Below are 144,179 nucleotides of genomic sequence, written 5' to 3' on the forward strand. Positions count from 1 at the left end.
ACACACCTCCTGCACACATGGTCGCCAGGGACACCGGTAATGTCCATGACTTCCCACATAGTGCAGGAGGAGCATATCACGGGTGCGAGCTCTGCTGCCATGACTTGCCTTAGATTAAGCTCGTTAGTTACTCCCTTTTAAGGAGTTTACTCCTTTAAATTACTCTTAATTTAGAGACTGTTAACTACACTAGTAATCCCTTAGCCCTCAACCAACATCACTTTTTAATTGCTGTTTATGGGACCTTGCTGTGTGTAAATTGGCTGCTGCGTTTCCTAAGTAACTTCAAAAACTACATCATTGGCTGTAAAGCGCATTGGGATGTCCTGGATTGTGAAAAGCACTGTATAAATGCTAGCTCTTTATGATGTAAAATTGACCTAAATTCAGTAAGCTGAGGAAGCGATCATAACATGATCGAGTTCAAGGTAGTGTTTGAAAGGGAAAAAAGTGAATCAGCTGCTAAGGTTCTAGACTTGGGTAAGGCCGACTTCAATGGGATGAGACAGAGACTGTCCACAGTAAACTGGGCAAATCTGTTAATGGGTAAAACGACTGATGATCAGTGGGAAATGTTTAAAGAAACATTTAACGTGATACAGAATCGGTTTATACCCCTGAGGGGAAAGAACTCTACTTGCCAAAAAAAACAGCCATGGACAACTAAAGAGGTAAGGGACAGTATAAGACATAAGGAAAGGGCATACAAAAAGGCAAAAAATGGCACAGATCCTGGAGAATGGGAAAGATACAAAGATCAACAAAGGGTCACAAAACAGATAGTAAGAGCTACAAAAAGAGAGTGTGAAAAGAAACTTGCAAGGGATACCAAAACCAATACGAAGAACTTTTATAGTTACATTAGGAAAAAGAGGGTGGTCAGGAGCAGTGTTGGCCCCTTAAAAACTGAAAGTGGGGATATTGTCATTGACAATGGGGAAATGGCGGACATGTTGAACGATTACTTTGCGTCAGTATTTACAGTAGAAAAAGAGGATAGCATGCCGGAAATCCCAAGAAAACTTATATTGAATCGGGGACAGGGACTCAATAAAATGAACATAAGTAAAACAACAGTAATGAAGAAAATAATAGCACTAAAGTGTGACAAATCCCCAGGACCAGATGGTTTCCATCCCAAGATTTTAAAGGAAGTAGGTGAGTACATTGCAGATGCCCTAACTATAATCTTTCAAAGTTCTCTAGATTCAGGAACTGTCCCTCTAGATTGGAAAATTGCACATGTCACTCCGCTTTTTAAGAAAGGAGAGAGAGGGAAACCCGGGAATTATAGAAGTTAGCCTAACATCTGTTGTGGGGAAAATGCTGGAGTCTATAATTAAGGATAGGGTGACTGAACACCTCAAGAATTTTCAGTTAATCAGAGAGAGCCAACATGGATTTGTGAAAGGTAGGTCGTGCCTGACAAACCTGGTTGAATTTTTTGAAGAGGTGACTAAAGTAGTGGACAGGGGAATGTCAATGGATGTTATTTATATGGACTTCCAGAAGGCATTTGATAAAGTCCCACATAAGAGACTGTTAGCTAAGATAGAAGCCCATGGAATCGAGAGAAAAGTACAGGCTTGGTTTTGAAGTTGGCTGAGTGAAAGGCGACAGAGAGTAGGGATAATGGGAAGGTACTCACATTGGCAGGATGTGACTAGTGGAGTCCCGCAGGGATCTGTCTTGGGGCCTCAATTATTCACAATATTTATTAACGACTTAGATGAAGGCATAGAAAGTCTCATATCTAAGTTTGCCGATGACACAAAGATTGGTGGCATTGTAAGCAGTGTAGATGAAAACATAAAATTACAAAGGGATATTGATAGGTTAGGTGAATGGGCAAAACTGTGGCAAATGGAATTCAATGTAGACAAATGTGAGGTCATCCACTTTGGATCAAAAAAGGATAGAACAGGGTACTTTCTAAATGGTAAAAAGTTAAAAACAGTGGATGTCCAAAGGGACTTAGGGGTTCAGGTACATAGATCATTGAAGTGTCATGAACAGGTGCAGAAAATAATCAAGAAGGCTAATGGAATGCTGGCCTTTATATCTAGAGGACTGGAGTACAAGGGGGCAGAAGTTATGCTGCAGCTATACAAAACCCTGGTTAGACCGCACCTGGAGTACTGTGAGCAGTTCTGGGCACTGCACCTTCGGAAGGACATATTGGCCTTGGAGGGAGTGCAGCGTAGGTTTACTAGAATGATACGCGGACTTCAAGGGTTAAGTTACGAGGAGAGATTACACCAATTGGGGTTGTATTCTCTGGAGTTTCGAAGGTTAAGGGTGATCTGATCGAAGTTTATAAGATATTAAGGGGAATGGATAGGGTGGATAGAGAGAAACTATTTCCGCTGGTTGGGGATTCTAGGAGTAGGGGGCACAGTCTAAAAATTAGAGCCAGGACTTTCAGGAGTGAGATTAGAAAACATTTCTACACACAAAGGGTGGTAGAAGTTTGGAACTCTCTTCCGCAAACGGCAATTGATACTAGCTCAATTGCTAAATTTAAATGTGAGATAGATAGCTTTTTGGCAACCAAAGGTATTAAGGGATATGGGCCAAAGGCAGGTATATGGAGTTAGATCACAGATCAGCCATGATCTTATCAAATGGCGGAGCAGGCACGAGGGGCTGAATGGCCTACTCCTGTTCCTATGTTCCTGTGAAGCAATTCTGTAGTTATGAACAAAATTAACTTTTTTAATAAATAGATTTTTTTTTAGCAAATGTAACTTATTCTGCCCCTTGTATATTTTTAAAGATATTGCTTACTAGTTTTATGTATTCTTTCCATACAGATTATGTATGGAAGGTTAAACGTTTAACAGACATGCACAATTTCACCAATGAAGAAATGTCGCAAGCAGCAACAGCCAGGACTGAAACGGGCGAGAAACCAGACATTACTGAAGAAACGAGCGTTATAACAGAAGCAGTAACGGATAGGCAAAGTTATGTAACTGAAAAAGGACCCGATACAACAGAAGCTGCAATAGACGCGATTGAAGAATTATCTAGTACAACAGAATCTACAATGGATACACCGGAGCCAAGCCGTGACGTTACTCCAGAAACACCTCGCTCAGTAGAAATCCTAACGGAGCCAAATCAAGATGTCAGTGAAGAAATGCCTGTTACAATAGATATAGACGACACTGTGGTAATGCGTGATGGTGCACAAAGCGACATCTTTCAAACATTTTCTGTCACAAAAACGATGAATGATGATTCAACAATGCAGGTCATCGACGGGGTTCCATCCAGTGAAAAATGGGACATGGTACCTGAGATAACTAAGTATCCTCATGGAATGATAGTCAGTTTTTCTAAGCTTTCCTACAGATTAAAATTAACTCATGGATACTTTTATCGACGTAAGAAATTCACAAAGGACGTGTTAACTGACATCAGGTAACTTTTTTCCTTAGCAGCATTTTTTTAAAAATGAAATAAAATTTAACAACAACAACTTGCATTTATACAGCGCCTTTAACGTAGTAAAACATCCTAAGGCGCTTCTCAGGAGCGATTATCAAACAAAATTTGACACTGAGACACATAAGGAGATATTAGGACAGGCGACCAAAAGCTTGGTCAAAGGGGTAGGTTTTAAGGAGCGTTTTAAAGGAGGAGAGAGAGGGATATAGAGTTTAGGGAGGGAATTCCAGAGTTTATGGTCTAGGCAGCTGAAGGCACGGCCGCCAATGGTGGAACGATGAAAATCGGGGGATGCGCAAGAGGCCAGAATTGGAAGAGCGCAGAGATCTCGGAGGGTTGTAGGGCTAGAGGAGGTTACAGAGATAGGGAGGGGCGAGGCCGTGGAGAAATTTGAAAACAAGGATGAGAATTTTAAAATCGAGGCGTTGGTAGACCGGGAGCCAATGTCGGTCAGCGAGCACTGGGATGAACGGGACTTGGTGCGAGTTGGGTTACAGGTAGAACAATTAGTTACAGTTTTGTTTCTTTGAAAGAAGGGAGTGTTAGAGCAAGCCTTTCATTATGAATAAATGTTCTTGAAACACTAAGGTTAACCGTTCATAGGTTTGTTAAGTATATAGTACATGGAATGGTACTTAAGCATATAATTACAATAGTACTTAAAGTACATTTACAGTTCTGGGCTCAGTATTCAGGCTGGTCGAACCTTCGAATCCAAATGCACGTTAGAATTTGCTACTTTTTATATCTTTCTGTCTTGGCCCTGCTACATGACAGTCAGCATGTCTCTACATTACATGATTGGACCAAAAGTTAAGAACAGCTCTATAAAAGGAGAAACTAATGAGAAACCTATACTTAAATAACTGTCAACAAGCTGAATTCCTCACCTAATGAGCACCTTTTCCATTGAATCGTAGAATGGTTACAGCACAGAAGGAGGCCATTCGGCCCGTCGAGCCCGTGTTGGCTCTCTGCAAGAGCAATCCAGCTAGTCCCACTCCCCCGCCCTATCCCCGTAGCCCTGCAAATTTTTTCCCTTCAAGTACTTTTGAAGGCCATGATTGAATCTGCCTCCACCACCCCCTCGGGCAGTGCATCCAGATCATAACCACTTGTTGCGTAAAAATTTTTTCCTCGTATCGCCTTTGGTTCTTTTGTCAATCACCTTAAACCTGTGCCCTCTGGTTCTTGACACTTCCATCAATAGGAAGAATTTCTCTCTATCTACTCTGTCTGGACCCCTCATGATTTTGAACACCTCTATCAAATCTCCTCTCAACCTTCTCTGTTCTAAGGAGAACAATCCCAGCTTCTCCAGTCTATCCATGTAGCTGAAGTCCCTCATCCCTGGAACCAATCTAGTAAATCTTTTCTGCACCCTCTCTAAGGCCTTCACATCCTTCCTAAAGTGCAGTGCCCAGAATTGGACACAATACTCCAGTTGTGGCCGAACCAGTGTTTTATAAAGGTTCATCATATCCTCCTTGCTTTTGTACTCTATGCCTCTATTTATAAAGCCCAGGATCCCGTATGCTTTTTTAACAGCTTTCTCAACCTGCCCTGCCACCTTCAACGACCTGTGCACATATACCCCCAGATTTCTCTATTCCTGCACCCCCTTTAGAATTGTACCCTTTAGTTTATATTGCCTCTCCTCGTTCTTCCTACCGAAAGGTATCACTTCGTACTTTTCTGCGTTAAATTTAATCTGCCATGAGTACTCCCATGCCACCAGCCTGTCTATGCCCTCTTGAAGTCTATCACTATCCTCCTCACTATTCAGTGCACTTCCAAGTTTTGTGTCATCTGCAAATTTTGAAATTGTGCCCTGTACACCCAAGTCCAAGTCATTAATATATATCAAGAAAAGCAGTGGTCCCAGCACTGAACCCTGGGGAGCACCACTGTACACCTCCCTCCAGTCCGAAAAACAGCCGTTCATCACTACTCTCTGTTTCCTGTTACTTAGCCAATTTCGTATCCATGCTGCCACTGCCCCTTTTATTCCATGGGTTTTAACTTTGCTGACAAGCCTATTAAACAGCATCTCGCTGTCTGCCTCGCCGTTGAAATGCGTTGAACGGTGTGAAGTTGCTGTATTGGTGCGGTAGATACAAACTAAACTCGCCACAGAAAGTTAAGACTTGTGCATTCCAGTCTAAGTACCCTTTTAACAACATTATAATTGTTAATTACTGCCAGTCAACCTCCCTGGCACTGAAAATTAACTATTACAAATGTGGAGTCTCATTCCTTCAGGTTTTAATTGTTGGAGATTTTATAAATGTAAAAGGAATTTTCCTTACTTTTCCGTCTCTTTTTTTATCTCTCTCTTAATCCAATCTTTTTTTCCTTCACTTCCCTTTCTGTACCTGATTTGACATTGAATTCACCCACTCTAATTTACACTTCCTTCTCAGTCCTTGTGCTGTTTATTTCCCAATCCTTCAGTCTGATTGATTAAGGAGATACCCGGTTACTTGCCCTGTTCACTCCAGTCCCAGATGCCCTGTTTCCCTCGCTGTGACGTTACCAGCTCGCACTTTCAGCAACTTGCCACGCAAAAAAAATTAAAAGCCTGAACGTGCAGGGGCAAGTCTAACTATCGACAGAGGCTGCAGCAAATTCTGGTCCGTTGGTTTCTCAGATGTTTTGTCTTTGCAATTTTATATCAATGATTGCAGTTCCCTCAAGCTTGGGGATTGGTTAACACTGGATTAAAACTGGTGCTTTAAAGGTCAGCCTCAGTTCAGAAGTTCAGTGATCAACATTTTAAGAATTGCTGTGTAGTTGTACAGATGTAACATCAAGTAGTTATTTTATTTGGAGTCATGTCTCTCTACTTAATAAACAAAAGCCAAAAGTTAACATTATCAACAACAACTTGCATTTATATAGCGCCTTTAACGTAGTAAATCGTCCCAAGGCGCTTCACAGGAGCGATTATCAGATAAAATTTGACACTGAGCCACATAAGATGATATTAGGACAGGTGACCAAAAGCTTCGTCAAAGAGAGGTTTTAAGGAGCATGAGCAGAGATCTCCTACATTACTACAATATAAAGACAAATCACTAGTGGTATTATATTAGCATCTATCATCAAAGCAATTCAAATCAGTTTGAAAAATTCTGCTGTCCGTCTAGTTAACCCTTTCCTCCTACGTAATGAAGCAACCTGGGTTTGAAAAAGTTGTCGTATTTTAGTGAGTTGCAGCACATAAACAATCTACTCAAAATAGTGCTTTACGAGGTAAATTTTACAAGTTAGTGCTCCTGAGGTAGTTACCTTAAGGTAATTGGCAAAAGAACTTGAGGGGAGATGAGGAAATTTTTTTTTACACAGCGAGTTGTGATGATCTGGAATGCGCTGCCTGAAAGGGCGGTGGAAGCAGATTCAATAATAACTTTCAAAAGGGAATTGGATAAATAATTGAAAAAGAGCAGGGGAGTGGGACTAATTGGATAGCTCTTTCAAGGAGCCGGCATAGGCACGATGGGCTGAATGGCCTCCCTCTGCTGTATCATTCTATGATTCTATGATGTGGACTTCATTCTATGGGAGGGTAGATTGGGCAATCAGCCCACACACAATTCGTTGCACTCCCAAGTTGTTGTTGTTGGATTGCTTGTAGCAAAGAGCTGGCACAGACACGATGGGCCGAATGGCCTGCCTTTTGTGCTCCAAACTGCTGTGGCTCTAAATAATCCCCTGAATGCATGCGTCATTGTTAGCTTATTTATAAATGTTGTTTCTGACATTTGAGTTGGCTGCCCGTTAACCCATTTTGTTTTTTACATGACCGTTTATATATATATATCGCTCTTGTGCTTCTTGTTTTTACAGTGGCATCATGAAGCCTGGGATGAATGCCATTATGGGCCCCTCGGGCTGTGGCAAAACCACGTGAGTGAATTTGGTGTTTGCGTTACCGTTTACTTTGCAGACGTAAATGTAGAAGTAGTTTTTCTTCTTCTGCCGAATAACAGTTGCTGTTTGTTTCCCCCCAGGTTATTAGATATTTTAGCTGCTCGGAAGGATTCCTCAGGCTTGACTGGAGAGGTGCTAATCGATGGTGCCCAACAACCAACAAACTTTAATTGCATCGCTGGATATGTTGTACACGTGAGAGTTCTGTGACTTTTTTAGTAGCTTTCTTTTATACGCCTGGTCTTTGGTAATGTTTTAATTGCATTTTTTGTTTTAAGTGTAGCTCCTAACCCCAGTCCGCCGAAGTTCGAGCCTTTATACTCTACTGCCTGGTTAGGGGAAAATGGGATCCCAGTAGTTTACAGTTTATACAAGCCTGTCTTCCTTGTTAATAAAATGATCCCTTTTACCCAGTAAATGGGATGGGAAAATCTGGAGGAGGATTCTGTGGAAAGGCGTGGGTTTGTGGCCCGGTAAAACAATCGTTTGGATCACAAGTCGAGAGTTGTGTGGACAGTGGGAAAGCTTGGACTCTGATGAGCTGCATGAAAGCTGAAGGGGCGTTTGGAGATAAATGATATTTAATGGGCCAGAATTTGTTAGCAAAATAATGGTGAGTTTAATAACTTGCTGGAAGTGCGAGCTGGTAACGGCTCGGCGAGGACAGCAGGGCGTCTGGGACCTTAGTGAACGACGGGACCAACAGTCTATCTCCTCAACCAATGAGATTAAAGGATTGAGAAAGGAACAGAGAAATGGAGGAGAATTAGAGTCAAATCAGGTACAGAAAGAGAAAGAGAGGGAAAGAAAGATTAGATTAAGAGAGAGGAAAAAAAGAGACTGAAGCAAAAAGTAAGGAAAAAAACTTGAAATTTAAAATTTTTTAAATCTCTAAGAAGAATTTACTAGGTGCAGGAATGAAATTGAACAAATCAAATTGTTCCCTTTCTGGGCTGGCGAGATTGACTGGCTTTGCATTAACAATTATCACGGTCATTAAAAGGTACTTACGCTCTTAATCACCAGCCCTAACTTTCTGCGGCGAGTTTAATGGGCAATTAATGTGCAAATCCAGCAAGTTCTTAAAACTAACGGGGAGGTTGAGGACGAGATGCCGTTTGTGTGAAGCAGACGGAGGAGCGGGGTAAATCGACCAGCAGGTTCTGGAGATTTGTAACTCACGGCGTCTCTCTCAATCCCCTGAACCCGCTGGCCGAATTTGCACATTATTAACGGCGTTATTTTCCCCACGTGATTTGGCCTGTTAAGTTATCGATTTAATTTTTCAGTCACTCTCTATACCCTCGTTTGTAAGCTCTATCATTCAGCGTTGGTGCTTTCTGAATATACTGCTTTTATATTGTAATAAACCCTTTCACCTTACAGGATTACATGATGACTGGAACACTGACTGTGCGAGAGAATTTGGATTTCTCTGCTGCGTTGCGGCTACCTAAGGACATCAGCATATTGGAAAAGGAAAGAAAAGTCAACAGACTGGTTAAAGAGCTTGGACTCTCTCAAATAGAAAACTCCAAGGTATTGCTTTCCCCTGAAAGTTGGCATAGTTCATGGCCAAGAGGATTAGTCACCCCAGTTATTTTGCAACTATATTTTTTTATAATACACATTTCTTCCTTCCTCCTCTTGAATGTGTTGACTTTACTGGACTTGGGTTCCACTCTTGATAGTTACTCCCTTCAGGTATTCTCTGGGGGGAGACGCTAGCAGCATTGCCTCAATTATTAGGAATGTTATAAGCATGCTTACCGGCAGTTCATTTTCCAGCTTTGCACTCTTGGCGAGAGCCGTGCCTGCCTGAGACGTACATCGGAAATTTGGACAAGTGTTGTGCCTAAATTTCCAACGTGTGCTCTCGGTGGGTGAGGCTCCCTGCCCCAGTCAGCATCAATTGCCTCCGGTTTCCTTCGCCCCACCATTGGCGGCCGTGCCTTCAGCTGCCTGGGCCCTAAGCTCTGGCATCCCCTCCCTAAACCTCTCCGCCTCTCTCTCCTCCTTTTTAAGACGCTCCTTAAAACCTACCTCTTTAACCAAGCTGTTGGTCACTGGTCCTAATATCTCCTTATGTGGTTCGGTGTCAAATATTTGTCTGATAATCGCTCTAGTGAAGCACCCTGGGACGTTTTACTGCGGTAACAGTGCTGTGTGAATGCAAATTGTTGCTGCTGTTTTCTCCTTTGATGGGACCTTTGATGGGCCCACAGTAGAACCTATGCTTACTGTGTGGAATTGCAAACACCCGTAGACATGCCCCAAAAGTTGCTCCTGTCACATTATGGGGCAGGTCTAAGAAAAACACCTCCCTCCATCCAGTACAGTTCTTAATTTTGACTTCAATGGGGTGAAAACCCAGCAGGTCCAAGTTCAGTGCTGAATTGTGGGCCCAACCCCGAGAATTGGATCTTAGTTCCAACCCCTTCCCATATCGTGGAATTTTTTCCCCAATTGTGTTTAAAATGCTTTTTGTGATAACTTGTATTGTGCTCTTGACTATAATGAAACCATCACTTTTACTGGTTCTGCCAACATCATTAATATTTTACAAACGTGATACCTGATTGTTTCAGCTACAAAAGCTTGGCTCCTACACCCAGTGTATCTCTCAGCCGTACAATCCAGGAGTTTCCAGTTTCACTTCCTAGTCTGTGCTAAGTTAGCCGATCTCAGTTGAAAGACTAAAAGTGGGCAAAGAAAGTGGCGGGAGGGCGGGGGGGGGGTGGGGGGGGAGGGGGTTGCGGGGGTGGGGGCGGGGGGAGGGCGGGGCGGGGGCGGGGTCGGGGGGGAGGGGGGGTGGGGGGGGAGGGGGGGTGGGGGTGGGGGTGGGGGGCTGTGTGGGACGGCGAGGGGAGGAGGTTCCTGACTATTTTCCAGAAGGAGTTACTGAATAGCAGACACAATGAGAATAGAATTGGGCTTGGGTCCCCTGAAATTAAAGAACCTACTGACACTATTCAGGGTTCACGTTCCAGGAGTGAGCACTCAGCTGGGATACTGGAGGGTGGATGGCCAGAATGCCCTTTCCTGAGGCTATGGGATGAGGAGGAATGGGTGATAAGCACACAAGTAGCGACGCAGGTTAACAAGGCTATAAAAAAATGCAAACAAAGCCCTTTTAAAGACCCCTTATCAAGTCGGGTAAAGAGCCCCAGCCTGTTTAGACTTCCCTGATAGTTATAACCTCTCAGTTCTGGTATCATCTTTGTAAATCTTTTTTTGCACCTTCTCCACTGTCTCTATATCCTTTTTGTAATATGGAGACCAGAATTGTGCACAGTACTCCAAGTGTGGCCTAACCAAAGTTCTATATAAGTTTAACATAACCTCACTGCTTTTCAATTCTGTTCCTCTAGAAATGGGCTTTGTTTGTATTTTTTTATAGCCTTGTTAACCCGCGTCGCTACTTTTAGTGATTTGTGAATCTGTACCCCCACATTCCTTTGTTCCTCTACCCCACTTAGACCCTTATTTTCTAAAGAGTAGGTGACCTCCTTGTTCCTCCTACTAAAATATACCACCTCACACGTCTATGAATGGGAATAAAGCTCCCCTAAATAGTCTATTTTAATATTTTGCCAGATTGGAACTCAGTTTATTCGAGGAGTATCTGCTGGAGAAAGAAAGAAAATCAGTATTGGCATGGAGCTGATCAGGGACCCTGGAGTCTTGTTCTTGGATGAACCAACTAATGGTCTGGATGCCAGCAGTTCCAACGCTGTCCTGCTGTTACTGAAAAGGTACTTTATTATAATAAAAGTGCAGTTACAGCAACAACAACTTGCATTTATACAGCGTCTTTGACGTAGTAAAACGTCCCAAGGCGCTTCACAGGAGCGATTTTCAAACAAAATTTGACACCGAGCCACACAAGGAGATATTAGGACAGGTGACCAAAAACTTAGTCAAAGAGGTAGGTTTTGAGGAGCGTCTTGAAGGAGGAGAGAGAGAGACGGAGAGGTTTAGGGAGGGAATTCCAGAGCTTAGGGCCGAGGCAGCTGAAGGCACGGCCGCCAATGGTGGAGCAATGAAAACCAGGGATGCGCAAGAGGCAAGAATTGGAGGAGCGCAGTTAAATGAAATGTTTCTCTATAGGGTTTATTCTTCACTCCCACCGGGGAGCTACATTCGATAGGACTGCAGGTGGGAACCCAGCGTTGCAGTTGGTCAGAACCTGCACTCCACAGTTCTAGTGAGTTTATACTAAGAGAGTAGGAAGTGGTGAATTTGATCTTAAATGCAAAGGAGGCGAGGTACAAAAAGTTGTGAATGAAAGAGAAATGAAGTGGCCCAAGAGGGTGTATTTTCTTCCTTTTGGTAGTGGAGGAAAGGTTCAGTGTGAGTAGAAAACTGGTTTCCTCACAAGACTTTTTTCACTAGCTTCAGCAAATGGAGCTAAGTGTTCTGACTTGTCACAGTTTCACTGTTCGATCCGTGCACTGTGGAAAGCAAAGTAATTTTAAGAGTTACAAAAGTAAAATACTGCGGATGCTGGAAATCTGAAATAAAAACAGAAAATGCTGGAGCAGCTCAGCAAGTCAGGCAGCGTCTGTGGAGCGAGAGAAACAGAGTTAAACATTTCAGGTTGATGACCTTTCATCAGAACTGGAAGATGTTTGAGATTTAACAGTTTATAAACAAGTACAGAGCCGGGGAGGAAAGAACAAAAGGGAAGATCTGTGATAGGGTGGAGGGCTGGAGTGATTAAATGACAAAAGGGACGATGGTGCAAGGCAAGGAGGGTGGGAATGGGACAGGTAAAGAAACAAAAGTTGGGTCTGGAGGAGATGTAATTGGTTAGAGCAGAACCATTACCAGGAGCAGTGGTTATGATCTAAAGTTGTTGAAATCAAAGTTGAAGCCGGAAGGCTGTAAAGTGCCTAAATAGTTTAACGTAATGTGCAAATACGCATTAATGCAATTCACAGCCGTGCCTGGCTTTCAAGCCTGCCCGTCACACCTGCAGGTCTTTAAGGAAAGAAACAACTCACTGGAGAAAGAAAATTTGACGAGATCTGGGATAATTTAAAAGAAAACACACAAGCAAAAAGCTCAAGCCGTTCCGGTTATGATCAGAGGCACCTCACCGTTAACGTAGTCTGTCGCTAACCCCACAAGGCAAAGTGGGATTCTTATCGGGGACCAAACAGGTAGCATACGCCTCAATTCAAGCAATAGAGAAAGAGGATAAAGCAGGAGATCGGAACAAAGTTTTGATTCTCTGGTTGGTTCAGTTGCAGCACCCCGTTAGTCACATCGTGTCACTGACTCGTACGTAAATGATCGTGTGCAGATTGAAGAAAGGCTCAGACTTTTCTCAGTACGCGAGGACATTCCACCTGACTTTTTTTTGCACTGCTTGATAAAGGAAGTAATGGTCATTAGACGAGGCATTAAATGGGTAAAATGTGAGAACAGCATCTGCCAATCTTACTTAAAAAAAAACACAACATAAATTTTACCTGAAAAAGATTTTGAAATTTGTTCTTTGGCATTTCTTGAATAGTTTTGAAAAAGTTGTGACCAGAAACTGCTAGAACATTCCGTTCGTACAGCTGACTGGTACTGACGCGTGGTGGGAAATTTGGTGCATTGCACGTGCTCACTCTGCACAATACAAATTCAGATCCAAGTCACAGCTCCGAGTGAAAAAAAAAATCAAGTCTCAGTCCAAACTTTTAGGAGTGTCTGTAACCTTTAAGTAAAAGTGTGGAACTTGCTACCACAAGGAGTAGTTGAGACGAAAAGCATAGATGCATTTAAGGAGAAGTTAGATAAGCAAATGAGGGAGAAAGGAATAGAAGGATATGCTGATAGGGTGAGATGAAGTAGGGAGGGAGGAGGCTCGTGTGGAGCATAAACACCGGCACAGACCAGTTGGGCCGAATGGCCTCTTTCTGTGATGCAAATTCTATTTAATTCTAATTAAAAACTTTACCGAAGGCATCAAAAGATACACAAAGATAATTCAATGGGTAAATTTAATCATATTGTTGGGAAATTTGTAATTTTTTATTTAAACCATAATATTGGACATTAGAAATTTCACTTACTGAGAAAAGAAATGGTGGTGAAAAATATTTTGAGAAAGCGTTTGGAGTGATTTGTGGGAACCTGGTGGCCTGATTGCACAGTTAGAGTGATGAGTTTACATAGGCAAAACCCATTATAAACGTGAACAAAAGAATTGCTAACGGGACAAAGTTGACATTAAAAATGTGACAAAAACATGAACAGGAAGTCAAGTTGTGCAGACAGGAAATGTAGATAAATATTTTTAATATGTACTCCCACATCTACCCGTGAAATACTCATGGCGTTGCTCACGGTCGGCTGATAAATAGGTCTTGTTACCTACAATAAAAACAGAAAATGCTGGAAATACTTAAACAAGTCAGGCAGCATTGTGGGGAGAGTAACAGAGTTAATGTTTCAGGTCGATGACCTTTCGTCAGAACTTGAAGAAGTTAAAGATTTAACAGTTTCTTCACCTGTCCCATTCCCACCCTCCTTGCCTTGCACCATCATCCCTTTTGTCATTTAATCACTCCAGCCCTCCACCCTATCTCAGACCTTCCCTTTTGTTCTTTCCTCCCCTCCCTTCCCCCCCCCCTTGCCTGGCTCTGTACTTGCTTAAAAACCGTTAAGTCTTCAACTTCTTCAAGTTCTGACGAAAGGCCATCGACCTGAAACGTTACCTCTGTTTCTTTCTCCACAGACGCTGCCTGACTTGCTGAGTATTTCCAGCATTTTCTGTTTTTATTTCAGATTTCCAGCATCCGCAGTATTTTGCTTTTGTCACCTACATGGTGGCAATGAAGTTGGAAGAGACACTAGAAACTCTACAGAGCTGCCTAGTGGCCAGACTCTGTAACTACACTGTGATTGTTGACATAGTAAATTTGAATAGGAAATGTTGACATAGCAATTTACAGTGGCAAATGTTGTCGCAAAGATGTGACCAAAAATTGTGACAAAGGGGGCTAAGGTTTGGGGATGGCACATGTTTGCTTTATGCAAGATTTTTTTATATATATCAACTGATGGATAGATATATAATGCCTGTTTTAACGACAGGCTTATGAACCAGTGTAATTTAACTCTGATTTGATTTAGCTAACTTGCTTATATACCTGGGTAACACTCCAGATTTTTTTAGGCAATAATATTTACAAATGTTGGTCGTACATTCTCCCCAGGTTGGCACGGCAAGGAAAAACAATCATTTTCTCAGTCCATCAACCACGATACTCAATGTTTAAGCAATTTGACTGCTTGACACTGCTGACTAACGGCAAACTAATGTTCCATGGTTCCGCCAAAGATTCTATTGTTTACTTTAAATCGATTGGTAAGTATTTTGAATGAATCGGTATAAAAATGTGTTTTTTTTTTGTGAGTGGTTTTTCCGGCTATGATGCCTGTAAATATCGTTCACTATCAGGTTGCCTATTGGAAGGCAAATTGTGATTAACGGGTCACCAACTAATTGTTGACACTGAGGGGAAGGATAGCCTTTGAAGAAATGGTGCAATTTTAAAGGGGTTGCAGGAACAGAGAGACATTTTTTTCTTACTTTTCCTTTCTGTCTTTTTTTTTTCTCTCTCTCTCTTTTAATCCAATCTTTCTTTCCCTCTCTTTATTTCTCTTTCCGTACCTGATTTGATTCTAATTCACCCGATTTCCTTCTCCGTCGTTGCTCTGTTTCTTTCTCAATCCTTAAAATTGATTGGTTGAGGCGATAGACTGTTGGTCCCATCATTCACTAAGGCCCCAGATCTCCCTTTGCCCTCTCCCGTTATCAGCCCCCACTTTCAGCGAGTTACGGCACAAAATAATTTTGAGCTGAAGGGTGCAGGAAAATATCTAACTAACGGGGCGCGTCGCGAGAGGCCCCACTCCTGCAAGATCTGGCCCATGATGTTAGCTGGTTGTTGGGAGCAGGCCCTATTCATTTAAGTAACACTGCAAATTCCAACTAATTGCATGAGATCATGTACTAGTGTAGCAAGTCACATTCAAACCAGGTTTTGCTCTATGCCAGATAATACCGTTGACACTATTTTAAAATATATCTGTGGGCATGTCATTTAAATGTGTGTCCCATGCTGGTGTAGGTAGAGGTGTCACACACCAGCAGAGCGCCAACTTAGCACTGTTACCTCTGAGTCAGGGGTCATGAGTTCAAACCCGACTCCAGGATTTGAAAATATAACCTAGGCTGACTCTTCAGTGCAGTTATGAGTGAGTGCTGCGTTGATGCTGCCTTTTGAATGAGGCATTAAACCGAGACCCTGTCTGCCAGTTTAGGTGCTTTTTTAAAGAATAGCTGGGGAGTTCTCCTGGTGTCCTAGCCAACATTTACATAGAATTTATAACACAGAAACAGGCCATTCGGCCCAACTGGTCTGTGGCAGTCTGCTCGACACGAACCTTCTCCCTCCCTACTTCATCTAACCCAATCAGCATATCCTTCTATTCCTTTCTCCCTCATGTGTTTATCGAGCTTCCCCTTAAATGTATCTACACTATTCGCCTCAACTACTCCTTGTGGGAGCGAGTTCCACATTCTCACCACTCTCTGGGTAAAGAAGTTTCTCCTGAATTCCTTATTGGATTTATTAGTGACTATCTTATATTTATGGCCCCTAGTTTTGAACTCCCCCACATGTGGAAACATCTTCTCTCCGTCTACCCTGTTGAACCCCTTCATAATTGTAAAGATCTCTATCAGGTCACCCCTCAGCCTTCTCTTTTGTAGAGAAAAGAGCCTCAGCCAGTTCAATCTTTCCTGATAGTTGTAACCTCTCAATTCTGGTATCATCCCTGTAAATCTTTTTTGCATCTTCACCAGTGCCTCTACGTCCTTTTTGTAATATAGAGACCAGAACTGTTCACCGTACTCTATTTATCCCTCAACTAACACTACCAAAACACTGTGTCTTGTCCTTTTTGACTTGTAGACAACTATAATGCCCATGGGAAAAGGTTTCGTTTTGTTAGTGTAGGATTCAAGGAGGGAAAAAAAACTATGGCATTGACCCTTGCCCTAGATTGTGCACCTGGAATAACTTTGTAAAATGACTTTATAACTCTCCTCGAGAAAAACGTCATGTAACGTTTTAATAAAAACAGGTAGCAGGACCATCTCAGCATTGTCCCAGTTGAGGAATTGGTTCCTGTCTAGTTAGGAACATACAAAACTGACGGGCAGGAAAAGACCAGCCGGTCCATCAAGCCTGCCCCCACACCATGATGGCCAGAGCATTGTGACCAAACACTTCCTCCCTCCCTCCCACTCCATAGTTTGTCTGTGGAGTGGGAGGGAGGCTCACAGGCTTTGCACTGAAGTTGGAAGTGTTAATCTTGGAGGGTATTCTACAAACACGGTTAGCAATTATGGAGCTTGCACTGCCATCAGATTCGTGATTCGGATAATAGGGATTTTGGATTCAGAGTGCAAAATTTGAGTTATTTGAATCCAAATTTCCAATGTTGATAAGTGGAGAGAAGTGTCTTGGGATTTGATGAATTAATGTGGTGCAGATACTTATGATTTTGCAAGTTGCACATCTTTTCTTCTTCTGGGGCCCGATGGAAAAGCAAAGAACTCTTTAAAGGAAAAGTAAATTTCTTAACGTGTAAATGTAAAGCATCTTTTCAGGTGTATATGGTAGCTGCTGCATCAGTAATGTGATCTAGCATTGACTAAAATCTTCTACTAAAATGTTATTTCTACAATTTTTGACAGCCGTCTTTCACAGTATTGGCACTTTCCATCATCCGTGTCCCTCTTGAAAGTTTTATGCAGTACATGAGATTTAACAAAGAACTATCTCAAAATTGATAATATCTTGTTACCTGTTGTGAAATTTTAATATATGTGTATTTTCCTTCATAAATATAGGATACAAATTTCATTCACATAACAACCCTGTTGATGTTCTTCTTGATATCTTGTGTAGAAGCGCAGAAAATCAAACAGATGATATCGGTATGTATGCTGCTCGTCTTTCCAATATCACCTTGTTGTTGCTGTCTCCTCGTTCACTTGATCGTGATTAAAGGAGTGGGAACTGAGTGGTGTACAGTGGGTTAAACACTAGCCTTTTACATTTGAAACTTAGGTTCAAATCTATCCAGTGAATTCTCTCTGCTGACTGTAAGGGTTCGATGTGGAACGTGCTCGCTGAATTACATTGGCTCCCGGTCCGGCAACCCCTCGATTTTAAAATTCTCATCCTTGTTTTCAAATCCCTCCATGGCCCTTGCCCCCTCCCTATCTCTGTAACCTCCTCCAGCCCTACAATCCTCCGAGATCCCTGCGCTCCTCCAGTTCTGGCCTCTTGTGCGTCCCTGATTTTCTTCACTCCGTTATTGGCGGCCGTGCCTTCAGCTGCCTAGGCCCTAAGCTCTCAAATTCCCTCCCTAAACCTCTCCGCTTCTCTCTCTTTCTCTCTCTCTCTCTCTCTCTCTCCCCCATTTTAAGATGCTCCTTAAAACCTACTTCTTTGATTGAGCTTTTGGTCACCTGTCCTAATATCTCCCTACGTGGCTCGGTGTCAAATTTTGTTTGATAATCGCTCCTGTGAATTGCGTTGGGACGTTTCACTACGTTAAAGGCGCTGTATAAATGCAAGTTGCTGTTGTTGAGTTTGAGCTGTCTCGATCCAGTTCTAGTGGGCTTGGATCTGCAGCACAATACTGCCCCTAGTTTGTCACCAGTTGGCAATCTCACTGAGAGGTCACAGGATAGCTGGTGTGGGAAGTGGAAAGAATGTTGGCATTGGCGGTGTGAAGGGTGTTCTGAGTCATGTTGGGGACGAGTGGAGAGAACTTTACTTTGTGCTGTACCTCACCTGGGAGTCCTGGATGAAGGTTGTGGGTGCCTAAAATAGGAAGAATTCCATTTCCTAGCACTAACATCCCTCGTAGAATCATACAGCACAGAAGGAGGCCATTCAGCCCATCGTGCCTGTGCCAGCTCTTTGGAAGAGCTATCCAATTAGTCCCACTCCCCCAGCTCTTTCCCCATAGCCCAGCAATTTTTTCCCCTTCAAGTATTTATCCAGTTCCCTTTTGAAAGTTATTATTGAATCTGCTTCCACCGCCCTTTCAGGCAGCGCATTCCAGATCATAATAACTCGCTGCATAAAACAAAAAAATTCTCATTCCTCGCCCCCCCCACCTAGATTTTTTACCATTTATCTCACGTGTCCCCTGGTTACCGACCCACCTGCCAGTGGGAGCAGTTTCTCTCTACACTATCAAAACCCCTCATGATTTTGCACGCTTCTATTAAATCTCCCCTTAACCTTCTCTGCTCCAATGAGAACAATCCCAGCTTCTCCCAGTCCCTATATAAACTGAACGAGTTCTCAAGTGAGACCCGAGGTACAGGGAGAATTCTTTCCACAGAGCTGTGGATGTGTGGATTGGATTTTCGGATAATGCTGTGTGGATTAAGACCTTTAGCAAAGAGGTGGTTGAATATTCTAGTGTTAATGGTAAGCACGGACATAGATAATTAAATGTCACATGAAACATGATGGTTTCTTTGCTACGAGGACCGTGAACGTGTCGTAGGATTGAGTTATGTATTCTGCTTGGGGGCAGTGAGAAGCTTTGCAGAGTCTTGAGAGAAGACCAAGGGTGGTGTGGAGTTTTATTGTGGATTGCACAGAGTTAGGAACATAGCAACAGGAGGAGGCCATTCAGCCCCTCAAGCCTGTTCCGCCATTCAATGAGATCGTGGTTGATCTGCATCTTAACTCCATTTACCTGCCTTAATACCCTTGACTAACAAAAATCTTATTGATCTCAGTTTTGAAATTTTCGATTGAAACTGTTGGGAAAAATTGCCTTTGCGTCTTGCGTTCTTTCTTATGTTCTTTAACCTCTCTTCCAGAACTTCACAAATCACACCCCGTGCTTGGGACCATTCACTGTTACAGTTCCCAAAGGAAAGGTAAGTTACTGGGAGCATGTTTTTGATTATCCATAATAGATCAAATCAGAAACATTTTAACTTTTTTTGTGACATAATTTCCATTCTGTGCAGCATAAAATTACGTGAGATTTCCTGACAGTCACAAAAAATGCCAATATTTAAGCTCCGTTATTTGTTGTGATTTTATTTCATATAATGCAGGATACATTTTTGACCCATATAATAACCATGCCAGTGTTCTTGACATCATGGTTAGAGACTCAACTGCAGTAACAAATTAAAGTTTTGTTGGGGTAAGATTCCAAATTACCTTAATTGCGAGGTTACCTTTACACAGAAACTGGAAACACTGAAATGTCACGGGGTAGAGACTGTGCTGGTTTTATCAGTGCAATCCGGCCAAACCAGCCCAAAAGGTCGAGGAATTTCCATTTACGCTGGGCGTAAATTTGAGTTTCCGTGATCTTTCGCGCTGGTTCAAAAATCGTCAAGCTGAAGCCGGCTACGTCCACAAAACTGGCCCCTCACACAAAACTGGCCGTGCCCCCCACCCCGGCCGGAATAACGAGGATGGCGAGTGTCTGACGGTTACGGCTGTTCGAGGAGGGACTTCAAATTGCGCTCGTTTTCCTGGGCGCACGGGCACCAGTCGGCACGTTTTAAACATTTTTATATATTCAAAAATATTTAATTTTCTAAGAAACTGACTAGTGTGCACCAATGAAAGTAGTAAATGGGTCAGTATAGTTTCTTTTTAAGTCATTTTCAGTGATTGAAAATCAGGCTACTCACAGGTGGAGGACAGGACACCCTTATTAAAAATGCTTATTTTTTTATAGTAAACCCATTTTCCATGTATTAATAAAACTGGTTACCACTCTTAAACATATCATGGAATATTTTTTATTGCAAAGTTTAAAAAAAACACAATAATGTTCTGTCACGCTGTCCATTTGAGCTGGTTCATGGGAGATTTTACGTTTGTGATTATGCGAAATGCATTTTAGTGGAAATTCAAACTGTAACCTAACCAGTGCAATTTTCAGGCTCAATTTGCGCCCAGTTCCCGATTGCACCCAGAGGGGAAGCTCCCCCCCTAAGTTTCAAATCGGTGGAATGGTCCCCAGTTTCCAATTCCCAACAAATGTCGCAGTGCGGTCAAGATCTTCATGTGCTGAACAGGAAAACATTAATTGAAACAAATAACGAGAGGCTGCTTCGATTAATCTTAGACACACTGCGGGTTTCATAAAGTGTGAATCTGAAGCAATAAAAGTAAGTGACACTCAGGCCAAGACTAAACTATGCACCAGTGGTGGAAAGTAAGTGCAGTAAAAGTGCATTTTTATTAGTATGCTTAATATGTTGGTGAAAATAATTGTACTGATGCGTATGGAGGGATTGTACTTGAGCTGTAAAACTCCAGCCCTAACTTTCTTTGCTAATTGCAAGAGCCCGATGTTAAGTGAATTTAAACAGTGTTAATCAAGTTTCTACCAAGTATGAAACCACAGTGCAAAAACACACAGAGGTTGGCATTAAATTGGTAATCTAATTAACAAAAGAGGCTCGAAAGACAGGGGATGCAGAATGTGGAGTCACAGTAAGGGGGCGATCCTGTGCGGTTGGGATAAGGCACATTGTTGAGCAGAAGCAGGTTTATCAGCACTAACCCGGGTCTGTCTCAGTGAGACTTGGTGCCAAAATGGAACATTGCACCACACTGACCACTGAAACTTTGAGAGACACAGTAAACAAGGAGTGTTTACTATGTTATCGATGTATTATGTTGTGTTATTTAGAAGACGTTTCGATAGAATAGATAGAGAGAAACCGTTTCCACTGGCAGGAGGATTGGTGACCAGAGTAATTGGCAAAAAATCCAGGGGATGAAATGGGAGAATTTTTTTAACGCAGCGAGTTATTATGATCTGGAATGCACTGCCTGAAAGGGCGGTGGTAGCAGATTGAGGGAATTGGATAAATACTTGAAATGGAGAAATTTACAGGGCTATGGGGAAAGAGCAGGGCGGAATGGGACTAATTGGACAGCTCTTTCAAAGAGCCAGCACAGGTACGATGGGCTGAATGGCCTCCTTCTGTGCTGTATGATTCTATGAAGTGCAAGACTTATTTTAACTTAAATATTATTCGACATTTAAATGTAGATTCTGGAGTTGCTGATGAGCAGAACGCTGGTACTGCATGTGACAGGTTAGCTTGTGTATACCGCGCGTCCACATACTTCGGTGAACTGGTCAGCAAATTAGAAACTCTGTCAACTTATAGCAGGCTGCATCAAATCACACTCTCCAGCCAACACATCACACGAACAACATCATTCGCCCACCAACTGAAGTGGTTGTGCAGGCGAATATTCAAGAAGCATCTTGGTGATCCCCGTAGCCTCATTTTTACGGTAAGACCCTGAAGAGAATACTTGTGTTTTTACAAGTTTATCTTGTAACCACAAGACGGGCGGGAGGAATTGTTTGCAATAATGCAAGCACGTTCGTGATCATTTCAAAACCGGCATGTGTTTTCAATTACAACCTTGCAGTGAATATTCCGACATTAATGTATCATTTTATGGTACAGCATAGAAAGAGGCCATTCGGCCCATTGTGGCTGTGCTGGCTCTTTGAAAGAGCTATCCAACTCCTCCCACTCCCCCAGCTCTTTCCCCATAGCCCCGTAAATTTTTTCCCTTCAAGTATTTATCCAATTCCCTTTTGAAAGTTAATGCCTTACACCATTTTCTCTCACAACCGAACGCCTCCTGTCTGAATCAGTAAGTTCCTGTCATTAGGGAATCAGAATTTAAAAGAAACAGTGACCAAAAAAAAAATATCAGTTTTCAGAAGATTTGAGGCTGGCATTTTAAAGCAGTTTTCTGATAGCATGTTACTGACAGAAGCCTCACTAGTCGGACATGCTTGCCAGGAGATAACAAGCACGCGTGCCCACAATTTCCTGATCTTGTGCACGGTTGAGGAATTCAGGAGAAACTTCTTTACCCAGAGAGTGGTGAGAATGTGGAACTCGCTCCCACAAGGAGTAGTTGAGGTGAATAATATAGATACATTTAAGGGGAAGCTGGATAAACACAAGGGAGAGAGGAACAGAAGGATATGCTGATAGGGTGAGATGAAAAGGAGTGGGAGGAGGCTCGTGTGGAGCATTAACGCCGGCATAGACCAGTTGGGCCGAATGGCCTGTTTCTGTGCTGTAATTTAATCACTCCTGCCCTCCACCCTATCACAGACCTTCCCCTTTGTTCTCCCCACCCCCCTGCTCATAAAAGTTATGTACAAAAGAATTGCTTGGTGTAAAGATTGTGGACTTATATTGTTTTCCTTTCAAGTTATTAAGTATATATGTAATATATTGCTGTTATATTTTTGCCTTTTCAACATTTAACACATTTACTTAATAACAAATCTAAAACGAGGTTTGGTGTGATGCTCTTGTCACTCTTGAGGGTGAGAAGAATCTTTTGGAGGCCACACGATAATTTCCAGTAGTTACAACAATTAACAGATGGTTTGTAGCGGTCACTATCCCGGGTGCGTTACTGAAAGCCAATGAAGACCATTTTCAAAGGCAAAAGAAGTTGGTACTTTCCCAATGAGTGTGACCAAAATATGAAAGCCATAAAAATCTATAGATAAGACCCCAAAAATATAGGTGTACTGTCCTGGCAAGACCAGATCTTTCCAATTATAATCACTAAAAGGGACATAAATGGACATTTAAAATCTGCATTCCCATCAAGTTATTGGCCCCCAGTAGAGCAATAGGAAGACAGCACAATTTGTTTGACATCTTAGATTCTCATATCATCCAATACCTTCTAGAATGGAGACTGTGGAAAGCCTCCGAGGATATTCCCGGCGATTGTCTCGAGGGGCTGGGGAGGGAATGGGGGAGCCTGGCTGGAGGCCCTGCCAAGAATACATTTTTGGGGGGGGGGGGGGCAAAATATTACCTGGAGTGGAACAATGGCAAAGGTTAATGGAAATGATTTATGTAGTTAAAATATAAATAACAAGATAAAATTGAACTAAACTCCAGATCTCAACTGGTTAGTCATCCCGCACGATAGAAACTAATAATGGTGATCAGATTTAGAGGGAGCAGAGGACTTTATGGCTGCACAGTGTCGCCCAGCTACCAGAGCATGGAACTGCAGGGGGACCCGAAACAGTTCTTAAAGGATTCCAGCGTCAGATTAATGCAAAAATCCTAGTAAAACTGTGTCAGGGCAGGTGTCACCAGACGTGGAAAGAATTAACACTGAGAAACAAATAGGCATCGGACATTTGAATGGAGGGATGACAGTACATACCTATTTTAAAGAAGGACTTGCATTTATATAGCGCCTTTCACAATCCCCAATGTCCCAAAGCGCTGTACAGCCAATTCATAGAATCATAGAAATTTACCGCACTGAGGGAGGCCATTCGGCCCATCCTGTCTGTGCCGGTCGAAAAACAGCTATCCAGCCCAATCCCACTTCCCAGCACTTGGTCCGTAGCCCTGTAGGTTACGGCACTTCAAGTGCACATCCAAGTACTTTTTAAATGAGTTGAGAGTTTCTGCCTCTACCACCCTCTCAGGCAGTGAGTTCCAGACCCCCACCACCCTCTGGGTGAAAAACTTTCTCCTCAACTTCTCTCTACCCTTCTACCAATCACTTTAAATCTATGCCCCCTGGTTATTGATCCCTCTGCTAAGGGAAATAGGTCCTTCCTATCCACTCTATCTAGGCCCCTCATAATTTTATACACCTTAATTACTGTGTACAGTTCTGGTCACTATTATAGAAAGGATATTATTAAACTGGAAAGAGTGCAGAAAAGATTTACTAGGATGCTGCCGGGACTTGATGGTTTGACTTATAGGGAGAGGTTGGATAGACTGAGACTTTTTTCCCTGGAGAGTAGGAGGTTTAGGGGTGATCTTATAGAAGTCTATAAAATAATGAGGGGCATAGATAAGGTAGATAGTCAAAATCTTTTCCCAAAGGTAGGGGCGTCTATAACGAGGGGGCATAGATTTAAGGTGAGAGGGGAGAGATACAAAAGGGTCCAGAGGGGGAATTTTTTCACTCAAAGGGTGGTGAGTGTCTGGAACGAGCTGCCAGAGGCAGTAGTAGAGGCGGGTACAATTTTGTCTTTTAAAAAGCATTTGGACAGTTACATGGGTAAGATGGGTATAGAGGGATATGGGCCAAGTGCAGGCAATTGGGACTAGCTTAGTGGTATAAACTGGGCGACATGGACGTGTTGGGCCGAAGGGCCTGTTTCCATGTTGTAAACTTCTATGATTCTATAAATCTCCCCTCAGCCTCCTGTTCCAAAGAAAACAACCCCAGCCTATCCAATCTTTCCTCATAGCTAAAATTCTCCAGTCCTGGCAACATCCTTGTAAATCTCCTCTGTACCCTCTCTAGTGCAATCTCATCTTTCCTGTAATGTGGTGACCAGAACTGTACACAGTACTCAAGCTGTGGCCTAACCAATGTTTTATACAGTTCTAGCATAACCTCCCTGCTCTTAAATTCTGTGCCTCGGCTAATAAAGGAAAGTATCCCGTATGCCTTTTTAACCACCTTATCTATCTGTCCTGCTACCTTCAGGGATCTGTGGACATGCACTCCAAGGTCCCTCTGTTCCTCTACACCTCTCAGTATCCTCCCATTTATTGTGTATTCCCTTGCCTTGTTTGCTCTCCCCAAATGCATTACCTCACACTTCTCCAGTTTGAATTCCATTTGCCAATTTTCGGCCCACCTGACCAGTCCATTGATATCTTCCTGCAGTCTACAGCTTTCCTCCTCACTGTCAACCACACGGCCGATTAAGCACTTTTGAATTGTGATCACTGTTGTAAAGTTGGGAAACGCAGCAGCCAATTTGCACACAGAAAGGTCCCATAATGATTAAATAATCTGTTTTCTTAACGTTGGTTGAGGGATAAATATTGACCAGGGCACTGGGGAGAACTCCCCTGCTCCTCTTCGCAAAAAGTGCAGTGGGATCTTTTATGTGTACCTGAGAGGGCAGGTGGGGCCTCGGTTTAATGTCTCATCTGAAAGGCTGATTTTAATAATATATAGATGTACATTTATTAACAGAGGAGCATTAACCTGTCATTGTCATTTCTTATTTAGATAGTTCGGAAAGATCAATGTGCACTAATTCCTCTTGTCGCATTGATTCAGGTGCTGATAGTATCGTTACTGTGTCTGATTTTGGGATTTGTGTTTTTCCATTTAAAAGGCAATCGTTTTGGGATTCACAACAGGTCAGTATGGTTCCACGGAATGTATTTCACATGGTAGCATTTAATTAAGAAAATGCAGAACACAGATAACACGTCGTAACACTCACATATTTAAAGGAAAACTGCAGGAACCAATAAAATAAATGTTAAAGTATATGGGGTTCATCCATCTTTGCATTTTCTCTCTATTTTACTCTTTTCCCCCACATGTAAACTGTGACATATAGAACGTAGAGAAAGCACTGGTCATAAGGATTGAGAATCTAAATCCAAGCTAATGAGCGCAGATGGGCGTTACCCGTATGATTTAGACTGGCCTTCTTGGGATGAGATGCTGGAAGTTATTGACTGTATTACAGGTGTAATGCCTATTATAGATAGGACATCTCCTGGAGGGCTTGACATGTGATGAAGCACTGGGATGTCTTGGATAAAACTGATGATTGGCAGATGCTGCATTGCCAGGAGGTCCACACACCATGTGGCTCAACCTGTTATGGACGATAACCACAATAAAGAAAAACTTCTTTATGTATAGGAACAGGAGGAGGCCATTCAGCCCCTCGAGCCTGTTCCGCCATTCAATTCGATCGCGGTTGATCTGTATCTTAACTCCATCTACCCGCCTTGGTTCCGTAACCCTTAATACCCTTACCCAACAAAAATCTATCGATCTCAGTTTTGAAATTTTCAATTGACCCCCAGCCTCAACAGCTTTTTGGGGGAGAGAGTTCCAGATTTCCACTCCCCTTTGTGTGAAGAAGTGCTTCCTGACATCACCCCTGAACGGCCAAGCTTTAATTTTAAGGTTATGCCCCCTTGTTCTGGACTCTCCCCAACAGAGGAAATAGTTTCTCCCTATCTATCCTATAAACTCCTTTAATCATCTTATACACCTCAATTAGATCACCCTGTAATCTTATACACGCAAGGGAATACAAGCCTAGTCTATGCAACCTGTCCTCATACGGTATCATTCTGGTCAAATAATATAGTCTTACTGATAGAAAGTCAACCTGCCTCCTCAATTTCTCCTTTATAATATGTTTCACCGTTGTCATTTACCAAATAAATGTTTCTTTGTTGAATGACCGAGTAGTTTGTTTAAAAATTCTCTGTTTGAATGAACGAAGGTGGTAGAGAATGTCAATCTACATTATCCAGGTTGTGGGAGTCAGTCAATATCTTGAAAATACATCCTAGAATTCAATTTAGGGGCTAGATTTTCAACTTCCCAACTGGGCATAAAACTGGCATTGCGGCTTGTCCGCCAGTTATAGACATCGCGCGATTTTCATTTCCAGCGATTCCGATGAAAATCGGGGAGTCTCTATAACCGACGGCTGAACCAATGCCCAGGCTACAAGTTGTAAATCTACCCTTTGGTAACTTGTTTTAGATTTGAGCAGGGGCTCACACATCTTTAGTCTGCACTCCTCCTAAGTCTTGTGTCATCAAGTTTTGCTAGAAGGTGTTTCTAAAGTCCCATCAATGGGTAAAGAAAATAGGATACAGCTGCAAACAGAGTTGTCTGTTGGTTTACTGGGGCAATTTTCACACATTATTACTCGTCGATCTCCCGTGGAGGGGGGAGTAAAGACCAAATGTAGTCGTCCAGTGAGGTGGGGTTAGAGGGTGGGGGATAATTTGACCAGGGCATGTAGACTTAACTCAGCCAACATTTTAAAGTCATACGTTCTTACTTTTAGATAATACTTTGATTTTATATTATTATTAATAGTTAAATAGTGAAACTTACAGCAATTTTGGAAGCAGAGAAATACAGTTGGCTGGAGCATAGGAATTCCCCTGCAATACGTAGAGAGGGTATTTCCACTTGTGGGGGAGTCCAAAACTAGAGGTCATCATTATAAGATAGTCACTAATAAATCCAATAGGGAATTCAGGAGAAACTTCTTCACCCAGAGAGTGGTGAGAATGTGGAACTTGCTGTCACAAGGAGTAGTTGAGGTGAATAGTGTAGATACATTTAAGGGGAAGCTGGATAAACACATGAGGGAGAAAAGAATAGAAGGATATGCTGATAGGGTGAGATGAGGTAAATAGAGTGGGAGGAGGCTCTTGTGGAGCATAGACCAGTTGGGCCGAATGGCCTGTTTCTGTGCTGTAAATTTTATGTACTGTCAGAAGCTGGGAGCCCCAAAGCCGAGGCACTAAAATACCACAACTAGCAGGAGGACGTGAATACAGCGTGACGAGTTTACATAGGCAGTTCCCATCCTAAATGTGGACACAGGAATTCGTAATGGAAAAAGTTGACAGGAAGTGTTCATTCAGACAAAATTCAATCCTAGATAGGATTCAAGGTATAGAGGAACCTGAATGGTGAGAGAGTGTTCATGTGTTCCAGCAAATAGATTTGTCATTTTTCATAGTAAAGATGTTTAAATGCAGTAAGGTGAATATATTCTAAGTTTTGTTTGCCTTTGCCTTGGGGCCACATATGAGAGCACAGTTTCCAAGCTCGCAGTGCAGGTGCGGAGATCCACCCACTCGGGAGATCCGTGGGCCCCACAGGATTTTCCCATGTGAAAAGCTTCCCATCTTAAGTTGCTGATAGTAACTGGTCTTGGTGTTCTGACCTAAGGTTTAACCACCAACACCAAGAACGGTCATTCCGAACCTGCAGGTCTACAAAATTCAAACAGGACAAATCAGCAAGTGAGATATACAAGTGCAAATTGAACTTAGTTGCGATCGATTCTCGTGCCAGATTGTTGTGCGTTGTGTAACCCATGGGCCATAGATTGGACACTGTTCTAAAGTAATTGTAAAGACTAACGACTTTATTTTTCTTCACAGAACTGGGCTCCTGTTTTTTATTGTCAACGGCCAGATGTACAGCAGTATCTCTACCATTGAACTTTTAGTCACAGAAAAGAAGATTTTGATGTAGGTACCTTTTTGTCTTAACGCTCCAGCAAAAGGAAATCAGAAAAGAACAGCTCAGCGGCAACTGTTCCCAAACTTATCCAGAAATCTGACCCAAAATGCAAATTATTATCTTTGCTCATAGAATAGAATCGTACAGCACAGAAAGAGGCCATTCGGCCCATCGTGTCTGTGCCAGCTCTTTGAAAGAGCTGTCCAATTAATCCCACTGTCCTGCTCTTTCCCCACAGCCCTGTAAATTGTTCCTTTTCAAGTATTTATCCAATTCCCTTTTGAAAGTTACTATTGAATCTGCTTCCACCGCCCTTTCAGGCAGCGCATTCCAGATCATAACAACACGCTGCGTAAAAAATAAAATTCTCCTCATCTCCCCTCTGCTTCTTTTGCCAATCACCGTAAATCTGTGTCCTCTGGTTACCGACCCTCCTGCCAGTGGAAACCTTATTTACTCTATCAAAACCCCTCATGATTTTGAAAACCTCTATTAAATCTCCCCTTAACCTTCTCTGCTCTCAGGAAAACAATTACCAGCTTCTCCAGTCTCTTATTTTGAAATATCAATTCTCTGTTAAACTTATGCTAAGCTGTTAATGTTCAAACAAGGTAAGCGGTGATTGGCTGGGTTACTTCAGTGATTTCAAAAGTTACTTGCAACTGACAAGAAAAATAGTATAAAGACACAAAAAAATTAACCACAGAATGAGGAAAATATATCTCTGTGTAGCAGTGTGCACTTATTTTTATTGACAGAAAATTGGAGCGTATGTTCTAGCATTGATGGTAATGAATGTCTACTTTGTCATTTAGTAAGAGCTTCCCAGATTTACTCAAAATGTTTTTGGGGATTTGGTATAAATAGCTGTAAGTGAAAGATAATATAGGGCTGTACTCTCTGGAGTTTAAAAGAATGAGAGGTGATCTCATTGAAACATATAAGATTCTGAGGGGGCTTGACAGGGTAGATGCTGAGAGGTTGTTTCCCCTGGCTGGAGAGTCTAGAACTAGAGGACAAAGTCTCAGGATAAGGGGTCAGACATTCAAGACTGAGATGAGGAGGAATTTCTTCACTCAGAGGGTTGTGATTCTTTGGAATTCTCTACCCCAGAGGGCTGTGGATGTTCAGTCATTGAATATATGAGATCGATAGATTTTTGGACTCTAAGGGAATCAAGGGATATGGGGATTGGGCGGGAAAGTGGAGTTGAGGTTGAAGATCAGCCATGATCTGATTGAATGGCGGAGCAGGCTTGAGGGGCCGTATGGCCCACTGCTGCTCCTATTTCTTATGTTCTTATGATTGTAGCGCAATACCTGAATATGGACCAGGATAGAGGAGCATGCTGTATTCCAAGGATCCCTGTACCTAACAAGGTCACAGAACAAAGTCCCGTCATACTAGAGAAGCTCTTACTCATGGCCACCGAGGCCGAACCAGACCATTCGCAACCGTAACATCTTATTTTACCCTGAGCTGAGCTTCCGACCCCATATCCTCTCCATCACCAAGACCGCCTACCTCCGTAACGTCGCCCGTCTCCGCCCCGTCTTAGCTCACCTGCTGCTGAAACCCTCACCCATGGCTTTGTTACCTCTAGACTCGACCATCCCAATGCTCTCCTGGCCGGCCTCCCATCTTCCAACCTCCGTAAACTTGAGCTTGTCCAAAACTCCTGCTGCCCGTATCCCAACTCCCACCAAGTCCCGTTCACCCATCACCCACTGCGCTCGCTGCCCTACATTGGCTCCCGGTCCGGAAACGCCTCGATTTTAAAATTCTCATCCTTGTTTTCAAAATTCCTCCATGGCCTCGCCCCTCCCTACCTCTGTAACCTCCTCCAGCCCTACAACCCTTTGAGATCTCTGCGCTCCTCCAGTTCTGGCCTCTTGCGCATCCCCATTTTTCATCGTCCCACCATTGGCGGCCGTACCTTCAGCTGCCTGGGCCCTAAGCTCTGGAATTCCCTCCCTAAACCTCTCCGTCTCTCTCTCTCATTCTTTAAGACGCTCCTTAAAACCTACCTCTTTGACCAAGCATTTGATCGCCTGTCCTAATATCTCCTTCTGTGACTCGGTGTCAAATTGTTTGATAATCGCTCCTATGAAGCACCTTGGACCGTTTAACTACGTTAAAGGCGCTATACAAATGCAACTTGTTGTTGTACAACAAGGAATACCTTTTAATGGAAAAAAGAAACGATTATGTTTTATTACGCTGCCCGATTGCGCTGGTTCACGGAAGATTTTACGTTTGTGATTATGCAAATGAATTTTAGCGGAAACTTGAACTGTAACCCGACCAGCGCAATTTTGAACGCATTTTGGCCGCAATTTCTCGATTGCGCCCAAAACGGAAACTTTATCCCATGATTTATTTCCCCCGTTAATAATTGATTATTTTTCTTCTTGTCATCAACAGCCATGAATATATCAGCGGATACTATTCATTGCCCGCGTACTTCATCTCAAAGTTATTGGTCGATATAATGCCCCTAAGGGCTATACCGAGCATTATTTTCAATAGTACAACCTATTTCCTGGTAGGTGAGTGGAGAACCAAAATACTTTTTTAGTCTGTCCGAATGTAGTTCTGTTTTCCAATTTGGCCGCCACACCAACCACAAAACAAAATGTGCGAACATCAGATAGGGTGTAGAGAAGGAGAACAAGACTGATCCCAAGTGTAATGGGGATGAGCAATGAGGAAAGATTAGCGAAGGGAAACCTTAATGAGTTATCCATTTTTTTTTTTGGTGAAATGCAAGAAACCCCATCACCACAGCCAATTTGCGCACAGCAAGGTCCCACAAACAGTAATGAGATAAGTGACCAGATAATCTGTTTTTAGTGCTGTTGGTTGAGGGATAGATATTGGCTCTGGACACCGGGGAGAGCTCCCCTGCTCTTCTTCAGAAGAATGTAAGGAATCTTACAACACCAGGTTATAGTCCAACAGTTTTATTTGAAAATCACAAGCTTTCGGAGGCTTTCTCCTTCGTCGCCTGACGAAGGAGGAAGCCTCCGAAAGCTTGTGATTTTCAAATAAAACTGTTGGACTATAACCTGGTGTTGTAAGATTCCTTACATTTGTCCACCCCAGTCCATCACCGGCATCTCCATGTCACTTCTTCAGAAGAAGAGTGGCCGTAAGATCCTTTTATGTCCACCTGAGAGGGCAGACAGGGCCTCGGTTTAACATCTCATCCGAAGGACGGCACCTCCGACAGTGCAGCACTCCCTCAGTACTGCATTGGAGTGTCGGCCTAGATTATGTTTTCCAGTCCCTGGAGTGGGACTCGAACCCACGACCTTCTGACTCAGAGGCGAGAGAGAGCTGCCCACTGAGCCGCAGCTTACTGAAAAGGTAGAACTCCTGATCGTCAAAGCGTGTGTCCGAACATTTAATGTGCTGATACTTCATTCCTTGTATGCTGTTGTCACCTAGGCATTGACGTCTTTAGATTAAACAGATTATCATTATAACACTAAGCTAAAGTGCGATAGATGTTTGGAGTAATCTGCCAGCTGGGATTTTAGAGACAAAAACATTAGAATGTTCAAAATGCTGCTCGATGCTTTAATGGAAAAAAACGAATACCGGGGGAATGAGCTTTGATGGGCCGAATGCCCTTGTGTTGACTTGAATGCTCTCAGATTTTCTGATGCCTCTCTTTTGTATTCGAAAGGTATAGAAATAATGATCAGTGACCCTTGACTGATTCTCTCAATAGTGCCGATTTTTTACTAAAGTGCATTACTGCCAGCTCACCAGGACAGTGGATTGGAAATTCGATCGTGTGCGCCCCACAGTTTTCAGTTCACTAAAATTAATGGACAGAAAATGATGACCATAGGGATCTTCCACACGATTCTGCTCTGGTACCACCGGGCATAGGAACTTACGAACAGGAGTAGGCCATTCAGCCCCTCCAGCCTGTCCCGCCATTCAGTGAGACCGTGGCTGATCTGTATCTTAACTCCATCCTCCCACCTTGGCTCCATATCCCTTAATACCATTGGCTGGCAAAAATCTATCAATCTCAGATTTTAAATTATTAATTGAGCATCTTCTGCTTTTAGTGGGAGAGAGTTCCTCACTTCTACCGCCCTTTGTGTGAAGAAGTGTTTCCGAACTTCTCAATGGCCTGGCTCTGATTTTAAGGTTATTTCCCCTTGTCCTAGACTCCCCCAACAGCGGAAAAAGCTTCTCTCCATCTACCCAATCAATTCCTTTCAAACTCCTTTTAAAAACTTCCATCAAATCACCCCTTACTTAACCTTCTATATTCCAGGGAATACAAGTCTAGTTTATGTAATCTCGCCTCATAATTTAACCCCTGGAGCCCTGGTAACATTCTGGTGAGAATGTGCGGACGACCAGAAAACCTACTGTAGCGTTAACGAGCTGGCGATACATTTCCTTCGATTGGGCACTTAAAAAAAAAAAATTGGCCTCCAGGGACCAATGTACTGGCCGCTGTGTTAGTGAATTAAGCCTCTCTCAGACACACCATCCAGGTAATGCATTTGCAGAGCAGCTCCAGGTAGGAGCGAAAACCTGAAACGGAGAGTTTTTGTGGAAGAAAATGCTTTACTAAATGAAGGGCTCATCATTCCAGGTTACGAGATGAATTCCTCAATATTTCATTGAGGTTAAATATGAGAGAGCACTGTTGAAAGTATGTCTTTTTGAGACTGTCCCTCTCCGTTAAGCACTAGGTACTTAACAGTTGTTGGGTTATGAGAAATTGTTCACTTGCGAGTTTACTGACCCACTTTATTTCTTCAATGTTTCTTAGGTTTGAAACTGACAGCACCTGCCATTTTTATATCAATAGTCACCTTAGTAATGGTCGCCTACGCGTCCTCTGCTCTGGCCTTGGCTGTCGTTGCTGGACGAAATGCAGTGGCTGTTGCAAATCTCGTCCTGTCGCTCATTTTTGTCATGATGACTGTAAGTAAATTGCAGCGATTTATTTTTGCTTTACAGAAAGAAGCTTAAGAGTTTTCCAAATTATTATTCCAGAATTAAAAAGAGCAAAACTGCAGCAGATTTTGAATGGTGTGAATTTGCACTAAATACACCAGTTCATTCCCCAAGTTTAAGCTCTTGCTTTACAGTCTCTTATGCTGGGGATCTGAATTACATAGAATGTACAGTACTGAAACAGGCCATTCAGCCCAACTCGTCCATGCTGGTGTTTATGCTCCACATGAGCCTCCTCCCACCCCTCTTCTAACCCCATTAGCATAACCTATTCCTTCCTTCCTCATGTGTTTATCTAGCTTCCTGCTCTTCTTCGAAATAGTGGCCGTGGGATCTTTTACATCCACCTGAGAGGGCAGACGGGGCCTCGGTTTAACGTCTCATCCAAAAGACGGCACCTCCGACAGTGCAGCACTCCCTCAGTACTGCCCTGGGAGTGTCGGCCAGGATTTTGTGCTCAAGCCTCTGGAGTGGGACTTGAACCCACAACCTTCTGACTCAGAGGTGAGAATCTCACCCACTGAGCCATGGCTGACCCATTGAAACAATGTATTTTGGGGGTTACTGCAGTCACAACAAGAAACTGTAGCTGAATTCTGATGGTAAACATGGGACAGTTAGCAGTTGTACTCTGCGCTCAGATTTTGGGAGAGTAGGTTCCTGGAAAACGTTGAAAAGTGATTATCCCAAAATGATTGGTTGTTTCCACTTCAAAAATGTAACCAGTTTTCCCTCAGCCTTGCAATTATTAATTTCTCCAACAAGGTAAGAAAGTTTAAAATGTGTGATGATGACTGACTGGATACCTGCAATCGGATCGAACGATTTGCCTGTAAGAGTGGTTGTTGTATGTTGGGTTATATGAAAATTAATAACACTCTGTAATTGTCCTTAGATCTACTCTGGTCTATTGGTGCATGTGCCAGGACTCGTTAAGTGGTTAAGTTGGTTACAGTACCTCAGCATCTCTCGATATGGCATCACAGTAAGTATCGCGGTATTTTATTAACTATAAAACAACAACTTGCATTTATATAGCGCCTTTTAACGTAGTAAAACGTCCCAATGCGCTTCACAGGGGCGATTTATCAGACAGAAATTTGACACCGAGCCACATAAGAGATATTAGGACGGGTGACCAAAAGCTTGGTCAAAGAGGTAGGTTTTAAGGAGCGTCTTAAAGGAGGAGAGAGAAGTGGAGAGACGGAGAGGCCTATGTGTGAACATGGTATATACAATACTAAAGAGAAACAGGAGGAATATATAAAGTGTAGTGGGCGGCGAAAAGGGAGATTAGAGGGGATAAAGGCAATACGCAAAAGGGCTGATGAGTAATATAAAAGGAAATAGAGCTTTTATAAGCATTCTGAAAAGAGTTAGAGAGGGTAGGACCTCTCTAGTTGAGAGGGAAATCCAGTTGTTGAGGGTGATGTTAAGGCTGAGATATTAAATAAATATTTTGCATTGGTTGTTACAGATGAGGGTGGAAATGAGAATGTAGGTTTACTGGAGGAGGATGTGGAATATTCGTTAGAGATAACTAGAAAAGGAATTGGTTCTGAAAAAATTTAGCAGAGCTCAGGCATATAAGTCACCAGGGATTGGTGGCATGCACCCAGGCTGTTGAAGGGAGGCCGAGAGGAGATAGCAGAGGCTTTGACCACAATTCTTCAAACCTTCTTAGATATGCTAATTGTTTTGAGGGACTTAGAGGGTAGCCAATGTAACGCCTCTATTCAAGATAGGAGAGAAGGATAAACTGGGAAACTACAGACTGGTTAATCTTTGTCTAACGTCAGTTGTGGGCAAATTCTTAAAATCCATAATTCGAGAAAAAATTAGTGAGCATCCAAAAATTCGTGGATTAATCAAAGCTAGTATGGATTTATTAAGGCAAGGCCATTGGTGCAGAAGAGGTTTACCAGAATGATTCCAGGGATGAGGGACTTCAGTTACGTGGATAGACTGGAGAAGCTGGAGTTGTTCTCCTTAGAACAGAGATGGTTGAGAGGAGATTTGATAGAGATATTCAAAATCATGAAAGGTCTGGACAGAGTAGATAGAGAGAAACTGTTCCCATTGGCGGAAGGGTCAAGAACCAGAGGACATAGATTTAAGGTGATTGGCAAAAGAACAAAGGTGACATGAGGAAAAACTTTTTTACACAGCGAGTGGTTATGATCTGGAATGCACTGCCTGAGGGGGTGGTGGAGGCAGATTCAATCATGGCCTTCAAAAGGGAACGGGATAAGTACTTGAAGGGAAAAAAATTGCAGGGCTACGGGGATAGGGCGGGGGAGTGGGACCAGCTGGATTGCTCTTGCATAGAGCTGGCATGGACTCGACGGACTGAATGGCCTCCTTCCGTACTGTAACCTTTCTATGATTCTATGAAGTGGCTGACTGGAATGATGAAGGGGATGCGATAGATATGATGTTTAGAGTTTCAGATTGGGTGCTCCACAGGAAGCTTGTTACAAGAGGTTGGTGGCTCTGATACTAGACTAGTATCCCAGCAGTCGTGAGTTCAAATCCTAGCATGGCAAATTGTGAAACTGAATGAATAAATCTGGTCATCTGTGGACAGGCACCAGGGGGAAAACATAATCAGCTAGTTCACTAATTGCCTTCAGTGAAAGGAATCTATCTGGTCTAGCTATGGTATTTTAGTAACTATACTGTTCCTACTGCATATCCGTAAATTCAAGGAATTCCCTCATTGCATCTTCTTTCCAAGATTGTCTAGCTCTGATTCTTAAGTCCTTGGATAGTATGCTGTTAAGACTATCCAACTTAGAGTTGACTGTGTGACCAGCACTTAATTTAATATTAATTAGCTTTATTAATCGATACCCTCTCGGTCCAAAGACTTAAGGAATAAAATTGAAATATAACAAGTTATGGTAACAGCAGTGAAATTTTCCATAAAGCATTATGCACTTATGTTTGTCTCGTCGATCTTTCCTATAATATTCATGGCTGCGAAATACTCAGTCATTTAGAATCTGAAGAAATCACCACTTTCTGAAAGTTAGCACAATGGATATTAAGATCCCACTGACCTAGATAAGCAAACTGAGCGACTTAAGGCAGTACAGTATTTAGTGGTTGTTCTCATGTAATGAAGTGCTGCATTCCTGTGCTGTGAATCCTAGTTTTGGTTACAGTTGTAACTTATAATATTTTGTTTGATTTAATAGGCTCTGATGGTGAATGAATTTGCGGGCCTGATGTTTTATTATAACGAGTCTGATTTTGAGGACACTTGTCACTGCGCAAATCCTTCCACAGTTAAGATCACGTAAGTTATCGTATTAATTAGTATCAGATTGATACCGGTCACAAATGAAAATTCTACGGGTCCCTCTTAGAGACCCAGCTGCAAACTGCGGCAATCAACAGATTTTCACCAAACAGTGTTGTCATGGGCTTGGCTGCTCAGGACAACCGGAGTGTTGGTCGGTACAACTTTCTACTGAGGTGGCTTCAAGTCATAAGTCCTCAGAACCCCGACCACCAGGTTTTGTACCACTTTGGCACTTCCCCTATTTGTAGAGGTTGCAAAAAAATGGGAAGAATGGCAAATGACCCATTATCCTTGAAAGAAGTTTTGCCTCCTTGTGCAAAGCTCCCTCGCAACCTAATCCTTGTTCTCTTCTGACCCAGTGGGACTTGGATTCATGCTAATATTTTGCTCTTCTACGTTCTAGTTTTGTCATTGTACTGTATCTTTGCAATGTTTCAGGGCCCTTGTTTGGTCTCTCTCCTGTCTCATCCAGATAAAGAGCAGAAGAGTTGTCTCAGTCTGTGACATCGCAGAGTGAGGAAAAATCACCTTCCTGCCCAAGATATGAAACTCTTAGAATCGTAGAATGATACGGCACAGGAGGCCATTCAGTTCAGTCCATTCTGCCTGTGCCAGCTCTTTGAAAGAGCTATCCAATTAGTCCCATTCCCCTACTCTTTCCCCAGAGCCCTGCAAATTTTTTCCCTTCAAGTATTTATCCAATTCCCTTTTGAAAGTTATTATTGAATCTGCTTCCACCGCCCTTTCAGGCAGCGCATTCCAGATCATCACAACTCGCTGCGTAAAAAATTCCTTCTCATCTCCCCTCTGGTTCTTTTGCTAATCACCTTAAATCTGTGTCCTCTGTTACTGATGCTTCTGCCCTTGGTAACAGTTTCTCCTTATTTACTCTATCAAAACCCTTCATGATTTTGAACATCTCTATTAAATCTCCCCTTAACCTTCTCTGCTCTAAGGAGAACAATCCCAGCTTCTCCAGTCTCTCCACCTAACTGAAGTCCCTCATCCCTGGTACCATTCTAGTAAATCTCTTCTGCGCTCTCTCTTAAGGCCTTCACATCCTTCCTAAACTGTGGTGCCCAAAATTGGACACACTACTCCAGCTGAGGCCTAACCAGTGTTTTATAAAGGTTTAGCATAACTTCCTTGCTTTTGTACTCTATGCCTCTATTTATAAAGTCAAGGATCCCGTATGCTTTTTTTTAAACAGCCTTGACAGTTTTGCGTCATCTGCAAACTTTGAAATTATGCCCTCTCTACCCAAGTCAAGGTCATTAATGTATATCAGAAAGGGCAGTGGCCCTAACACCGACCCCTGGGGGACACCACTGTATACATCCCTCCCGTCTGAAAATCGACAGTGAATTCTCCACCTCATGCCACAACCCTCCTAAAGCCTGTGTCACGGACTGTTGACACTAGAGAAATACTGGAGGTGAAATTGGTCTGTGCAAGTAGCGCAAAATTGGCAGCCATTTTCCACCGTGTGCAATCAATTGGGCGGCTGATTTTCTCTGACCCCAGTTGGTGCTACTGGTGAAGAGCGATTTTAACCCCCACTCTCTCCTTGCAGAGTAGGTAACACTAGTAGATCAAGTGACCGTTCTCTTCTGCACTCAAAACTTCGCGGTGTTCTTTAAACCTCTCTCTTCATTGTATTCCACTCTTCTTTGCCTCCCGTTTGAGGTTGTCGGTCCAATCCTAAAAATCGAGGGGGTGAAACTGGTCTTCCCCAAAGCTCCTAACAAATCCAGCATCCTGTTTCACATCACGTCTGACGTCAGTGGATCAGAAAATCGGGAGTGGTGTAAAACTGGCTGCCGATTCGCTGCAGGCAGAGAATAACATCTTCCCTATAGTGTTTACTTGTGAAGTGTTCTTCATTTGATGAGCTGAGATGATCCATGCGTGTAGTCACCCTTTTGTGGTTTTTAGTGCCAATTATGTGCCAAAGAAAGCATCTTTGAATTGCTTTACTAAAGTGAACAATTTCACTGCAGTGGCCGTTGCAGTTTAGTTTGTGGGGAGAGATTTTCTGACTTCACACTCCCAGCAGAGAGCCCCTGCCTGTCAGGAGCACATGTTGGAAGTTCGGGTGCATCACGCATACGATTATCAAACTGTTCATTTTAAATGTTTGGTAAATTACATAGAATTATGTAGAATTCACAGCACAGAAACAGGCCATTCGGCCCAACTGATCTATGCTGGTGTTCATGCTCCACAAGAGCTTCCTCCTATCAGCATTTCCTTCTATTCCTTTCTCCCTCCTGTGTTTATCCGGCTTCCCCTTAAATGCATCTATGCTATTCGCCTCAACCACTCCCTGTGATGGTGAGTTCCACATTCTCACCACTCTCTGGGTAACGAAGTTTCTCCTGAATTCCCTATTGGACTTATGTATGCTGCAAGTGCCTGAATTTTACACTATGTACACCCAGCAGACAAACCTTCCACCAGTTGTGCCAAGTCAGAAAATTACCCCTCTGGTCTTGCTTTGCACTCTTTACCACCACCACTATATGAAATCACATTGATTGAATGTATTAGCCTCTTTTCTGCTCAGTGGGAAAGTGGCTTTCAATAATTCCAATCAAGTCTTAATTAGGTGTCTTAATTTATTGAAAGGGGTAAATTAAGATACATTGTGGTATTATTAGCTTGGCAGTAAGTAATGGATGTGCCTCTCAGGATATTAATTATATAGGGCTCGGGTGAGACCACACTTGGAGTACTGTGTACAGTTTTGGTCTCCTTACCTAAGGAAGGATGTACTTGCCTTAGAGGGGGTGCAACGAAGGTTCACTAGATTAATTCCTGGGATGAGGTTTGGCCTATGAGGAGAGGTTGAGTAGAATGGGAATATAATCTCTGGAGATTAGAAGAATGAGAGGGGATCTCATTGAAACATATAAGATGATTCTGAGGGGGCTTGACCGGGTAGCTGCTGAGCAGCTGTTTCCCTGGCTGGAGAGTGTGGAACCAGAGGGCATAGTCTCAGGATAAGGGGTCAGACATTCAGGACTGAGGGTTGTGAATCTTTGTAATTCTCTACCCCAGAGGGCTGTGGATGCCGAGTCGTTGAGTATATTCAAGATTGAGAGAGATAGATTTTTGGACTCTAAGGGATACGGGGATAGGGCGGGAAAGTGGAATTGACCTCGAAGACCAGCCGTGATCGGATTGAACAGCGGAGCTGGCTTGAGGGGCCGTATGGTCTACTGCTGCTCCTTTCGTGCTATTGGGAGAACTGGCCTCCCCATTTGTTTCATCGAAAATGGTGCTAGAAAGCTGTGATTACAGCCTGGGAAAGCACAAACCCAGACGTGGTCATTAGTGCTAAATGCTGGTATTAAAATTCTCTTTTAGATTAAATGCCCCATTTGATCCTTTATTGTTTTTTGGTTACAGATGCAGTGGAAATCAGCACCTTCATGACATCGGAATGGGCACAAATGCGTGGGCCTTATGGCAGAATCATGTGGGATTAATGTCTCTGACCACTGTTTTCCTGACCATTGCATACTTGAAACTCTGCTACATGCAGAAATTTTCATGACCTGTACACTGATGAACATTGTCATAATTACAGCAGGAAAGATAATGAGACACAAGTGATTAATTTGTAGATGAACCTAGAAGAAAAAAAGGGGATGCTTTCGTGCCCAAACTTTGAGCAGGTTTCCTTGGACCGACTCATGCCGTGATTTCTTAGAGAGAAATCTTTCAAATGGACTGAAAATCCTGCAGTCATTCAAGCTACAGAAATTCATCAGGAATTTGCTTCTACCTTTTTTGAACTGATTTACTTGGCCATTAAATTTTTTTTATTTTCTCCACCGCTCTCTGTGCGGTTTGCCCTGAGCCCTCCGTTGTCTGCGTATAAATAAAATTGCTAACTGCCCCCTTCTTGATATAATCAAATGTCCCGTCCGTGACACTGGTAAACACAGGCAAAACCATTAGGGAGAATGAGCATATAACAGGTTGGTACTTTAGACTCAGTCAATCAAATAGCACAGGTGTGTTAAAGCGCAAGTAAATTAATGATCAATTCAAAATGGATAGCAACAAACAGATCATTTATTATATGCACAAAGTCATACCCCACCTGACACAGGATTGTAAGACTGCATTCCTTATTCCAAGCCAATTCAATACAGTTCTAAGCATAAAATGATACTGCCTTAGGAAGATTAAATGGGAACGGGTGATCTTCTGATTGTAAGTTTATAGTCGTACAGGGCACATACTGCAGATGGAAACTTCTGGTGCACTGCATCGTGCAAGGAGGCGGCTCAGGAAATTGACAGATTCTGATTAGCCTTACCCAATGTAATTAGGACGTAATGATGCAGTGGTCAGTTTGAAGTAAAAGAAACTAGTTTTATTTATAAAAGTACAGTCCAGTCACTTGCCACCTAATCTCCCCGATCTTACCTCCCAGCTCCTGCCACAGTCCCTCCCCTCATCCTAACAGACCTCTGTATGACACAGGCGGCCATTCTGCCCCTCGAGCTTGTTCTGCCAGTCAGTCACATCATGGCTGATCTGTACCTCAACTCCATTTACCGACCTTTGCTCCCTAATCCTTGATACCCATCAAAAGTCTATTGATCTGTCTTTTAAAAAAAAAATTGACTCCCCCCAGCAACCAGAGTCTTTTGGGGGAAGAGTTTTCCAGATTTCCACCATCCTTTGTGTGAAAAAGTGCTTCCTGATTTCATAACATAAGAAATAGGAGCAGGAGTAGGCCATACGGCCCCTCGAGCCTGCTCCGCCATTCAATAAGATCATGACCGATCTTTGTCCTCAACTCCACTTTCCCACCCGATTCTCATATCCCTTGATTCCACTGGAGTCCAAGATCTATCGATCTCAGTCTTGAATATACTCAACGACTCAGCATCCACAGCCCTCCAGGGTAGAGAATTCCAAAGATTCACAGCCCTCTGAGTGAAGAAATTCCTCCACATCTCAGTATTAAATGGCTGACCCTTTATCCTGAGACTATGCCCCGAGTTCCAGTCTCTCCAGCCAGGGGAAACACCTGCTCAGTAGTCACCCTATCAAGCCCCCTCAGAATCTTAGACGTTTCAATGAGATCACCTCTCATTCTTCTAAACTCCAGAGAGTATAGGCCCATTCTACTCAATCTCTCCTCATAGGACAACCCTCTCATCTCAAGGATCAATCTAGTGAACCTTCAATGCACTGCCTCTAAGGCAAGTATATCCTTCCAAAGGAGACTAAAACTGTACACAGTACTCCAGGTGAGCCCTGTACAATTGCAGTAAGACTTCCTTGCTCTTGTACTCCAACCTCCTTGCAATAAAGGCCAACATGCCCTTTGCCTTCCTAATTGCTTGCTGTACCTGTATGTTAACTTTGTGTTTCTTGTACGAGGACACCCAAATCTCTCTGAACACCAACATTTAATAATTTCTCACCATTTAAAAAATATTCAGTTTTTCTATTCTTCCGACCAAAGTGAATAACCTCACATTTCCCCACATCATACTCCATCTGCCACCTTCTTGCCCACTCACCTAACCTGTCCAATTCACTTTGCAGACTGTGTCCTCCTCACAACTTACTTTCCCACCTAGCTTTGTATTGTCAACAAACTTGGATACATTACACACGGGTCCCATCATTAATATAGATTGTAAATAGCTGAGGCCCAAGCACTGATCCTTGTGGCATCCCACTAGTTACAGCCTGCCAACCTGAAAATGACTCGTTTATCCCTACTCTGTTTTCTGTCCATTAACCAATCCTCTATCCATGCTAATATATTACCCCCAACCTCATGAATCCTTATCTTGTGTAACAACCTTTTATGTGACACCTTATCGAATGCCTTTTGAAAATCCAAATATACTACATCCACTGGTTCCCCTTTATCTACCCTGCTAGTTACATCCTCAAAAAAACTCTAATAGATTTGTCAAACACAATTTCCCTTTCATAAAACCATGTTGACTCTGCCTAATCATATGATGATTTTCTAAGTGCCCTGTTACCACTTCCTTAATAATGGATTCCAACATTTTCACTTCTAAACGGCCTAGCTCTAATTTTACAGTTATGCCCTCTTGTTCTGGATTCCCCCAACTGAGAAAATAGTTCCTCTATCTACCCCATCTAATCTCTTTATCCTTTTAAGCACCTCGATTAAATCACCCCTCAACCTTCTGAACTCAAGGGAATACAAGCCAAATTTCTGCAACCTGTTCTCATAATTTAACCCTTTAAGCCCTGGTAATATTCTGGTGAATCTACACTGCACCCCCTCCAAGGCCAATATATCCTTCCTTACGTTCAGGTGAAAGTTACCTTGCATCCAGTTTTATCAGTGGGCTATCCGTTTGTAAATGTAAATCAGACGGCAGAAGTCCATTATTTGTGCACATGGCCTGGTTTTCTTCCAATTACCTGAACGTAGACACTTAGCACGGCAGCTCACGCTGGCCGCTCTCCCCCTCCAACCTGAATCTCTCAGCGAATCTGTTCTGTGACCGGCTGCAGAAATCTGAATCTTGAAAATAAAAGACACGAGCAGCTGGGGTTAGGGAAAAGGGCTGCTGGCCCCTGGTTAAGAAATGAGAGAGAGAGAGAGAGAGTGAAAGACAGACAGAGACACAGAGACAGACACTTACACAAACAGAGACTGAGTGAGAAACAGAGAGAGAAAGAAACAGAGAGACAGTTCGCACACCACCAGCCGTGACAGAAGTCGATGAAAGATTAATATTTTGCTTTCTCAAAGCTGTTGCCTGCCAAGATTTTAAATGAACAAAAATATACACATGGCGGACTCACTCGGTTTACATAATGAAGTGAAGGTTGAGATATTTTAGTTGAATTTTATATACTGTACATCTATATAATTAAAAGTCATCATTTGATGGGAGACTATACGACTTTGTGCTACCAATGGAGAGATTTGCCCACCAAAAGCAAAATTGGAAATGCCCTGTATATCATATAGTATTTGAAAAATCACCTGTGACACAGCTGGATTTCTGAGATGCCTGTGGTCTGGGAGAAAATATACATCATTATGTCATAATTTAAAGTGTTAACTTATCAAATGTCATCCTGTACAGTGTCACATATGCAAAGTATTCACCACACTTAACAGATTAAACATTCTAACTCTCAAAAATAGACAGGTTGGACTATCTACCACTCACAAACCAATAGACAGAATTTCCAACCACAAACATCCAATTAAACGGTTCAATTTTTTTCAAAGCTGCTAAACAGGAACTGCATCAAAAAACAAAGTCACAGAGATTAATTTTTCTCATTGCCTTCAGCTACCATGTTGTTTCCTCATAAAAAGCAAAAAAAAAACTGCAAATAGAAAGCGAGGGGCTTTTGGGGCTCCAGCAAGTGCAACCTCACTGCCAACACCTCTCTCCAGCAGAAAGACTACAGCAATCTGACCGTTTGCTGGCCAGGACTGCGATACTTGGTCCCTGCTGACAGCCATTATCTCTGCTGCTAACTGGACTCCTGGGTTGTCCCCTCCCGAACTGCTCTTTCATTCCAGTTCCCCCCCCCACCACCCCCCGCTCCAAGTGCGATAGAAACCCCCCTTCCTCCATGCTGCCAAAACTGTTTCCTGCTCTGCTGAAACCTTAGATTTACCCCTAGGGTGGCCAAACTTCAGCTTTCCCAAATGCTACAGACCCGTTATCCCCACTTCCACCAGACTCCCAGATGTTACCATTGCTCTCACCACTGAGTGCTCTCAGACTCTAGCTCATCCCAAGTGCTCCTGGCCCACCTCAGTACTACAGGCCACCCTAACACAGACGTCTAAGAGACCCCATATCCCACTTCCCCTTAATGAGTGGTTTCAGACTTCATTGCACCCTCCCCAGCTCCAGACACCAGAGCCTCCCAGACATCGTCCACAACCCTCTTCGCCACCTCAGCTCCCTCCAGCTCCTAATCCCCTGTGCCTGCTATCACCTACATGCCAACCCCAGACTCTACAGCCCTCCCACTTCCTCCCTTGCAGCCCGAGTCCTCCACCCAACGCTTTCCTGCCTCACTCGTGTGCGTTTTACCACCTCCAGAGCAGATCACCCCTGGAAGATCCTGATACCCAACTCCAATCCAGCAGAAAACAAAATAAAAAAATACTACGGATGCTGGAAATCTGAATCAGAAAATGCTGGATAACACTCAGCAGGTCAGGTAGCATCGGTGGAGAAACAGAGTTAAACGTTTCAGGTTGATGTCCTTTCATCAGAACTGGAAGATGTTAGAGATTTAAGCTTTTAAGCAAGTGCAGAGCTCCTACCCCTATAGAAGGATACACTGATAGGGTTCGATGAAAATCTCCCCTCCAAGTCACTTACAATTGTATTTTCCAGCTGCCAAATGCCTAGCTTTCTTGCAATAGATGCAAATTTTGATGTAACCAACTTTTAGTAACTTTTAAAAAAAGACCACTAAACAAAATATTACAAAAATCAACAAGCACATTTCTGACGATAAACTGCTCATTAACCCCCTGTAATACAATACTCTCACACATCTTGCAGGTGACACCTCTCTGTCTGAACACGGTGATTGCCTTGGCAACGGGCAGTTGCAGGGGCAGTCTGTAAACACCATGTATTGTTCTATATGTATAAATGCGTAGGCTTCAAGGAGATCTTGAAACATTTGCCTGAGGAAGGAGAAAATCTCCGAAAGCTTGTGAATTTAAAATAAAATTGCTGGACTATAACTTGGTGTTGTAAAATTGTTTACAATTGTCAACCCCAGTCCATCACCGGCATCTCCACATCACATCTTGCAGACAGTTGAATAATTTGCAGCCGTCACCTGATACAATTTTTTTAAAACATAGATGCGTTTAAGCACGTCACGCACCAACCCATCCCTCTCCCACCTCCCCATCCCTCTCCCACCCCTCCACCCCCCTCCCACCCCACCCCCCCCCCACCCCTCCATCCCTCTCCCACCCCCACCCCCCCATCCCTCTCCCACCCCCCCCCCCCATCCCTCTCCCACCCCCCCCCCCCCATCCCCCCCCCCCCATCCCTCTCCCACACCCCCCCCCATCCCTCTCCCACCCCCCCCCCCATCCCTCTCCCACCCCCCCCCCCCATCCCTCTCCCACCCCTCCCATCCCTCTCCCACCCCTCCACCCCCCCCATCCCTCTCCCACCTCCCCCCCCATCCCTCTCCTTCCCCTCCACACCCCACCCCCATTCTCCTCCACAACCCCCCCCCCTCCATTCTCCTCCACAACCCCCCCCCCATTCCCCCCCTCCCTAGGTGGCCTCCAACTTTGTGCATTGTCCTTGTTGGCCTTGAAATTGAAATAACTTGCCTCTGAAGGTGAGATGAGGTTGCCAACAGCCTCATCTCAGATCCTCCAATCTAGGGGGGCTGAACACAACCTACATTGGCTCCCAGTCCAGCAACGGCTCAAATTTAAAATTTCCATCAATGTTCAAATCCCTCCATGGCCTCACCCACCCCCCCATATCCAACCTCCTCCAGCCCTACAACCCTCTGAGATCTCTGCGCCTTCAATTCCGGCCTCTTGTGCATCCCCCTATTTCCTTCGACCCACCATTGGTGACCGTGCCTTTAGCCGTCTGGGCCCTAAGATCTGGAATTCCCTCCCTAAACCTCTCCGCCTCTCTCCTCCAAGATGCTCTGAGGTCTGTTGTGTGAAAAATACAGGAAGAAAATTAATTCTGCTGAAAAGATCGTCTTTATTAAGAAGTAAAGTGCTTGAATACAACAGGCCCATGACCTACAAAATCCACAATCAATAAATGGAAGACTTACAATGTACTGCATCTATCAAAAAGAAAGCTGAACCTCTACCATACAGTTCCAAAGAATAAACAAGATGTACCTGGTTACATTAAACATGAAAAGTGACAATTAAATTGAAGCTGGATACTTGATTTGAGATTTAAAATGCAGAAAATATAAAAACCCGATTTCTACAAAACTACACACTTTATGCATTGGCACGCACAGCGTCAGACACAGCATGGATACCCCATGAAATGATGCACTTCAAAATGAAGTTTGTTAAAGTTCCTACACATCACATATTAATAAAGTCTTTATTTGGTTCATAAAAATTGTGTGATGTATTAATAGGTACAAGTAAATTCTTATTCAACATTATGCAAGTAATGTCAAACCTAGGCTATTTGGGGAAAAAAATATACAATAGGAAAAAAGATTTTCCTACAAGATGTTTCATTTGGCAAAGGCACTTTCATTTTCTATTTGGAAATTCAAACACAGTGACATTTTTCTTAATCCAGATTTAGATTTTTTTTTTGTTAATCTCTGCGCAAGTTACTTGGAAAATCTTGTTGCTCTTGATAATCTGATAAACCAAATGTTTGTATTGTGGAGAAGTGGATATTCAAAAAAAAACACATTTTCAGAATAATTTTACAAGCATCCACTCACTTAACATCTTTATTTAGACTGTTAGTTTCCAGGCAATTCCTGCCCTCTCAGGGATGTCCCGTTTGAGGGAACTTGCTGGATATTTGAGGTGCGATAAAGGCACTGAAGGGGAAGTCTCTCCGAGACCCTTGGGTTTTAATCATTTGCGACTTCGGTTCAACATAAAAGAGGTGTTGGATTCCAGTCCAAAAAAAATCAAATCTCTTTCTCGTAATCAATTCTGTATGAAAGCAGTAAGCCCACAAATTTGTCTGAAATGTTTTGGGCCAATTAATCTTTCTGGTTTTTGAAAATATAGAATCATAGAATATTCCAGCACAGAAATAAGCCATTTAGCCCGAGATCTTTATTAAGGACTTTTCCTCTACATGAAATCCCCCCCAAAACCAATCCCACTGTCCTGCTCGCTCGCCATACCATTTAACATTTCTCCTTTTCAAGCAATTAATATTTTTTTTAAAATTCATGCACTGTTTTAGGAATGGCTTGTGGCAGAAAATCCCACATTCCAACATTACTTTGCGTAAAGAACTTTTTTCTAACTTCCCCTTTGATTCTTTTTGTGATGATTTTGAACTCAGTTCCCTCTCACTGACCAACGACAACAATCTATCACTATTTACCTAATCAGAACCCTTCATAATCTCGATGGCCTCAGCCTTCTTAGCTCCAGTGAAATAAGTCCAAACCTCTCTCGTGTCTTTTCATAACTCGTCCTAATCTGTTCCTTTCCATTGCTTTTATATCCTGCCTGCAGTGGGTGCACAAAACTACAAAATACTCCAAAACCTTTCAAACTGCTCCAAGCTCTGTAAATGCCCCTGGCTATACACCAAGTGAAATTACAGAATTATACAAAGACCTTCGCACCTGAAGTATTCAGTGGGCAACTGAAATAAAAAAAACCTTTTTCATCCCTTGAGTGGTTAAAAATTGAATAACCGAATAAATCATACTATTACAAATAGCACTCCCCATTCACCAAGGCACTTAGATCTCAATGATTAATGACCACATATAACGGGACATCAAAATCAAGCTTTGTAATATAATCCTTAAGTGCAGTGACTGCAGATTCCACCAAGGTGTCTGGGAATGATTCACAAGTGGAAAATGTTGAATGAATTCTTTCGGGTTCCCATGAAAAAGATCAACTTCATTTAACTCAAATCCACTGAAGGAATACGTTAAAACTGAATGTTAAAAGTTCACCTCAAATATGATGGGATTCCCAGTATTGCTCGACTGTTTAAAGTGCCAGTGAGCAGTTCCGAAGACAAGCCATCTCACTATTTACAGGCAATTCCTGCCCTCTCAGGGATGTCTCTCCGAGCCCCTTGGGTTTTAATCATTTACAACTTAGGTTCAACATAAAAGAGGTGTTGGACTCCAGCCCAAAAATCAAATCCCTTTCTCAATCAATTCTATATGAAAACAGTAAGCCCATAAATTTGTCTCAGGTGGTTTGGGCCAATTAATCTTTCTGGTTTGTTTGAAAATATAGAATCAGCCATTTTTCTTTGTTCCCTTTAAATGATTCTTCTCTGTACAACTGATCACCATGGTGGGGGTTCATTTAAATATGAGTGGATTTGGGCTAATGGGATTTGGATCTGCCTATCTGATTGATAACTAAACGTGAATTCCACTGTAATCATTGCTAACTGAATCTGACACTGGGGTCATCCTCAATTTTCACAAGAGGGGAGAGGTTAATACTATATATTTTTTACATTAAAAATATTTTTTTCTTTCACTGCATGATTTTCAGAGGGACTATGCAAATACTACCCTGTACCTGTGAAAAAGATGCTCTGGATAACCAGGACCATAGATACTGTTTAATAATGCCGACTGCCTCATTAGGCCAACAGCTGCAGATCCCATTTACCACTTCAATAATACCTCCCAAGGATAAATGAAAGATAATTATTGAACCTGGGGCAGTCAGTGTTTAAAAATCCACCCAAACGCATGATCCATTCATTGATCTCACCCAGTGGCCACAGTCTCACAGCAACAACCCACACAGGTTTGGAGGAGAGTGCCTGGAAGTGAAAGAAGAAAAGATGGAAAATCACACACCCGAAAGCACAACACTGGTTTTGCTAAAACTCCAAAACACAGAAACTTCACTTATCCGTCCCTCCCACAAAGAAATGGGCAAGGCAATGAAATCCACAGATGTTGACTGGAGTGGGGTGTACAGCAGACATGAAAACTATCGACACATCCTTATGAATGGACTGTCATACACTTTCCCACAGAAAATGCATTTAGAATCTTAGAATCATACAGCACAGAAGGAGGCCATTCGACCAGTCATTCCTGTGCCGGCTCTTTGAAAGAGCTATCCAATTAGTCCCACTCCCCCCTGCTCTTTCCCAATCTATGGGACCAGTTTCTCCAAACAAAACATAGTTAATAGAGACCGTATCATATTCAATTGTGCAATTTTCTTTGAATTCCTTGGTGAAATGTGCATTATATAGTCAATGCCTTCATCCCGCACGGATAATGCGGAGTTTACAAAAAATGCACGATTGCATGTCCAGCTGTTTATGCAATTCACCCCAAAGTGTTTGAGATCATTCAAGTTCAATTGATCAAATCACAGCTGGATGGGGGAAAAAAAATGATTTGAAAAAAAAGTGAAAATACTGATACGCTGTGAGACTGAGGCGACAAAATACATTTACGGGTATATACGTGGAGGAACTTCAGCCCACGGGATTAACAGACTAAACGTGGCTGCCTCCAAGCCCTCCCGGGTCCAGGCCCTCAGTAGATTGAGACGAGGATGGACGGGAGCTGCGGGAACGAGATCGACCGTTTATTCCCATCGGCGTTCCCAGGCGGTGGCTCGACTGCGACACCGTCTCATCGGATTCCCAGCGTTCCAGCTCTTCTCGCACCAAACGCTCCATTTGTTCTCGATGAACGTCGTTGTCACGACCCAGTCGCTCATCCTGCGGGTCAAGCGAATGCTTTGTTACGTCACACGTTGTCATGTTACATAGCTCTCGTTTCTAGACTGTCGGCATCCCAACTAAAAAAAAAAAATCTACATTGATATCCAGGCTCCATTTCCTATCCCCTGTTTGCTAGAAGCGCTATTTAAAGTTTGAAATGAAAAATGTACTTTGTGATTCACTTACCAGGTGCAGGTAGCATACATAGAGTGGATATTGACAGAAAATAACAGATTCCAATAGTCTCTGACGCCTCTATTCAAATCAATTCAACTTCTTTACATCATCATCTTTTTTTACTTTTTAAAATGATATTTCCTGAACATAGGAACAGGAGGAGGCCATTCAGCCCCTCGAGCCTGTTCCGCCATTCAATTAGATCATGGCTTATCTGTATCTTAACTCCATCTACCTGCCTTGGTTCCGTAACCCTTAATACCCTTACCCAACAAAAATCTAATCAATCTCAGTTTTGAACTTTCCAATTGACCCCCAGCCCCAACAGCTTTTTTTGGGGGGGGGGGGGGGGGGGGAAAAAAGAGTTCCAGATTTCCACTCCCCTTTGTGTGAAGAAGTGCTTCCTGACATCACCCCTGAACGGCCCAGCTCTAATTTTAAGGTTATGCCCCCTTGTTCTGGACTCTCGCACCAGAGGAAATAGTTTCTCTCTATCTACCCTATCAAATCATCATTTGTTGAAGCAACAAATCATTCCATAAAAATTCAATTTTTTTAATCCACCCATTTCCAGATATTAGCTGACGCACTGACAGAATGTTCATTGGGCCATGTACATTGTTCAAAAGGAAAATCTTAGAATTATTGATTTGGGGCTGGGTGGGGGACAGAAAGAAATGAAAAATTCTGTTACTGGATGAGACAGTAGTGACAGAAAGAGTGTTAGTGAAGAAATCCCCAAAATAATTCCAACAGGCTCACCTCTGTAACACCATCCAGCAGTCTGCCCAGCACATCTCTCCTCTTCAGCTTGGCTCTCTCCATGGCCTCCAGTTTCACAATGACTGCATCAATTTTTGACACAATGCTCCCAATCGAATGCTCCATGCGATCCACACGCCTCACCAGCCTGAACATGAAGGAAAAAAGGTAAAATAAACCTGGGACAATTTATCATAGCAAAATACTTCTATTTAATTTTACAGGTGCTTTACATAGAATTTTACTACATGGAAACAGGCCATTCGGCCCAACAGGTCTGTACCGGTGTGTTGATACCGGTTCCACACGAGCCTCCTCCCACCCTACTTCATCTCACCGTATCAATATATCCTTCTATTCCTTTCTCCCTCATGTTTATCTAGCTTCCCGTTAAATTCATCTAATGCATTTAATATTCCCAAACACGTACTCACTAAATTACTAGCTTAAACATTTCGGGCATGGATTTTAAAATGTTTAAGAATAATTTTAGGACGTACTGCACAGCAATTTCTACAATGCTTAGTTTTCGATTAAAAGAATTACATTTCTAGAAGCTGAATCTCTTCTAAAGTCGAGTGCTCTTCTCTCGAAGTGGAACTAACTGTTCAGCCGCCCTCATGACTCAGTGGATGAGTGCGTGTGGTTTGATGCCTGGCCATTGTTGAATCAGCTGTTCCCTGCTGAGGCTGTGGTGCAGCAACCGCAAACTGGCCTCAGTGTCTTCAGTCGAGGGAGGGCGACACATCGGCCAAGAATCCCACTCCTAATTGGCAACTAGTAACCCCGGCAGTAAATATGCATGCGTGGACAATGGGGGAGAACACTACCGTGTTTGGCTGTGATACCCCAATCCCTCCCCCCACGGTCCATTAAGCTACTTACACTTACTGTCTAGGCTCATGCGTGAATACCACCTGCTGGGGTGAGGTACTAGATAGCTGGCACCTGTGGAACTGTACCGCGGCATGAGTGGTTACCCTCAGGAGTGAGGACGGGAGGAAAACTGGTGGTGGGGAGTGAATGAAATGGAACGCAAATCTAAATGCTTACACTTGAAACTCTTCATAGGACACCCCACTGGAGCTGCTACCTCTTCTCCTTGAGCTGTGACCACTGTCTTCATCATCTTCCTCCTCAGAATCATCCATACTCCGCGGGAAGCTTCGGCCACTGGCTGATCGAGGTAACGAGCTCCTATCCAGGTCCAAATCATCCTTTGTAATGAAAATCGAGTATTATGGGAATGCTGTGTGTTGATCTCCCCTATTCTGATTGAATCAGAATCTCAACACACACATCACAACCACATAGAACATATAAACTTCACAAACTCTTGTAACATATAAACACATGCATCGTGATCTTCACATTATTTTTCTGAATTTGACGCTAGTTTGTAAGTTGGTGCAGTACAACACTTTGTGCACACGACATCGCAGGGACACTGGCAGGTGACTACTTCCAGTGTAAATAGATTTCTTTAAAAATATCACATCGTTGTGTTATTGATCTAGATAATTTCTCAGGTTCAACATCACTAGTCACGCCCGGGATGGACCTCATCCTGCCCAATATCTGGGGCTCACCCTCTCCTACCCAATATCCAGGTAAATGATAGCACGACCCAGGGATCGTTACAGAGAACCCCTATTCTGTACAATGTCTACTGGAATTTGTCACATGAATTCCCCTCTCTATGGGTGACAGACTGGACGAACATTCTTACTAAATCGAAACACAAATGGTTTTATTTACACAAGAAAGGTGAACGAATAGTTTAGCACAGTGAGATATACATTTCCCTACATGCCTTGATATATTAAACAAAGACGCCCACTTATCGTAAACTTTCTCTAGCTTAATTCCGGCACAGGTACGATGGGCCAAATGGCCTCCTTCAATGCTGTATCATTCCATGACTATGATTCTCCTGCAGAGCCAGCTCTGGCTCAAGTCACTCAGTCTTACAGCTGGTGCTGCGAGTTTCAAATACAATGCCATGACTGAAGACTGCCTGGTTACTGCCAATTTAATTCTTAAAGGTGAAGATTCTGCCCACCAAGTTGTCAATTGCAGACGGCTCCAGCAAATCAAGGACATGCCCTCTTCTCAAAAGGTCCTAGAAACAGGTGTCAAAGCTGGCTGGAGCTTATCTTTTAATGAGCGACTAGGGACTCCTTGTAATCTGACTGTTTACCACACCAGGCAAAATGAACAGAACAACGCCTTAAACAGCAAGGTATCCTATAGCAGCTCCGAGGAACAATGTGGGCAATCTTTGACAGTTGCACAAGACGTTTGGGACTGCAAATAACAGCCACCTGGGTTAATTAACCAAATCTCAGACCATCATTGTGTGGGCCAAAATTAAATTATACCTGAAGGAGTAATTTCCCAGACAGTTCATCTGTTCTGAGCTGATAGCTTTCTGTTAGAGATGTTTTGTGTGACTTAAGGTGTTGAGCACTTACAGGCTGCTTATAGAAGTTCAAAAATTCAGCGCAGACAAAAATCCATTTTGCCACAAAAATATTAGCAAAAAGTGCCTTAGTTAATTTTTTTAAAAATCCATTCTTTACAATGTTTTGATGCTATTTCTTATACTTACCCCATAATACTACCTAACCGACTGCACTTCAAATATAATCCGTTGATTGTAAGTACCTCGGGATATTTGGGGAACGTGATAAGATGCTATATAAACGCAAGTTCATTCTAAGTGTGGCTAGTTAACTAGATTCTAAGCCTCCAACTATGGCAGTGTTCAGAAAACTTCCAGAAGGTTTTCTAGATTTTTCTTCCTTGATATGCAAAATCAAATTAATCTGTGGAGTCTATGCTCAGACCACAAACAATATCTGCTACTTCAGTAATCCATCAATTAAAATAAATTCAATTGAATCACAACAATTTACAAAGAACCTACATTTAAATTTATTAGCACCACATTCTGATTAACAAATCAATTGTACTTGAATAAAGTATACTGCAACTTAAAATAAATCAATCAGAGTTTTATGGCCAACTCACCCGTTCTTTCTCCAAGTCGTCCCTCATCTGCTGATGTTCATGTTCTGTCAGCTCCTGATCTCCATCCTGATCATATTTGGCAAATATTGCTTCTATCTCAGCATCAGTGTGACCTTTCCTACACAGTGCAAAATGCAAGGATTTGCTTTTGTTGTTGAATTAACTGTATACCAACTGGAAACCACCCCCCTCCTCAAGTATGTTAAATTTTACTGTACCCCTTCAGATCTTGTCGTAATTCATCAAAATTTAGTTTCCCTCCAGCTTGACGCAGACTCTCTGTGATGTCATCTACAGTAGTCTTCCTCAGCCGAAGTTTAACCATAGCCTTGTTGCATCCCTATTTAATGAAAGAATTGTAGCTATGATGAATTGTCAAGGCAAGATAACGAGTAGGAAAGCAACCGGACTCAAAAAATCGAAACCTTGTAAAGGTGAGATTTTGCTAACCCAACAAATATAGTATTGTATTATTACATGCCTGAAAACTGGAATGCCTGAACTAAAAGTGACTCTTATTACTGCAGGCATCAGCATTTGTAATTAGGTCCTGCTTGTGTAAACTAATCACTTAATGCAGGATATGCTTTAGTTGTGTAGGCACTAACGCTCCTAATTGCATTGTGTCTGCGTAAACTCATTGCTAATTGTGTAGAGATGGGATGCGAAACAGTGCGGTGCATGGCACCAGGCACCAGCTACGAGGAACGCTGGTAACTACCAATGGTCAAAGAGTGAGTAATCAGCGGTCTAGATCAAGGATGCAGTCTTGGAGCTCTCGATATCTCAGATGCCACCTTGGCACTAAAGATCATCCACGTGAAATACTTAGATGAGAATAACCATGACAATTAAACGTTTTGCCTGAGGCTTTTGGAACCTAAGCAGACCAACAACCAATACCCAGAAGTACCAACAAGACTGCTGTTAGAAGGGTTTTTATAAGTAGGTAGGATTATAAACTCGGGCGTATTACAAGGCAACAACATATTAAGTGGTCAGATGACATCATTATTCATAACCACAAGCTGAATCATAACTATGCTCATCAAAAATCCCCTATGCAATAAGCAAAGCATCAGCAATGCATTCTACAATACAGCAAAGTCAAATTATAATGAAAATAAAATCAAATACCTTCTTGATAAGGTCAGCGAGCTCCATTTCACTCTTCTGCTGGGCCATATCAGCTTTCACTTCAGAGTAGGTGTCGTTAATGATGGCCAAAAACATGTTCTGGTGAGACAAGCAGAAATCGACTGGAAAACAATCTCAAGTTGACATAAAACAGGATTTTAGGAGGAAATAATTGTTTTACAAAATGCCAGCAGATCTCCTGTGTTGTTGTGCAAGGCGAGTTGGAGGATACGCTGCTTTATAAAATTAGGGGCTTTATGAACAAAATGTTCCCGTAAGAACCTGAATCATCTGTTAATATAAGACCTTTACCCATCCCCTTTCAAACAGTAGAAACACGGTCTATATTAAGAGGTCAACTTTAGGACTGAGCTGTTTTACATAACGAGAGGTATTAAGCCAGGTCTTTGTGCAGGTATCAATCTCGTCTGTTTTAGAGTTCAGGCTCGAGAGCTTGTACTATTCAACTCCCTATGGAACTGCACTCATTCCAAACTAAGAAATCCTAGCTGAGCCCAGTTGATACAAGAATCAATCCTGATGGAACTACGGTTTCTGGGTACTTGGCCACACCGAATTTTGTTGACTGGAACACCACCTAACCTGCATCCAAGGGCCACTCACTGGTACTCGGAACGGGCATCAGTGGAGCAAGCCCCCTACAGACATATCAGTCGTGGCAAGTCTCTGTAGCAATAGATGGGGAATCATTTCATATGGCAAGTATTGTGTCTGTATTTTTCTCTCTTCAAAGTATGATTTTATTCATTACTCACCAAGAGAATGAAGAAAATGAAGAACACAAAAGTGGCAAAATAAACTGGTCCCAGAATCCTGTTGGCTTCTTCAATTTTGATGAAGTCAAAATCTCCCAGAATGATGCGAAATTGAGTAAAGCTTAAAAAAAAAAGGAAAAATTAATATTTGAGGGAAAAAAATGCTCTGCCACTTTCACTTGTTAAATAATTCTGTCACCCATACCTTCATTTGTGACATTCATTGGGGAATAGAATACAGAATTTATTCCATAAATAAAATAGAATGTTTTCTTGATAAGGAAGATAAATTCTGCATTATTTGTCATTTGTTTGTTCAATGGGTTTCATCCAATAAACACTAAAAATTCAATGCAGGGTTGAAAATGGGCATTTCTGTGACAGACATTCCAATCTATATATTCACATAGGCTACATAAACATACAGAATGCTCTTGCCGAATCCACCTCTTGCGGTGCCAGGGAATGTTACTGAGAGGCACGGCTAGCCAAAGCACCCACCTTTCTTTCAAATGGTGTCAGAAGTAGCTGATAAGAGGCCCATCTTTAATTTTCTGACTCTCACTGCCACAGCAGAGATTTATAGACAGAGACAAATAAGCAGATCCAGGTGTGCATGGGGAAAACGAGGGGCCCGAGAAACAAAATAGTGGAACAAACTGCCATCAAGCAGGTTTCTCTCGTGTCTGGGGCTTAAGAGGGTAGATGCTGAGAGGCTGCTTCCCCTGGCTGGAGAGTCTAGAACTAGAGGTCATAGTCTCAGGATAAGGGGTTGACCATTCAGGACCGAGATGAGGAAAAATTTATTTACTCAGAGGGTTGTGAATCTTTGGAATTCTCTACTCCAGAGGGCTGTGGATGCTCAGTCGTTGAGTATATTCTAGGCTGAGATCGATAGATTTTTGGACTCTAAGGGAATCAAAGGATGTGGGGATAGGGCGGGAAAATGGGGTTGAGATCGAAGATCAGCCATGATCTCACTGGATGGCGGAGCAGGCTCGAGGGGCCGTATGGCCTACTCCTGCTCCTCTTTCTCATGTACTCAATGAGAAAGTAAGTGTAAAGCACAAAATAACTGAGGAGAGCTACAGACAAACATAAAAAGGGAATTAAACAAAACAATAAGGAAAAAGAGAATCAATGCATGATAGTAAACAAGATTATATAGTATACCTATAGAAGCAAAAAAGATTCTTGAATGTACACAATCAAAAACAAAGTATGTAAACCATTCCATTGTTTCTATATTGGATTCCCTGATGTGCTTGCACATAAAAAGAAAAAAAAGCATAACATGGACAAAAAGCCTAATCAGGATTTTGGAGCACTCAAAATTGAGCAAGTCTCAAAACCACTTCCTCCACCCCACAAAAAGAAGATACTTACATGCAGGTGTGGAAAGTGCTGAAGTCATCAACCTGGGTACCAAAGACAAGGTAAGCCAACTGAGCATAAGCCAAGAAAACAATAAAAAACATGATGGCAAAGCCTATGATGTCTTTGGCACATCGAGACATGGTAGAAGACAACTGGATCATGGTTTTATTGAAGCTAATAAATTTGAAGATCTGTGAAAACAAAAGTTTTAGTGTAGTAAATCCATTTCACTTTCCAATTTAACTAAATAGTGTTTCAACCCCTAAATGGTACCTTCCCCATTATTAACTGCTGGTCCCAGTGTGGCTTTTTATAGGAACAACAACTTGCATTTAGATAGCGCCTTTAATGTAGAGCCACATAAGGAGATATTAGGACAGGCAAAGAAGTAGGTTTTAAGGAGCGTTGAGGAGAGGTTGAGGGAGGGAGGGAATTCCAGAACTTAGGGCCTAGGCAGCTGAAGGCACGGTCGCCAATGGTGGAGCGATTAAAATTGGGGATTTGCAAGAGGCCAGAATTGGAGGAGTGCAGAGATCTCAGATGGATTCAGGGCTGGAGGAGGTTACAGAGGTAGGGAGTGTGAAGCCAGGTAGGGATTTAAAAACAAGGATGAGAATTTTAAAACAGGAGGAGGCCATTAAGCTCCTCAAGTTTGTTCCGCCATTCAATTAGATCATGGCTGATCTGTATCTTAACTCCATCTACCCACCTTGGTTGCATATCCCTTAATATCCGTGCCTAACAAAAACATATCAACCTTAGTTTTGAAATTTTCAATTGACCCCCAGCCTCAACAGCTTTGGGAGAGGAAAAAGTTCCAGATTTTCACTACCCTTTGTGTGAAGAAGTGCTTCCTGACATCACCCCTGAACAGCTTAGCTCTAATTTTAAGGTTATGCCCACTTGTTCTGGACTCTCCCACCAGAGGAAATTGTCTCTCTCTCTCTCTCTCTATCCCATCAAATTAACTTAAGCACCTCAATTAGATCAGCCCTTAATCTTCTACACACAAGGGAATACAAGCCTAGTCTATCCAATCTGTCCTCATAATTTAATCATAAATACAACTGCAGAAATTCAAAAAAATATATAGAAGTAGTGTTAGGAGTTATATATTGGTAGAACTGCACCTCTGAACTACCCTTTCAATTGCCATGTCTCCGGCACTAAATGAACACGTAAGCCAAGTACGTGGATTAACAACCTACTAACATGGGAGGGAGGGTCTTTTGAAGCATTGCGAGTAGTAGCTGTAATGTGTGGGCCTGAGTGTGCAACTGCAGTGTGAACTAAATTGTGTTTTACTGCACTGGTGAGTCACCTTAACATATGTTGATATCTGAAGAATAGAAACGAAAACCTACTTTCCACGAGTTCGACTACCTCATTCCCACCCGTCATCCTGTTCACCCAAGCGGCCACTCTACATACGTAAACTTTAAGCTTTAAAATGGTATAGCTAAAAAAAATTTTAAAAATTGGATCCAGGAAAAGTCAGGAGTAAAGGAACTTAATCTATAATTTGAACATCCAGATTAAATATAAATATACCTTAATCCACGCAAAAAACACAACCACTGCAGCCATGTTGTTAAACTGAATCTGCCAATATGCCAGAGACTCAAGGTTGGGGTATGAATTCTGATTCTCCAGTAACTCTCCGAGTAACTCATTGACTATTGATGTGCGATAGACATTGATGCAAATGGCCACCAAGGACAGCTGGAAAACAAGAAAAATAATTGTCACTTCCACTGAATAAACATCGCAAGGTTCTACATCTTGGATCAAGCAGTGTTTTAATTGGGGGTGGAGCTTGCGGTAAGGCTCGTTGATTAGCCAACCAGCCAGTGGCAATGTCAAGACAAAAGTCTGCAGTATTGCTGGTTGGCAAACCTGCTGAAGTGAGAGAAGGAGTGTACGGCTTTGAGCTACAACACCATGTGGTGTGGAGGCAAGTAGCACGGGACGGAAAAATCGGCAACGTCAGAGGGACCAGCGGCACAAGGCCCCCAGGAATATTATTAGGCGAGGTTAGTGGCAGACAATGTCTGTCACGTATCGGCCTGCACAGTCAACAATGCACCTATCTACCATTAATTTATGCTCCCTTCTCTGCTGGCACAGTCATCCTACAATACAAGGGGCATACTATTACTCATAGAATGTTACAGCACAGAAGGAGGCCATCCGGCCCATTGTGCCTCTTTGAAAGAGCTATCCAATTAGTCCCACTTCCCATGCTCTTTCCTCATTGCCCTGCAAATTAAGTATTTATCCAATTCCCTTTTGAAAGTTATTACTGAATCTGCTTCCACCGCCCTTCCAGGCAGCGCATTCCAGATCATAACTCGCTGCGTAAAAAAATTTGGACTACTAATCTACACCATCATAATTGCATTACATCAAAGAGAAAGGAAGGAATGGAAGAGAGGTGATCAACAGGCAAAGACCTTCTTTATTTGGCTCCTTATGTTTTGAAAAATGCCTCCAAGTGCTTTTATAGAAATTACTTTTGAAATGCATTTACTGTTCTGTAAGCAAACACAGGAGTCATTGCGCACACAGCAAGATTGCACAAACAGCAATGAAACGAATGACCAGTTAATCTGTTGGCCAGGACACCAGGAACATTCCCTACCCAAACAGTGCCACGGGATCTTTAACATCCATCTGAATAGACAAACACGGCCTTGGCCGTATCTCTCATCCAGGAGACTCTGACAATGCAGCCTTGAGGCTGAAGCATCAGCCTAGATTAAATGCTCAAAGTCCATTGGTGGGATTTGATCCCGCCATCTTCTAACTCAGTTCAAAGTCAATAAATATATTCAAATCTATAGGATGGAATCTCACACACCAGATTCGGGCACTCTAAAAGCTGATTTATTTGTTTTTTGTTAAAATGAGAATGTTAGGGCTCAGGAACACTTTCCATTTCAGACCTTTCTACCCCCAGTAGATAGCACGGTTAGATGGCGAATAATCTTCCTTCGCTCTTCCGCAATAACGTGCCTCAGCCCCAAATTCAACAGAGCACCCTTGTGTTAGTGCGACATTTTTCATTTCCCACATCAGCCAGCTTGTGTGCCTTTCTGCATGAGGCTGACAAGAGTGTCAAATTAGAGGCAACTTCGCTAGGAACTGAAATAAGACATGCACAAACATACTTCATCTCTGGGACCTGGTTTCAAATCAACCAGACGGATGGGAGATGGTCTAAGAAATGAAAACTGTCCAAAAATATATAAAAATCTTGCACCTCTGAGTTTTTCTTTGAATTCAAACATTTAATCTGCACTTTTGGAGCTTTTAGCAGATAATGTAGCAAAATAATTGAATCAATTTCACTGTTAGACACTTACCACAATGATCAGAATATCCAAACAGTTCCAGAGATTCTTGAAATAATGCAGCTTGTGAATATGGATCTCGAGAGCCTCCTCGACTATGTAGTAAAATATGAAAATACAGAAGGCAATTTCACAGGCGGCCAAGAAATAGTCAAATGAGGAGATGTAGCGAATAAGTTTCACGGTCTGAAATTGCCAAGATGAAAGAGCACCTCCTGTTGCTGGGAACTCAACCACCAACCTGTGAATTTGGGACAAAACAGCCTTTGAAAACACTTAGCAGCAACAACGACTAACATGAGCTGATTCTCGATTTAACAGAAAATGTATTAAAACATAATAATGATGTAAAATACATGCAAGCGATTGTAAATGGACAAAATACATCGTACTGTCCATATAAACAGCTTGCATAATAAAGGATAAATACTTGCATACACTTAATTAAAAAAAATACATTCTATCTGACTCCAATATGGTCTTCATTTTGTGATTAGGTTGATTGTCCAAATGAAAACCAGTGAATTTCACTTCAATATCTTTTGCTCACTACAGCCTCTCGAGAGACACCTGCCCTGGAGGTCCGTGGGGGTTGTCACAATCTTTCACTGCAATTTCGGCGAGATATCGGGACAACTCCCAGAGAACCGTCGTCAGCCACTTCTCCAGGGGTTCTGCTGAAGTTACAGCAAATCCGGAGAACTCCCGCAGAAATCCAGGGCTGCATTGTCTTGTTCTGGTTAGGAGCCATAGCCTCATTCGTTTGTCCTCAAGAATTTGATGGAGGCAGGCTGTCCTTGTACTTATGGAGCATCTAAGAAATATTAACCACTGCTTTGTCAACATCTTCAGTCATTTCCCTGAGACTGCAGCGTGTATCCCATCTGTTCCACATACGTTCACTTCTTTGGGTTCCTTCAAGTGACTTTCTTTACTGACATCGCCATGTTGCTAATTCCTTAGATCTGGATTTGACTGCAATTGCCTTTCATGAAGACTTCTTCACATCTGCTGCTTTCTGATTTCTCATACTTTCAAATATTAAAAAAGACCTACATTGTCCTTTAATATTCAAACTATATTATGCGTGGTTCCACGATTATTTTGTGCTTAGACTTATTTTGATCCTTTTTTTAAAAGGTGGTGACTTTCATTATCGTTTTGAACTAGGTCTTATTAAAAAAAAATCTAATTTCTGATTTGTCCCCTCCCCCACCATCACAAAGTTATGAATAATGTTTGTTCCTCCTAACTCAAAGTTGGTTAATTCAAATTAAAATTGTGCAAGAAAGCTTCCTGTGTTTAGATTAAAATTTCTTTATTCCTAATACTGGATAATTCCACTTTTTTTCAAGCATAAAAAAAAAGACTTTGAGTTTAAGGACTGTAGAGTGATATCACGAAGGATGACTTACACCCTTCAGCTGTCTTACATAGTTTGCTACTGACTGCTGGTTTACAATATTAACCTACTGAGAGCATAAACCGGATGCAATCACATCTTCCTATCCTTAAGCTACTGTGGGCTGTTTTACCTCTGAGGAAAGCCAGTGAAACATTAAAAGTACTTTTATTTTTTAAAATTCTAAGCAGTTTCTGCCATGCTTCCAGCACTCCAACAAACAAAAAGGCATTTACATTTATAAATGTTTACATTTGTGAATCGTACCTGATCACGCAAAACAAGTTGATGTTAGCGTTGTAGACAGAGAAATCAATGAACACAACCCTGGTGCCGCGATCAAGCCAGAGATTCTCCTTCAGTACTTTTAACTTTGCTGCTGTTTCATCTCTATTCCTCGCCAAGTCCAAGTAATATCCTGCTCCACTGTAAGTAGCGACTAAGCCCCAGTAGCTGCTCTCTTTCAAATCTTTCTCGTTTGTATAAATCCAGCTGTTTTTAAAAAAAAATAAAATTAAAACATTTTGCCCACTTTTCTTTTCCAGTGTGCTGTTAAAGATGCAAAACTCTTCCTTGAATATCCACAGAATTCATTCAAGCAGCCATTCTTTGTAAGTGACCCTGGACAGTGGGTGTTGGCAGGCTATTTAACTACAGAAGACATCACAGCTGAGCCTGCTGCTGTCTTCAACGAACTGTCACACACAAGCACTATCCTAATCGTGCATTACTGGTTACCAATCAGGAGCAGGACTCCTGGATGATTTTTTTTTTGCCTCCCTCCCCACTTTTAGCGTTGTCACTAAGGCAACTTGCTGACTGCTGCCTGGCCGAGATCAGCTAACTCTGCACGGACCAGGAATCAAGTCTGGAAGTATGGATCTGTAAGGCTTAGTACCACACTCCGCAGTGCAGTAACCAACCACGGCCATCAAATGAGTTGAGAAGCATTTTAAAACTGTCAGTGAATTATTTTATGGGATCAACTGGAATTGGGCAATGACTCGAACCAACTGATCGGTAACATTAGAAAGGAACTTATTTACCAGTGGAGCTCAGGTTTCGATCCAAACAAAGGAAGATGAGACTTGAGGTAATTAAGTAATCTCATGCTCGCAGCGGAAGCTACTCGGTCAGAGGTGGGTCAAAAATAGGGCGACAATACCGTAACCCCAATTCTCTGACCCAAGCTCCCTATCAGCATGAATCTCAGAATTATCTCTCATTTCCTTCTCAAAGCTGCCCGGGTCAGAAGCAAAATTTAACGTCAGTGTCAACCCACTTTGCTATGAATGCGTTCAAAGCACAAAAATAAATTTACAGTCTTAGCCTGAAAATTCACAAGCAGCATAATGCTTAAGGGAAAACAGTCACAGTGGCATCACCTTTATTGCACTGGGCAAAGAGGTCATCAAGAAAAAAAAATTCAGGATCCAAACAATCTTAAATCCCATACCTAAAGCCCAGCTCAAATTCATTTTATCATTTATATCTTCCCTTATGCTCTACATTGATCAACCCATGAATTGATATTCCCTATAAATAATTTTCATAGAACCAATGCAGGAATCAAAAGCAAAATAGATACATACGCTGTTCTGTTCATAAGGCCAAATGACGTAGTATCTTCATTTGCAACTGAATATACATCATAGCATTCCTTGATTTCATCTTTTAGGTCTTCATGTATTTTACAAGATTCATTCTTCACTTTCAGCTGCCGTATGCGAGGCACACCCAAAAGCAGATTTTCATAATAAATGAAACTTTTGTTCTCCGCCAGTGTTTCGTTATTGTACCATAAGTCCCAATAAAGCCCGTCTAGTAAAGGACCTTCTGTGAACTAGGAGAAAGAAAATTAACAGATGCACAATCGTCAACAAAATCTACCAACAGCTAAGTAACCGTCTGCAAATGTGTACAAGTGATCTGTTTTAAATATGAACAATCTTGCAATTTCTACTTCCTGAATAAGTTTCTCCCCCCAGATATATACAGCATGGTTATGCATTCTATTCAACTGGACTGGGTGAAGTTCCCTGGGTGCGCTCTTCTTTTAATGGAACAATGAACCCAGAAACAGACTCGAGAGTAGCCTTTTTTTTAAAATTCGTTCATGGGATGTGGGCGTCGCTGGCGAGGCCAGCATTTATTGCCCATCCCTAATTGCCCTTGAGAAGGTGGTGGTGAGCCACCTTCTTGAACCGCTGCAGTCCGTGTGGTGAAGATTCTCCCACAGTGCTGTTAGGAAGGGAGTTCCGGGATTTTGACCCAGCGACGATGAAGGAACGGCGATATATTTCCAAGAGACTGCAGACTGGACCCATTTGCCTCATCAAGCCTATTTCTTCCAGACCATGCACAATCTGCTCTGGCATGGACTCCATCTAACTATATTCAAAATCTTACTACGGTGTGCACTGTCTTCAAAGTCCAACTTCCTGGTGTCACATTTGTCAAATATTTGTGTAAGTTTTTTCTATTATAAATTCCCATGCCCACAATTGTAACAGAAACTTGTCACCCTGTAAGAATACCCTCCCGCCAGTGGTGGTGCTGGAGTGCCTCAGTTGTGTGACTCCCAGCTCCCTTAGCCTGTACCACACAGAAACTCTTATTGTCCAAATAACAACTTCTCAAATTGCCACAGGTTTTGCGATTTAAATTGGTAACTCTCCTTTACATGCCTCACCACATACATACCCCGACCCCTTCCAACCCCACTTCCTTCTGCGTCCATCCTGGAAAAAAAACTTTCCTTCAAGTCACTTACAATTGCACTTTCAAGCTGCCAAATGATTAGCCTTCTTGTAATAGATTAAAATTATGATGTAGCCAACTTTTAGTAATTTTAAAAATGTTTAAAGACCTGAAACATTTATCTCTGTTTCTCTCTCCACAGATGCTGCCTGACCTGCTAAGTATTTTCCAGCATTTTCTGTTTTTATTTCAGATTTCCAGCATCCGCAGTATTTTGCTTTTGTACTCACACAGCCGACCCACCTCCCCAGAATACAACACTTTGATATATCTTCCTGATTTTTTTTTTTAAGATACTTACCTGGAGTACAAGACTGCTCCTCTAATTGAAAGCCTGGTCTAAAGATATATACAGAACATTTCCCTTTTGTGTTTGCATTTTCACTCATATTACTTTTAAAGCATCTGATCTGCAACAGTACCTTCCAGAAATCTTCCATGTTGGACAAACTCCTGAAGTTGTTTCTCTCATTTTCGGAAAAAGGAGTGTCCAGGAAAAGACTGGACATGACTTTGGTGTAGTAGTACATATTGGAGCTGACCATCCCATAGGTCACTGCAAGAGAAATAAAAAGCCATTGGAAACATTACTGTTTCACTGTTCATTCTTAAACTTTCAGCTGGATACACACATTTTAAACCAGCTGCCGTGACACGGCTGCACATGAAAGCATTGATGCACAACTTTAAGTGACTGGGTCTGTTGAATTGTGTTATTTTGTAGAGGCTCAACATGACATATCTAATTACAACATGCTTTTGGAAATAGAACCATATCTATGTAGAATAAATTTCACTTTTTTTAAAATATATCACTATCAATGAGTGTTCCATTATTAAAGTCAGTATTTTTGACAACGTAATTGGATTTAAAGAATTTTTCCTGTTAGCTTACCAAACTTTATATGTCCTGCCCATTGTACTTTCCATGAAACCGTATAAATCTCTACACGACATGATGATCAAGACAGGGATTTACAAGTTCACATTCAAATTGAACAAAGGGTCTGGCTTGGTCCTCAGAGGCAAGGCAGTATTAGAAAAAAACCCAATATATCTGGTTCTAATATTTCAAGGCATGCAGGGCAATAAATTGTCAAACAAAATATAACACATCAGGCAGGTAGAAAACAACCTATAAAAGCGTTGATCCCATCCTGGTGCAGTCAAGCCGGTATTATTCATGGCAATCTCTTCTCTTTCATGCTACACTTCCTGCGGTTTAAAAAAAACTTTGTGTTGTGCAGATTTTAAATTGGATACTGTATATTAAACTGTCTGCACTTCTTTCCCATTTTAGACAATTGCCTGTGGTAGGATTCCCAATGTTGGTGCAATGTGATCAGAGCAGAAGATGACAATGCTGCAAACATAAGGCTAGAAGCTAATCTGCATAATATTATTTTATCTGCTATTTTAATGGAGGTTCTAACCCATTTAAAATAAATGGGTTCACTTCTTTGTTGAAATAACAAAGCTAGATAGATTTTCACTATCGGGAAGTAAACTGGCAGAACGCGCAAAGCACCCACACATTCCCAGGGGGTGCGGGGAGCACAATGACGAGGCCGGAGCCATATTGAGACCCGGGCCTGAATTTAAAGACTTCATATAGTGAAACCATAAGTCCCGGCCAGTATGGAGATTGGGTAATTCCCCCGTTAATCACTTACTAAGCAAGTGAAAGAAATGTGAACATATTTTAAAAGGCTCTCAAAATTGATTTGCTGCTGGTTAGTACGGTAACGATCTAAAGCGACAGTTTTAACTCCTTTACCGTTGATTTTATTTGCCTCACTATACTGAGTTTGAGACTTCCATACTGACCATGTCTCAGTTACCCTACTCTCAACAAGACCAGACTCTACACCATGTGTGTGATGCAGTGCTGTAATATTGGAGGGCCGCTAGGACCAAATTTGTAGCACCAGACTCTAGTGTCACTATAACCAGTTATCCGATGACAAGATCCCAAGCACTGCCAACAGCAGATTTTGCCAGCGTGCTTTTATGAGATGGCTGTTGAGCATCACAGCCTGTTTCTACTTTGTACACCAACATTTCAAACAAGCCACAAGAGATCTACCAGCTCTGGAATCGAGGAATCTTGTGGCCATTAGTTGCAGTAGTAGCTATCAGCACAGTTATTCATGAAACCTCTTGTTATATTATCTTTCAATATGAAAAGCAGGATCTGTTCTATCCAAATTTACACCCCCTTAGCCACTGCATTTATCTGTTTGCAAAAACCTGGAATACCCAAGCAGTACCAGCACCTCTGTTTCTACCACAATGTTTGGCTATCAAGGAGCATGGACAGACAGGAGGGTTAATTATTCATTCTTTGTGGATGGCAGAATCTCTGACGATGATTTGAACAACGTAGCTTGATTCTGATCTCAAGCTTCAGGGTTAGTTTCCTGTTTGTTGGCAACTAGGAGCAGCAAAGTCCAGGGTCTGGAGTGCGGTGAGAATTTAATGGGATGAAGGTGTCCCTGAACTGCATAGCTTGGGTTGATTCTGTACAACACGTAGCATATTCGTACTATTCAGTATAATATATTACAGACTCTGATATATAGCTATGTTGAGTTCCTGTCAAAGTTATCTCAGATACAGATCAGAACTTCATGCTTTACTGCTTTTTGTTTCTGTACAAAAAAGAATTTGATAGTTATCTTCAAAATACCCAATAAAGGTCCCAATAAATGACTTTCCTCAGTTTCAGTTCTGTTTGATAATGCTCCTGTGAAGCGCCTTGGGATGTTTTACTACGTTAAAGGTGTTATATAAATGCAAGTTGTTGTTACTCCTTTTCTACTGTTGAACAGGGACGTGCTGGCACATGCTCTTTGGATCTTGCCGAAAAATCATTAAAATAATTCCTAGTGTTTTATTACACTGTCCAAAATGTGTTGAATACCTCAAAATAGAAAATTGGAGAAATTAATGTAGCTTTTTAAAAAAAAATATGAACAGCAAAACTGGCTATTCATAGAAAATCATGGCATGGTCTGTTTATAAAGCCCATCCCCATGTTCATTAGACTCAGGGGGCAGTAGCCTTAATCTGCATTGTGTCAAAATGCATGGTTCAAAACCAGAACACTACTCTTCATGATTGAAAGATTCACTGATGAGTATCGCAACAGTTCCTGTACAATTTCTATTGTCATGAATAGCCTCATTAGAAAATCTGGAGCTGTTCTTGCAGATGTCACTGGAACAATTAAGTAGTTAGTCAATTACTTTTGCTCATATGAACTCTGTCAGATCCACCCTTGCTAACTTTAGCAGAACTCGTTTTTTTTTTACAAATGCACCAATTACTATCCATCTTTAACAGTTCAACCAGCTCAGCTGCTTTCTGCAAAAGGCTAAAGAATCAGTTATTCTTCAATAGTAAAATATTTAAAAGTAACTCGTTGATCACTGTCACGTCATATTCATAGAATCATAGAAGTTTACAACATGGAAACAGGCCCTTCGGCCCAACATGTCCATGTCGCCCAGTTTATACCGCTAAACTAGTCCCAATTGCCTGCACTTGGCCCATATCCCTCTATACCCATCTTACCCATGTAACTGTCCAAATGCTTTTTAAAAGACAAAATTGTACCCGCCTCTACTACTGCCTCTGGCAGCTCGTTCCAGACACTCACCACCCTTTGAGTGAAAAAATTGCCCCTCTGGACCCTTTTGTATCTCTCCCCTCTCACCTTAAATCTATGCCCCCTCGTTATAGACTCCTCTACCTTTGGGAAAAGATTTTTACTATCTACCTTATCTATGCCCCTCATTATTTTATAGATTCGATCTACCAAAATGCATCACCTCACATTTATCTAAATTAAACTCCATCTGCCATTCATCGGCCCACTGACCCAATTTATCAAGATCCCGTTGCAATCCTAGATAACCTTCTTCACTGTCCACAATGCCACCAATCTTGGTGTCATCTGCAAACTTACTAACCATGCCTCCTAAATTCTCATCCAAATCATTAATATAAATAACAAATAACAGCGGACCCAGCACCGATCCCTGAGGCACACCGCTGGTCACAGGCCTCCAGTTTGAAAAACAACCCTCTACAACCACCCTCTGTCTTCTGTCGTCAATCCAATTTTGTATAATCCAATATTGCTTCCACTTCATTCACACAAACTTACTATTGGTTTCAATCCACACCAAACTAAGCCTAGGAGCACAAAGAATGTTATCCTTTAGCTGCACATTAGGTCCCTTCTTTGGGGAAGTGGGATTGATTCAGCGTAGCTTAATACCAGACTTTAAGAGAACCAAGTAGATGGCTATCAAAGTCAACGGTGCACTCTCCAGTTCTGTAACATTTGTAACAGCAGTTAACATACCCGAGTCTTGAGTTCATGTTGTTGTACCCTCTGTGTTTTGGTCCTTGTATAAGGGGTCTCCTCTCTGATCAGCCTTTTTTCCCCAAATGTGATAAAGGGTCTATTTGAAATATTAACCATCCCAGCTTTCACAATTTAAGGCCTGTTGTGTATTTCCAGCAATTTCTATTTTTTCCATAAATGCTCCATTTCCACTTTTTCCCCCCAAATTTCTGGGAATCAGAGAAAATGAGGGAAATGCCAGGACCAAGGAAACAATCGATCGACCACCCATGCTGATCTGCCCACGGTTAGACCTCATTGCTATCCCACAGGTTCCAACACTGCTTCTTTGCCAACTTCACATAGCAAGAGAAGATGAATTAATACACGTGTGCAGCTGCCTTGGTAAAATAGAAGAATTGAGAAAATACCTGGACTTGCAATACCGTATCTCAAGGGAACTCCAGTTGCAATCAAAGTCAGTAACTGCAAATTATTACAGAAACCTTAATCAGTCAGTCCATCCCCTGCCTTACTGAATTCATTTCACCATTTACCATTGTTGGTCACACAATTGGAAAGATTGAAATTTGTATATTGACAAAGTATTACCATGACAGCATTCAAAAGGACATTCAGGCAGATCTCTCCTTTTTCTGACAAGAGCTTTCCCCCATCTCCATTAATGCATTACACTGGGCATTTTCCTCTTTAAAGCTGGCCCAAATGACACAGTTTATAAGATGTAATTTACTGATTATACTTGCGTTTTAATGTAAATTGTGCGAAACAGCATCCATTTAAATTGAATTTAATTTCATAAAATAAAAACTGGGTGAAAAGAAATAGTAAAGAAACCAGTGATCACACTTACAGATGCACAGAACAACCATGAAGATGATATATGTTACCAACTCTCGCAGCATGTTCTTCAGGTATTTTTCTCTGCTGATAGCTTGGTCCTCAGTCAATCGTGTCCCCCACAAAGCTTAAGAAAGAATAAAATACAGTAATGTCTTGGACTTTTGAATATTAAGGCTAAAAAACTCAGCACTATACAAAATTTCAGGACAAAACTCATAAGCAAATCTTTTATAGACTCCATAGAACTTTACAACAGAAATGTACTTAAACAAACAGATTGAATTCCATAAGATTTTAAACAGTTCTGCACCTTTAAGGCTGCACTGATTGCAACATTATAGAAAGCCAGTTACAGTGATCACCTTACATCACTGCAGAAACAATTGTCACATCAAACCAATCAATGCACGATGCACAGCATAACACTATCAAAACTCTCTCTTGCTTTGGCATTTTGCATCAGGTACAAGATCACCCGAAGGTCTCACATAGCTCGCAATGCTGCATCAGCTTCAGTTTATATTCTGTCCATCAGTGGTAAACTGTCCAACAATCGTGTGAGAAACACAACTACCAACAGTCAAACTGGCAGCAAAGGCCTCAGAATGAAGGCTCACTTTAGTTTGGCTAGTGCTCACTGTTTGCAGTCCTGCGGAACTGATGTGTGAAATGTGCAGATACACATATTTATTTGAAGTAACATGAGGCACTATATAACTTCACAGTTTGCACCAAAAAGAAAGCGATATACCAGTATTAGTATAACTGCAGCAATGCAACACTGTGGTATGGTAATTCACTGCTCGATGTTTAAAGCTAAAACTATCACCCTTCAGAGCTCTGATAAATGCTCATAATTTTTGTACACAAACACTGCCTAATGTTAGAAAATAGAAGTGAGAAGTGTATACACAAAGAACATTGTTCAAGTAATATTACACTGGGCAATTTTATTTTGACTCAAATTAATTTTTGTAGCTTTAAATTACATCTTAATAACCTCTGTTCCATATTTATTTAAAAATTCCTAATAAAAGTGATTTCTAAACTGGAAATTAAAAAGCAACTCAAGCACTTTGCAGATGCGTTATGAAGATGCTGCTGTAAATTCTCCCTGGAGATTGCAATATCAATGATATAACTTTCATTTTGCTGAATTTTTTATTGAATAGCAGTCAGATCATTTACAAACTGCTGGATTTAAACAAAAATTGAAAATAGTGTAAACAGATTATCAATGGCACTTAAAAGTGTGTGTGTGTGTGTGTGTGTGTGTGTGTGTGTGTATATAGAGGAAAAATGGAGGCACAGCAGGACGTAGGCCAGCCATTTCAACCATTGCATGGTATTGGAGAACTTTTTTTTAATATATAAATGAGTTTATTGTTACTCACCAAAATAGTTGAAAAGATCAGTTTCGGAGAGTTTCTCATTTTATTTAGGGGAAAAGATGAATACACGCAGCTCGTACAAAGTGTAGTTACATATCTGTATCAAAGAGCTGCAAATTAGCAACAAAACAATGTCACGAGTTCTAAGCATAAGTTTACATTAGCAGATCTCAATCGCACCAAATAAACCCATTCCTGTGGAATGGAATGCGTTTCTAATGAAGATTGTTAAAAGTTTTAGTTCATTAGAAATTACAAATTTAAATAAATTAGAGCTCACTAAAATCCAGTTGACTGCTATATCCACATTAGTCAGGCAGGTAGATAGATAGATGATTGGCCTTTTGTACACCCTTCTGGTTTCTCCTATATTTCTTGGCCCTCATTTTCCATTTCATTCATTTTCCTGCAATGCACTGTAGGTTTGGAACATCACGCAGCATCTGAAGGCCCTCTCTAGAGGTTAGGCCAAAACCTGCATCCAATTCTCATAGAAAATACATTGTAAAAGCTTGAAATTCATTGAGTGGAAAGGTTAAACTATTCTCACTGTAAACTCCAGAAATCAACACAAATTACAATTTCACTAATATCTGAAATGTGCACTTAGAAAGATCATTTGTTGGGTGGGAATTTTAAACCCTAACAAGATTTAAACCACGAGTCAACATAACAAATTTGAGTTTTTCAGTGTTTCAGACCATTACTGAAAAGTAAATTCTAACATTGCTGAAGCAGAATGTCACATTACATCATTGTAAACAATTTTACAACACCAAGTTATAGTCCAGCAATTTTATTTTAAATTCACAAGCTTTCGGAGGCTTCCCTCCTTCGTCAGGTGAACGATGTGAAGGCTTCCTCCTTCGTCATTTTCACATCGTTCACCTGACGAAGGAGGAAGCCTCCGAAAGCTTGTGAATTTAAAATAAAATTGCTGGACTATAACTTGGTGTTGTAAAATTGTTTACAATTGTCAACCCCAGTCCATCACCGGCATCTCCACATCATGACATTACATCATGACTAATGATCATACATAGATAAATGATGTCACGTCATTGTTAGTCTATTTGTGGATCTATTTACAAAACTATGTGTAATACGCCATCAATATTCAGCTCATCTTTACACAAATATTATGACAGTGCTCCATGGATTCTCAAAACTCTGTGGGATTAAAGCCAGCCAGAAAAGTAAAAGAATGCAGATGGCATAGATGAGCTGTAATTATCTCATCGAGCAAGGATCAACACAATCAAGGACAAAGCATTGGAATCAACTCGTAAACCGGGGTCCTAAAACAGCATCTGCTGCTCTATCTCAAGCAACATTAGAGGATTGAGTCGGGAGAACAGGAGACTTTCCAAATCGTCCCAGAGACCGTTTGGATAATCGTGTATTTGACTCTTTGGACAACTAGAATAATTCTTATATTGCTAGGTGCAACATGAATCTTTGAGAGGCAAATGGCAGTTAGAACTCTGGAAGGCTCCTGAACATAGATGGCCTTAGAGTACATGAGAGTTCTGAATACACATGCAGAGCAAGTGATTAATCCCCAGTGGGTTTTTCACATTCACCTCTCCACCTTGGTCACACACAAATATCATGCTCCAAGGTTTGTACTTTCACTTTTGTATGTATGGCAGGTGAAATTTTGCAGACAGAAATTATTGGTTGCAAGTAGGGATGTAGACATCTCCTAACTCTCCTTTGTGCTTCAGCAAGTACATACCTTGAATTGTAGCCAAAATAGTCGGCTCAATGTTTGGGGGTGGGAAAGAATACACTTCGCTTGCACTGCTACCCCCACATCATAGACTACATTTGAAAAGTACTTCATTGGCTGTAAAGCACTTTGGGACGTCCTGAGGTCATGAAAGGCGCTATATAAAAGCACTCTTTTTTACCTCTTATAAATTACCCCCTTCAAAACCTGTTTTCTTTTCCAAAAAGATTTGCGTTTATAAAATTTCTCATCATACCTCTCAGAAGCATCACAAAGCCTTTCACATATAAACTAAAAGCTAATTTGAAATATAGTGACTGTTATGTAGGCAATGAGATTAATAATCAGCTGGTGTTGGTTGAAGGAGTGTTAAGCCAGAATACCTAGGAGAATTCCCTGTTCTTCACATAGCGCCATCAACGTGAACCACCAAGCAGGTTTGCACCTGTTTAAAAGTCTCGTCCAAATGGCAGCATCTCCGAGCTCTACACTGGAGCAGCCTACATTATGTGGTCAGGTTATGTGGACCCAAACCTGCAACTTTCTGATTCAGTGACCAAAGATCTGTCAACCAAGCTAAACTGCTGTACATAATTCAATGTATTCTTGGTTGTCCAGGTTTCTGACATGTTCTGAAACCCATCACTGGGCTGAAAAGACCCTGAAATCCACACAGATGGGGTTTCTGTTAGCCCATATAATGTATGCATTCTCTCCTCTAACAGTTGAGGCATTGTCCTTTAGATGAGCAGTTGAACTGAGGTCCCATCTTCCCATTTGGGTAGACACTAAAGGAAAACAGGGTGTTTCCCAGTGCCCTGGCCAACATTCTTTCCTCAATCACCACCATATAAAATGGATTAAGTGGTCATTAATCTAACTGCTGTTTGTAGGACTGTGCTGTGTGCAAAATGGCTGTCACATAGCAAGAGTGGCTGCAGTTCAAAGTAATTCATTGTACATAAAGTGCCTTGGGACATTCCGAGAGACATGATAAGGCAATATAACCAGGCAAGCTCTTCCTTTAATTTAATAGAGGCCAGGCACAATGATCACATTTCCAGATTCATTGCTTGGAACATTTAATGTATTGAAGTATTTTTTCCATAAACTTGCAGCGCAGCTTTTATAAACCAATATACAATAAGATTTTCAAATCACTTCTTGATTTCCTACATTTAACAATGTTACCGTGTATGATTGTGAAGCGCCTTGGGGCATTTTACCACATTAAAGACGCTATATAAATGCAAGTAATTGTTGTCTTCAGTTAACACAGGAAACAGTGGATGGTGATTCTAGATTAAAACCCATTCAATGGAACGTATACTGTGATATTCAAATTTAATTCTGGATGGCATTAATTTGTATTTATATTTAAGCTCACATTTATGTACTGTATTATGCAACAGACCTAGAATCATAGAATGGTTATAGCACAGGAGGTGGCCATTTGGCCCATCGAGGCCGTGCCGGCTCTTTGCAAGAGCAATCCAGTTAGTCCCATTCCCCCGCTCTTTCCCTGTAGTCCTGCAAACTTTTTCCACTTTAACTATTTATCCAATTCCTTTTTGAAAGCCACGATTGAATTTGCTTCCACCGCCCTTTCAGGCAGCACATTCCAGGTCATAACTACTCGCTGCGTAAAAAAGTTTTTCTTCACATCGCCTCTGGTTCTTTTGCCAATCACTTTATATCTGTGTCCTTTGGTTCTCGACCCTTCTGCCAATGGGAACAGTTTCTCTTTATTTATTTTGTCTAGACCCTTCATGATTTTGAACACTTCTATCAAATCTCCTCTCAACCTTCTCTGCTCTAAGGAGAACAACCCCAGCTTCTCCAGTCTATCCACGTAACTGAAGTCCCTCATCCCTGGAATCATTCTAGTAAATCTTTTCTGCACCCTTTCTAAGGCCTTCACATCCTTCCTAAAGTGCAGTGCCCTGAATTGGACACAATACTCTAATTGTGGCCGAACGAGCGTTTTATAAAGGTTCATCATAACTTCCTTGGCTCTATTTATAAAGCCGGGGATCCAGTATGCTTTTTATTAAAAACCGCTTTCTCAACCTGTCCTGCCACCTTCAAAATTTGTGCACATATACCCCAGGTCTCTCTGTTCCTGCACTCCCTTTAGAATTGCATCCTTTAGTTTATATTGCCTCTCCTCTTCCTGCCAAAATGTATCACTTCGCGCTTTTCTGCGTTAAATTTCATCTGCCACATGTTCACCCATTCCACCAGCGTATCTATGTCCTCTTGAAGTCTATCACTATCCTCGTCACTGTACTATACTTCCAAGTTTTGTGTCATCTGCAAATTTTGAAATTGTGCCCTGTACACCCAAGTCCAAGTCATTTATATCTCAGAAAAAGCAGTGACCAGTCCTGACCAAACTATACTAAAAGTCAAATCAATCCATTTTTAAAATCCCTCGGGTCTAAAACTGGGTTCTTTTTCAAAGACGCAGATGGGTAGAGAAGCCTCATGCCGAAAGTATGAAATGAGAAACTTCTACAAATAGAAATGTACTGCTTTCAAAATAAAATTACTGTCAATTACAGTTTGGTTTTGAATTCAAAATTTTGCTCAACAATTTTAGAATCAACTAGTTCACTAATTTGAATCAAGCATTTCAACAAAACTCTCACTTTTAGTAGCTATTGGTAAGTTCAGTCTCTTGTGGAACTGAGTGATAGAGAGCAGGAAGGCTTCAAGTTCAATTCCAGACATGGCCGAGGTAGCTAGGGTAGTGATTGGAGTGCTATAATCAGTCACGGTAGCCCTGGATTGGGAAAAGTGCATGTGTGGGCCAGAACTGGATCCGATCTGCAGTTTAGCCTACTGACACTTGCTATCTGTAGGCTCACATGAAAAATTGGAACTTGAACAAAAGTATCTGTATTGACTTCAATATAAAGGAGAATCGGGTGGGTGTATAATTGGCAACACACCCACTATCATCCATTTTACACCGCCGCCAAAAGTTAAAATTACCCCCATCGTCCTCATACATCAAGTCTTGGTACAAATTCAGTCTCTTCTGTCTATTGACTACAATGGTTCTATGTTAAATGAGGTTATGTTCTCTCAACTCAATTCCCTAGTGAATATGAGGCCACAGCATAAAAAACAACTGATTTGGCAATCTGAGAGGCTACACCAATAACTGGAAAAATACCACAATGACCTAATGTACGTTCCTCTAATGCTGCGGTTGAGACACATTGTTGGGCAGAGTAAAAACAGCTTTAATCTGCAACGCTGGCGCCAAAAGCCCAAAACGAGAATGTGTTCCATTTCCCAGAGCCAGTATCCCCCACCTGGTCTGATTTAGGTTATGTCTGATTCCTTCAATGGTCTAAAACCAGTTAAAAAGCCTGCTTGGACATGTCATGCTTCTGTAAGGATTCATCCACCTCATGTGTCAAAATAATTGGGATGAGCAAAGGTTTCCTTTAAACAAACACGCAATAAAAGGTGTCCAATAATATGTGAAAGCCAAAAGATTACCAAGTAATTCCCTGCATATAACCAACTTGTCCCCAATGAGCGACTTGCACACAAGACTGTTGGAATCCTTTTTCAGGCATTGCAATAAAGCACCAAATCATGCACCATTTTATTCTACAATTTTATAGAATTAATTACTATTTTACAAGTTTTTTCTGTTCATTGGCAATTTAGTAAGACTTGTTCAACAGTGACGGCTTCAGGGTAATGATCAGCAAATATGCTTCCAACTTCACTTTCCTTTTGTCTCAAACTAGTATGGATTCTCCTCTTTGGTGTTACTGTTGGACATTTAAAGTGTACTCAGCCCAATGCACTTTAAATGCAAACAAGCCTTCAGCTGTGCCCGTGCCTCCCACGTTGCTACCTGCTGCCAGCTTCTCCTTACAGCTGTCCCCTCCGGGTCTTTTCTTTTTATCATTTCTATTTCAGTATATCAGCATGGAGTGCAAACCGATGGCCGACAATAGGGAAAGTTTTGCTCTGATGCTTTGTAAAAATACAGCATGTCGTAATTCACAATGACACCATGAGAGATTCTCTCCGTGTGCTAGGTACAGAGAAGTCATAAACCCACTGTTTGAATGCATTTATGTTGTCACTAAACATAGCCAGAAGAGTTTTTACTCCAGTCAGGAAGGTCTCATTGCATTGCTTGCACACATCGTGACAACACAAGATATTTACTGATTAGGAAGGCCATTCAGCCCATCTTACTTCTTCTATCCAGAAAAACCCTAAAGCCCCCTAATTGCACCATCCTCTTGTTTCATGAATTATTCCACCAGTCATACAGAAGAATCATAGAATGATAGAAGCCATTCAGCTCATCGTGCCTGTGCTGGCTTTTTGAAGGAGCTATCCAATTAGTCCCACTCCCCTGCTCTTTCCCCAGATTGTCTCCCTTCAAGTATTTATCCAATTCCCTTTTGAAAGTTACTATTGAATCTGCTTCCACCGCCCTTTCAGGCAGCGCATTCCACATCATAGCTCACTGCCTAAAAATTTTTTCCGTCATGTCGCCTCTGGCTCTTTTGCCAATTACCTTAAGGCGTCACCTTCACTCCTCTATCTAGGAGTTCATTCTGTTTTGGGGCACTTTTGTTCAAAACAAGGGGATAATTTGCTTAACAGGAAGAGCTGGAAATAGTGGGACCCCTCAGCATCTACCTAGATAGCAGCAAAGAGATGGGACTCTACACTTTTGAGAAGCATAGACTTAGGGCTGTTTCGATTGAGGGAAAGACTTACACTTATACAGTGCTTTTCATGGCCTCAGGACATCCCAAGGCAGTTTGCAGCCAATGAAGTATTTTTGAGGTGTAGTCACTGTTGTAATGTAGGAAACCCGGCAGCCAATTTGCGCACAGCAAGATCCCACAAACAGCAATGTGATAATGATCAGATGCTTTAGTGATGTTGATTGAGGGATGAATATTGGCCAGGACATGGGGAAAGCTCCTCCGCTCTTCTTCGAAATAGTGGCTGTGGGATCTTTTGCGTCCACCCAAGGGGGCAGACGGGGCCTCGGTTTAACGTCTCATCCGACAATACAGCACTCCCCCAGTACTGCACTGGGAGTGTCAGCCTAGATTTTGTGCTCAGGTTTCTGGAGTGGGACTTGAACCTGCAACCTTCTGACTCAAGAGGCGAGAGTGCTAACCACTGAGCCACGGTTGACACTGATGAAAAGATGATATACGATAATGAAGGGAATAGATTGTGTTTGTGTGGACAGCTTCTTTCAACTAAATAATTTAGGGAGGACCAGGGGGTCACAATCTCAAATTATGCAAGGCCAGAACTAGGTTAGATGTTACAAGGTTCTTTTCCCACAGGCTGCCGGCTCGTGCGATGGACGCTGATTCACTGAATTCCTTCAAGCGAGAGCTGGACCCGTTTCTGGCTGGGGTGGAGACCACGTCCTATAAAAGGGTAGGTAATGTATAACACGGATCAGGGCCCGTGGTTTACTGGCCTGGTTCTGATTGTTGGAGAGGAATTTTCCACGTTTATTATTCCCCTAATCGGCCTGGGTTTTTAATCTGGTTTTTCACTTCTCCCAGGAGCTTACATGGCTTTTAAGTGGGCATGAGGAGTGTACGTATTGTCATGTGCAAGTAATCACAGTTGTGTGGGCCACGCTGGATTGGACCAGTGGATCATTTCCCATCCGCCATTGTCGTACGTTCGTATGTAAAAAGTTAACACTTCGGGCACGTGCATCATCAGAACAGGAAGGGTCTATAGCTGAAAACACAAGGCAAGCCTGCCCTTTCTTGCTACAGATGCTAACGGACTTTGTGCATTTCAACAACAAACGGCATTTTACACAGCGCCTTTAACCTAGTAAAACATCCCGAGGCGCTACCAGACTAAACGCGACAGCGGATTGACGTTTACAGGGGGTGCAAGGCAGGAGGCCGGGGCGGGAGAGCGTCGGAATATTTCAATCGTAGAACGATGCAGCACAGAAGGAGGCCATTCGGCCCGCCGTGCCCGTGCCGGCTCCTTTTAGCCCCGCTCCCCCTCTTGCCCCAAAGCCCTTCAGATTTATATCCAATTCCCTTTTGAAAGTTATTATTGAATCTGCTTCGCGTTCCAGATCATCACAAGTCAATGTGTAAAAATATTTCTCCTCCTCTGGTTCTTTTGCCAATTATTTTCTGCTGTTTTAAGTTTATAACCTGGGGGTTTATTTTAAAAGAAGTTCGCTCACCTCGGATCTTCTGCAGGATCTTGTGCCCACAGCCGGGCCTCCTGCCCTGGATCTCCGCGTTGGGGGTCCTGTTCCTGAGATTGCCCCGGGGGTTGTACCCTCCTGCCCCGCCGCTGCTGTTGCTGCTGCTGCTGCTGGACACGGACCTCCTGCAGGGGCTGAGCGGGGGCACGGCCGCCACCCCAGCCGAGGCCTCGGCCCAGTCCAGCTCCATCTCCAGCTCCTCGTCCCCGGGCTCGTAGCCCGGGTTCTCCCGGCTCCACGCCTGTCGGGAGGAGGTGGAGGTGGAGGCCGCGCTCTTGCGGGCTGGGCCTCCGCCTCCTCCCTGGGCCTGTTGCCGGCTCCCCAAGCCCCGAACTCTCGTCATTTCCAGCTGCTCGGCTCCGGCCGGGGTCAGCCTGCCCGGCGGCGGCGGCGGCGGCGGCGGTTGCGGCCTCACCCGGGAGCTCATCACCGGCCGCCCGAGCGTCGCCTTGGCAACGGAGTAGGCCCCAGGCGTTACCTACACCCCACCGCGGGTTAACCGACTTCCCTTACAGCGGCCGCGAGTCCGCGCCGGCCATCCCGTCCCCACCCTGACTGACTGACTCCAGCCCGACCGACCGACCGCCGGGCCTCCCACCGCCGCCTCTTTGCTAAATCCAGGCCGCGGTCGTCATGCGGGCCCAACCCGTGACGTAATGTGACTGACAGTATCCTCTAGCCAATCATGGCCAGTCCCGGTGGGGTTAAAAGGGGGCGGGTGTTGCGACATCCGCCCAATCAGCGATCGGCTTCGTGTCTGACGCAGGCAGCGCACGTCCAAACGGGACGTCACTACGTCGTAGGTGATTGACGTACAGCCTGACCAATAGGATTGCTGGTGGGCGGCTTCCTTGTGAAGGGAACTGGAGGAGGCCACTCAGCCCCTCGAGTCTGTTCCCCCATTCAATTAGATCAACGCTGGACAATTCAGGAAGGGGATGGTCTACCCTGTCAAGCCCAGAGAGGCTGTTTCCCCCTGGCTGGAGAGTCCAGAACTGGAGGGCATAGTCTCAGGATAAGGGGTCGGACATTTAGGACTGAGAGGAGGAGGAATTTCTTCACTCAGAGGGTTGTGAATCTCTGGAATTCTCTACCCCGGAGGGCGGTGGACGCTCAGTCGTTGATTATACTCAGGGCTGAGATCGATAGATTTTTGGAATCTAAGGGAATCAAGGGAACTCTCTTCCGCAAACGGCAATTGCTACTAGCTCAATTGCTAAATTTAAATCTGAGATAGATAGCTTTTTGCCAACCAAAGGTATTAAGGGATATGGGCCAAAGGCAGGTATATGGAGTTAGATCACGGATCAGCCATGATCTTATCAAATGGCGGAGCGGGCTCGAGGGGCTGAATGGCCTACTCCTGTTCCTACGTTCCTGTCTGATGTGGGGATCAGGCGGGAAAGTGGAGTTGAGGTCGAAGATCAGCCATGATCTGATTGAATGGCGGAGCAGGCTCGAGGGGCCGTGTGGCCAACTCCTGCTCCTATTTCTTATGTTCTTATATAAATGCAAGGTCTTTCTTTAAATGTGTTGTGGAGCTGCTGTGAATTCAGAATGTCCCATTTCTTGCCCTCCTCTCGCGTGCTTTTGGCTGTTTCACAGCCGCCGAGATTATTTTGTTGTGAACAAAGCAATTCCTTCACAACACTGGGCAGTGCAACCACAAGTTGAGGTCGAAGATCAGCCAAGATCTTACTGAATGGCGAAGCAGGCTCGAGGGGCCATAATGGCCAACTGCTGCTCCTATTTCTTATGTTCTTATGGAGGAGGAGGAGGGCTTTTTTTTATTTGAACCAACAGAGTTGCCCCAGTGTCGTAGAATCACAGTCTCAGGATACGGGGTAGGCCATTTAGGACTGAGATGAGGAGAGATTTCTTCACTCAGAGGGTGGTGAACCTGTGGAATTCCCTACCACAGAAGACTGTGGAGGCCAAGTCACTGAATATATTTAAGAAGGAGCTAGATAGATTTCTAGACACAAATGGCATCAAGGGGTATGGGGAGAGAGCGGGAATGTGGTATTGAGATAGAGGATCAGCCACGATCATATTGAATGGTGGAGCAGGCTCGAAGGGCCGAATGGCCTACTCATGCTCCTATTTTCTATGTTTCTATGTTTCTATACAGCACAGGAGGAGGCCATTTGGCCCATCGTGCCTGTACCGGCTCTTTGAAAGAGCTATCCAATTAGTCCCACTCCCCTCCCTGCTATTTCCCCATAGCCCTGCAACTTTCTCATTTTCAAGTATTTGTCCAATTACCTTCTGAAAGTTACTATTGAATCTGTTTCCACCGCCCTTTCAAGCAGTGCATTTCAGATCAGAACAACTTGCTTAGGACAGGTGACCTAAGAATGCAGACACTGCGACAACGGATGAACGGACACCGCACAACAATCGCCAGACAGGAGGGTTCCCTCCCAGTCGGGGAACACTTTAGCAGTCAAGGGCATTCAGCCACGGATCTTCGGGTAAGCGTTCTCCAAGGCGGCCTTCGAGACACACGACAACGCAAAATCGTCGAGCAGAAATTGATAGCCAAGTTCCGCACCCATGAGGACGGCCTCAACCGGGATCTTGAGTTCATGTCACACTACATGTAACCCCACCAGCGAAAAAAAGTTATCTGTTTTTAATACAACGGGTCATTCTCTCTCTCTCTCTGCCTTTCGGGTCTCTTTCTCTCTCTCGAGTTCTCGGAGGTTTGTAGAGCTGGAGGAGGCCACAGAGGGATTTGAACACAAGGTTGAGAATTTTAAATTTGAAGCACCTAACATAGAAACATAGAAAATAGGAACAGGAGTAGGCCATTCGGCCCTTCGAGCCTGCTCCACCATTCAATATGATCATGACTGATCCTCTATCTCAATACCATATTCCCGCTCTCTCCCCATGCCCCTTGATGCCTTTTGTGTCTAACGTGTTTGCTGACACAGTTTGGACATCACCCCTTCCCCTTATGCAACTTTTTTGTAGCGGATTGGCTCAAGATTTCATATTCATGAAACAGCAACAAATCACAGTTTAAGAGGACGGCCACAGTAGGTGCCACTGATGACACCCTGGATTTGGGGACTCCTGTAATGTGAAAAAAAAATGCCCAGCCCTCTCGTTCTGCTGCTGGGTTTCCAGGGACAATGGGGCAGTTAGCCCGATTGAACGATGAGTCAGTGACTTTCATAGAATCATAGAAAGCTTACAGCACGGAAGAAGGTCACTCAACCCATCGAGTCCGTGCCGGCTCTCTGCAAGAGCAATCCAACTAGTCCCACTCCCCCGCCCTATCCCCGTAGCCCTGCAAATGTTTTCTCTTCAAGTACTTATCCAGTTCCCTTTTGAAGGCCATGATTGAATCTGCCTCCACCATCCCCTCGGGCAGTGCATTCCAGATCCTAACCACTCGCTGCGTATAAAAGTTTTTCCTCATGTCACCTTTGGTTCTTTTGCCAATCACCTTAAATCTATGTCCTCTGGTTCTTGACCCTTCCGCCAATGGGAACAGTTTCTCTGTATCTACTCTGTCTAGACCCTTCACCTCTATCAAATCTCCTTGCAACCGTCTCTGTTCCAAGGAGAACAACCCCAGCTTCTCCAGTCTATCCACGTAACTAAAGTCCCTCATCCTTGGAATGATTCCAGTAAATCTCTTCTGCACCCTCTCTTAAGGCCTTCACATCTTTCCTAAAATGCGGTGCCCAGAACTGGACACAATACTCCAGTTGTGGTCGAACCAGTGTTTTACAAAGGTTCATCATGACTTCCATACTTTTGTACCCTATGCCTCTATTTATAAAGCCCAGGATCCCGTATGCTTTTCTAACTGCTTTCTCAACCAGCCCTGCCACCTTCAACGATTTGTGCACATATACCCCCAGATCTCTCTGTTCCTGCACCCCTTTTACAGTTATGCCCACTAGTTTATATTGCCTCTCCTCGTTCTTCCTTCCTTCGCATTTTTCTGCATTAAATTTCATCTGCCACGTGTCCGCCCATTCCACCAGCCTGTCTATATCCTCTTGAAGTCTATCACTATCCTCCTCACTGTTTACTACCCTTCTAAGTTTTGTATCATCTGCAAATTTGGAAATTGTGCCCTGTACACCCAAGTCCAAGTCATTAATATATATCAAGAAAAGCAGTGGTCCCAGCACCGACCCCTGGGGAACACCACTGTACACCTCCCTCCAGTCCGAAAAACAACCGTTCACCACTACTCTCTGTTTCCTGTCACTTAGCCGATTCTGTATCCATGTTGCTACTGCCCCCTTTATTCCATGGGCAACAATCTTGATGATAAGCCTACCATGCGGTACTTAATCAAACGCCTTTTGATAGTCCATATACACAACATCCACTGCACTGCCCTCATCTACCCTCTCTGTTACCTCATCAAAAAACTCTATCAGGTTAGTTAAACAAGATTTGCCTTTAACAAATCCATGCTGGCTTTCCCTCATCAATCTACCCTCGTCCAAGTTAATTCTGTCCCAGATTATATTTCTAAAAGTTTCCCCACCATTGAGGTTAAACTGACCGGCCTGTAGTTGCTGGGTTTATCCTTACACCCTTTTTTGAACAAGGGTGTAACATTTGCAATTCTCCAGTCCTCTGGCACCACCCCCGTATCTACGGATGATTGGAAGATTATGGCCAGTACCTCCGCAATTTCCATCCTTACTTCCCTCAGCAACCTAGGATGCATCCCATCCGGACCAGGTAACTTATCTAATTTAAATACAGCTCGCCTTTCTAGTACCTCCTCTATCAATTTTTAGCCCATCCAGTATCTCAACTATATCTTCCTTTACTGAGACTCTGGCAGCATCCTCTTCCTTGGTAAAGACAGATGCAAAGTACTCATTTAGTACCTCGGCCATCCCCTCTGCCTCCATGATCTCCTTTATGGTCCCTAATCGGCCCCACCCCTCCTCTTAATACCCGTTTACTGTTTACATGCCTGTAGAAGACTTTTGGATTCCCTTTTATGTTGGCCGCCAGTCTATTCTCATACTCTGTCTTTGCCCCTCTTATTTCCTTTTTCACTTCCCCTCTGAAATTTCTATATTCTGCCTGGTTCTCACTTGTGTTATCAACCTGATTTCTGTCATACGCCCCTTTTTTCCATTTCATCTTATTCACTATCTCTTTTATCATCCAGGGAGCTCTGGCTTTAGTTGCCCTCCTTTCAGCCTCATGGGAATGTACCCAGACTGTACCCAAACCATCTCCTCTTTAAAGGCCGCCCACTGTTCAATTACAGTTTTGCCTGTCAATCTTTGATTCCAATTTACCCGGGCCAGATCTGTTCTCATCCCACTGAAATTGGCCCTCCTCCAATTGAGTATTTTTACTTCAGAGTGGTCCGTGTTCTTTTCCATAACTATTCTAAATCTTATGATACTATGATCGCTGCTCCCTAAATGCTCCCTCACTGACACTTGCTCCACTTGGCCCACCTCATTCCCTAGAACCAAGTCCAGCAATGCCTCCTTCCTCATTGGGCTGGAAACATACTGGTCAAGAAAGTTATCCTGAACATATTTCAAAAATTCCTCCCCCTCTTTGCCCCTTATGTTATTATTGTTATCCCAGTCTATATTAGGATAGTTGAAGTCCCCCATTATCACTAATCTGTAGCTTTTGCACCTCTCTGTAATTTTCCTGCAAATTTGCTCCTCTTTATCCTCCCCACTAGTTGGTGGCCTATAGAATACACCCAGTCGTGTAATGGCACCTCTTTATTTCTTAACTCTAACCAAATAGATTCTGTCCTTGACCCCTCCAGGACTTCCTCTCTCTCTCCAGCCCTGCAATATTCTCCTTAATCAATACAGCTCCCCTTCCCTTTCTTTCCTTCCCTATCTTTCCTGAACACTTTGTATCCAGGAATGTTTAGTACCCAATCCTGCCCTTTTTTGAGCCAGGTCTCCGTTATCCCCACGACATCATATTCCCATGTGGCTATTTGCGCCTGCAGCTCACCCACCTTGTTTACCAGGCTTCGTGCGCACAAAGCACTTGGGGTCATTAATCTGCCATTCTTGGTGCACTTGTGCACTGCAAATTGTTTGATGTTGCTGATGTCCTCTGTGGCAGCTTGGACTGAGCCAAAGGCATGAACGTTCAGGTTTGGTGACCTTGACTCTGACAGGCAATGCTCTCCCCAGGGTGGAGATTGCAGGTCAGATTCTACTAGATGCCACAACTCTGTCACCGCCTTCCACCTGAAGCAGGAGAAACAGAGCCTGCCAACATTTCCCTTGGACATGCCCAGGTACATCAGATCTCCAGGTGTACCTGGGTTAGTGAGGGTGCGGCTAGCCCACCTGTGGTGCAATGGAGCCTGCCTTAAATCGTTCCTTTCTTCCTCCTCCAAGTAACACAAAAGCAGAGGAATCCCCATTGGAATTCCCGTATCCAGAATTTTAATTGTAGCAATGATAAATCTTACTACCAAAAATCTGAGGCAAAAATGTACAAGATGCCAAAAAATAAACACTGAACACCTCAGGTCACCACCACAAAGTTAAATTCCATATATGCTCCAAATAAGCGAGTCCCCCTTTAAACACTGATTCTCTCAACCCAGGATCTCAATCGCCCATTTTATATGGGAAATCTGAGCACATGGAGCATTCCCCATGAGCGAACTGGGGAATGGCATCGCCCTGACTTCCATATTATTACACGTCATGGAGCCCTCCCCAACACTCAAGGCGTATTATGGGGCTTGGCACCAACTTAGATGAAACTAGGGACCTTCATGAATATTGTGCACAGTCTGTGAGCAGGATTTTAAGCAGACAAAGCACTTGGGGTCTCCAGTATCGGATGTTGAATTGGCCATTATATTGTTTGGAAGGATTTAGGAGTCTCTAAAGTCCTTCCGAATCCAGATAAACAAATAGTTCCTTTCCCAAAGGATATTACAGAACCAGTTCAGGATGCTGATTTACAAGGATGGTTCTGGGGCCCAGGTACTGTGTAAACCATCCATTTTCTACTGCTGTGGGTGTGTGTGTTTGTGTGAGAGTGTGTGTGTGAATGTGGTTGAGACTGTTTGTGTGGGTGTGTGAGCATGAGTGTAAGAATGTGTGAGTGTGAGTGCGTATATGTGTGTGCCTATGTGTGTGTTTGTGCCTGTGTGTGTCTGTGTGTGTGTGTGTCTGTGTGTGTGTGTGTCTGTGTGTGTGTCTGTGTGTGTGTGAAGAGTAATGAACAATATTTACCAGCAGGCTGCAGCATTTACCAACGCATTGGTGCCTCTGCCTCCACTCCACTGCAGATTTTCCAGATGCCTACAGCCAACTCAGTGGGTGTGTGCTCATGTGTAGCTGAGCTTGTGTGTGTGTGAGCTCAGTGGGTGTGTGTGCTCATGTGTGTGTGTGTGTGAGCTCAGTGGGTGTGTGTGCTCATGTGTGTGTGTATGTGTGTGTGAGCTCAGTGGGTGTGTGTGCTCGTGTGTGTGTGTGTGTGTGTGTGAGCTCAGTGGGTGTGTGTGCTCGTGTGTGTGTGTGTGTGTGAGCTCAGTGGGTGTGTGTGAGCTCAGTGTGTGTGTGTGTGAGCTCAGTGGGTGTGTGTGCTCATGTGTGTGTGTGTGAGCTCAGTGGGTGTGTGTGCTCATGTGTGTGTGTGTGTGAACTCAGTGGGTGTGTGCTCGTGTGTGTGTGAGAGCTCAGTGGGTGTGTGCTCGTGTGTGTGTGAGCTCAGTGGGTGTGTGCTCGTGTGTGTGTGAGAGCTCAGTGGGTGTGTGCTCGTGTGTGTGTGAGCTCAGTGGGTGTGTGCTCGTGTGTATCTGAGCTCAGTGGGTGTTTGCTCGTGCGTGTGAACTCAGTGGGTGTGTGCTCATGTGTGTGTGTGTGTGAGCTTGTGTGTGTGTGAGCTCAGTGGTTGTGTGCTCGTGCAAATGTCAAATGTTACTAACTGCATTGTAGTCTAAATAACTTCTCAATTTGGAACAGTTATAGCACAGTTTATCCATTAGATGGCATTTGGATTCTCAGTTCTTCCCAGTAAACGGCTCATCTTTTGCCTCACAAAACAAAATCACGACTACCAGGTTTAACTAAAATCCTTTATCCCTGTTACCTAGATTGTATTTTCGAGTATTGTACTCTCAATGATCATATCTGTTCTCCCATTTCAGGTGGATAAAAACAATTATTTTATTTTGTCACGTATAAAGATTATCTGTTTCACATATTAAATATATTTCAATCTATCTTAATCCCACTCCCCCCTCACAAATAAAATCAAATTTTGTTTTAAAATGCAGCACTTAAAGTACTACCTGGAAAGCCTGATTATTGCCTTTAATTAAATTATCGCTGACTGACAATCTCCATAACAACTCCCAATGAATAGTCGCACAAAGATTTTAGCTAAGGTCAAAACACAGTGGGAAACGCAATCTTTCACATTCCCTCCACATCAGATGTAAAAATGGAAAAAGGAGGTGTGTCTACTCTATTCTGGCTCTTATCAATATGCCATGATCCTTTTTCCATGCTGAAGTCAGCTGTACCATCACATGCTTGTGATGTGTAGAACTAATAAACAAGCACGCACATACACACACACACACCCCCCACCGTACCACGACGAGCAGAGAGATCAGTTCCCTCGGGTTCCAGGAGTTACTATAAATACGTGAAGCGCGTTGAAATTCGGGGAATAGCTAAAAATACCGGCCGCTAGCCGCCTACCTGGGAGACGAAGGATTGGTCGCGTCTGCGGCTTATCATCCGATATCCCAACGCATGAACTTTCAGGCACTTCACTGCCATTCACCTCGCGATCACAAATAGGATACAAGTTCCCACAGAGACTTTGTTTGAGGTGCTCTGAATTCTCGTACAAGGTAACTTGCTGTACAATTTAGAATGTTAAACAGTTGTCACATTTTGTCACGTTCTCTAAAGCCCGGTTGACAAGTACACGGAGGCATTATTAGTGCTGGATGAATCACATGATTCGAAAAACCCGAAATATTTTAAAGAATGAACTTGCATTTGTATAGCGACTTTCACAACCTCAGGTTGTCCCGAAATGCTTCGCAGCCAATGAAGTAATTTTGAAGTGAAGTCACTGCTGTAATGTCGGAAACCAATTTGCGCACAGCAAGGTCCCGTAAACAGCAATGTGATAAATGACCAGATAATCTGTTTTTAGTGATGTTGGTTGAGGGACAAGTATTGGCCCGGGGACACCAGGGAGAACTCCCCTGCTCTTCTTCAAAATAGTGCCCTAAGCAGGTGGATGGAGCCTCAGTTTAAAGTCTTATCCAAAAGACAGCACCTCTGACAGTGCAGCACTCCCTCAGTACTGGTTGTGGGAGTGTCAGCCTGGATTATATATTCAAGTCTCCAGAGTGGGACTCGAACCCACGACCTTCTGACTCAGAGGCAAGAGTGCGAGCCACTGCTGACACTTGAATGGTCATAATAATAACTGAATGGTTATTCCACTTGGTAAGAATCAGGGGCAGAATCTTTCCTTCTACTGATAATTTTTGTAGGAATTACACTGCATTCTCCCAATACTGCCATGGCAACAGTAAAGTACTGCATTTGATTTTTGGATGCCTGTGAGTAATCACTAATCTGTTAAACTGTAAAAAGTTTATAGTTTTTGTAAAACTTACCTGAACGTGGAGCGGGGAGGAGCAGGAGTGCAGCTCCTGACCCCACATTAAAACCACGCGGACCACTCCAGCGGACCACTCCCCCCTCGTTGCAGTGACCCAATCTTCAGCGACGCTTCGCAGGGCGAGCTGCCTCTTCCTCTCCGCCGCTCCCCCGCTTCGCGGAAATGAGGCCCGGAGACCAATATTGGGGGTACCTTGGGCCTCACCATTGGCCAACGTTGTCTACCTCATACGTTGCAGGAAAGGATGCCCCGGAGCATGGTATATTGGCGAGACCATGCAGACGCTGCGACAACGGATGAACGGACACCGCGCAACAATCGCCAGACAGGAGGGTTCCCTCCCAGTCGGGGAACACTTTAGCAGTCAAGGACATTCAGCCACCGATCTTCGGGTAAGCGTTCTCCAAGGTGGCCTTCGAGACACACGACAACGCAAAATCGTCGAGCAGAAATTGATAGCCAAGTTCTGCACCCATGAGGACGGCCTCAACCGGGATCTTGGGTTCATGTCACGCTACATGTAACCCCACCAGCGAATAAAAGTTATCTGTTTTTAATTCAACGGGTCATTTTCTGTCTTTCTCTTCCTTTCGGATTTTTCTCCCTCTCTCTCTGTTTTGTGTTCTGGTCGTTTGTATATTCGGTGGTCCTGTAGGTAACACCTCTCTGTCTGAACACTTTGATTGCCTTGACAACGGGCAGTTGGAAAGATTATCTGTAATCACCAGGTATTGTTCTCTGAATATAAATGCGAAACGTTCAAGGATTTCCTGACATTCACCTGACGAAGGAGGAAGCCTCCGAAAGCTTGTGATTTTCAAATAAAATTGTTGGACTATAACCTGGTGTTGTAAGATTGTTTACATTTGCCTCACCATTGAGGCACAGAGATCGAACTCTGTGCCCACTCCCACCCAGACCCCCCCCCCAACATGCATCTAAAAATGGGCATGCCCGAATTTCTAGGCTGAAATATGTGTTTGCTCAGGAATCCTGGGCCGATAAGCTGTTTGCTCCACACACAAAATAAACCATTGGCCCCGATGAAAAGATGGGAATTGGAACATGTATTCAACCAAGCTCCAATCTGTCCTCCTGTTACTGGCAAAAATAATGGTCCAATTTTCTCTGCCAAGACAAATGGGGCTGAATTCTGTTCCATTTCATTGCCTGAAGGTAAATGGGAGGCAGAACTCAGATTTAATGCTTATACTTCACGGCTTCTTTTTAATATTTAGATTCCCAAAGTGACGCCCTTTATCCTCAAACATTTCTGGAGTTTTCTAATTGCATCGTAATGACGTTAACCATTATCTAATTGAACTGCATGGTGCTATAAACAGGCTGCTTCAACAACAGGAGATAGAAACAGCAGTTCACCCATCTGCGAGCCACAGGGAACATCATGGTTCACTTCAGTGAGAGAGTCCTTGGCGTTTCCAGTGCTTGACTTGATGCATTACAAAGCTAAACTGCTCTATTTTTTAAAAAATTCATTCTCGGGATATATCAAGGCCAGTATTTATTGCCCATCCCTTGAGACAATGGCGGTGAGCCACCTTCTTCTTGAATCACTGCAGTCCGTGTGGTGAAAAAAGGGTCAAAATCCTGGAACTCCCTGCCAAACAGTATTGTGGGAACACCTTCACCACACACGCCTTTCACAACCTCAGGACGTCCCAAAGCGCTTTACAGCCAATGAAGTGCTTTTAAAGTGTAGTCACTGTTGTACTGTAGGAAACACGACAGCCAATTTTCACACAGCAAGATCCCACAAAAAACAATGAGGTAATGACCAGATCATCTGTTTTTAGTGATTGAGGGATAAATATTGGCCAGGACACCAGGGAGAACTCCCCTGCTCTTTTTCGAAATAGTGCCATGGGATCTTTTATGTTCACCTGAGAGGGCAGACGGGGCCTTGGTTTAATGTTTCATCTGAAAGATGGCACCTCCGACAGTGCAGCGCTCCCTCAGTACCGCGGTGGGAGTGTCAGCCCGGATTACGTGCTCAAGTCTCTGGAGTGAGACTATGAACCCGTGACCTTCCGACTCAGAGGCATGATCGCTGACCACTGAGCTACGCCTGGCACCGAAACTATAAGTGGCTGAACTCTGCTCCGATCAGGGTCAGGTGTCAACTCGAACTCTCACTGAGCAGACCAGTGGAGTTGTCAATAGCAACCTGATGGCCAGTGTCCTCCCCCTGTGTCCCTTCTGCCCTCAATACACAAAATGACTACACCTTAACGCACGATTCACACAGGCACTGACTCTAACACTCAGAGCAAACTAACATCCTGAAGGGTTTTCTTTTTGTGAGTATCGTGGAACGTGATTGAATAGTGTAGATTGGAATGTTGGACTCATATTTTACCTTGTTTATTTATGGGGGTCAGGAGGAAATCTCACAGAATGCCATCTTCTCTGATGTTTTACCTCGGCTTAATCGCCTCCTGAGGAGATGAAATAAATCGAGCAGAAATTGTGTGTACGGTCTGTCGGATTGAATGGCCTTCATGGAGTGAATGGGTTTCGATGGAGTGAATGGGTTTCATGGAGTGGATGGGTTTCATGGATTGAATGGGTTTCATGGATTGAATGGGTTTTGATGGAGTGAATGGGTTTCATGAAGTGAATGGGTTTCATGGATTGAATGGGTTTCGATGGAGTGAATGGCCTTCATGGAGTGAATGGGTTTCATGGAGTGAATGGCCTTCATGGATTGAATGGGTTTCGATGGAGTGAATGGCCTTCATGGAGTGAATGGGTTTCGATGGAGTGAATGGCCTTCATGGAGTGAATGGCCTTCATGGATTGAATGGGTTTCATGGAGTGAATGGGTTTCATGGAGTGAATGGCCTTCATGGATTGAATGGGTTTCATGGATTGAATGGGTTTCATGGAGTGAATGGGTTTCATGGAGTGAATGGCCTTCATGGAGTGAATGGCCTTCATGGATTGAATGGGTTTCGATGGATTGAGCAGGTTGATAGGTTGAATGGACTCAGTGGAATCGATGGGCTGTAATGGAATGCATGGCTGTGATGGAGCGAATGGATTTACCTCCTTATATGCACGGTTATTTTTTCCAATTTTGTTGTGACTATTTCCTCATTTTTAAAATCCATCAGTGAAAACAATCTTATTTACTTATGTCAGTCAGCCTCATTGTGAACATTCAAGGGATTTTTCAACTATTAATAGAAACAACTCTTAAAATAATAACAACATCAACTTGCATTTATGTAGCGCCTTTAACATAGGAAAAACATCTCAAGTTGCTTTACAGAGGTGGAAGGAGAAAATGAAGGTCGAGCCGAAGAAGGAGATCTTCGGAGGGCATGAGGGAAGATGGGAGAGAAATGCAGGTTCAGGGCGAGGGCAGGGGGGAGGCTGAGGGGAGGTTTGGTTTGGTGAGGGTGAGGGTGAGGGTGAGGGTGGGGGAACCGCTGAGGCAGCTGAATGGTTGGTCTCAATCTTAGTGATAAAGAAGTTCACGAGCTCCTCGCACTTGTTGGAGGTGAGGGTGGAGGGGTCAGGGTAGAGGGGTTAAAGATGAGGTTGGAGAGGTCAGGGTAGAGGGGTTAAAGGTGAGGGTGGAGGGTGCAGGGTAGAAGGGTTAAAGGTGAGGGCAGAGGGTTCAGGGTAGAGGGGTTAAAGGTGAGGGCAGAGGGTGCAGGGTAGGGGGGTTAAAGGTGAGGTTGGAGGGGGCAGGGTAGAGGGGTTAAAGGTGAGGGTGGAGGGGGCAAGGTAGAGGGGTTAAAGGTGAAGGTGGAGGGGGCAGGGTAGAGGGGTTAACGGTGAGGGTGGAAGGGACAGGGGAGAGGGGTTAAAGGTGAGGGTGGAGGGGGCAGGGTAGAGGGGTTAAAGGAGATGGTTGGAGGGGGAGAAAAAGAACTGTAAACAACTGCCCTTTTAGAAATATACCTGAACATTTATCCCTTTGTATTAGAAGTATCCAAGAACTGAGAACCAATAGTTGAGTTCACAACACTCTACATATAAATGAGAAGGTCGTGCCTTCTGCCCCACCAACGGATGTGGGACTGTAACAGGGTCATTGAAGTCAATGTATTGCTGGAGGAATCGTTCCTCGGAGGGCACATTGAGACAGAGATCCCTGGTACCTGAGCTGCTCCTTAGAAAAGAGAAGGCTGAGGGGTGACCTGATAGAGGTCTTTAAGATAATGATAAGGTTTGATAGGGTAGACGTAGAGAAAATGTTGCCACTTGTGGAGGAGACCAGAGCTAGAGGTCATAAATATAAAATAGTCGCTAATAAATCCAATAGGGAATTCAGGAAAAACTTCTTTACTCAGAGAGTGGTGAGAATGTGGAAGCTAGATAAGTACAGGAGGGAGAAAGGAATAGAAGGATATACTGATAGGGTGAGATGAAGTAGGGAGGGAGGAAGCTCATATGGAGCATAAACACCGGCATGGACCAATTGGGCCGAATGGCCTGTTTTTGTGCTGTAGTTCTGATGTAACCCGATGTGATCTTGACCTGTTCACTATAAAGACCCAACAGGGCTAATTACAAACACCAAGGAGCTGATTCTAACTTCCTGAAATTATAAGAACATAAGAAATAGGAGCAGGAGTAGGCCATATGGCCGCTCAAGCCATTCAATCAGATCATGGCTGATCTTTGACCTCAACTCCACTTTCCCGTCCGATCCCCATATCCCTCGATTCCCCTAGAGTCCAAAAATCTATCGATCTCAGCCTTGAATATAATCAATGACTCAGCATCCACAGCCCTCTGGGGAAGAGAATTCCAAAGATTCACAACCATCTGAGTGAAGAAATTTCTCCTCATCTCAGTCCTAAATGGCCAACTCCTTATCCTGAGTCTATGCCCCCTGTTTCTAGTCTTTCCAGCCAGGGGAAACAGCCTCTCAGCATCTACCCTGTCAAGTCCCCTCAGAATCTTATATGTTTCAATGAGATCACCTCTCATGCTTCTAAACTCCAGAGAGTACAGGCCCATTCTAAACAATCTCTCCTCATAGGACAACCCTCTCATCCCAGGAATTAATCTAGTGAACCTTTGTTGCACCACCTCTAAAGCAAGTATATCCTTCCTTAGATAAGGAGTCCAAAACTGTACACAGTACGCCAGGTGAGGTCTCACCAAAACCCTATACAACTGCAGCAAGACTTCCTTACTCTTGTACTCCAACCCCCTTGCAATAAAGGCCAATCTACCATTTGCATGAGTGGGCTGATAACAGCCTCAAAATGGGTTTGGTAAACAGTTAACACTGACACCCTTAAAAAGGCTGCCATTTTTACAGGAGCCTAGCAATGGACAACCAAAGCTCCTGCCTGTTTCAGGTGATAGACCCCTTTTAATATGAAAATCAGGGTCCTATCAGGGTACAAAGGACCCCAGTTGCCATTTTAGGACAGCACTGGTTGGACCGTGCACTTCACACTAGTGTGTCAGCTGTGGTTCAGTGGGTCACACTCTTTGCCTCCAAGTCAGAAAGTCATGGGTTCAAGTCCCACTCCAGGGACTTAAGCTCAAAATCCAGGCCAACACTCCCAATACAGTACTGAGGGAGTACTGCACTGTCGGAGGTGAGGTGTTAAACTGAGGCCCTGTCTGCCCTCTCAGGTAGATGTAAAAGCTCCTATGCTGCTCTTTTTGAAGAATAGCAGGGGAATTCCCCCCGGTGTCCTGGGCCAATATTTGTTCCTCAACCTCAATCGCTAAAACAGATTATCTGGTCATTATCACATTGCTGTTTGTGGGATCTTGCTGTGCGCAAATTGGCTGCCAGGTTTCCTACATTACAACAGTGATCACACTTCGAAGTACTTCATTGGCTGTAAAGCGCTTTGGAACATCCTTAGGCCGTGAAAGGCGCTATATAAATGCAAGTTCTTTCTTACTCCAAAAAAGTAAGTTTTTAATTATTTATTTGGGGCCGGGGGAGAGAGAGGGAGGAAGTGTTTAGTCTCGATGCTGCGACCATCATGGTGTGGGACAGGCTCGATAGGCCGACTGGTCTTTTCCTGCCCATCAATTTTGTATTAAATTCTCTGGTTAAACACTTCCATAAGTAAACTGAATTATAAAGACACTAACCCGCTGAAATATTACACTGGGGCCAAGCTGTAGAATTTGCAAAGAAAGGAAACTCGTTTTTTGGTCTCTCATCTCTGAAGACTGACGGTGCCTTTTGATTCAGCTCAGTGAACACAAATAAAAGCTTTCTCTCCCACACAGATCTGCCCGGGTCACAGCTCACCTTATTCCTCATCTGTACAATTATTTTGTGAGTTCTACATGGAAATCAAGTTGTAGAGAATGTTCCATTGGGAAATTTCTGTGCACACGTTCCATAATGAACTGCATCAATAAACCGACCATCACCCTGTGACCCTTACAGAGGGAATCAACAACAATCAAACAGAACAATAAGAAAGATTTAGTTCACATGGAAAGTTTGCTGTTGGTTTAAGTCAATCCATTTCTCTGATCTTTTTTCAGAGAACTACACAGACTCCTATAGAGCCTGAAAAGGTCCACTTCCAAACCTGTACAGTCCTGAAATGATTACATGCCCAGTAATTTTGCTTCTAAGAATTGCACTCCATTGACAGCTTGAGTTAAGGAGTCTGACCTTCTGTTGGCAAGGAATAACCTGAAAAGGGATAATGGAACAATAAGTACTCAGAAATTATAAACCATTGGTTTCCAACTGGGCTCCCCAGGCTCTAGATGGTGCACGAGGGGAGTTAGAAAACATTAAACAGATTAAACAGAGTACAATAGCAACAAAGAAATTGGGCGGGGTGTAAAACAGGCAGCTGATTCGCTATTGCCATTTTACGTTACCTGCCCCAAGTCCAATTTCAACCCCACTGTCACTAGGAGATGTACACCCACCCGTTACACCCCCGCCCGTTACACTCCCGCCCGTTACACTCCCGCCCGTTACACTCCCGCCCGTTACACCCCCGCCCGTTACACCCCCGCCCGTTACACTCCCGCCCGTTACACACCCGCCCGTTACACACCCGCCCGTTACACCCCCGCCCGTTACATACCCGCTCGTTACACCCCCGCCCGTTACACCCCCGCCCGTTACACTCCTGCCCGTTACACACCCGCCCGTTACACACCCTGCCTGTCATATCCCCGCCCGTTACACTCCCGCCCGTTACACACCCGCCCGTTACACTCCCGCCCGTTACACACCCGCCCGTTACACACCCTGCCTGTCATATCCCCGCCCGTTACACACCCGCCCGCTATATGCCCGCCCGTTACACACCCACCCGTTACACACCCGCCCATTACACCCCTGCCCGTTACACACCCTGCCTGTCATATCCCCGCCCGTTACACACCCGGCCTGTTATACACCCCGCCCGTTACACACCCTGCCTGTTATACACCCCACCTGTTAAACACCCCGCCCATTATATGCCTGCCTGTATTACACCCCACCTGTTACACACCCGCCCGTTACACACCCCACCCATTATACACCCCACTCGTTATACACCACGCCCATTACAGCCCTGCCCGTTATGCACACTGCCCATTATACACCCTGCCCGTTGCATGCCTGCCTATTATACACCCCACCCGTTACACACCCCGCCCGTTACACACCCTCCTGTTACACACCCGCTCGTTACACACCCCACTCGTTATACACCTCCCGATTTTCCTTTCTACTGAAGTCAATGTTGAAATTCTGTTCATTTTCACTGGGAAACAGTGACCACAATATTATTAGGTTTGTTGTCAGAGTAGTCCACTGGAAATTTCAGCCGTTTACTTTTCAAATACTTACTCAGTTCCCTTTCTGAGCGATGTTTCAGTCTCTGCCTCGGCTGTCCCCTGTGGTAAGGCAATCCCCCTCTAACAATCCTCTGTGTGAAAAACATTTCTTCCCACTTCTCCTTTCGTTCTTCTCATGACGATCCTCAACCTGTGCCTCTTTGTCCTGAAAGAAAGTTAAAAGTTCCCCTCCCACATTTCTCCATCACATCGTTACGACGTAACGTAAAACTCTCTCATTATGTATTTGACCAGTCATGTTGTCTTTTGGTATTAGACGTGTTTTATCCACTGCAGTTTTGGGGAGCTACGCCCCTTTTTATTTTATTTTTCTCTCCACCTACTTTTAATTATGTGGGGGAAACAATTGGTTTCATCTGAGATTGTCAGGCTGTTAGAGCTCTCTGAGTGGACATTCACCCTCGGCTAACGACACAGACGGGAACATTGCGCGTGCTTTTGTCGCAGGACTGTTATTCCAACTGCATCCTGGTACATATGGTGAGATGTTGCAGAAGTGGATGTAATTGCTCATCTGATTCCTTGCTGCCTGAAGAGATCCACAAGGAGTTTCACTGTTCTGTCGCTCGGCTATTTACATACGAATATGTTTCTACCAATAATGGGAGGCTGTGTGCGGACAAGAGCATTATAGTCTTCAAAGTTGCTGAGGGATGATAATGAGCAGGGCATTGACTTTGTGCCTGAGAACTGTCACTTTACCTCATGGCAAGGATTCTGAGAGTCCTTTCAACAAGCTCCAGTCAAATGCCACAGAAACACAAGAGAATATTCAGTACGTGGAACTCAACCCGTCACATGCTTAAGCTCCGTGGACATTGTGTGCTTCTGTTAAGGAAAACCATGACAGTGCGTCCTGACTTGTTTTCTTACGGTGCTTTTCGCCTGTTAATAAGAAAGGTTTCTGTGCGTCAGCCATTTAAAAAAAAAATAAACTACATAGAATCGTACAGCAAAGGAAGAGGCCGCTCGGCCCATCGTGCCTGTGCCGGCTCTTTGAAAGAGCTGTCCAATTAGTCCCACTCCCCCCTGCTATATATAATCATACAGCACAGAAGGAGGCAGTGTTTGGGATATTTGTTGGATGGATTTATATACAAGGACATTTGTCAGAGGTGTTTGCTAAAAGATTGTTTTACTACAAATACAGTCACTTCCATTAAAACGAATACGCAAATGAATATTTTTGTTAAATAAACAGAAATTTTAATTCTGGAATTGTTTATTTAATTCATTCTCGTTTACAGAATAATTTAAGGTGTAGATTTTAGTTAAGTGGGCATATTTTTGGACCAAATTGGTCAATTTCCCCTTTTATGGCCCAAACTGCAGTCACCTTCTGTACAAGTGGCAGGATGGGTTTTCTGTTCCATGCACACCTGCAGGATTAACCGTGTACTGGGATCAGGGTGAGTGTGTATTCAGCCTGTGCAGTGGTCGACCACTGGGAGCACACAGCGGGAGGTGGGACTCCCCCCAACGCTAGGGCTGCTCAAAGGGCCGCAACCAATCCCGCCGGTCTCCGGCTGCGGCCTCCTACCGCCAGAATTCCTGCTCCCGCCCGCCGGCCAGGTAATGGATCTTCCTGGGTTCGGCCGGGAGCTGGAGAAGATTTATGGAAATGAGGCTCGGCCGGTGTACCTCTCAGTTATGCCCGGGTGTGGCGCCCGCTTCAGGGCTCGAGCACGCACACCATTCCCACCAGCCCCCCTCCCACTCGCCCCATTAAAGTCCGGGCTGTAGGTCCTGGGCTCACGCTTACAAAATGGCTCCTTTGGTGAGGTATCAGGATTGGGGGGCGCAGGGGGAAGGGGTGAGGGGAGAGCTGCCAGAATCTATGGAACCAGAGCCCAACATAAGTCAGTGTCTTTCAGAAATTTGGGGGTGGGACAGTGGGAAAGTCTAATCCAAAATTTATATAGGGTTATGCAACATCTGACCAATATTTTACTCTACAATCCCGATAAACCCGGCATAGACACGACGGGCCGAATGGCCTCCTTCTGTGCCGTAAATTTTTATGATTCCATGAAACGCATAATACTATATTGCAAACTTGTTTTATCTTTAATTGATCAGGAATTTGGGAATGTCCTTTTGGTGAACTCCATTTATCTCTGCCTAGAATTGCAGCAAGATTTTCTGAAAGTGTAATTAGCTGAGGCACAATGTTTAATGTAACTGGTCTTTGTTTTCAAAACTTGGAAAGTTTTTTTTTGGTACAACTCGACCTTAAGTTTGTTTTTTAAGTAACTGCATGTTAAGTTTCCAAAACTTTACTTTTGCAAGTTGGTTTTTGGTCGTAGAAAAATATCTGCAGTTCTCCACCATTAATTTCCAAGGAATATTTGGATTGCACTGTTTTAAGAGCCATAATCTGCCACAAAAAATTGTCTGGTTGAAAGTGAGCTACGTGATGGGGCTTGGTGATTTACTGAACAAAACAAGCTACTGAGTAATACCAGGTACCTAAACCACAAACCCAAAGGGAAGATTGGATACATACAATCAGCACAGTCAATGGTTTCTGCACTTTAAAAAATCGAGTCACATCACGCACCTCACTTATACCACACAATGAGCTTAAGTTATTTTTTAAAGGATTGGGGATACCATAATGATACCTTAATTCAGCGGGATTTATAATTGCAGATGATTAGTGAGTGCTCTGTAATAGAGCTGCTGATGCAGTCACACAGCAGTCAGTGTCGAGGTGGTCTGGACGGTGTGTGCATTGTGAAATGGTTCAAAGTAACAGAGACTTTTTATTCCCCACTCAGCATAGTCTGCTGACAAAGATGCAACTGGCTCGCACCTCCAAGTGTCACACGCTGCATCGCACAACTTAGTCGGAAAAAGCAATGATTTTAGAAAAAGTCCACCTCAAACAAAGCACCAATATTCAACCTGCGAGTGTGTTGGACCCTGCAGACCTAAGAATCACAAGATACGACCTACGCATCACAAGATAAGAACTATGCATCACAAGGTAAGACCTACAAATCCCAAGATGCGACCTACGAGTCATAAGATACGTCCTACGAGTCATAAAATACGACCTATGTATCACAAGATAAATATGAAGGCCATTCGACTCATCCTTGCTCATTCATCTAGATCTTACAGTGGCCATTTACATCATCCAACTGCTTCTTCAGTGACTCCACCATCCTACCCTAAAACCGTTCCATGTGTTATTCACTTCTTTTGTGCAAAGAATTTCCTGCCATCAGCTTTAAATTTGCCTTTTGCTAGTTTGAACTTTATAGCTCAATTTAAAGCAGTATCTCAGATGTACCTTTTCTGTACCATTTACCGTCAGATATACCTGTCTAAGATCACCCCTCTTTTCAAAGCTGAAAAGCTTAGGTTTCTCCTCTAATGCAAGAAATTGGTCTTGTGGCTTTTCTCTGAATCACTCCAGGGTCTCACTATCTCCCTGATCACAGCTAGATACAATAAGCGAGATGTGACCTGACTGGTGCACTCTACAGTTTGACTATGACTTCTTCCGACTTTCACTGTCTAGTTCAGCGTTTCACTTGCTTTATTGATTTCACTTTTGCAGCAATTGGACATGTTGGGCATTGAATCTTCCAAGATCGAGTTATCTCTCTCAACTTCATTCACATTTATTTCAACACCATTTGTAGTGTACACATGTCACCATTTTGCCTCCCAATACTTTACTCTTGTCAGTATTAAATATCATCTGTCAATGGTCTGCCAACTTACATATTTTGTCTGCAGTAGATCAGTCAGCAATTCTGAAGAGAAAAGATTATAATAATACAACTTGCATTTATTTAGCGCCTTTAATGCAAAAAAGAATCCCAAGATGCGTTATAAAATAGACATAAAGAAAAGGGCTAGAAGAGGGTGGTGCTCAAAGACAGTCAAAAAGATGACTTGAGAAGTTTTTTAAAGGTGGAGGGAGGAATGCAGAGGCAGAAAGATTTAGGGAGAGAGTTCCAAAGAGTGGAAATGAGGCAGCAGGAGGCTCAGCCATCAATAGTGGGTCAAAGGTGGGTTGATGGTGGGTCAAAGGTGGGTCAATGGTGGGTCGATGGTGGTCAAAGATGGGTTGATGGTGAGTGGCTCGATGGTGGGTCAAAGGAAGGGGGAATCTACAGAAGCTCAACATTAGAGGAACAAAGCATTCCACAGAGAATATAAGGGCTGGAGGAATATTGCAAAGAAAGGTGGAGAAAGGACATGTAGGGATTTATAGGCAAGGACAAGGATTTTGAATTGAATGTGTTGGGGGAATGAGGATCCAGTTTAATCAGTGAGGACAGGGATGACAGGTGAGCAGGACTTAGTTTGGGACAGGACACAGGCAGCAGAGTTTTGGACAAGTTGGAGTTTATGGAGGGTGGAGGAAGGGAGGTCAGCAAGGAGAACATTAATGTAGTTCGGGGGAGATGGGGGGAATTCCTTTCCTGAGATGGCGTTCCGGCAGAGCGGGACTTCCGCCCAGCCTCTCCGTATCTGCCCCAACCCATTTCCCTGGGTCGGGATTCATTACGTAAGCTCGGTGCGCTCCTAGTGGGATTCCCGCCATCAAGTAGGAACCCGCCAGCGTGAGAGATACCACTGCAGTTCCAGAGGAGCCAGGAGCACCGTTAAAGGGGCAGAAGTGTCCGGCAGATCCAGTTAGATTTCCAACTTGCCGCCAGGGAGTGAAACCAGCTCCGTGGATCGACCGCCCGATTATAGAAACTGCCAGGTTTTTATCTCCATTGGTTTCAATGGAAAGGAAAAACCAGGCGGATTCTACAAATGGGCGGCCAATCCGTAAAGCCAGCTTTACACCCTGGCGGCAAGTGGAAAATCTACCCCTACGTCTCACCCCGAGGCCCAGCCCATAATTTAATAGAAAACACTTTGCAGCCAATCAAGAGACTGAATTCTATTCCCCTCTCAATCAATAATCATTGTCTCTGGCCTATTTTGTTTGCAACAGCGAATGCCATGCAGTATTTGCTGATGTCGACAGTAGAGGAATCAATCAATAAATTGTTCATTGACACAGCTTTCCTATGCACTTCAGACGTCTCCAATACTAAATCCACACATCGTCATTTATATGCCTCTGTAGGCCTGGCTTGTTTTGAGGAAAGACTTGCATTTATACAGTGGCTTATCACATTTTTCAGAAATCTCTTGAAACACTTCACATACAGTGCATTACTTTGACTGTTATGTAGGCCAATGCGACAATCAATTGGCAGACAGCAAAATCCCACAAACAGCAATGCCATGAGTGGCCAGTTAATTGGTTTTTGGTGGTTTGGTTCAAGTTGCCAACTTTGGTTCATAGAAGTTACAACATGGAAACAGGCCCTTCGGCCCAACATGTCCATGTCGCCCAGTTTATACCACTAAGCTAGTCCCAATTGCCTGCACTTGGCCCATATCCCTCTATACCCATCTTACCCATGTAACTGTCCAAATGCTTTTTAAAAGACAAAATTGTACCCGCCTCTACTACTGCCTCTGGCAGCTCGTTCCAGACACTCACCACCCTTTGAGTGAAAAAATTGCCCCTCTGGACCCTTTTGTATCTGGAGGTTTCATCACATGACATATTGCCTAAAACAACAACAACTTGTATTTATACAGCACCTTTAATGTAGTAAAATGTCCCAAGGCGCTTCACAGGATAGTATTCAGGCTGAATTTGACACTGTGCTGCATAAGGAGATATTAGGACAGGTGACCAAAAGCTTGGACAAAGAGGTAGGTTTTAAGGAGCGTCTTAAAGGAGGAGAGAGAGAGGCGGAGAGGTTAAGGGAGGGAATTCCAGAGCTGAAGGCACGGCCGCCAATGGTGGAGCGATCAAAATCGGGGATGTGCAAAAGGCCAGAATTGGAGGAGCGCAGCGATCTCGGAGGGTTGTAGGGCTGGAGGAGGTTACAGAGATAGGGAGGATCGAGGCCATGGAGGGATTTGAACACAAGGATGAGAATTTTAAAATCGAGGCATCCCCAGACCGAGAACCAATGTAGGTCAGCGAGCACAGGGGGGGTGATAGGTGAACGGAACTTGGTGCGAGTTAGGATACGGGCAGCAGAGTTTTGGATGAGCTGCAGTTTACAGAAGGTGCAAAGTGGGAGGCCGGCCAGGAGAGCATTGGAATAGTCGAGTCTCGAGGTAACAAAGGCACGGATGAGGGTTTCAGCAGCTGATGGGCTGAGGCAGGTACAGAGACGGGCAATGTTACGGAGGTGGAAGTAGGCGGTCCTGGTGATGGGGCAGAGATGGGATCGGAAGCTCAGATAAGGTTAAATAGGCCGCCAACAACCCCGCCCCCACGATCTTGCCATTGGTCGCCCGAAACGTCGATCATTGCGGCTCTCCGCCTTCCCACAGCCTCTTGGATAAGCGATTAAACTCTTCATGAATCAATTGGACAATTGGATGAGTCAAACAGCCCTTTTTCCCCAATCTCCAATATTTTTGTAACCATTAAACAAGAATGTACAAAGAAAATGGAAAAAAACACACAATGTGTGTGCCTGGCCTCTTACACATCCCTGATTTTAATCACTCCACCATTGGCGGCCGTGCCTTCAGCTGCCTCGGCCCTAAGCTCTGGAATTCCCTCCCTAAACCTCTCTACCCCTCTCTCTCCTCCTTTAAGACGCTCCTTAAAACCTACCTCTTTGTCCAAGCTTTTGGTCACCTGTCCTAATATCTCCTTATGTGGCTCGGTGTCAAATTTTGTTTGACGATCGCTCCTGTGAAGCGCCTTGGGACGTTTTACTACGTTAAAGGCGCTATATAAATGCAAGTTGTTGTTGTTGTTAATGCCCCTATGATTTTCCCCCCCCCCCCCCGGGTGTTTTGCTCGGAGTAGTGTCCTGGAGATTAATCTTTAATTCCTGGAGACTCCAGGGCAATCCTGGAGGGTTGGCAACCCCTGGGTTTGGTTGAAAGAGAAATGTTCGGTAAGGACCCTGGGGAAAACTCTCTGCTCTTCTTCAAATAGTGCCATGGGATCTTTAACATCCACCTCAACCACCAGGCAAACGAGTCCTCAGTTAGAATGCAGGATTGGCCAGTTGTGTTTAAAAAATGATTTAGTTACATGAAACAAATAAAACTTGATTAAAAAAGAAACCATTTTTTTTCATTAATAAACCCAAAAAATGACCAACTTTGCTTTCTTCAACTTTGAGCTTTTCATTTGTTGATGGCCCCCCAATGTTAAATCAGGGCACCCCTGCGTTGCAAACAAAGAGACTGTTGCATCTTTAAGACAGCCCCTGTTTAATGTAAACAGAAAAAAAAATAGCCTGGAGAAATGAGAGTGGCTATTTGTGCATTCCAATGTGGTCATGCTTAAAAAATAGAAATAATGTAGAAGGCCATTGAAGAGAGTGTATTGTAAAGATGTCAATTTATCAACTTTTTCTGTCGAGTGCTGGCCCACGGCCATTCCATTACTAGGTCAGCAGTCCCCCGGTGATTGATGGGATTGTTTACTTCTTTCCCCTCCGAGTTACGAGCAGAGACTGAATGCAGATTAAGTCAATGTTTGCAGTGTATTGCTTCACTGCCAGTGAACAAAGTACCAGCTGTAAACTCTGTGAGCCAAGGTGTGCCCGTTCTGGAATAACCTGTGGACCTTTGAGTTTGTACAAAGATTTTACAGATTCTTTGTTTTAAATTGTTGTCAGCAAAGTACATTTGAAGATTTTGAAGATTAGATCCTTTGTGGACACAGATAATCTCACAGTGAATCTGAATTAAAGGTGTCATTTCCCTTTGAAAAGATCTACTTATCAAGTTCAGTCTACTTTCCGAGTGTCATAATTAACCAACATGCCTGAGCTGGGAGGATTTAGATCTGTGGGAAAGAGAGACACAAAGCAAACCAACTGGAACGCTGGAAATTTGAAATAAAAACACAAGGTGCTAGAAATAGATTATTCATTATCCATTTGAATTTTAATACAAAAATCATCTCATTCCAGTGTATAAAAAAGATTTGGATAAATACTTGAAAAGGAAAGATTTGCAGGTCTATGGGGAAAGAGCAGGGGGGAATGGGACTAATTGCATGGCACTTTCAAAGAGCCAGCACAGGAACAATGGGCCGAATGGCCTCCTTCTATGCTGTATCATTCTATGATTCTAACTTTGTTGGCGATTAATTTAAATTGAAATGTTTCAGTTAGTCAGTAGATTGGTGAAGAGGGCAAATGCTTTGTTTTACTTTTAGTAAAGAACAGATGGAAAATGTTAGCCTGCAAGATTGACCCCAAATAGAACCGGCTAAAGCCTTTAGCCCCATCGCGAACGAGGTAACAACATTAACAACAACAACTTGCATTGATATAGCGCCTTTAACGTGGTAAAACATCCCCAAGGCGCTTCACCGGAGCGATTATCAAACAAAATTTGACACCGAGCCACATAAGGAGATATTAGGACAGGTGACCAAAAGCTTGGTCAAAGAGGTAGGTTTTAAGGAGTGTCTTAAAGGAGGAGAGAGAGAGGTAGAGAGGCGGAGAGGTTTAGGGAGGGAATTCCAGAGCTTAGGGCCCAGGCAGCTGAAGGCACGGCCGCCAATGGTGGAACGATGAAAATTGGGGATGGGCAAGAGGCCAGAATTGGAGGAGCAGAGAGATCTCGGAGGGTTGTAGGGCTGGAGGAGGTTTACAGAGATAGGGAGGGGGTGAGGCCATGGAGGGATTTGAACACAAGGATAAGAATTTTAAAATTGAGGCGTTCCCGGACCGGGAGCCAATGTAGGTCAGCGAGCACAGGGGGTGATGGGTGAACGGGACTTGGTGCGAGTTAGGATACAGGGACAGCAGAGTTTTGGATGAGCTCAAGTTTACGGAGGGTGGAAGGTGGGAGGCCGGTCAGGAGAGCATTGAAATAGTCAAGTCCGGAGGTAACAAAAGCATGGACGAGGGTTTCAACAGCAGATGAGCTGAGGCAGGGGCGGAGATGGGCGAAAAAGCTGGTACGCCTTTAAAAAAAAAATTCAATGATACAAAAAAAGTTTCGTGAAAGAAAGAAAGCAAGAAATTATATTTAAAGACATTCATTCCATTTTGGTTGATTCAGATGCAAGATACTCAGCACTGCAAATTGATCATTTTTTATGGCTGCAAAAAGAATTATCAGGATCAATGTACAGTGGGGGAAAATCAGTCAACAATACAATCGCATCGTCATTGCAGGAGACTGGAGGGGGAGAGTGACTGTCTATAAACACATGAAGAATCACTAACGCTATTGGATTAACACAAGCCATCTTGCGAAGCATTGTCAAAGGTGATTGATGGGGCGCTTTATTTAACGTTTGCTGTTACATTATTTTCCTTTAAATGATCCGACTGATGTATTTACTGAACTGGATATTAAAGATTACGGGGTCGAGTTTCCGCTTGTTCCTGACAGTAATATCAGCGCAATCGGCCGAACCAGCGCAGAAGGTCGGGGGAATTTCAAACGTGAGTAAGACACTCCCAAACCCACTTACTCCGTGTTCTTCGCGATCTTTTACGCCGGTTCAAGATTCAATTTGCCCGAATCAGGCCCCGCCCACAAAACTGGGCCCGGCCCCGCCCCCAGGTCGAGATTGCGAGATCTCGCCGATTGTGCGGGATCGGGAAGCTCTTCAAATTGAGCTCGTTTCCTTCGGGGCACAGGCACTGGTCGGCCCGTTTTAAACATCTTTACATATCAAAAAATATTTAATTTACGAAGAAACTGACCAGTGTGCACCAATGAAACTGTTAAACGGTTCAGTGTAGTTTCTTTTCAGTGATTTTAAATCAGGTTACTCACAGGTGGGGGACTGGACACTTATTAAAAATGCTTATTTTTGGTGAAAAACCCATTTTCAGCTGTATTAATAAAACCGCACCAGGTTCCCACTCTTAAATACATCAAGGAATACTTCTTAATGGAAAAAGAACTGATTACTTTCCATTACACTGCCCGATTGGGCTGGTTCAGGAAGATTTTACGTTTGTGATTATGCAAATGAATTTTAGCGGAAGCTTAAAGTGTAACCCGACCAGCGCAGCTTCAAGTGGATTTTGGGCACAATTTCCCGATTGTCGGTCAGAGATCACAACATTAATAGTTTGATGTCCTATTTCATGGGATCATGCAGCACAAGAGGAGACCATTCGGCCCATCGTGCCTGTGCCGGCTCTTTGAAAGAGCTATCCAATTAGTCTCATTCTCCTCCCACCACCCCCAACCGCTCCCCCCCCGCCAACCCCATAGTCCTGCAAATCTTTCCTTTTTAAGTATTTATCCAATTCGTTTCTGAAGGTTACTATTGAATCTGCTTCCACTGCCCTTTCAGGCAGTGCAGTTTAACAGGCCGTGTGGCACTTTCTCCACATTTATTTCTATGGTTTGGTCCACGGTATCAGCCGTGGCTCAGTGGGGTAGCACTCTCTCGCCTCTGAGTCAGAAGGTCGTGGGTGCAGGTCCCACTCCACAGACTTGAGCACAGAATTTAGGCTGACACTCCCAGTGCAGTACTGAGGAAGTGCTGCACTGTCGGAGGTGCCGTCTTTCAGATGAGACGTTAAACCGAGGCCCCGTCTGCCCTCTCAGGTGGACGTAAAAGATCCCACGACTATTTCGAAGGAGAGCAGGGGAGTTCTCCCCGGTGTCCTGGCCAAAATTTATCCCTCAACCAACATCACTAAAACAGATTATCTGGTCATTATCACATTGCTGTTTGTGGGATCTTGCTGTGCGAAAATTGGCTGCCGCGTTTCCTACATCACAACAGTGACCGCACTTCAAAAATACTTCACTGGCTGTAAAGCGCTTTGGGACATCCTGAGATCGTGAAAGGCACTTTGAAAATCATAATATGATTAGGCAAAGTCAACATGGTTTTATTTAAGGGAAATCATGTTTGACAAATCTATTAGAGTTTTTTGAGGCTGTAATAGCAGCGTAGATAAAAGAGGAAGCAGCAGATGTAGTATATTTGGATTTTCAAAAGGCATTCGATAAGGTGCCACATAAAAGGTTGTTACACAAGATAAGTGCTCATGGGATTGGGGGTAATATATTAGCATGGATAGAGGATTGGTTAATGGACAGAAAACAGAGAGTAGGGATAAACGGGTCATTCTCAGGTTGTCAGGCTGTAACTAGTGGGGTGCCGCAAGGATCAGTGCTTGGGCCTCAGCTATTTACAGTCTATATTAATGGCTTAGATGAAGGGACCGAGTGTAATGTATCCAAGTTTGCTGATGATACAAAGCTAGGTGGGAAAGTAAGCTCTGAAGAGGACACAAAGAGTCTGCAAAGGGATATAGAGAGGTTAAGTGAATGGGCAAGAAGATGGCAGATGGAGTATAATGTGGGGAAATATGAGGTTATTCATTTGGTAGGAAGAATAGAAAAGCAAAATATTTTTTACATGTTAAGAAACTATTAAATGTTGGTGTTCAGATGGATTTGGGTGTCCTCGTACATAAAGCACAGAAAGTTAACATGCAGGTACAGCAAGCAATTTGGAAGGCAAATGACATGTTGGCCTTTATTGCAAGGGGGTTGGAGTACAAGAGTACGGAAGTCTTGCTACAATTGTATAGGGCCTTAGTGATACCTCAGATCGAGTATTGTGTACAGTTTTGGTCTCCTTATCTAAGGAAGGATATACTTGCCTTACAGGCAGTGCAACGAAGGTTCACTAGATTAATTCCTGGGATGAGAGGGTTGTCCTATGAGGACAGGTTGAGTAGAATGGGCCTATACTCTCTGGAGTTTAGAAGAATGAGAGGTGATCTCATTGAAATATATAGGATTCTGAGGGGGCTTGACAGGGTAGATGCTGAGAGGCTGTTTCCCCTGGCTAGAGAGTTTAGAACTAGGGGGCATGGTCTCAAGATAAGGGGTCGGTCACTTAAGACTGAGATGAAGAGGAATTTCTTCACTCAGAGGGTTGTAAATCTTTGGAATTCTCTACCCCAGAGGGCTATGGATGCTGAGTCGTTGAGTATATTCATGGCTGAGATCGATAGATTTTTGGACTCTCGGGGAATCAAGGGATATGGGGATCGGGCGGGAAAGTGGAGTTGAGGTCGAAGATCAGCCATGATCTGATTGAATGGTGGAGCAGGCTCGAGGGGCCGTATGGCCTACTCCTGCTCCTATTTCTTATGTTCTTATATAAATGCAAGTTCTTTCTTTAACTGTGTTGTGGAGCTGATGAGAATTCAGAATGTCCCATTTCTTGCACTCCTCTCGCTTGCTGTTGGCTGTTTCACAGCCGCTGAGATTATTTTGTTGCAAACAAAGCAAATCCTTCACAATACTGGACAGCGCCACCACAAGAAAGAGTGTGCTATGCGAGTGTGCTATGCTTGAAAACAGGCCTTTTTTTTTTCCAGAAATCTATCATGGAAACATAGAAAATTTACGGCACAGAAGGAGGCTATTCATCCCATCGTGTATGTGCTGGTCGAAATTGAGCCACCCGGCCTAATCCCACTTTCCAGCACTTGGTCCGTAGCCCTGTAGGTTACGGCATTTCAGGTGCACATCCAGGCACCTTTTAAATGAGTTGGGGGTTTCTGCCTCTGCCACCATTTCAGCCAGTGAGTTCCAGACCCCCACCACCCTCTGGGTGAAAAACATTTTTCCTCAGCTCCCCTCTAATCCTTCTACCAATCACTTTAAATCTATGCCCCCTGGTTATTGACCTCTCTGCTAAGGGAAATAGGTCCTTCCTGTCCACTCTATCTAGTCCCGTCATAATTTTATACACCTCAATTAAATCTCCCCTCAGCCTCCTCTGTTCCAAAGAAAACAACCCCAGCCTATCCAATCTTTCCTCATAGCTAAAATTCTCCAGTCCTGGCAACATCCTCGTAAATTTCCTCTGTACCCTCTCTAGTGCAATCACATCTTTCCTGTAATGTGGTGACCAGAACTGCACGAAGTACTCAAGCTGTGGCCTAACTAGTGTTTTACACAGTTCCAGCATAACCTCCCTGCTCTTATATTCTATGCCTCGGCTAATAAAGGAAAGTATCCCATATGCCTTCTTAACCACCTTATCTACCTGTCCTGCTACCTTCAGGGATCTGCGGACATGCACTCCAAGGTCCCTCACTTCCTCTACACCTCTCAGTATCCTCCCATTTATTGTGTATTCCCTTGCCTTGTTTGCTCTCCCCAAATGCATTACCTCACACTTCTCTGGATTAACTCCATTTGCCACTTTTCTGCCCATCTGACCATTCCATTGATATCTTCCTGCAGTCTACAGCTTTCCTCCTCACTGTCAAACACATGGCCAATTTTTGTTAGCAAATATGGTAGCTTTTCTCAGTTCTAGATGCAGTTTTCAACAAATCTTATGGAATATTTGTAAGTATTTAGGATTCAGTGGAATCCATGGAAATAATGTGCCCACAGATTGATAGTAAACCTCCTTCTGAGTAACAGCCTATGATATAATTGTTCTCTATAGTCAGCATTACTACATTTTAGTTTTTTAAGAATTATATCTAAATATATGTAATGTAACACATTACAAATTACACAATCTTGAAAAGAAAACCTCCACTAAACTTACCAATTAAATTGTTGCACCAGCATTAGATTTGTTTACAAGGAGTTTTTCCCCTGATAGGCCTACCCTTCAGTGTGAAGCCTGGAGCTTGAGTTGGAAATTTCACCTGGGCCTTAGGGGCTGGAATTATGAGCTGTTGTTTGATAAATTCTAAGGTGGTATCTGCACCCATGGAACTACGATATCCAGAGCACACTGGGACAACCCATGTCACATGATAACTATGATGTGGAGATGCCGGTGATGGACTGGGGTTGACAATTGTAAACAATTTTACAACACCAAGTTATAGTCCAGCAAATTTATTTTAAATTCACAAGCTTTCGGAGGCTTCCTCCTTCCTCAGGTGAACGATGTGGAAATGAAATCCTCGAAATGAAATCGCATTTATAATTCACAGAACAATGCTTGGTGAGTACAGACAGTTTTTTCAACTGCCCGTTGCCAAGGCAATCAGTGTGCAGACAGACAGGTGTTACCTGCCAGGTCTCAGAATATACAAATCACCAAAAAAAACAACAAACAAAAAAAAACAGAGATAGAGAGGTAGAAACATAGAAAAGACAGCAACTGACCCGTTATATTAAAAACAGATAACATTTGTTCGTTGGTGGGGTTACGTGTAGCGTGATATGAACCCAAGATCCCGGTTGAGGCCGTCCTCATGGGTGCGGAACTTGGCTATCAATTTCTGCTCGACGATTTTGCGTTGTCGTGTGTCTCGAAGGCTGCCTTGGAGTACGCTTACCCGAAGGTCGGTGGCTGAATGTCCTTGACTGCTGAAGTGTTCCCCGACAGGGAGAGAACCCTCCTGTTTGGCGATTGTTGCGCGGTGTCCGTTCATCCGTTGTCGCAGCGTCTGCATGGTCTCGCCAATGTACCATGCTCTGGGGCATCCTTTCCTGCAACGTATGAGGTAGACAACGTTGGCCGAGTCACAGGAGTATGAACCATGCACCTGGTGGGTGGTGTCCTCTCGTGTGATGGTGGTATCTGTGTCGATGATCTGGCATGTCTTGCAGAGGTTACCGTGGCAGGGTTGTGTGGCGTCGTGGACGCTGTTCTCTTGAAAGCTAGGTAATTTGCTGCGAACGATGGTCTGTTTGAGGTTGGGTGGCTGTTTAAAGGCGAGTAGTGGAGGTGTGGGGATGGCCATAGCGAGGTGTTCGTTGTCATTGATGACATGTTGAAGGCTGCGGAGAACATGGCGTAGTTTCTCCGCTCCGGGGAAGTACTGGACGACAAAGGGTACTCTGTTGGTTGCATCCCGTGTTAGTCTCCTGAGGAGGTCTATGCGATTTTTTGCTGTGGCCCGTCGGAACTGTCGATCGATGAGTCGAGCGTCATATCCCGTTCTTACTAGGGCGTCTTTCAGCGTCTGTAGGTGTCCATCGCGTTCCTCCTCGTCTGAGCAGACCCTGTGTATTCGCAGGGCCTGTCCATAGGGGATGGCCTCTTTGAAGTGGTTAGGGTGGAAGCTGGAAAAGTGGAGCATCGTGAAGTTGTCCGTGGGCTTGCGGTAGAGTGAGGTGCTGAGGTGCCCGTCTTTGATGGAGATTCGTGTGTCCAAGAAAGAAACTGATTCTGAGGAGTAGTCCATGGTGAGCTTGATGGTGGGATGGAACTTGTTGATGTTATCGTGTAGCCTCTTTAGTGATTCCTTGCCGTGGGTCCATAGAAAGAAAATGTCGTCGATGTATCTGGTGTATAGTGTTGGTTGGAGGTCTTGTGCAGTGAAGAAGTCCTGCTCGAACTTGTGCATGAAAATGTTGGCGTATTGGGGTGCGAATTTGGTCCCCATGGCTGTTCCGTGTGTTTGGGTAAAGAACTGGTTATCGAAGGTGAAGACATTGTGATCCAGGATGAAGCGGATGAGTTGTAGGATGGCGTCCGGAGATTGGCTGTTGTTGGTGTTGAGTAATGATGCTGTCGCAGCGTCACATGATAACTAGGGAGAAAGGACTGGAGAAGTGTGAGTGAGTGAGGTGTGTGTGAGTGAGAGCGAGGGGGTAAGAGAGGTGAGATGAGGGAGTGAGTGAGTGAGAGGACGTGAGTGAGGAGAGGGAGTGAGAGTGTGTGAGATGAGTGAGGTGAGGGGGTGAGTTGAGGTGAGGGAGTGAGAGTGTGTGAGGTGAGTGAGGTGAGGGAGTGAGAGTGTGTGAGGTGAGTGAGGTGAGATGATTGTGAGTGAGTGAGAGTGTATGAGGTGAGATGAGTGAGTGAGGTAAGGTAAGGGAGTATGTGACTGAGAGTGAGTGAGTGTGAGAGTGAGTGAATGTGAGGGAGGGAGGGAGTGAGTGAGAGATTGAGAGTGAGTGAGTGTGTGCTATAGATGCACCATGGAAATGGTAGTTTTCATACTGCTGGCCTGGAACTACAATACCCACGGTGCACTGTACTCCAGCCAGAAAATGTAGAAATACAGTAATTGCAAGTCATCAATGACAGATGACTAATATTTCCTATTTGAGTGTTTTATACAGTTTAGGCAAATAAATTAAAAATTGGAATTGACCGTGCTACTTGCAATGGGATTATTTTTTGTGTTACTGAGGTAAACTTATGTTTGCACTGATTATGGAGCCTACCAACCCTCTGAGATCTCTGCGCTTCTCCAATTCTGGCCTCTTGCCCATCCCCGATTTTCATCACTCCACCATTGGCGGCCGTGCCTTCAGCTGCCTGGACCCTGAGCTCTGGAATTCCCTCCCTAAACCTCCCCGTCTCTCTCTCCTCCTTTAAGACGCTCCCTAAAACCTACCTCTTTGACCAAGCTTTTGGTTACCTTTCCTAATGTCTCCTTACGTGGCTCAGTGTCAAATTTTGTCTGATAACAGTGCTGTGAAGCGCCTTGGAATGTTTTACTACGTTACCTCCTTCCATTGCAATCCATCTCCACATACAGCCACCATTTGCTCCCTCTCTCTCCTCTTATCACCACTTCCAGCACTAATCACTGGTTAGGCCCCGGCTGGAATATTGTGTCCAATTCTTGGCAACACACTTTAGGAAAGATCGCACGGCACTATTCGAGGAAGAGCAGGGGAGCTTTCCCTGGTGTCCTGGGGCCAATATTTATCTCTCAACTAACATCACTAAAAACAGATTATCTGGTCATTATCACATTGCTGTTTGTGGGATCTTGCTGTGCGCAAATTAACTGCTGTGTTTCCTACATTACAACAGTGACGACACTTCAAAAAGTACTTCATTGGCTGTAAAGCACTTTGGGACATCCTGAGGTCGTGAAAGGCGCTATATAAATGCAAGTTCTTTCTTTTTTTTTTGCTTTTGTTAAAAATATCCATGATGAAAATTTATTGCATTTTGTAATTCCTTGTGGTGAAACTAAATCTGACCATTTTCCTTCAGCTCGCTTTCAGTTCTTTTATAGGAGACGGACGTGTTAAACTCACCGAAGGAGCGCAAACTAGTTCAGTTCCTACTTCCCGATTCTGGTTGTTCCACTCGAGCTGTGGGCAGCCTCTGCTACTGCAGCGCTGCGAATGAATCTAGCCTCTCACTGACATCATTTCTTTCACATGACAGGGAGCTGTACTGCCAAGACAACATGATATTTATGCAATGACACCAACTAACTTTGTGCACATTCTCCAAACTGAGTGTTCCTTCTGCAAATGTTAAGATCAGGAGACTGGCTTGGCTCGGGCCCAAATTCTGAAATAAATAGTCACACAGAGAAGCAATATTCATTCTGCTTTTCAATATAAAATAGACATTTCTTTGAGGTTGCTAGGCTACAGGTTCGCAACTTTTTTTTGTTTATATATAGATATATATTGGGAACCTCTTTAGTGAAACCAGAAAATGTCAAGACTGTTCTCCCTGCTTGCCCCCTAATCATAATGGATCAAAAGTTCACCAGAACCCCAGGGGATCTCCCTGCTGTTGTTTGAACAATGGCCCAGATTTTGCTGCCAAAATAACGGCGAGTTTAATGGCGCTCGCCGTTATTAATGAGAAAATCGTCCAGCAACTTCCGGCGAGGAAGAGATTCCCCCCGTGAGTTGCGAATCGCCACAAGTCGCTGGACGATTTGCTCCGCTCCGCGTTAACCTCGCGGAAACGGCGTCTCGCCCTCATCCTCCCCGTGAGTTTCATGAAATTGCTGCATTTGCGCGTTAATTACCCATTAAACTCACCACAGAAAGTTAGGGCCGGTACTTAACAGCGGAAGGACCCTTTTAATGAGGAGATTTATGTTCCTGCAATGTTCACTCAACCTCCCCAGCCCAGAAAGGGAACAATTGAAACTGTGGAGTCTCATTCCTGCAGGTAGTAAATTGCTCTTAGACATCTTTAAAATGTAAAATGTAAAATTTTTGAATTGTTTTCTTACTTTTGCTTTCTGGCTCTTTTCTCTCTCTCTTAATCCAATCTTTCTTTCCCTCTCTTTATTTCTCTTTCTGTACCTGATTTCACTCTAACTCACCCTATTTCCTTTTCTGTCGTTCACCTGTTTCTTTCTCAATAATTAAATCTCACTGGTTAAGGAGATAGACTGTTGGTCCTGTCCTTCACCAAGGTCCCAGATGCCTCGTTGCCCTCCCCATTATCAGCTCACACTTCCAGCAAGTCACAGTAAAACGTCCCAAGGCGCTTCACAGGACCGTTTATCAAACAAAATTTGATGCCGAGCCACATAAGGAGATATTAGGACAGGTAGTTGGGTTTTGAGGACCCTCTTAAAGGAGGAGAGAGAGGTAGAGAGGCGGTAGAGGTTTAGGGAGGGAATTCCAGAGCTTAGGGCCTAGGCAGCTGAAGGCACGGCCGCCAATGGTGGAGCGATGAAAATCGGGGATGCGCAAGAGGCCAGAATTGGAGGAGCGCAGAGAGGTTGTAGGGCTGGAGGAGGTTACAGAGATAGGGAGGGGCGAGGCCATGGAGGGATTTGAAAACAATAATGAGAATTTTAAAATCAAGGCGTTGCCAGACAAGGAGCTATTGTAGGTCAGCGAGCACCAGGGGTGATAGATTCTCTAGTCCTGATCCAGGTCCTAGTCCAAACAGCCTGATGTTTGTTACAAGTTGGTTGTAGAAAAAGAGTTTCAGGGACTCATTATAGAGCAATTCAACGAGAGCCTTCCTGAACTATTGGTGGCAAGTCTGCCCTGTCGACTCATAGAGTAGACAAGAAACTCCTTTCTCAGTCAGTCATTTCTGCTTTTATGGGGGGGAGGAACGTAATCACAGAATTTGGGACTGGAGACCCCGAAGGTTTCTGGTGATTGGTTGCTGCCAACACAATGTTCGGTCTGTTAGCGGGGTGCATGTGTTCAAAGTACCAGCTTTCCAGTGAAGGCTTCAGTGAGAATGTCCACGCCACACCCCTGGAACGAGGGGGCTCGGTGTTTTCAGCCGCTGATGAACATTTGCAAGCTACGCTACCAGGATCGACCAGTGGCAGGGCTACACCTTGAGGTTGTAAAACATGGTTTTCCTCTTCAAATGGCCTGATGACGGTTTCTATTGCCGACAATGTACCTTAGAAATTGTCTGAATCTTTGCTTTCCGCCCTGCATGAATAACATAGCCGAGATCTCACAACTAATCCCGTTTGCAGGAACTTGGTCACTGGAAATTACAAAAGATTCCCCCCCTCACCCCCTATGATTTCAGTTTCTTCGTATGACCGAAAATATCTCACACCAAACCACCTTCATAAGGGCCAAAACAATCAAATCAAAGCTATTTACAAACTAAATCATTTATAGCAAAGACGCAAGGAAATATTATACAGTAGAAGTAATGATTTATAGTACGTATATCTAACGCAAACACTTTAAAGGCAGCTGTTCTTCTGGTTATAACAATACAATCTTTTGCTATTGCCCTCAAGAAGGCTCATGCTCATTGACTTTAGTCCAAAAGCTAGTGATCTAACAGCTGAAGAGGGCTGAATCTAGGACCATTCGTTCCTTTAATGATAGGGCCATCAATCAATCATACAACAACTTGTATTTACATAGAACCTTTAATGTAGTGAAATGTCCTGAGGCCCTTCACAGGAATGTTATCAGGCGTAAACTGACACCGCGCCAAAGAAGGAGGTATTGGAGAGCTTGGGTTTAAGGAGTGTCTTAAAGGAGGAGAGAGAAGTGGAGAGGTTTAGGGAGGGAATAGACATTTTTTTTCCAGAGGATTCTTTGAACATAACATGGAAAACTTTACCACAAGCGGCCATTAAGGCAGAGACTGTATGATTTAAAGTGGAATTAGCTAAGTATTTGACAGACAAATTAAAAAAGACATAAGGAAAGAGTAGGGAACGAGGATTAGGGTAGATAGCTTTACCTAAAGAGGTAGCAGTGGAAAAGGTACGATGGGCCAAATGGCCTGCTCTGGTGCTGTAATTTCTATACTATCCTAACCAATTGAAAAGTTTCATTGGAAAGGAGATGACTTTAATGGATCTAGATTAAGTGTCTCACTGGATTAGGAACAGTCTTGTATCTCAGACGCCTGGGAGTGAATCCAGTCCAGACACAAGGGGCTGAGTTGAAAGTCACCTGATTCTATACAGGTTACAATATCTCGTTTGTGGTTGCCTCAGACAGGTGTCTGGTAGTCAGAAGGCCACAGATCAAGAGGTCTATGATTTATCATTAATCAGTGGCCTCCTTCACAGAGAAATAGAATCATACAGTACAGAAGGAGGCCTTTCGGCCCATTGTGCCTGTGGCAGCTATTTGAAAGAGCTATCCAATTAGTCCCACTCCCCCTGCTTTTTCCCCATGGCCCTGCAAATTTTTCCCTTTCAAGTATTTATCCAATTCCCTTTTGAAAGTTATTATTGAATCTGCTTCCACCGCCCTTTCAGGCAGCGCATTCCAGATCATAACAACTCGCTGCGTAAAAAAATTCTCCTCATCTCCTCCCTGGTTTTTTGTCTAATTACCTTAAATCTGTGTCCTCTGGTTACCGACCCTCCTGCCACAGGAGACAGTTTCTCCCTAATTGCTCTATCAAAACCCTTCATGATTTTGAACACCTCTGTCCCAGATTCTCCAGTCTTTCCACATAACTGAAGACCCTCATCCCTGGTACCAATCTGGTAAATCTCCTCTGCACCCTCTCTATGTGAACGAGAGCTAATCAGGCAAAATTCCAACTAATTTATCCAGCCTTACTATTCAACCCTCATTTGATGGTACTTTCCCCTCTGCTAATCCTAGAAGCACCATAACAAGTGTCCTTTTGTGTTTAATCATATGCTCATAACCTTCAATCGTGTTCTTGGCAGGTTTATCTAGCAATGATCGTAATTGCTAAGCTAGCCTGAAGCTACTTAATGTTAACCCTCGTCTAATTCTCTGCTCATAGGCATGAGTTAAATAGCCTGTTTGATCTTCCATCCTCTCTGCATTATGAAGGGGAGCGGGACTAATTGGATAGCTCTTTCAACAAGCCGACACAGGCACGATGGGCCGAACGGCCTCCTTCTGTGCTGCATCATTCTCTGATTCACCAATTCAGATGTTGCCTCAGAACAAAGCCAAAAGTTGAAAATGGGCCCCAAGAGTTGATAGGTAGATAGAGAAAAACTATTTCCTCTGGTGGGGAGGGTCCAGAACAAGGGGGCATAACCTTAAAATTTTGCTAGGCTGTTCAGGGGTGATGTCAGGAAGCACTTTGTCACACAAAGGGGAGTGGAAATCTGGAACTCTCTCCCCCAAACAGCTGTTGAGGCTGGGGGTCAATTGAAAATTTCAAAACTGAGATTGATCGATTTTTGTTGGGTAAGGGTATTAAGGGTTGAGGAAGCAAGGCGGGTAGATGGAGATAAGATGCAGATCAGCCATGATCTAATTGAATGGCGGAACAGGTTCGAGGGGCTGAATGGCCTCCTCCTGTTCCTACGGCCCATTTTCAAATCCATTCCTACACCTTTTTGCCTCTGCGGAGATATCTTGTATCCAATGTAATACTGTCAAGTAGTTTGACTACAGCTGGGGTTATCATGGTTTAGTTAAGAAGTTTGCCTCATGTAAAATACATTTAACGTAGTTGAGTTCATTTAAAGTGATTTGCCTGTTTCCTAAGTATGAAGGGCGAGGTACTTACTACAAGTAGAGAATTTCTTGCTTTTAGTTTAAACGTGTTGAGATTCCTGAGCCAATCTGGAACGTCTACATCCTGATTCTCCAGGATTAATCTGGTTTTAGTGTTCTGTTTAATAATGTGTTCCTTCTATTTAGAGAGGTTGTCTTCTAACAATTAATTTTGCTTATCTTCAGCGACTCAGTCCCATTTCCTTGTATTTCCGCTTTGCCTTTGGGTTATTTTTGATCCCTTTTTGTGACCTACATAGTCAAAGTGTGATGGCGTTCCAGCCTATTTCAAATAGTCGAGCTTTTTAAAAAAAAAATCATTTATGGAATTGAAAGACATCAGGCTATAAAAAAAATCATTTTTATTATCCAAAAAAGTTACAAGTTTTTTTTTTAAAAAAAGGAACATTGCCTTTTGATGCTCACTGCATTAACTTAATATGCAGGGTAAAGAGCACACCCTTAGAACAAAGTCATTCTATCCAGTACAAATGACCAAAGCAGCAGGTTTGAGAGCACGGATTGCTGCTGGTAAACAAAATTGTGAACACCCACAAGAGTAGTGCAAGTTCTACAACAAAAAGTGCAAATTGATCTAACAAAAGTACAAGTGTCAAACATGCAACTTGAGTACCCCAATCCCATTGCGCCCCAATAATTAACCCAAAACTTGGTGCACAAGTCATTTGTAGTGTACCCACCTAGTCAAGATTAGCATAATAAAGCCTGAGATTTTCAATATACTGTCCCTCTCCCCAACATCTCAAACCCTAGAAGGCTTTCTTCAGTTAGCAAAGCACCTTGTTTCACTTCTGAATACATAAATTCAATTACTGCTCATTAAAATGGACCAGTTCTTTCACTGAAGGCTGTTGAAAAATTTCAAAAAGGCAAATAAAACTTCCAGTAATTATTCAGAGCAGTTGGCATCAGACTTGATCTCGAGAGATGAGGGACTCTAGCCAACAACCACTCACATCCTCCAGAGCTCTTCAAGGCAGAGACAAGATTGCATCAATAATTCTGCTCCACTCAAGAGCTCCACTCAGCTACTAAGCCAGTCTACTGCCAGCTTGGCTCAACATGTGCCTTTCTCCCAATGGGTCCAAGCCCCATCTAGCACAATCTAAACCGATACCTCAGTTCAGTCCTAAGGGAGGCTGCATTGTTGGCGATACCATCTTATTTTTGGAAGGAATGTTAAACCAAGACCCTTTCTGACTGTAGAGGTAGCTGTAATGATCCCATAGCATTACTTGAGCAGTGAGTTCTCCCATTGTCATGGGGATCAATCATCTATCACCAAGTCATTTATCCATCCTAGCCAATATTCATTCCTCCCCACCCAACTCACATTAGGGTCATTCATCGAGATTTGTGTGACTGTACAAATCAGCTGCCACATTGTTTACAAAGCCAACATCAAAATCCATTGGATGGCAAGCATTTTGGGACATAGAGGGCATGAAAGGTGCTATATAAATGCAACTTGACTAGCAAGGCATCTGCAATAATAGATATCAAGGACGCTGAAATGAGTCACTTGTTAAGTAGTTAATGGGTTTTTATAGGCAATACAGAAGATGGGTCAAATCAAGAGCATTAACACTTATGCAATAGTGAAGTGCTGGCAAGAGAACGAGTTAAAGCTGCCACTTAGTGCTAGTTCCGTTTTATTTTTAGCACTCTATGACTGTCCCAGCTGAGGAGGAGTATAGTTTTTTCTTTATCAGGCAGAACCCAGGACTAAGTTTCAGTGCTTGCCTGAACCCAGGTGCAAAACAGGTTCCAATGAAAAAGAAGTCCCTGAGGCTTGGCCAGGAATTCCCGTCCTGCTTCAGTATCAATGTCAATTCAAAAGTTGGAATGACACTGGAATCGTACACAATCCGGTCCAACTTTTTGCACATGTTCTCGATCTCCATGTTGACGTAGATGATGGATCCACGCAGCCCACAAGGTTCGCTGGACGAGAGGCAGAGCACATCCCTGGCTATCTTTCTAATCAGTCTTTCAGGAACCAAAACTTCAGAGCAGTGTAGCTTAGTCTTTTTAGCTCTGCATAGAGAGTTCTCAAATAGTTTGGCCAAGTACTGACACGTTTGCTCTTCCTCATTTACATTGTTTTCAGCCAGATCGTGATCCCAGTAATTGAGATCTGAAAGGGAAAAAAAAAAGTGTAGGTTTAGACTACAGTTAAAATAGATAAAGCAAGGACCTGCATTTATATAGCGCCTTGCACGACCTCAGGACGTCCCAAAGCAATTTACAGCCAATTAAGTACTTTTGAAGTGTAGTCACTGTTGTAATGTAGGAAACGAGACAGCCAACTTGCGCACAGCAAGATCCCACAAACAGCAATGTGATAAATGACCAGATAAAGTGTTTTAGTGATATTGGTTGAGGGATAAATATTGGCCCAGGACACTGGGGAGAATTCCCCTGCTCTTCTTCGAAATAGTGTCATGGGATCTTTCACATCCACCTGAGAGGACAGACGGGGCCCTCGGTTTAACATCTCATCCGAAAGACAGATGCCGTATAGACATGGGCAGTAACTGAGTCATGTGACACTGAACTTCAAAAAGTCAGTGAAGATCAGCATTTTAAAAATGATGATTTGTGCAGAGCTAGTAAGGGTTTTGATAAGAGTAAATAAGGAGGAACTGTTTTCACTGGCAGGAGGGTCGGTAACCAGAGGACTAAGGTAATTGACAAAAGAACCAGACGGGAGGTGAGGAGAATTTTTTTTACTCAGCGAGTTGTTACGATCTGGAACACACTGTCTGAAAGGGTGGTGGAAGCAGGTTCAATAGTAATTTTCGAAAGGAAATTGGATAAATACTTGAAAAGGAAAAAAATTGCAGGGCTCTGGAGGAAGAGCAGGGGGGAGTGAGGCTAATTGGACAGCTCTTTCAAAGAGCCGGCACAGGTACGATGGGCTGAATGGCCTCCTTCTGTGCTTCATGATTCAGTACAGCAGTTCATTAGAAGTATAAACCCTGGTTCCCCTGCCTTCTTCCCTTTCCCCCACACCTCCTGTTTGGGCAGACAGAATCAGGCATGGCCGTGATGTCACTCCTACCGGTGAACGTTTGCCAATATCAACACCACCGATTCACATTTCGAAAGGTCAGTTGTTAGACATGGACCGCACTTGGTCTGCCAGTCCCAACAGGACTGTACTTTGAAGGCACAAATCTGTTGCAAAAGGAGGGCAACTGGAGAAAGTTGGGGAAACCATATGGTCAGGCAATATTACACCCCCCCCCAACCCAAACAAAAGACCAGACAGCTGGAATTTTGCCATATTGATTTCACTCACTAATTCACACCAACTTTTCTCAAGGTGAGGGACGTTGGAACTGGGACATTTGAGGTACCTGGGCCTCTGCTTTCCAGCACCTCCATCCCCTTTTGTTTGTAGTGCAAGGCAGGACTTCCTCTGCCCAAGATTTCCAGCCCCCAAGGTCACTTACATTGGGAGTCAACCTCCTTGGCCAAAGCAGCACACCGGTCAAAGACTTGCTGAGGCAATCTGTTCATAAGATTTAAGTTTCAGTGTCACACTAAGGCTCAGCACATCCACAGGCCTCGAGTTTTGTGCCAATCACCAGACACCAGGTCCTAACAGATGGCCCCTGCATCCACTAGTCACAATTGCAAGAGGCACAGAGCATGTTTTATCATTTTCATATAAGCATGCACCACCCACAAGTGCCCCAAGTAGACTAGAAACCAGAAAATAGCAGGGTCCCTGAACCCACCCCAAATCCACCAAAAACAAAGAGGTGGAAAGCCTAAATCCTCACATAATCCAGGCCGATACTCCCAGTGCGGCACCGAGGGAGGGCCGCACCGTCGGAGGGACGGCACCGAGGGAGCGCCGCACCGTCGGAGGGACGGCACCGAGGGAGCGCCGCACCGTCGGAGGGACGGCACCGAGGGAGCGCCGCACCGTCGGAGGGACGGCACCGAGGGAGCGCCGCACCGTCGGAGGGACGGCACCGAGGGAGCGCCGCACCGTCGGAGGGACGGCACCGAGGGAGCGCCGCACCGTCGGAGGGACGGCACCGAGGGAGCGCCGCACCGTCGGAGGGACGGCACCGAGGGAGCGCCGCACCGTCGGAGGGACGGCACCGAGGGAGCGCCGCACCGTCGGAGGGACGGCACCGAGGGAGCGCCGCACCGTCGGAGGGACGGCACCGAGGGAGCGCCGCACCGTCGGAGGGACGGCACCGAGGGAGCGCCGCACCGTCGGAGGGACGGCACCGAGGGAGCGCCGCACCGTCGGAGGGACGGCACCGAGGGAGCGCCGCACCGTCGGAGGGACGGCACCGAGGGAGCGCCGCACCGTCGGAGGGACGGCACCGAGGGAGCGCCGCACCGTCGGAGGGACGGCACCGAGGGAGCGCCGCACCGTCGGAGGGACGGCACCGAGGGAGCGCCGCACCGTCGGAGGGACGGCACCGAGGGAGCGCCGCACCGTCGGAGGGACGGCACCGAGGGAGCGCCGCACCGTCGGAGGGACGGCACCGAGGGAGCGCCGCACCGTCGGAGGGACGGCACCGAGGGAGCGCCGCACCGTCGGAGGGACGGCACCGAGGGAGCGCCGCACCGTCGGAGGGACGGCACCGAGGGAGCGCCGCACCGTCGGAGGGACGGCACCGAGGGAGCGCCGCACCGTCGGAGGGACGGCACCGAGGGAGCGCCGCACCGTCGGAGGGACGGCACCGAGGGAGCGCCGCACCGTCGGAGGGACGGCACCGAGGGAGCGCCGCACCGTCGGAGGGACGGCACCGAGGGAGCGCCGCACCGTCGGAGGGACGGCACCGAGGGAGCGCCGCACCGTCGGAGGGACGGCACCGAGGGAGCGCCGCACCGTCGGAGGGACGGCACCGAGGGAGCGCCGCACCGTCGGAGGGACGGCACCGAGGGAGCGCCGCACCGTCGGAGGGACGGCACCGAGGGAGCGCCGCACCGTCGGAGGGACGGCACCGAGGGAGCGCCGCACCGTCGGAGGGACGGCACCGAGGGAGCGCCGCACCGTCGGAGGGACGGCACCGAGGGAGCGCCGCACCGTCGGAGGGACGGCACCGAGGGAGCGCCGCACCGTCGGAGGGACGGCACCGAGGGAGCGCCGCACCGTCGGAGGGACGGCACCGAGGGAGCGCCGCACCGTCGGAGGGACGGCACCGAGGGAGCGCCGCACCGTCGGAGGGACGGCACCGAGGGAGCGCCGCACCGTCGGAGGTGCCGTCGTAAAGATGAGACGTTAAACCGGGGCCCCGTCTGCCCTCTCAGTTGGACGTAAAAGATCCCCGGGTGCTATTCAAAGAGCAGGGGAGTTCTCCCTCATGTCCTGGCCAATATTTATCATTCAATCAACATCTAAAACACACGACCTGCTCATTTGTTTCATCGCTGTTGGTGGGATCTTGCTGTGCGCACGTCGGCTGCCGCGTTTCCTACATTACAACAGTGACTACACTTCAAAAGTACTTCATTGCCTGTAAAGTGCTTTGGGACGTCCTGAGGTTGTGAAAAGGTGCTATAGAAATGCAAGTCAATCTTTCTTTCTATCCAGTGTTCGTATCAAGTAATCTCATGACAAGTAGAGCCATTAGGATACAGATTAAAGCTCCCTTTGCACTATCCCCATCACTAAAGCACCAATGATCTTTCCAATTTCCTGCAGTCAGTCAGTAACAGTAGAGGCCAAGCAGCCTTGTGATGTGACCTCTACCCATTAAAAGCTGGGCTGAGATTTACCCACTCGTTTCACGGGCTGTCCACGGTACAAAACGGAACATCTGATCCACGAGTCACAGGACACCCCGGTCAATTCGCGACATTTGCAATTAATGTCCAGTCGAACATTTCCATCAGGTCCTGGGGAAACACTTCACCTCAATAATACAGCCCAGGACAGACAGCAAGAAACTGTCTCTGAAATATACTGAAGTCTTCATGAAGTTGTAAAAACAAAACGCAAAAAAAAAAGACGACAGTTTCACATAACACCAAGAAAACCCCATAGCTTAAAAAAAAAGGTCAAAATCACCTCAACAATGAAGCTATTGAGTGGGTCAATATTGAAAACATCAGTTTCCAGTTTCCAAAACTGGTCTAACCAATATGAAAATCTATTTTGGGTCATGTTTGCTTTTGGAGGCCGGGTGGGATTGAATGGCAAACAGCACTCAAAGGATTAAGCTGCACTCCATAAAGGTAAATTCTGATTAATTTTAACAAGCAAAGCAAACACACAAACTAGTTGCATCATAATATTTATGCATTAAAGACAACATAAAGTATTTATAAAGAGCCACTGCACATAAACAGTAATTTCCAGCCAGTTTTCATTCTGATTTTGCAACGTGGGCAGGTTTGCAAAATGCAAGTTTAGCACAAAAATAACTACAGCTAAAGGCACCAGGGAGAGCAAAGTAAATCAGACCGATCGCCCCAACTCCCCTCGGCACATCAACACTTAAAGTGCCCGCTCCCGGTTTAATGGGACACACATCAATAATAGAAGAGCCCGCGGATCAAACCCTGGGCTTTTGGTTCGAATCGAAGGACAGGGAGCGGGAGATGCGCCTCTCTCCTCACCTGCAGCATCGCCGCTCCTCCTCCGGCTACACTCGGAATCCAGCCGCTCGGAGATACATTCGGGGCTTTTATTCTTCGAGCAGCTCGCCACCATCCTGGAACAAAGAATCCGCCTGAGACACCCCACCGAGAGGGGCTTAGACCCACCGGGGAGAGGGGCTTAGACCCACCGGGGAGAGGGGCTTAGACCCACCGGGGAGAGGGGCTTAGACCCACCGGGGAGAGGGGCTTAGACCCACCGGGGAGAGGGGCTTAGACCCACCGGGGAGAGGGGCTTAGACCCACCGGGGAGAGGGGCTTAGACCCACCGGGGAGAGGGGCTTAGACCCACCGGGGACACCGGCTGACCGACCGACTGACTAACACTCCCCAGGGCACATTCTAAGACCCTCTCTCTTTCTCCCCTCCTTTCTCTCTCTCTCTCTCCCCCCCCCCTTTTCTCCTTTCTCTCCTCCCTCCCTCCCTGCTGTTCCTGACCTGTTCTTTAAATCTTCCCTCCCTCCCTCCCTCTCTCTCCCTGACCTGCTCTTTAAATCCCCTCTCTCTCTTTCTTCCTTCCTTCCTTCCTCCCTCCCTCTCTCTCTCTCTCTCTCCCTGACCTGTTCTTTAAATCCTCTCCCCTCCTTCCTTTCTCTTTCTCCCTGTGTGCTGTCCCTGACCCGCTCTTTAAATCCCCCCTCTCTCTCTCTCTCTCTCCACCTCATTCAGCGACACTGTAACATGGAAAGGATACAATATATAAAGGATACAAGTGACTGACCAATCACAGCGCCCCCCCGAGGCCCCGCCCCCGAGGCCCCGCCCCCTTCGCTGGCTGCCCTGCGATAGAACTAAGACGGCCCCGCGATTGGCTCGCCTCGGTAACAGGCTGCAGCCAATCAGTGTTGAGAATCCTTTAACCACCCACACCTCTCTCTCCATGTTCTGAAGTTGCCTGAAGAAACTCTCAACAACTCCTTGAAAAAGTACCTGGATGTGCACTGGAACCCTCAGGGTCACGGACCGAGCGCCGGGACCCCCGGGGACCGAGCGCCGGGACCCCCGGGGCCGCGGACCGAGCGCTGGGACCCACCGGGGACCGAGCGCTGGGACCCCCGGGGCCGCGGACCGAGCGCCGGGACCCCCGGGGCCGCGGACCGAGTGCTGGGACCCTCGGGGCTACAGACCGAGTGTTGGAAAGTGGGATTAAGCTGAATAGCTCCTTTTAGGCCGGCACAGACACGATGGGCTGAATGGTCTCCTTCTGTGCTGTAACTTTCTATGATTCTATTTAGTGATATGACTGGGTGGCAGTGTGCCAGTCTTAGGGGATAATGTAAGACACTTTAAAGGGCGTCCAGGGGAATAAATAGAACTCATTTTTCCCTAGAATCCAATGTAGAAAACTGGCAAAATGACAACAACTTACATTTCCATGGCCCCCTCCTTTGCTGTACTTACCATGATACTGTATAGAGCCTTTAACGTAGTAAATCGTCCTAAATGGGCTTCACAGAAGCGTTATCAAACAAACATTGACACCTCGACAAAGAAGGACATAGTAGGACAGGTCAAAGAGGTAGGTTTTAAGGAGTGCCTTAGAGGAGGAGAGAGAGGCGGAGAGGCGGAGAGGTTTAGGGAGGGAATTCCAGAGCTTAGGGCCGAGACAGCTGAAGGTACGGCCAGCAATGGTGGGGCGAAGAAGGTGGAGGGGAGGTGCTCGAGGAGCAAAATTTGGACGAACGGAGAGTTCTGGGAGGGTTGGAGGGCACTGCAGAGATAGGGAGAGGTGAAGCCATGATGGGAATTGAACACAAGGATGAGAATTTCTTTTATATTGATTCCCCCCTTCCTGGTGACTTTCAGAGCCATCCATTTTCTCAGTCCTTCTCTCCTTCAGTGTCATCCATTCTCCCTTTTTCCTTAACACTATTCCTGAGTCCTGGTGCAAATGGAACTGTTTTGGCTGCTCCATTCTGTAGTTCTCACGAGAACTCTTGCCTCTCAGTCAGAAGGTTGTGAGTTCATAGACCCCCTACAGAGACTTGAGCACAAAAATCTAGGCTGATGCTGCACTGTCGGAGGTGATGTCTCTCAGATGGGATGTTAAACCAAGGCCCTATCTGCCCTCTCAGGTGAATGTATAAGATCCCATGGCAATTTTTTGAAGAGCTCCCTAGTGTCCTGACCAATATTTATCCTTCAACCAACATCACTTAAAATGATTATCCAGCCATTGTCATGATGCTGTTTGTGGGATCTTGCTGTGCACAAATTGGCTGCTGCGTTTCCTACAATGACTACACTTCAAAATTGGCTGTGAAGAGCTTTGGGACATCGTGAGGTCGTGAAAGATGCTGTACAAATCCAAGCCTTCTTATTAGCAACAGGAGTCAATTAGGAATGAAATTGAGAGGAGACAGGCCTGGTACACACTGATGGTTATCCACAGACTGGGCCCTAAAGTGCCCCTAAAGTGAAATGCCCTCAGTTGGAATCATAAATAAGTGATTAACCCCACCTTATTACCATTTTCCAATCCCATCTTCATAAACACAGCTAACTATCTCTTGATCCCATTTATACAGTCTATTTCAGCTGCCATTTTATTCCACGTTAATATCCTCTGGGTGGGAGAGTTTCATGTGCCTTTCCTTCTTATTCCTAACTTTTAACTTGCGTCCCCAACCACTTGCTTCATTAGGGTTGCATCAGCCTCACTCATTAGAACTGACCAACACTTATTCTGGTTTAAAAAGGGCATTCTTAAGAAAAAGGACTCCATATTTTATCATATTCATAGAATCACATAGCACAGAAGCAGGCCATTCAGCCCATTGTGCCTGTGCTAGCTCTCTGAAAGAGCTATCCAATTAGTCCCACTCCACCCACCCCCCCAACTCTTTCCCTGTAAACCTGCAAATTTTTTCCTTTTCAAGTATTTATCCAATTCCCTTTTGAAAGTTACTATTGAATCTGCTTCCACCGCCCTTTCAGGCAGCGCATTCCAGATCATCACAACTCGCTGCGTACAAAAAATGTCTCCTCATCTCCCATATCGATAACCCCGCAAGCTGTGCAGGAGACTGGCTTATATTCGTTCACCCTCTTTGAGTTCCCTTCTCCCATCCCCATTTTATCAATACACCGATCTCTTAGTGGAGTGGGGTATGTCGGGCGTAGCAGTCTCACTGGGTGGCCCTGCAGCCACTCAGAGCGACATGGGATAACATAGGAATTTTTAATAATGGGGAAGGACGTTAGGGCCAATAAACCTTACCCTTTTTCAAAGAACTCCGCCGTCTTAATTTTGTACAATTTTTGGGCTGGAACTAGATAATTTAGAAGTGGCAAGGATAAGTACCAGCTTTAAAGCTTCCCAGTTTCATAGTGAAGCCAATTAGACATATTTAATTTTTGAAGTATACAATTATTGGTTGTCACTCTGTTTTTGCAAACTTAATATGGAAATCATGAATACCTACATTTTTTGCAGATTTATATTTCTCCTGCATTTACTCGAATTCCCTTGGGTATTAAAGAATTACTTTATGATAGGGACCATTTCCTACATTACAACAGTGACTACACTTCAAAAGTACTTCATTTACTGTAAAGTGCTTTGGGACGTCCTGAGGCGGTGAAAGGTGCTGTATAAATACAGGTTCTTTCTTTCTTTTATATTATTCAGAATTTTTAAAAAGATATGCCCTGGATGTTGTTAATAATGTAAGTTGAAAAAAATTTAAATTTACAATATCTCTCTTTGTTTAGCATTAACTCCCAACATCTTTTGCTGCTCTTTAGATCTATACATTTAATACAGTGCATCAGAAACTTAACATCAATACATTTTCTCTGTGGCTGTAGGGTTTTCTTTGTTAATTAAAGAGGTTTTTCAGGGAAGCTTATGATCTCATCCGTGTGACAATGTTGGACGCACTTTGTTTCAATTCAATTGTGGTGATCATAAAGAGGCTAAAATCCACCATGTCAGCCAAGATGTTCCATACGATGCAACTTAGGGGCTAAAAGGTAATTTTGCGATACACAGTGTTCTCAAATATCAGGCATCGTCACTGACGGCCACAATGAGGCAGAGTTATGCTGTTTATCCCACCCCCCACCTTTCCCCACAAAGCTCTACTCTCAAGATCAATAACAGGGAAACAGGGAATACTACACGGGGACCAGTTTGATATGGACTTTATTTCACTGCGTGGTTGGATTTTCTGAGTAATCACTGATGGCATTTTCGCTGTCAGCCACGCAAATCAAGAAATCGCAGGCACACTGCACACAATTTACATCCATTGTGTGTGTGTGTGAGTGAGTGTGTGTGTATGTGTGTGAGAGTGGGGTTGGTTGTGTGTGGGTGTGTGTGTCTGTGTGCATGTGTGTGTGTGTGTGTGTCTGTGTGTTTGTGTGTGTGTGTGTGTCTTTATGTGTCTGTGTGAGTGAGTGTGTGTGTATGTGTGTGAGAGTGGGGTTGGTTGTGTGTGTGTGTGTGTGTCTGTGTGTTTGTGCGTGTGTGTGTGTCTTTATGTGTCTGTGTGAGTGAGTGTGTGTGAGTGTCTGTGTGTGTGTGTATGTGTGTGTGAGGATATGTGTGTGTGAATGTCTGTGTGAGTGAGTGTGTGTGTATGTGTCTGTGTGCATCTGGTGTTTGTGTGTCTGTGTGTGTGTGTGTGTGTCTTTGTGTGTGTGTGTATGTGTGTGAGTCTGTGTGTGTGTGTCTGTGTTTGCGAGTGTGTGTGTGAGTCAGTCTGTGTGTGTGTGAGTCTGTGTGTGTCTGTGTGTGTGACTGTGTATGTGTGAGTGTGAGTGTGTGCGTGTGATTGCGTGTGTGTGTGAGTGAGAGTGTGTGTGTGAGTGAGAGTGTTTGTGTGTTTGAGTGAGTGTAAGTGTAAGTGTGAGTGTGTGTGTGTGTGTGACTTTAAAGGACGAGGAAAAGCCTGCCTTTAAAAGTTCATCTTTTTGTTTTCTGTGTTTTTTGTAGTTAGTGGTGTCAGAGTGGAATGAATAAACATACTTTACATGGTATCATTTTGCTTCTGGTAATAACTAACTTGGAGGTTTCTATTTTCATAAATTATTTTTACATTGTTTTGTAATATACTTGTATACTTGATTTATCTTAAATTTTACAATATATACATAACAGATTAGAATATGTCTTAAAATTAACTATAGTTCAAAAAATATATACTGTACAGTCATCTGAATTTTACAGTTTCCATAGTCAGCTTTTGTAACCGATTATCTGAGTCAGTCTGCAGGTGGTTCCTTGCACTGGACTGAATGCTACAGGTTCATTCAGCTTTCTAAAAATGTGGAGAAAAGGTCATTCTTTTATTAGCGATATAAGTCAATCCTAAGACTGAAATCTGCGCGAGGGATTCCATTCCCTCCGTCCAAGCGGTGCTGCTGCCCAGGATACCTACAAAAGATCTCCACAAATTTAGCAGTGGGACCAACGCCTGCACAGATTGGGCACGGATTGGGCACAGATTGGGCACAGACTGGGCACAGACTGGGCACAGATTGGGCACAGACTGGGCACAGATTGGGCACAGGTTGAGCACAGGTTGGGCACAGGTTGGGCACGGATTGGGCATGGATTGGGCACAGATTGGGCACAGGTCGGGCACGGATTGGGCACAGATTGGGCACAGACTGGGCACAGATTGGGCACGGATTGGGCACAGACTGGGCACAGACTGGGCACAGACTGGGCACAGATTGGGCACAGGTTGGGCACGGATTGGGCACGGATTGGGCATGGATTGGGCACGGATTGGGCACAGATTGTCCCACTGCCATGTCCATTCTACGCCCGAAAAATGGACCCAGTTTCTACCATCCAATCTCAAGACTTGCCGATGACACGAAAGTAGGAAGGTTTGGCAAACACTGAGCAGGACTGTAAAAGAATTCCAGAGTAGAGAAGGCTAAGAGGAGATATAACAGCGTTTTTGTCTAATTATTAAGGATTTTGACAGAGTGATTAGGAAAAGATGATTTCCTTTGCTTGTGGAGTTAGTGATATAGAGTCATCAATGAGGAGAAATTTCTTTACGTAGAATGTTGTTGGAGCACAGAATATCATGCACAGGGACTGGTTGAGGCAGAGACCAGTGCTACTTTTAAGGGAAAATTGGATAAATATTTGAAGCAGAGGAAGGTACCAAGTTTATGGGAATGAAGTGGGGCAGCGAGACTTGAGCTGGATTGCTCTGGCAAAGAGGTGACACAGATATGATGGGCCGAATGGCCTCCTTCAGTGCTGTAAACCTCTATGGTTGTAAATTAGAATTGCCACAAGTTTGTGTTCCTATCAATGTATGTTCTTCAGAAAATAGGATTCAGGGTCATTAGATTTAGAAATGTATCCAGTTTGCCGCGTGGGAAGTCAGATGGGCAGGTGGTTTGCTTCTGCCTGAAATTATTCTCTGAAATTATTATGTAATGTTGCTCAGACATTTGTTAATTGATTATTACACTGGCAGGAGGGTCGGTAACCAGAGGACACAGATTTAAAATAATTGGCAAAAAAGGCAGGGGGGAGATGAGAAGAAATTTTTTTTACGCAGCGAGCTGTTCTGATCTGGAATGCGCTGCCTGAAAGGGCGGGGGAAGCAGATTCAATAATAACTTTCAAAAGGGAATTGGATAAATACTTGAAGGGGAAAAAATTGCAGGGCTATGGGGAAAGAGCAGGGGGGAGTGGAACTAATTGGATAGCTCTTTCAAAGAGCCGGCACAGGCACGATGGGCCGAATGGCCTCCTTCTGTGCTGCAAGATTCTATGATTTCAGTATCCTTCTGCTACACAATGTTTTCTAACTTAAACTTGAGGCCTCTTTTAGTGGTTTGAAATGTAGATACAATTGCTTTACCCATGTGTTTCCAGACCAGTCTAAGACTGGGTGTGTCTTATGAACTTCAGACACTGTGGGCACACTGGGCCAGCTGTATATACGAGCTCCACAAACTCTCGGTTTCCTCTTTAAGATTTTGATCTTGTGACAACTCTAATTTCCAGGGAAAACATTCTTAATTCAGTGCTGGCATATGTCCAGGGCCAGAAGTCTCCTTAAATGAGAGGGAGTTTGCATAATTCCCTGTGACTATTAGTGCCTGATACCTGTCCAACTGACTGGGACAATAGAGCACAGTTAAACATGTAAATTACAAAGAGAAGCCTTTAGACTTGGAAAGTAATATTTTACCTATACAAGATAATAAAAAAGTCTTTTATGATATTTTCCGAGCACTATATTCATGTGAAAATAATTGTGAATTTTAATTTACTCTTTGTTGTTACTTTGCTGAAACTAATGGCCCCTCAAAATGATTCCCTTTTCCCCCGACCTCCCAAAGCTATGCATCATGTGCAGTTCAGAATGGAGACGATCTCCCCACAACAATACAATTCAGTCTGGAAACCAACGAACCCACTGCTTTGTATTATCATATAACAAAAGAAAAATAAATACTTGATCTGTAAATTAGACTTTCAGCCAATGAAAATATACCAGTTTACAGATCAGCTGACGGGTTAGTGTACTCTCAGATTGCTTTCGCCAGTCAGCACTGATACAGTGAAATCCTCTGACAAATGTGAAAGAATCTAACTGTAGTTCAATCAATTTATCTTCATTCGGTAGTTGGAGGTTGTTTACTCTGGTTACGTGGTGTCCATTCAATGCACTTTCCTGTGCCCTAGATTTGCAAGCTATTAGCTGCACAGCAAAACAGGGAGCAGAGGAAAGGTGGGCATCAACCCAACAGCAAAGGCCTGCTAGCATTTCAACTCTTTATAGATGTGTACCAGCGTATGGAAAAAAACAAACCAAAAAGCTACCCACATTTATCTTGTCAAGGTAAATTACTTGGGATTCATGCACGGAATCGCTGTGGCCATTTACAGCGTGGAGAGATTCAGGCTCAGCCATGATGATTAGCTCCCAAAGAGATTGCTTCCAGATGGTTAAGGCTGACGTAATGCTTTACAATGCAGCAGTCATTTAATTAAAGAGGCTGTAGACTCTATGACTACACCTCTATAATGCTTCATTGGCTGCAAAGCGCTTTGGGGTGTCTTGAGGTCGTGAAAGGCGCTATATAAATGCAAGTTCTTTCATTCCTTCTTAATCAGCTGGCCAAGGACAAAAATGGCAGTTGCAAGAAATTTTCAACGTGTATTTTGAGCGATATGATTGGTTCCATTTCTATTTCTTTCCTTTGGTAAATTTTGTTCAGTATTTTAAGCTACTGAGTTCTGAAAGGATTTTGAAAAAAAAATTAAGCGACTTGATTGGAATAGGTTTGCTTTTCATTTTATTGGTACATTTTGGTTCCATTTCTTAGTTTACTGAGCTGTGTTTTTTTTTGATTACGAAATTTGAGTGAATCCATTGAAAGCTATTGAAAAAGTCTGACACCAATATCTGACATAGGAAGTGCATACTGCTTTTCTAATATGATAGATTTAGATAGTGAGTTGTGATGATCTGGAATGCGCTGCCTGAAAGGGCGGTGGAAGCAGATTCAATAATAACTTTCAAAAGGGAATTGGATAAATACTTGAGAAAATTGGGGGGCTATGGGGAAAGAGCAGAGGAAGTGGGGCTAATTGGATAGCTCTTTCAAAGAGCCAGCACAGGCACAATGGGCCAAATGGCCTCCTTCTGTGTTGTATCATTCTGTGATTTTAAGTAGCAGTCCATGGAGAGCTGCCAAACATTGTATCAGTAAAGTCTTACCTTGATATGTGGCAGTGTCTAAGGTTAATAATTAACGCTGAACTCATGAGCATTAAACATGTTCTCTGTCCACCATCTGTGGCCCTGAGCCTTGGGATTTTTGTGCCATTTGCCCATTCCTGTGTACATTTATTGATGTGGAGATGCCGGTGATGGACTGGGGTTGACAATTGTAAACAATTTTACAACACCAAGTTATAGTCCAGCAATTTTATTTTAAATTCACAAGCTTTCAGAGGCTTCCTCCTTCGTCAGGTGAACGATGTGAAAAACAGTCACAGTCACAGTCACAGGGAATTATGCAAACTCCCTCTCATTTAAGGAGACTTGGTGTTGTAAAATTGTTTACATTTATTGAAAGCTGTAACACTGAAACATTGGGCACCGGACATGATACCACTCTAAGACAGGATTCCCAGTTTTCTATTCAGTTCCTCAATGTATTCCTATGTTTCCCTAGGGGTCTGCCAAATTACCGCCACCACCAACAACAACAACTTGAATTTATATCACGTCATTAACGTAGTAAAACGTCCCAAAGGCACTTCACAGGAGCGATTATCAAACAAAATTTGACACCGAGCCACATGAGGAGATATTAGGACAGGTGACCAAAAGCTTGGTCAAAGAGGTAGGTTCCAAGGAGCATCTTAAAGGAGGGGAAAGAGGCGGAGAGGGGGAGAGGTTTAGGGAGGGAATTCCAGAGCTTAGGGCCCAGGCAGCTGAAGGCACGGCCGCCAATGGTGGAGCGATGAAAATCGGGGATGCACAAGAGACCAGAATTGGAGGAACGCAAAGATCTCGGAGGGTTGTAGGGCTGGAGGAGGTTACAGAGATAGGGAGGGGGCGAGGGCCACGGAGGGATTTGAACACGAGAATGAGCATTTTAAATTTGAGGTATTGCCAGACCGGGAGCCAATGTCCATAATCTCCATACTGCTGATGACAGTTCTCCAGGAGTGACACCAAACCTGTGAGAGCTTTCCATGTCCTGCTCTGACTGACCAGGCAGTGCGCCAGAACATCTGGAACTGGGCGGCTCATTTTGGCAATTCACCCTGTGACTGGAATACAGTGGGAGAGAAGAAATGATTGTTGCTTCATTAACAACAACAAGGAAAGAAAAACAATATCATATTGCAAAAGTTTATGGGATAGGAGATACAGCGCCTGGTGCTAAGTAAACCTTCCCCTGCAGGAGCAATACAGACAAAGTGTTCAGAACGGCTTGTTCCAGAAACTCAGCTCGAGTGAGCACATAATACATTTCCTCTCCTTTATTTGTTAATTTATAGATTAGACAAATACAATAATGAAATGGATCTGTAACTTAGTAACTATAATATAAATCAATTTGATGTGTTTATTAGCGGTCGCAGATGAAATTTAATGCAAAATGTAGCTCACAGAGAAAAAAAAACAAGCAGCACATGTCCTATAATTGGAAGTAAAAAATGGGGGAATCAACTCAGGAGGCTCGGAGTGCGAGCTGGCAGTTTCCCTGTTGGCAGAGCGCGAGCAAGAAGAAAAAGTAATAATTAAAACAAATCGGAGACAGGGTTACCCATGTGACACTCCTCGAAACGGCTCTCGACAGACGGATGTCGGCAGAGACCGCAGAGCAGATCAAATGTCCATCTCCGAGTCAGGGAATGGTGAATCATAGAATCATACAACACAGAAGGAGGCCATTTGGCCCATCGTACCAGTACCGGCTCTTTGAACGAGCTAGCCAATTAGTCCCACTCCCCTGCTCTCTCCCCATAACCCTGAAAATTTCTCCTTTTCAAGTATTTATCCAATTCCCTTTTGAAAGTTATTATTGAATCTGCTTCCACCGCCCTTTCAGGCAGTGCATTCTGGATCACTACAGCTCGCAGCATAAATAAAATTTCTCCTCATCTTCCCCTCTGGTTCTTTTGCCAATTACTTTAAACCTGTGTCCTCTGGTTACCGACCCTCCCGCCACTGGAAACAGTTTCTCCCTAATTACTTATCAAAACCCTTCATAATTTTGAACACCTCCATCAAATCTCCCCTTAACCTTCTCTGCTCTAAGGAGAACAATCCCAGCTTCTCCAGTCTCTCCACGTAACTGAAGTCCCTCATCCCTGGTACCATTCTAGTAAATCTCCTCCGCACCCTCTCCAAGGCCTTGACATCCTTCCTAAAGTGTGGTGCCCAGAATTGGACACAATGCTCTAGTTGAGGTCTAACCAGTGTTTTATAAAGGTTTACCATCACTTCCTTGCTTTTGCACTCTTTGCCTCTATATATAAAGCCTAGGATCCCATATGCTTTTTTAACCGCTTTCTCAAGTTGTCCTGCCACCTTCAAAGATTTGTACGTGAATGTTCCAGAGGGAGAGAGGGAATACGAGATAACTCACCAAAACTGAATTCAGCCTGATGGAATGTTTACACGGTTGGCAGTGGTTATGTTACAGAAAGGTATTAAGCTGCAGACTGATACTGAACCCAACCAAATGTCTTATTGGGGGGAGAACCTTTAAGATGTAAGGGGTAATTTCTTTGAACAGATAAATGAATTTGCATGCAACTTGATGCATTATATTTGCATGATAGTGGTAATTTCATGAGTCTCCACTGCCTCAGTCGACATGACCACATGGACAAATTTTAGGATTTAACACTGCTGGTATAAAGCTCCATGAGAGGGGTGTGCGTAGCGGGAATTGGTGGGCCAAGAATTGAACATGCCGATATGTACCTTGAATTCCTGAGATGTGCTGCCTTCCTTTGAAGCTGTGCGCCGGGAGCTTTAAATATTAAAATTTACCCCGATAGCTCCGATTCTCCGACCCGCACTCTATATTATCTTAAATTTCTTGATTGTAGTGTGCACTTCCTGAGTCATCCTTACTTCCTGTAACACTTTTCCCATCTCACTTTGTTGACAGTATTTCTAATTGTTTTAAGACAGTGTATCCTCACCCGGAACAACGGTGCAGGAAATAGAATCAGGGCAATGGCAGAGACGTTAAACAAATATTTTGCATCTGTCTTCACAGTAGAAAATACAAAAAGCGTACCAGAAATAGTGGGGAACCAAGGGGCTAATGAGAGTGAGGGACTTAAAGTAATTATTATCAGTTGAGAAAAAGTACTGGAGAAACTAATGGGACTAAATGCCGATAAATCCCCTGGACCTGATGGCCTACATCCTAGAGTTCCAAAAAAGGTGGCTGCAGCGATAGTGGATGCATTGGTTATGATCTTCCAAAATTCTCTAGATTCTAGAACGGTCCCAGTGGATTGGAAGGTAGCAAATGTAACACCGTTATTCAAGAAGGGAGGGAGAGAGAAAACAGGGAACTACAGGCCAGTTAGCCTGACATCAGTCGTCGGGAAAATGTTGGAATCCATTATTAAGGAAATAGTAACAGGGCACTTAGAACATCATAATATGATAAGGCAGAATCAACATGGTTTTATGATGGGAAATTGTGTTTGACAAATTTATTAGAGTTTTTTGAGGATGTAACTAGCAGGGTAGATAAAGGGGAACCAGTGGATGTAACACATTTGATAAAGTGCCACATAAAAGGTTGTTTTTCAAGATAAGGGCTCATGGGATTGGGGGTAATATATTAGCATGGATAGAGGATTGGTTAATGGACAGAAAACAGAGAGTAGGGATAAACGGGTCATTCTCGGGTTGGCAGGCTGTAACTAGTGGGGTGCCGCAAGGATCAGTGCTTGGGCCTCAGCTATTTACAATCTATATTAATGACTTGGATGAAGGGACCGAGTGTAATGTATCCAAGTTTGCTGACGATACAAAGCTAGGTGGGAAAGTAAGCTCTGAGGAGGACAGAAAGAGTCTGCAAAGGAATATAGACAGGTTAAGTGAATAGGCAAGGAGGTGGCAGACGGAGTATAATGTGGGGAAATGTGAGGTTATTCACTTTGGCAGGAAGAATAGAAAAACAGAATATTTTTTAAATGGTGAGAAACTATTAAATGTTGGTGTCCAGAGAGACTTGGGTGTCCTCGTACATGAAACACAAAAAGTTAGCATGCAGGTACAGCAAGCAATTAGGAAAGCAAATGGCATGTTTGCTTTTATTGCAAGGGGGTTGGAGTACAAGAGTAAGGAAGTCTTACCACAGTTGTACAGGGCTTTGGTGAGACCACACCTGGAGTACTGTGTACAGTTTTGGTCTCCTTATCTGAGGAAGGATATACTCGCCTTACAGGCGGTACAACGAAGGTTCACTAGATTAATTTCTGGGATGAGAGGGTTGTCCTATGAGGAGAGGTTGAGTAGAATGGGCCTATACTCTCTGGAGTTTAGAATGAGAGGTGATCTCATTGAAACATATAAGATTCTGAGGGGGCTTGACAGGGTAGATGCTGAGAGGTTGTTTCCCCTGGCTGGAGAGTCTAGAACGAGGGGGCATAGTCGCAGGATAAGGGGTCGGCCACTTAGGACTGAGATGAGGAATTTCTTCACTCACAGGTTGTGAATCTTTGGAATTCTCTACCCCAGAGGGCTGTGGATGCTGAGTTGTTGAGTATATTCAAGGCTGAGATTGATAGATTTTTGGGTTCTAGGGGATTCAAGGGATATGGGGATCGGGCAAGAAAGTGTAGTTAAGATTGAAGATCAGCCATGATCTGAGTGAATGATGGAGCAGGCTCGAGGGGCTGTATGGCCTACTCCTGCTCCTATTTCTTATTTTCTTATGTTCATACAGCACAGAAGGAGGCCATTCGGCCCATTGTGCCTGTGCCAGCTCTTTGAAAGAGCTATCCAATTCGTCCCACTCGCAGCTCATTCCCCATAGCCCTACAAATTTTTCCCCTTCAAGTATTTATCCAATTCCCTTCTGAAAGTTATTATTGAATCTGCTTCCACCGCCCTTTCAGGCAGCGCATTCCAGATCATTACATCTCGCTGCGTAAAACAAATTCTCCTCAACTTCCCCTGGTTCTTTGTCCAATTACCTTAAATCTGTGTCCTCTGGTTACCGAACCTTCTGCCACTGGAAACAGTTTCTCCTTATTTACTCTATCAAAACCCTTCATGATTTTGAACGCCTCTATTAAATCTCCCTTTAACCTTCTCTGCTCTAAGGAGAACAATCCCAGTTTCTCCAGTCTGTGTAATTATATTATCTAACAGCGGTAATCAATGGAAAGTTTGAGCAATTCTGTCTCATCTAAGAGTGCCTTCAGCAGGAAATAGTTTCTGCACTTTGATTATGGATTTATTGCCTGCACAGACTGTGTAAGTAGAAGTTAATCATTTAAAAAGCATGTTCATTTTCTCAAACAGAATTGCACAGGAAAGCACAAACTGCGAGTCTGAACAAACTATAACAGGGTAACTTAATTACAGCGTAAATCTTCCAGTTGCACTTTTCCAACTGTGCAGCCTCACTTGCCGGGAGCTTTTTAAAAAAAATATTTTTGGGACATGAGCGTTGCTGGCGTGGCTCATGTCCATCCCTAGTTGCCCCTTGAGAAGGTGGTGGTGAGCCGCCTTCTTTAACCGCTGCAGTCCGTGTGGTGAAGGTTCTCCCACACATTTTGACCCAGCGACGATGAAGGAACGGCCGATATATTTCCAAGTCGGGATGGTGTGTGACTTGGAGGGGAACGTGCAGGTGGTGTTGTTCCTATGTGCCTGCTGCTCTTGTCCTTCTAGGTGGTAGAGGTCGCGGGTTTGGGAGGTGCTGTCGAAGAAGCCTTGGCGAGTTGCTGCAGTGCATCCTGTGGATGGATGTATAAGCTGATGGATGGGCTGCCAATCAAGCAGACTGCGTTGTCCTGGATGATGTCGAGCTTCTTGAGTGAGCTCATAACAGGAAATAGCGCACACATGCCGCACATTCTCCATCCAATCATTTTAACTGGTGGAAAATTGTGGACTGCCCTTGTGCGATTTCCTGATAATCGCTTCTGCTAGGTGAGGCTCTACTCAGGGAGCATGCAATTGGAAAATGTCTCCTTGCATGATTGTAAAAAGTGACAGTGTCGTTGTAAATGGAGACAGTGCGTGTTTGAAGGGTGAATGTCCCATTGAGTTAAAGTTACAGCTCTGAGTGGAAGGAAGGGTAAACAGAATGTGAGAGTAAAAAAGGAAACTCCTTTTTTTATTCCCCTCCTCAGTCTGTTCAGTCTTTCCGATGAGCACCGGTCAATTTAGAGGAGGGGTCATGCCCATCATTTACATATGTCAGGGGCCTAACACCTGCTTTAGACGGCCATCAGGAATGCCTGAAAAATCACCCGACCCAATATGGGGGTCGGAGGCCTTTCAGGCGTCTTAGGGGGGGAGTGGCATCGCCCCTGGAAATTGGGACTTTTTGCGGCTGTTTTCCAGGACCAATTTCCCCCACTACTTGTCTACTTGCTCAAACCTCAAAAGTGCTTCAGTGTTGGCAATAAATCCTGTCCCCCTTACTAGGCTGCAGAAATTATTCATTGTAAATTATATGCCTCCAGATGCTGGGGGATTTCAGGGGCAGTAATTATGGGAGTTTCAAGTGCGGTGAGGTGGGAGGAGGCTTATGTGGAGCATAAACACCAGCATGGACCTGTTGGGGCAAATGGCCTGTTTCTGTGCTGTAGATTCAATGTAAAATATATCTGAAAGTTGTGAGCAAACTGTTGAATCGTGCTGGAGACCCTATTTACATTGCCAGGGAACAGACAGCATGAATTTTTTTAATATATTCATTCACGAGATGTTGGTGTCGCTGGCGAGGCCGGCATTTATTGCCCATCCCTAATTGCCCTTGAGAAGATGGTGGTGAGCCACCTTCTTGAACCGCTGCAGTCCGTGTGGTGAAGGTTCTCCCACAGTGCTGTTAGGGAGGGAGTTCCAGGATTTTGACCCAGCGACGATGAAGGAACAGCGATATATTTCCAAGTCGGGATGGTGTGTGACTTGGAGGGGAACGTGCAGGTGGTGTTGTTCCCATGTGCCTGCTGCTCTTGTCCTTCTAGATGGTAGAGGTCATGGGTTTTGGAGGTGCTGTCGAAGAAGCCTTGGCGAGTTGCTGCAGTGCATCCTGTAGATAGTACACACTGCAGCCACTGTGCGCCGGTGGTGAAGGGAGTGAATGTTTAGTGTGGTGGATGGGGTGCCAATCAAGCGGGCTGCTTTGTCCTGGATGGTGTCGAGCTTCTTGAGTGTTGTTGGAGCTGCATTCATCCAGGCAAGTGGAGAGTATTCCATTGCACTCCTGACTTGTGCCTTGTAGATGGTGGAAAGGCTTTGGGGAGTCAGGAGGTGAATCACTCGCCGCAGAATACCCAGCCTCTGACCTGCTCTTGTAGCCACAGTATTTATGTGGCTGGTCCAGTTAAGTTTCTGGTCAATGGTGACCCCCAGAATGTTGATGGTGGGGGATTCGGTGACGGTAATGCCGCTGAATGTCAAGGGGAGGTGGTTAGACTCTCTCTTGTTGGAGATGGTCATTGCCTGGCACATGTCTGGCGCGAATGTTACTTGCCACTTATGAGCCCAAGCCTGGATGTTGTCCAGGTCTTGCTGCATGCGGGCTCGGATTGCTTCATTATCTGAGGGGTTGCGAATGGAACTGAACACTGTGCAATCATCAGCGAACATCCCCATTTCTGACCTTATGATGGAGGGAAGGTCATTGATGAAGCAGCTGAAGATGGTTGGGCCTAGGACACTGCCCTGAGGAACTCCTGCAGCAATGTCCTGGGGCTGAAATGATTGGCCTCCAACAACCACTACCATCTTCCTTTGTGCTAGGTATGACTCCAGCCACTGGAGAGTTTTCCCCCTGATTCCCATTGACTTCAATTTTACTAGTGCTCCCTGGTGCCACACTCGGTCAAATGCTGCCTTGATGTCAAGGGCAGTCACTCTCACCTCACCTCTGGAATTCAGCTCTTTTGTCCATGTTTGGGCCAAGGCTGTAATGAGGTCTGGAGCCAAGTGGTCCTGGCGGAACCCAAACTGAGCATCGGTGAGCAGGTTATTGGTGAGTAAGTGCCGCTTGATAGCACTGTCGACGACACCTTCCATCACTTTGCTGATGATTGAGAGTAGACTGATGGGGCGGTAATTGGCCGGATTGGATTTGTCCTGCATTTTGTGGACAGGACATACCTGGGCAATTTTCCACATTGTCGGGTAGATGCCAGTGTTGTAGCTGTACTGGAACAACTTGGCTGGAGGCGCAGCTAGTTCTGGAGCACAAGTCTTCAGCACTACAGCCGGGATGTTGTCGGGGCCCATAGCCTTTGCTGTATCCAGTGCACTCAGCCGTTTCTTGATATCTTGATATCACATGAAAGCACAGCTGACTGCTAACTGGAAAAAGTGCCCAGGCACTCCAGCCACTTAACCTACCTCTGCTCATTCTTAAAGAGTGCTTGGTTACAGCAGTTTTAAATTACGAAAGGGAAAGAAGCAAATCAATTTTATGACATATTTTATTTTGGCCACTATAAGGATTGATTCAACTATTCTCTCTGTACTTCCATTGAAGAAAACACATAGTTATCACTAAGAGACTTGCTCCATTGTAGACTAGTATAGAACCTTGGTTAGACCACACTTGGAGCACTGTGCACAGTTCTGGTCTCCATATTATAAAAAGGATATAGAGGCACTGGAGAAGGTGCAAAAAAGATTTACAAGATTGATACCAGAACTTGGAGGTTATAACAATCAGGAAAGACTGAACAGGCTGGGGCTCCTTTCTCTAGAAAAGAGAAGGCTGAGGGGTGACCTGATAGAGGTCTTTAAAATTATGAAGAGATTTGATAGGGTAGACGTCGAGAAGATATTTTCACTTGAAGGGGAGACCAAAACTAGGGCCCATAAATATAAGATAGTCACTAATACATCCATTAAGGAACTCAGGAGAAATTAGAAGTTAGAATGTGGAACTCGCTACCACAAGGCGTGGCTGAGGCGAATAGCATAGATGCATTTAAGGAGAAGCAAGATAAGTACATGAGGGAGAAAGGAATAGAAGGATATGTTGATAGGATGAGATGAAGTGGGGAGGTAGGAGGCTCGTGTGGAGCATAAACACTGGCATGGACCAATTGGGCTGAATGGCCTGTTTCTGTGCTGTAAATTCAATGTAATATGGGAGGGTCAGATGCTTTTCACATGAACTACACGTCCTTGCTGACATAATTAAACCAGAATTATTATCAGGGTAATTAAGGTCAAATTAACTGAACATAACTGAAGGAATTACTTGCAGTTTTAAGTTTGATTTGATTTTTCAGGATGTGGAGATGCCGGTGATGGACTGGGGTTGACAATTGTAAACAATTTTACAACACCAAGTTATAGTCCAGCAATTTTATTTGAAATTCACAAGCTTTCGGAGGCTTCCCCCTTCGTCAGGTGAATGTTGTGGAAACATTTCCAACAACGTTCACCTGAGGAAGGAGGAAGCCTCCGAAAGCTTGTGAATTTCAAATAAAATTGCTGGACCATAACTTGGTGTTGTAAAATTGTTTACAATTGATTTTTCAGAATAGATCTAACTCATAAGACTTTATTAAATGGAAATGATTGTGTATGTGAATTATTTTGTGACCTTATGAAAGGTTTCATTAGATCTCATGTGTGTTCTACTGTTTTTAACAAGACCATTTTTATTATAAGAAGAAGAATACACAGGAGTTTACACTTTGTGAGACTTCAGTTAGATCAACTAAGTAGATTAATCCAAATTATTTAGGTTTGTATGCCAGAGATTAATGAATTTGTTGGTTTTATTTTATTCAAAGCAAACTATTCATCTATATACTTACCAGTAGGATACCTATTGGGTATGCCAACTACTGACCAGTCCAAGCGAGTTCTCAGCATGGAATACCGAAGGATTACTGAAAGTGAGCCTATTTATGTATCTAGATGGCCAAAGTCAGATGACTTGCTCTAAACCTATTAATTCTGAGATTATTGTCATGTGATCTTTACGCATCATATTCTACTACACCAATGTCATGCCTCATGCACTCCATTCTCACTGGAATGTGTGTTTTGTTTGTG

The 144,179-nt window shown here is 43.9% G+C and overlaps 3 protein-coding genes and 1 long non-coding RNA gene across 7 annotated transcripts; 2 read left to right on the top strand and 2 right to left on the bottom strand.

Annotated features, from left to right (window-relative positions):
• The first annotated feature begins 2,819 nt into the window (after window positions 1-2,819).
• On the top strand, window positions 2,820-45,595 carry LOC137331029 (broad substrate specificity ATP-binding cassette transporter ABCG2-like). 3 transcript variants are annotated; one of them, XM_067994621.1, is made up of 16 exons: window positions 2,820-3,426; window positions 7,303-7,362; window positions 7,467-7,581; window positions 8,773-8,925; window positions 10,984-11,141; window positions 14,601-14,752; window positions 17,309-17,395; window positions 19,310-19,369; window positions 21,520-21,770; window positions 25,578-25,660; window positions 28,463-28,552; window positions 30,969-31,093; window positions 33,349-33,503; window positions 34,432-34,521; window positions 36,737-36,837; window positions 40,255-45,595. In XM_067994621.1, exons 1-16 carry the CDS (start codon window positions 2,846-2,848, stop codon window positions 40,400-40,402), a joined length of 2,409 nt encoding a protein of 802 aa, XP_067850722.1. In that variant the 5' UTR covers window positions 2,820-2,845; the 3' UTR covers window positions 40,403-45,595. The 3 variants fall into 3 exon arrangements, with proteins under 3 accessions (XP_067850722.1, XP_067850731.1, XP_067850736.1); XM_067994630.1 differs by lacking the exon at window positions 21,520-21,770 and having other exon boundaries at window positions 25,636-25,660; XM_067994635.1 differs by lacking the exons at window positions 30,969-31,093; window positions 40,255-45,595 and having other exon boundaries at window positions 36,737-36,824.
• A 980-nt stretch (window positions 45,596-46,575) lies between these two features.
• On the bottom strand, window positions 46,576-80,315 carry pkd2 (polycystic kidney disease 2). 2 transcript variants are annotated; one of them, XM_067994693.1, is made up of 16 exons: window positions 79,639-80,315; window positions 70,294-70,407; window positions 65,488-65,621; window positions 63,898-64,148; window positions 62,573-62,797; window positions 60,916-61,144; window positions 59,102-59,272; window positions 57,560-57,741; window positions 56,174-56,294; window positions 55,398-55,496; window positions 54,479-54,600; window positions 54,261-54,378; window positions 52,281-52,444; window positions 51,228-51,375; window positions 50,016-50,285; window positions 46,576-49,364 (listed from the first exon to the last, which is right to left on the bottom strand). In XM_067994693.1, exons 1-15 carry the CDS (start codon window positions 80,087-80,089, stop codon window positions 50,058-50,060), a joined length of 2,757 nt encoding a protein of 918 aa, XP_067850794.1. In that variant the 5' UTR covers window positions 80,090-80,315; the 3' UTR covers window positions 46,576-49,364; window positions 50,016-50,057. The 2 variants fall into 2 exon arrangements, with proteins under 2 accessions (XP_067850794.1, XP_067850788.1); XM_067994687.1 differs by having other exon boundaries at window positions 46,576-50,285.
• On the top strand, window positions 78,640-89,875 carry LOC137331127 (uncharacterized). Its single transcript, XR_010965379.1, has 2 exons — window positions 78,640-78,854; window positions 89,552-89,875. It is a non-coding gene; the product is annotated as an uncharacterized lncRNA (long non-coding RNA).
• Window positions 89,876-119,136: 29,261 nt separating this feature from the next.
• Window positions 119,137-125,852, bottom strand: LOC137306430 (DNA damage-inducible transcript 4-like protein). The gene is made up of 2 exons (XM_067975667.1): window positions 125,407-125,852; window positions 119,137-120,949 (listed from the first exon to the last, which is right to left on the bottom strand). The coding sequence occupies exons 1-2, from the start codon at window positions 125,498-125,500 to the stop codon at window positions 120,471-120,473; spliced, it is 573 nt and encodes a 190-aa protein (XP_067831768.1). The 5' UTR covers window positions 125,501-125,852; the 3' UTR covers window positions 119,137-120,470.
• Window positions 125,853-144,179: the final 18,327 nt, after the last annotated feature.

Source organism: Heptranchias perlo, chromosome 1 (assembly GCF_035084215.1).
Source record: "Heptranchias perlo isolate sHepPer1 chromosome 1, sHepPer1.hap1, whole genome shotgun sequence".
NCBI classification, from domain to species: Eukaryota; Metazoa; Chordata; class Chondrichthyes; order Hexanchiformes; family Hexanchidae; genus Heptranchias; species Heptranchias perlo.

Excerpts from the sequence above, each read along its gene's own strand:
- LOC137306430 (XM_067975667.1), bottom strand. The coding sequence starts at position 125,500 with ATGGTGGCGAGCTGCTCGAAGAATAAAAGCCCCGAATGTATCTCCGAG. Across the intron at positions 120,950-125,406 it reads GAGGAGCGGCGATGCTGCAG|ATCTCAATTACTGGGATCAC; the intron begins GTGAGGAGAGAG and ends TTTCCCTTTCAG.
- pkd2 (XM_067994693.1), bottom strand. The coding sequence starts at position 80,089 with ATGAGCTCCCGGGTGAGGCCGCAACCGCCGCCGCCGCCGCCGCCGCCG. Across the intron at positions 62,798-63,897 it reads GGCCTTATGAACAGAACAGC|CTGGATTTATACAAACGAGA; the intron begins GTATGTATCTAT and ends TTTTAAAAACAG. Across the intron at positions 54,379-54,478 it reads TTACGACAAGATCTGAAGGG|GAAAGGTCACACTGATGCTG; the intron begins GTACAGTAAAAT and ends TGCACTGTGTAG.
- LOC137331029 (XM_067994621.1), top strand. The coding sequence starts at position 2,846 with ATGCACAATTTCACCAATGAAGAAATGTCGCAAGCAGCAACAGCCAGG. Across the intron at positions 25,661-28,462 it reads CGTTTTGGGATTCACAACAG|AACTGGGCTCCTGTTTTTTA; the intron begins GTCAGTATGGTT and ends TTTTCTTCACAG. Across the intron at positions 34,522-36,736 it reads TCTCTCGATATGGCATCACA|GCTCTGATGGTGAATGAATT; the intron begins GTAAGTATCGCG and ends TTGATTTAATAG.